At 36.5% G+C, this 144,179-nt stretch overlaps 3 long non-coding RNA genes across 5 annotated transcripts; 1 reads left to right on the top strand and 2 right to left on the bottom strand.

Annotated features, from left to right (window-relative positions):
• Positions 1 to 24,086: 24,086 nt before the first annotated feature.
• LOC118238704 lies at positions 24,087 to 29,938 on the bottom strand. The gene is made up of 2 exons (XR_004769717.1): positions 28,598 to 29,938; positions 24,087 to 24,613 (listed from the first exon to the last, which is right to left on the bottom strand). It is a non-coding gene; the product is annotated as an uncharacterized LOC118238704 (long non-coding RNA).
• Positions 29,939 to 34,399: 4,461 nt separating this feature from the next.
• Positions 34,400 to 96,956, bottom strand: LOC118238703. Of its 3 annotated transcripts, none has more exons than XR_004769713.1 (3): positions 95,800 to 96,955; positions 51,606 to 51,683; positions 34,400 to 35,495 (listed from the first exon to the last, which is right to left on the bottom strand). It is a non-coding gene; the product is annotated as an uncharacterized LOC118238703 (long non-coding RNA). The 3 variants fall into 3 exon arrangements; XR_004769715.1 differs by lacking the exons at positions 34,400 to 35,495; positions 51,606 to 51,683 and adding exons at positions 68,179 to 68,921; positions 70,340 to 70,438 and having other exon boundaries at positions 95,800 to 96,956; XR_004769714.1 differs by lacking the exon at positions 51,606 to 51,683.
• On the top strand, positions 70,231 to 75,124 carry LOC113835183. Its single transcript, XR_004769716.1, has 2 exons — positions 70,231 to 70,397; positions 71,027 to 75,124. It is a non-coding gene; the product is annotated as an uncharacterized LOC113835183 (long non-coding RNA).
• Positions 96,957 to 144,179: the final 47,223 nt, after the last annotated feature.

The raw sequence follows: 144,179 nt of genomic DNA, 5'->3' as shown, positions 1-144,179 counted from the left end.
GTACAAGGGAGTTCTCAAAAAATAGTTATGATTATGTCCCCTTTGGGAACAGGGGAATATGTCTCCCAAGAATGCTGGTGAATGTGGCTTGTAAAGCACTCTTTTCACAGTGAAAGGTGGAGTTGGAATTCTACAGACATTGCTGTTTACTTCCTTTCTGTACTTCAGGGTTCCACACTTGGCTACACAAAATGGTCGAATCATCTGCAACTGCAGAAATGGCTCTGGCTTATAATGAAATGGCCTCAGAAATGACAAAGTCAATTAGGAATGCTAACAGAATAGCTGAGCCGTGGAGAGAAGAGTTCAGGGGCATCAACTGCCATTAGTGGTAGTGACCTTAAGTGAGGTCACGCTTGGATAAATGGAGCCTTGGGGACCTGCTGAGAGTCACCAGGCAGATTTTGTTTATCTAAGCAAAGCTAATACTACTCTACTATGCTGTCACTTTCCCCTTGAAAGAACTAATGATGAAGCCCTGGAGTAAGTTACTGGTGTAGGGAAGCCCTCTCTTGTTCCCTCTCCCTCAAGCAAGTGCACTTGAACTTTGAGAACATGTGAAGTCTTGAGTTTGCGGTTGCATTTGGGGGCTGTCAGGGAGGAAGATTAGAAAAGTAGAAAACTTACTCTCAAGATTTTATGTTTTTACTCCTATTACCCTCCAGGACAGGAAGTGGTTTTTGTTTGTTTGTTTGTTTGCTTTTTGTTGTTGTTCAATAGCTTGAGTACAGTGAGTAATTAATTTATCTATGACCAATATATTCACTAAGGGGTTTTAGGAAAAAGACTTTCTATTTCCTTTTATTTGAGCTTTTTATTAAGATTGAGAGTCTCAGCAAAGAGACTGTAAAGAGAAAAGGTTTGGCTACCTTGTTTGATGTCAGTGGGTTAGGAGTTTATCTCCTTAATTAAGTGTCCCTGAGCCCGTGTTCTAGGGGCAACCACAGGCACTATAGAACTGTGAGTGCAAAGATCCTGTAATGTCGAGAAGAGAGTTTCACTCATGTTCTTCCTGACATCTGGTGCTTAGTCCCCTGGATCCTTTTTGCAGTGTATCTGAGCCTTTGGGAGATGAAGTGGTATAGATGATTTATTTGTGGCAGAGCATCTACTGACCCTTACTATCTGTACTTTGGTCATTTGTGAATTTCACCTTTAACCACTATCTATGGCACAGAAGCTTCTCTGATGTGGTCTGAGAGCTGCACTAGTCTGTTTATATAGAGCTAGGAACTTAGAAAGATGTTTGATACTGTATTCATTTAGCAAAATAATAGTAGTTAGTTCTCTCCTGGGGCTTGCCAGCTTACTTTCCCTGGGTTCTTAGCCAGAATTACAGTAACAACCATGAATTTTCTTCCTTGAATTGGGCCTTAAATCCCAACAGAAATTGTTCTGTTTCCTTAATAATATTCATACAAATCATGCAAACCTTGCCACTCTAGTCATTGCGGTAATTCACAGGTTCACATTGTTGATGACTTCCTGAGTAGAGCACAAAGCACTTTCATGTACTGTGAAGGCTAGCCAGCAGGAAAAAAAATATATTACTGGCCAGTAGCAACTTGATTTTTCCATATTCTGTGATCAAAGTTTGGGCTGCTCTTGGCAATAGGACCTTGACATCAAGCTCAGGTGAACAAACAAGAGCAATGGCCATCATCTTTATTCTTTTAGTAATTTCTGATACACCCTTGAGTAACAACTGAAAAGGAGGTAATACACACTCATTTCTTTAATAACTGTTTGCTAACCTGTAGTAGAAATACCATTGATAAGCTGAGTGATTTTTGTACAGTGTACCCCATCATACAAAGACAAATCTGACCATATTTAATAGCATATACAAACTAGAATTTTAATTCATATTATAAGTCCAGGAAATTATATCACGTACGCAGGCATGCTAGGCAAGTTCTCTGCCACTGAACTGCATACCTTATCAAAGAAGTAAGATAGGAAATCCATTACTTGTTGAGAAATTAGGTAACAAAGAGTTTTTAGGTGGAAGTGTTGTTTTGGTCAAGATTTTCTATTTAATTAACTTTTTTTCATTTACTTTACATACTGATCATAATCATTCTCCACCTCCTGTCTATTCCCCTCTGCATCCACTCTTCCTCGGTCTCCTTGTCTCCATTCAATAAGGGGCAGGCCTCCCATGGGCCTGAACAAAGCTTGACTCATCAAGATAAGGTTTCTATTGCTATCCTAAAATAACATGACCAGAAACATCTTGGGGGAGAAAGGGTTTATTTTATTTCACTGATTGTTAGGGCAAGAGCTCAACACAGGAACTGAAGCAGAGGGTATGGAGGAATTCTGCTTACTGACTTGTTCCCCATGCCTTTCTCATTTGCCATCGAACAATACCCAGAACCACCAGCTCAGTGGCTGTACCATCCACAATGAGCTAGGGCCCTTCCTCAACAATCATAAATCAAGAAAATGCCCAAGAGACCTGCATACCTGCCAGTATGGTGGGGACATTTTCTCAGATCTAGCTCCCTCTCCCCAAATGACTTTAGCTTGTGTCAAGTTGACAAGAAACTAGCCTGCATACGCATCTGTTTTCAAAAGCCATTCATTTTTAATGACATACCTAGGAAACATAAGTTCTGAGAAAGGCTAAATAAACTTCAACTGAACTAATTTGAATATAATCTGGTTATATTAGTATACACATATTTTACAATAAAGGCATTGATATTTCTGTTTTCATTACTTATAGTTGTATATAACTTTATAGTACTCTGTTCTTATGAGATATGAGATATGAGAAGTATTGTAATCAATGAAAATAATTTAGTTATACATTCAAAATATAGAAGAAAAGACAAAAAGATTGAAAATTTCTTAGTTTATAACTTCCAATCACTCAAAGACCATATTTTAGTTTAACTTCATTGAAACTCTTAAAAGTAATTGAACTATTTTCCAATAAACCACATATATAGATCCGTTCTTCCACTATTTATTGAAGTTCATATGCATGGAACCGAACCTTCTAATTTTAGCATTAAAGTTATAACAACGCAATTTGTGGTGATTTGCTTTTAAAAATGTATTTTATCATCACAATATTCATTAAATGATAATTTCCAAGTATGTGAATATAAGTTGTCTCCTTATTATTATATATTGGAAAATTATAAATTATTGTTAGTAAAAGTCATTGTTCTTGCAAGTTATATGAGTTAAGTTACCCAAGAGACAAGTGATTTTTTTACTAAAAAAATAATCACTAGTCCTATGTGACTGTAAGTGTAAGTGACTTCATTTTTACAAGGTTTCAGCTCAGGAAATCAGCTGGCATTTGATTTTGCTCTAGTGAGCTGATTGTCTCCATTTCATGTCCTTCTTGGGATCAATTTTTCTCTGTATTCTGGAGATTTATTCACGAACTCCCATTAGCATTAATAGGGGTTGTATAACTCCATCCCCTATACAGCCAGTGGTAAATGAAATCCCTTTGGTTTAATTTCCTAGCTTTTAAATGCGTCTTGAGCTTTATAAAATACAATTATAGTGCAAAGTTCCTAATGTAAATATCAAGAGGATATGGAAGAGGGAGTTAAAGGTGCCCTTGACAGTGATGCGTGAGGCTGTACCCTCTCTCGGTGAGAGACATGATTCAGAGCAGTTCATAGAAGTTCATGCATTATCTATCCTATCACTGGTTTGGGAAATTGTGTTGTCTCTTGTGGAATTAGAAGATATTAAATACAAAACCTGACCCAATAATCAGATTACATAGCTTTATTTAACATGGAAAATAATGTGGCCAAGGTTTCTCTTATTGCTAGTACATTATTTCTGAAATGTTTGATAGTGTATGCACAGTTCATTTGGTTTGAAGATTATTGAAGTGTATTTGCTCAGTGTTAAATAAGTAGTCTCACTGTTCGAATACTTATTTAACTTCTACTGGGGAGGCTCCAAATAATTACAAAGTGTCTTAGAGTGGGGCCACATGAAATCAATATTATTCTCCTATGAAAAATTTTAGAAGATAACTATTTCTCTCCATTCACTGTGTAGGTTAACTTTAAAAGAATTGCAGTTGGTTCCCCTGAATAGGTAAGCACAATGCATTTCCTGAATACAATCAAGTGTATCAGAAAATTGTGCTTTCCAAATTTGTATCCTATCATTGATGTGATTTCACTATTGATAATTTGTTTGTGTTTTGAATATATTTATAAAATGTCTAATGATTTCCTTTATATAAATGGGCTTAGGATGGCTGCTTCTATGCCAGATGGGAGTAGGATGGTACCCATTATTAGTTTTGTGGAGCTTTGTTTTCAAATCAACATGTCAGCTGAAAGTTACTATCTGATTCCGTGGAGCAAGGGACAGACTAGCATAAAAGAATCACAGCACCATTGGAAAAAGAAAGAATGTGGTGGGAAAGCTGAGTCAGTACTGAGAAACAGTCCTGGCAGTGAGATCACAGTTGGCTCTCTTCTTGGTGGTAGCTGTACACAGTGTGAAGACTGCACCTTATTGACTCGCTTCAGTCATTATGCTCACATGGATCACATAGGCATGGGTCACCAAACCTAATTATTGTTCTTTTTCTCCCATTAATAAAGATGAATTTCTGACCCAATTCTTCCAGGGGAGCTAATCTAGAAGAATTATTAACACTAACTATGATTGGGTCAAGACAGCAGCTGGTTCACAGTCTAGTATGTGGTAAAGCTTCCTGCAACAAGAGCAGACATGATCCATAGTTCAGAGTCACTTTCATGTAGTTACAGACTCCAAAAGAAAGGAAAATTTGTTGTGGACATCCATATATATTGTGAATAACTTTAAATGATTTTTTCTCTCATTACAGCGTTTAATGGAAAATTTTTGTTGCTATACCATCCATTTCACATGTAATTTCCTACTTTAGAATGTTTATCACCAATATTCTTTTTGTGTTATGATTATATTTCATAATAATATGTTAGAACACAAATTGAGTCTACACATCATAAATACACCACATAGGACTAGTACTGTGTAAGAAGTATTCACGAATTACCATAAAAGTGAAATCATAAAATTGCTTGTTGGGTAAGGCAAGCTTTACCCATGCAGAAGACTGGGTTCTCTCATTTTACGGTTTCATATCTTTTTTCTTTAGTGTTATTCTGAAACCATATTTTCAGAAAGATGATCAGTTTACATTTTGAAGAATTAGTGGTACAGTGAGGATAACTATTTCCAAAAACAGTTTTTGAATTTCTGCTTTTTTTCAGAACAAATTCAAGCACACATGATCAAAACAAATGCTGTATAAATTATTGTTAAAGTTCTCTGACTCTAAGAAACATATTGCATGCAGGGCCCAGAAGTATCTCAAGGTTCTATTAGGATGTACATGAGAACATGTTACACTCTACTGAGTTGAATTGTAGGTGCAACAACATCATTTGCTCTAAGATCTATAAAGAACACACACACACACACACACACACACACACACACACACGCACGTTATCAAAGGCATGGGCATGTTGACTAGTCAAGACTTGCCCTTTTGTCCTGGCAATGCTTTGCCATACAGTGTTAAAACGCTGCACCATGGGTAATGGTGTTCAAAGGAAACACTTCTCTTGTGTCATCTGTAAGCAAAAGACAGCTTGCTTTCTAATATTGAAAAAAACAATGTTAGATTTGAAACCTATAACTCAGAGACAGATTGAACAGACTGAAGATGCAAATGTCAAGAGAGAAAGAAGCAGATTTTTCAATGTCAAAGCTTTGAGTAAAGTTCTGTGACTGTAGTATATTCCTCCTCTCATATTAAAGCCTTCATATTCTACTTTTCCACTGTGAAATCCCATGAACTACAGTGAATCTACAATAGAGTATATAATTCCCTTACATATATACTGCAAATTTAAAGAATTCATATTACCCATTATATATGTATATATACATTAAATGCATATTTCATGTATATATACATATATATATGTATATATATATAAAATGCAGATATATATCAATCATAGGGACAGGCAAAATATGTCTTTCTATTTCCAAATACACTTATATACATATTATATACAGCTAATTTCTGTTAAGATACAAAGAGTTAATAAATAAAACATTCTCTCTGACGATTTATAAAGGTTTGTAAATCCTGAATGTATATGAAATATTCTAATAATTTTCATATTGGTGATTGGATGATAGTAAGTGTCAGTATGCTAACATTTTCATAAAGAATTTAACTCTTCATTTATTTTTAATAAAGTCAACTTGTATAATTTCATTTTTGGTGTTATCTCTTATTTCTGCTACCTATTTAATGGCTATACCATACTTAGGTTAATGTCATTATTTTTCATTAGCACTTCATCAAAATGTAACAATTTTGTTTAATTAAACTTTATTATTGGGGTTGGGGGTTCGAGACAAGGTTTCTCTGTGTAGCTTTGGAGCCTATCCTGGCACTCGCTCTGGAGACCAGGCTGGCCTTGAACTCACAGAGATCTTCCTGCCTCTGCCTCCTGAGTGCTGGGATTAAAGGCGTGTGCCACCAATGCCCGGCATAAACTTTATTTTTAATCATTTTATTGTAAAGGCCTTTTAAATAAAAGCATTCCACAGTTAGATTAAGATAGCAACTTAAACAGGTATTTGTGCACACCCAGATCTATGCATCTCAATGAACTTTTAGACACTCAGGATAGCTATTTTGAAGCTAATTGTGTTTCAGTTTTAAGTCTGTCATGGAATATTCCATTTCTTTTATGGTGAATAAGAACATAAAAATGTAATTGAGAGTGGAAGTATGAAATCCAAAACAAAGTTTCACCACTTCCAAATGGCTACTTTGAGATTTCATCTTTACCCAGTCAGATGGCCAAGATTAATAAAAAAAAAGTAAATGACAGCAGATGCAGGCCAGGATACAAGAAAATGGGAACACTTATTCATTGATGTTGGGAGTGCAAATTGCCACAGTCTCTATGGGAATCACTGCTGAGGTTTCTCAAAAAATTGAAACCAGATCTACCAAAATATTGATATATACCACTCTCTGGAATGTACCAAATGATGCTATATATGAACTCAAAATTACTTTCTTACCAATGTCATGTACTGCTTTTAATTATGTCATTGGCTTTTAAATTGTTGGCCAAGAGAGTTTCATACACTCTCCTATACATTAAGATTATAAGCTATTGCTAATACTTTTGGTTATCCTCTAGAACTTGATTTGAAGTCCTATTCCTATTACTTAGGAAGTCACATACTTCAGTCACAGAACATAGAGAAATCTAGCTGGTACTCAGCTTGAATCGTCATACTTACTGGTTAGCTTTTGTAGTACTAAGTTTTAATCATGATTGTCTATGTTCCACAGGGTGAGAACTATACATTGGAGCCTGGTGAGCTCATGAGTGAGTACATTACTGAAGAGAATATACACCCCTTCTCTAGAATTGACAAGTATCCCATAATTTAGCATGGAAAGCAGATTATTCAAGAGTCTTTTCTACCTGTTTGATTGCCACTTACAGACATGATGTTTTGAAAGTTATTTGCAGGGAACTGCTGCTGAAGAGAGATCAGGTTTTCAGTGGTTGTGTAATCACTGAAGATAGCATTTCATAGTCCTTTCCCTTATCTTCTGGATCTTACATTGTTTCCTACTTCCTCCTCTTCAATGCTCCTTGAAAGATAGAAGTTATAGTACACATGGTGTTTGGCTTAGGAATCAGCATATAATCATTACTTAATTCAGTAGCAACAAGTCTCTGCATCCACTACCCTTCATAGCAAAGAGAAACTTCTGTGATTAAGGCTGACAATCATATTTGTCTAAGGGCATAAAAATATGTATAGTTTAATGAAATTCCAATTTAGCTGAACAACTATACTGAGCATATTCCCAGAGCCCGTGCCATCCTCAGTAATGAGGTTTTACCCAGATTATACTACCAAGTTAAAATGAAAAAACACTCATTACATCTGTAACAGTTTGTTTTGCCTCTATTGCATCAGTGAACACATCTTACATAAAACTTGGAAATTGTCATTTGTAGGTATGATGGTTTATTTTTTGTCAACTTGACACAAACCTAGAGATGTCTGGGAAAACAGAATTGTAATTGAGGAAATGCCTCCATAATATTGGTATTCAGCAGTTCGGTGGTATTGTCTTGAATAACTATTGATCTTGAAGGTCCACCTACTATTGGTAGTGCTATCAATATTTAGGTGGTCTTTAAGTATGTAAAAAAGAAGGCTAAGATGGGCCATGGTGGTTCATGCCTTTAATCCCAGCACTCAGGAGGCAGAGGCAGGCAGATCTCTGTGAGTTCAAGACCAGTCTGGTCTACAAGAGCTAGTTATAGGACAGGCTCCAAAGCTATACAGAGAAACCATGTTTCACAAAATAAAAACAAAACAAAACAAAAAAACAAATAACACAACAAATGTTGGAGAGGATGTGAATGAAGGCACACCTTTATTCACTACTGATGGTAGTCAAAATTATTATGGCCATAATAGAAATTGGTTTGGAGATCCTTCAAAAAATTATTGATAGAACTGTCATATGACCCAAGCATTTTGTTCTCAGGCATAGAGAATGCCATACCCACAATAGAGATATTTGTATTCCCACATTTATTGCTGCTTAGTTCACTAGAGTATGGAAATGTAACAATGTAATTGCCTATCAATGTAAATATGGGTAATAAATATCTGGTACACACATAAAGTGGAATATTATGGAACCCTAAAGAGGAATATAATCATAATACTTGCTGGAGAATGGATGGATACAGAAGGTATAATAATTGATATCACCCATTCTCAAAACCAAAAAATGCATACTCTTCCTTATATTCAGATTCTAGCCTATTATGGATGCATGTATATAAACAAGAATTCTTGTGGGTACAATGCAACACTTTGCAAAGGGTTAAATTAAATACATTTACTGGATTCATTCACATAGTATCCTTTGTCCTTTGTGTGGATAAAACATTTTCAATGTACAATAAGTCTAAAATGGACAGGAAATTTTCCCTTACTATAAGCCATGAATTTTAATGTACATTTCTCATGTGATATTCCTGTAGCATATTGTTCCTTCTAAGTACCACTCAATTTTTGTATGCAATTTTTGAGCAGGTACTTTAGCTATTAAAACCACAGAATGTAAAGATATCTGTAAACCACTATAATTTTGAAAAATGAGACTATCATACAATATTGATATATTGTTCCTGAATCTGAGTATGACATGTCAAGGCTATAAAAACTCTTATATTTTTCACTGTATAATTTTTAATTACTTTCATTTTTACATATATTCTACTACTTATCCACGTAAAGCATTGCCTGTATCCTTTTTATGGTTTTTCTTTTTCTTTTTCACACGTATTCCAACGTAACTCAAGAAATAAATATCCAAGTCTTGGAAACACATATATGAGATAATATGAGATTTCCGAGCATAAGGCAACTTGATTTGTTATAAATTTTAACAAATGCATTCAGACATTATCTTTCATTGGTATTGTGAATAGAGTTCATTAAATGTAGATGTGGTTTGATTATCACTTTGATTATATATAAAAGCAACTAATATACAAGCTGCCAAGCACTCCTGTGAGTGATATTCTTGATCAGATTATTAAAGGAGAGATATTGGTGCTACATCTGTGTTATGCCTTCTGGTGGCAGCCTAGATAAAAGAGCATGGAAGAAGGAAATTTTGCTTTTTGATTGATTACATTCACATTCATTGGCAAGTTTATCTATACTGATATTTTGGGATCCTTTCACAGGTATTAGAATCAACTTCTTCCAGGCTCCAATGTAGCTTGAAAAGCAGCAGCTCTCTGGGAATTTTCCCATCCTCTAGTGTCAGATTGGATTTGTTGAGACATCAAAGCTTGTGTCTGAGCAAGCTAGTAAGCAACATTCCTCTATGGCTTCTTCTTGAGGACCTGTCCACTAGTTACTGATTGAGTCCCTGCTCTGTCTTCTCCTAATGAAAGATTATGAAATGGAGTATAAACCAAATCAACCTTTCCTACCTTGATTTGTGTGTGTGTGTGTGTGTGTGTGTGTGTGTGTGTGTGTGTGTCTGTGTGTGTGTCTGTGTGTGTGTTGGTTTATGTTATAGCAACAGAAAGAAAACTAGAAAAGAAGTTAGCACCAAGAATGGGGTATTGTTTTGGTCAACTTGAACCTGATTTTTTTAGGGAGGACTGTGAAAGAATTTTGGAATATTGTTCTTTAAAAGGATATTTAGTTTAGTTTTTTTTTCTTAATGAGATGTTAGAAGTTTCTGAAAGATAGTAATATTGATAGAGGTAGAGATGGCAACTGAATGTCTTATGAAGTTTTAGAGGGAAGGAATGAGACTAATAGGGCTATGTGTATGATATTTTTGGTTAAAACACAATGATGGTATCTCAGAATTGTTTTGAGTTGCATTTCCCTGATGGCTAAGGATGTTGAGTACTTTCTTATGTGTCTTTCGGCCATTTTAGATTCCTCTATTGAGAATTCTATATTTAGTTCTGCACCCCACTTTTTAATTGGATTACTTGGTGTTTTGGTGGCTAGCTTCTTGAGTTCATTGTGTATTTTGGAAATCATCCCTCTGTCAGATATGGGGTTGGTAAATACCTTTTTCCATTTTGTCCCGTTGACTGTGTCCTTTGCCTTACAGAAGCTTCTCAGTTTCCAGAGGCCCCATTTATTAATTGTCAATCGCAATGTCTGTGCTACTGGTGTTTTGTTCAGGAGGGATGACCCCAACTAAGAATCTAGTCATTGGTGGAGAGCTGCCTTTGATGCCCTTCCCCTAAATTGAGATTGATGACTACCTTGGTTTCCATTCCTAGATGAAGATCTAGTAGCTGATTGAAGCAGAAACAGGCACCCACATCTAAACACTGAGCTATACTCCTGGAATCCAGTTGCAGAGAGGGGGTAAGAATTAGTGAAGAAGCCAAGACTGTGCTGTAGAAACCCACAGAAACAACTGACCTGACCTAATGAGAGCACGGTGACCCTGGTTGTAAAGCTTGGAACCAGCATTGGACCTAAACCTAGCCCTCTGAATGTGGGTGCCAGACAGTCTATGGGACCTCTAACAGTGGAACCAGTGTTTATCCCTAGAGTACAAATGGACTTTGGGAGACCATTCCCTATGGAAGGACACTATTGCAGCCCAGATACAAGAAAAAGTGCCTAGGCCTTCCCTGAAATGATGTGCTGGCCTGTGATGGTCTCCCATGTAGGGCCTCACTATCCTTGGGGAGTGAGTGGGAGTTGGGTTGGTGGAGTCAGTGGGGAGCATGGGAGGATGGGAGGGTGAGGGAAGGGGGATTTATTTGTAAATAAGAGTGCTTCTATAAAAAAAAAAACAAAAACGTAAAATATTTGCTTTAGTGAGAGAATACTGATTAATTGAGACAAAGAATAACAAAACACAGCATCATTAAAGTGAAATCTTTCAATAAAAACAAAACAAAACAAAAGGTTTCCTTTTGGTTCAGCACACAGATCTGTGGTCCAGGGGGACCAAGGCTGTGTCTTAGGCTTGAAGTTAAACTTGGTAATGTGCAAAATTATATCCCATAAAATACTGAATTTGGAAGTATGAAAGCTTCATGATTGAATACATCATGGAGCGAACCAAAGGATGACCAAGTGAGAAGTTATGAGAGGCCATTGATAATGTTCAGTTCAGTTTCAGTGCAGACACTAGCATTTTGGAAGGTTTAGAACTGTGGGATGACATTGACAGGTACAGAATGGAGCTACCTGGAGCTGATAAGAACAGCTCTATAAATTAAAGATTGTGTTACCAAAGAGGTAAGAATACTCAAATCCTTTGGGTTCCAGGATCTTGTAAGCACCAGTTATTGCACACTGAGCAACTACAAGATTTTCAGTTTCTCCAGTATAAGACAACAATTGGACTACCAACAGTGTATCTTGAAAATCAAGGCAATTGCTATCTTTTTAAACATGTATATGTAAATTATTAGTTCCATTCCTTTAGAGAACCATGAATAATACAGACTGTTTTATCAAGAATACTCTGTTACGATAAATCTATCTGCCGAAAGCTGCCGGAGCCCCACCACCACGTGGGCGGTCTCTTCCAGCCGCCTGAGTTCTGCCCCACCGCATGGATGGACGAAATAATACAGAGACATATTAGGTACAAAGCTGCTTGGCCAAAGACTAGGATTTCTCATCTGCTAGCTCCATCTTAATTATCATATATCTATATATGTTATAAGACTTATCTCTATAGAGGATGCCTTTGCTGGCACCCTCTCTTGCCTGTGGCTCACATCCTGCTGCTGGGGGAGGAAGGGGAAAAGGGGAACCCTTCCTTTTTCTCCTTGTTTATATGAGTCTCCTTGCTATGTCACTTCCTGCCTGGATCACCACTTCTCTACTACATTTCCCAGAATCCTCTTTGACTCCTAGTCCTGTCTAACTTTCTGTCTCATTGGCCAAACAGTATTTTATTCAATAATCAATAAGATAAACATACAAAGAAGTACATTCCCCATCAATACTCCTATATGGAAAAGCCAAGAAATCACACCATTCACCAATACTATAAGATGCAAAATATTGAAAAAGGAACACTAGAACATTTGAGAAGTTTTGTAATTGCTCTTCTCCTTATGTAATAACTTAAGATAGATCACACTACTCCTGAATTGGAGTAATTAAATATAATGGGTATAATTGTGTGCCAGAGTAACAGAGCCATGTTAAAGCATTAACTTGCCAAAGTTGAATATAATTTTCAATAAACAAATTGTATAATGGCATGACTATAATATAGACCTTAGGTACAATTTAATCAAACATGGTTTTCTGGCAATTAAATAAATAAGCTCACTAATTTTAGTTCAGTTTGTATAAGTGTAAAACTCTAGAATAAAGGAAAGAAAGGCTATATTGGTTAGCAGCAATAGGGAATCCCTGCCTAACAACAAAGTGTCAAAGTTGAACCATTTTTAGACTCAAAGTACTTTAATGAAATAATAGTAGGTTCCTTTGAGGGAGCTTTTGTTTAAGTATTTGAGTTTACTGTTAGTTTTCCTTCCATCCTTCTCTCAAGGGTAATGTTATCTTTTAGAAAGGAAACAATCAGACATTCCAGATTGTATTGAATAATGTTTCTGAATTGACACTGATTCCAAGAGACACAAATATATATTTTGTACCTGCAATTAATGTAGGGGACTATGGACATTGAGTAATAAATGTAATTATTTCTGATGTCCAAGTCACATTGGGTCCAGTAGTCCCACAAACTCAGCCTGTGGTGATTACCCCAGCCCCAGAAAGCATAATTTAGGTAGATTTATTTGGAGGTTGGTAGACTTGCCTTAGTTCCACGACCTTGGAAGTAAGGACCTTTATAATTAGAAAGGCATTAGAGTAGATTTTACAAGACAAAACAGTGAACCAACATCATTATTGTATCACCAGAGACATTATAGAAATTAATACTACTGTCAAGAAATTGAAAGATGCAGAAATCATGAAAAAAATGCACCAAGGAGAATGAAGTTGGCTATCATAAACTCAATCAAGTAGTGATCCCACTTATAGCTTCTTTGCCAAATATTGTGTCCTCGATCAGACAAACATACCTAACGATACCTGATATATATTTATTCATCTAGAAAATGTTTTTCCCTCTATCTTTATACCAGTCAATAAGGACAGACATAAGCAATTTGCTTTCAGTTGGAAAGGTGATCAGTACACCTCTACTATTGTTCCTCAACGGTGTATTAATTGTTCATCCCCATGTCATGACTTAGCATTGGATGGGATCAAATCTTTCATTACTTGGTTTTCAGGCATTTTGATTGTCTGCATCTCTTTTCCACAAAATATTACACTTGTCAACTATATTAATGATATGATGCTAATTGATTCAAGTGAATAGCAATCAGCAAACAATTTGAACTTGTTGTCAAAGCATATGCACATCAGAGGATGAGAAAAGAACCAAACTCAACCTCAAGGTCATTCTACCCTACTGAAATGTATAGAAATTCAGTAGTTTATTCTTTCTAAGTTGGAAGATAAGTTACTGCACTTGGCCAATCCCACCACCAAGAAAGAAGAGCAATACTAAGTAGGCTCATTTGGATTCTAGGAGCAAATTTATCATTCAAGCACACTGTTACTCCAACCTATATTCCAAGCTATTTGTAAATCTGCTAGCTTGAGTAGGTCCTGCAACAGGCTAGGGATCTTAAACAGCTGTAGGTTACTATGCAGCCTGTTCTACCACTTCTAGCATATTATCCAGTAGACCCAATGTTACCTAAGGTTCCAATAGTAGATGAGGATATTGTTTGAGGGATCTGGAAGACTTCAAAAGGAAGGGTGATTTGCCTCCCAAATCTCTGTGATTTCAGAGCAAGATGCTCCAATTATCTGAAGACAACTATTCTCCATTTGAGAGACAGCTTTTGGCCTTAACAGAAACTGAATTTGGGCCAACAAGTTACCATGAAACCTAAGCTTTTCATTATGATCTGGGTCTTTTATGAACCACCAAGTCATAAAGTAGGATATGCACAGTATCATTCCATTATCAAATGAAAGTGCTATATACATGACAGAACCTGATTAGATCCTGGGGATATAAGCAAGTTTCATGAAGTTACCCAAATGCTATGGTTTCCATTCCTGTTACAATGCCTTCTGTGCCCACATTTGTATATATTGCCTTAATAGACATCTCCTATAATAATTTGAGAAAGAGAAGACTAGGTCCTGGGATACTGATGGTTCTGCATTGTATGTAGTCCCTACTGAGAAGCAGAAAATTGTAGCATTACTACCCCTTTCTGGGACAACTCTAAAGGATATTATTTGTATTGGACAGAACCTCAGGTAATGCATGTGGTCATACAATTTTCCCAGGAGAATAAGTGTCCATTAGCTACATCCCATGAATCAGCTAAGGATTGGATGACTTGGAATGAACATGAATGTAAAACTGGTGAGAAAGACATTTGAGGAAGAATGAGCAAATGACATGAACATACTTACATCTCATGCAGAAGATGAGATTTAAAAGGTGACACCAACAGAGAAAGATTTCAGTAATCAGGTAAATGGGTTGACCCATTATGTGAAAGGTCAAGTACTTCTGCAATCTCTGTCATTGTCCAATAATCTCAACAATACAGTGGCCATGATGGAAGAGATGGATTTTATCCATTTGCTTTTGTACATGGAATTTAACTCATCAATATTTTCCTGGCTAAAGCTGCTGTTCAGTGCCTGATCCATCAGCACAGTGTCCCGCGCTATCGCCTCGCCAGCAAGAACCACACAGGACATTCGGATCCTTCTGCAGTAAAGCTTCTTGAGAGGAGAGCATAAGCTTACCAGAGTGGAGACCCTGAGCCAAGAATCCCGTCCCCTAATAAAGGCTGGCAGCTGCCGCCTGGGACGTGTCACCCTATGATTGGCTGCAGCTCATCAGGCCATATGACGCCACGGAATAGGCAGAGATCAAGGAATGGAAAATTACCCAGCGCCTGGGCAATAATCTTGTTTACATTCAGTGCCTGCCAGATGCAGGCGCCATCATTGTAATGGAGAATGCAGGTACGGCTCCCTACATCTCCCCCTTTTTTATTAATTAATGATAAGCCTTTATATTTTTACAAGCAAATAGGTCACCCATATGTTGAGGGATAGAGGCAGAGGTTGTACCTTCCCAATCAAACATTAAGACTGTGTACAAGAGTCGCCATCAGGCTGTTAGCTTGACCCGAAGCGCTCTCGACCTGTCCTCTGCCGTTTTTCTGGGAAAGGGAGACTAGGGCAGGCAACCCTTATGCAGGACAACATGCCTCCCAGAGAAGCCTGCATACTGGGCAACTCTCTGTGCGATGCCTTGCTCAACATCCCTCATGGGCTGCTCAAACCAGACACTCTACCCTGTGCAATGAGCCTAGGCTCCGGGTGTGCAAGAGCTGTCTGGCCGGCGGCCTATTGCTTAAGCATAGTTAGCCAAATATCAGTGGAAGCCCCTTGTTCCAAAGCTACAAGCGCTTGGGCGATAACCACCTTGTCTCTCTTAGTTTGAGCCCTGAGCCTACAGACCAGCCAGAGAAGCAACATCAATCCACAGCAAACGGCTGCACCAAACAATCCCATCCCCACCCATTCCTTAAAATAGGAGACAGCTGAAGCGATCCATGATGACAATCCCTCCGTCAAGGACAGGAGTTAATCTGGATAATAGTGGCTCTAACTCCCGGGGAGAGGGTGGAGTTCCGACTTTTGAAGGTCCGAAGGAGCTCTTCGGGTGAGTCTTTCCGGGATCCACAGGGGATTCTCTTCATCCTGTGGAAAAACACATATAGCTCCCCTGGATCTTATGAGAATAGGATCCGGGCCTCTCCAAAGACCAGTTAAGGTATCTTTCCATTTTACCATTTCCTTTGGCCTTTCAGGTTCTGAGGTGTGGCACTTGGCCACAGTATGGCCCTGAGCGTCAATGTTTAGAAAATTAAGGGTAAAGAGTGCCATGGATATTGCAACTCTTGGCACCGAGGGTAAGGATGCTCCCATTCCCTCCTTTTGTTTGATTAAATAAGACTTAAGTGTGTGATGGGCACGTTCCACAATGCCTTGTCCTTGAGGGTTATAAGGTAGGCCAGTCAGATGGGTAACTTCCATCTGTCTGCAGAAGTGCCGGAACTTTTGAGAGGTATAAGCCGGCCCATTATCTGTTTTTAGGATATGTGGCTTTCCCCAGGCACTCCAGGCCTCCAAGCAGTGTTGAATCACATGCACGGCCTTTTCCCCTGTCAAAGGCGTGGCACAAATTATGCCTGAGCAGGTGTCCACTGAGACATGAACATATTGGAGTTTTCCAAAGGAGGCAACATGTGTAACATCCATTTGCCACATCTGCAGCGGCCTAATGCCGCGCGGATTTATTCCTACATGAGGTGCAGGTAAAAATTCACAGCAGTTTTTACATTGAGTAACAATTTGTCTAGCCTCCTGCTTTGTCAAAGCAAATCGACGGCGCAAGGTTTCAGCCGTCACATGAAAGCGCTGATGAAATTCTTGTGCAGCTTGTATCTGGGTGGACAAGGCGGCAGCCATCAGCTTTGTGGCCCGGTCTGCCAAATCATTCCCAGAGGACATAGGTCCTGGGAGCCCCGAATGTGCTCGAACATGGGTGACAAAAACAGGGAACCTCCTGTTTGATAGGGTAATTTGTATTTTTTGAAAGATACCTGCAACTCTGCTGGAGGGTCGTATTATACCAGCAGTTTCAAGGAGGTTGACTGCATTAACCACATAGGAGGAATCTGACACAATATTAAGTGGCCCCGGAAAGGCCTCAAGGACTTCCAGCACCACTTGGCATTCAACGATCTGGGGTGAGGTTTCATTGAATTGTTTAGAAACTACCTTATTCCCTATAACATAAGCCCCTACACCGGTTTTGGAACCATCAGTATAAACCACCGTCCCATTCGGGATTGGATGCTTTGCTGTCATCTGTGGAAACACTATAGCCTGATTTTGTGTAAATTGTAGGATTGGATGTTTTGGGAAATGATTATCAATTTTCCCTGAAAAGGAGGTAACCAACACCGCCCAGTCATTAGATGTAGCTGTCAGAGTCTGAATTTGTGCAGCAGTGTAAGGTACAACCAAGAGATGAGGGTCCCTGCCAAAATGAGCGACAGCTGCTTTTATTCCCCGAAGTGCGAGCTGCTCGACAGCATCAGGATACCAATCAATGATCTTAGCGGGGGAAGCATTTGGGTGAACCCAAAGCAACGGCCCATGCTGCCATAAGACGGCGGTCGGTAACTTAGCCGTTTTAAAGACACATAGGCTGAATGGCAATGTCTCATCTATGCGATGCAATTGTGCATCCTGCAAGGCCTTTTCCACCTTTTGTAGGGCTTGACAAGCAGCCGGAGTAAAGCTTCTGGGGGAAGAAATATGAGGCTCACCTTCCAGGATGTCGAAAAGGGGTTTTAAATCTGCAGAGGGGATCTTTAAAAAGGGTCTCAGCCAATTTATATCCCCCAAGAGTTTCTGGAAGTCATTTAAGGTTCTCAGATGATCCTTGCGTATTTCTATTTTTTGTGGGATTATTTTTGTTGGGGTAATTACTGAGCCCAGGAAGAGACCGGTATCTGAGACCTGGACCTTCTCTGACGCTATCTCCAGTCCCCATTGTTTTAACTCAGCTACCAGCATGGGGAAGGCTTGTTGCAGGACCTCTATCTTCCTATGGCAGATAAGAATATCATCCATATAGTGAATCATAATCATGGATGTAAACTGCTTCCTAACAGGTTCCAATGCCTTTTGGACATACAATTGGCATATAGTTGGACTATTAGCCATGCCCTGTGGCAACACCTTCCATTGGAATCTCTTGTCTGGCTCCATGTGATTGAGTGAGGGAACAGTAAAGGCAAACCTTTGCCGGTCCCGAGGAAAGAGGGAGATGGAGAAAAAACAGTCCTTAATATCTATAATAATAAGCTTCCAATTTTGGGGTAGCGCAGAAAGCAAAGGGAGGCCTCTCTGGACAGGGCCCAGAGGGCGCATTTGGTTATTAATAGCCCGCAGGTCATGGAGCAACCTCCATTTTCCAGATTTCTTTTTGATAATGAAAATTGGGGTGTTCCAGGGAGAAGTAGAAGTTTCTAAATGCCCCAACTGTTCTTGCTCCTGTATAAGTCTTGTGACTGCTTCCAGCTTTTCAGAGGATAATGGCCATTGAGAGACCCATACTGGGTCCTCTGTATTCCATGGTATGGGTCATGAAGCCTCAACGGCCCCTAAATAAAACCCAGTCCTTTTCTACTTTGATTCCCTTTTTGTTCAATGGGCTCTATTCTACCTTGCTCCCTTCTGCCCAGGCCCCTTCCTGGTACATAGCCCATTTTTGTCATTATAGCTGATGCCTGAGGGGAATACTCATTGGTCAGGGTCATGCCCATGGCTTGTAACACATCTCGCCCCCACAGATTTACTGGGAGGGGCAAAACATAAGGGGTAAAGCGTCCCTGCCTGCCCTCAGTGCTCCGCCAGACCAAGGCCGCAGCACTAACAGCTGGAGAGGATTGATATCCAAGGCCTTGAAGAGAATGAGATGAAACCACAGTAGGCCAGGATTTCGGCCACCAATGCAATGAAATGATGCTTTTGTCCGCCCCTGTATCTGTAATCCCCTCAAATTCTTTTCCATTAACCAATAATTTCATAGTTGGTCTCTCATCTAGGGGTATGGCCAGATATGCTGAATCATTACCGGTAGAGCCCAAGGCTCTTTTTTGGGAGGTGCAATTCTCTCTATCCCCAGGGGAGGGCAATAGCACTAATTGTGCGATCTTATCTCCCTGCTTTATGGAGAACACGCCCCGAGGGCTGGAGCAGAGGACCTGGAATTCTTCCTTATGATATGGATCTACGATTACAGGATACACAATGAGTCCTTGTAAGGTCAAGGAACCTCGGCCCAAAATGAGCCCAATGGTAGCGGGGGGTGGGGTGGGGTGGGGGTGGGGTAAAGGCCCCGGAGACTGGATTGGGACCGGCTGAACATTCATTTGGGGCATTAATAAGAAGGTCCACTCCGGAGTGTCCTCGGGAGTCCCTTCCTTCTCTGAGTTGCTTTTCTGGAACTGGTTCCCATATTTCTGAGGGCCCTGGGACCATGGGCCCCGTGGCCCGTTTTTTGGTTGGGACGCTTTAGGTTCCTCCCTAGGGGGTAAAAGCCTACCTTTTATGTCCCGCACAGATTTGCATTCGCTGGCCCTATGATAACCTTTTCCACAGCGCTTGCACAGCTCCATTTCCCTAGTCTTTTCAGGGGCTCTACAGTCCTTTTTAAGATGCCCTGTTTTTCCACAGTTAAAGCAGGCTTTTCGGTCAGACATATTTCGGCACCTTTGGGTTTGTAAGATGGCTGCGGCCAAGCCTGCATTAGTAAGTGGCCCTCCGAGTTCTCTGCAGATCTTTAACCAGTCCTGTAAACCTTTACTTTTCCGGGGGGCTATGGCTGCTCGGCATTCTTGAGTTGCTTGTTCAAAGACTAATTGTTCAATCAGAGGCATGGCTTGTTCTGCATCACCGAATATCCGGCTAGCGGCCTCTGTCATTCTGGCCACAAAGTCTGAGAATGGCTCCTGGGGCCCCTGGACTATCTTTGTAAGATGTCCACCTGATTCATCCCTTTTTGTCAATGCCTTCCATGCTTTAATGGCGGCAGCTGATATCTGGGTATATACGCCCCAAATGTAATTAGTTTGATTGAGGGCATGTGGCCCCTGTCCTGTCAGCATTTCAAAGGTCCATTGTCTCTGATTTTCATTTTCTGCTGTGACATTGGCCTTTGCCTGTGCCTGGGCTGCATCATACCAAAGAGCCTTCCACTCCATATATTGTCCCATATTGGGGAGCACTGCCTTTACTGTTGTCTCCCAATCAGTGGGTATCATAGCATAGTTTGCTAGCCTTTCTACTTGTATTGTTGTAAAATTGGCATTGACCCCATACTTCCGGACTGATTCAGCCAATTCTTTAATCTGATTATAGTCTACGGGAGTATGTACTCTCACCCCCTCATTTTCAAAGACTGGAAAAGCCATCTGCAATTTCCTTTGCTCCTCTAACGGTAAAAAGGAGTCGGTACCAAATAATGGGGGTGCTGATGGAGGTACACCCGCTGGATTAACAGGCGATGGCCTCATATTTGCTTTCACTTTTCTATCAGGGTGTTATCTGTCTTGCTCTAGCTCTGTTTCCTCGCTAGAGTCTAAAATCTCAGAGTCTGAGCTGCTCAGCTCCAAGGCCTCTAGTTTCATTGTAGGGCAGAGGCTAGGTTTTGAGTCTTTATTTCTCTTAAATTTACCGGGGTGTGACCGGTTATTCCCTATTTTCTCTCCCCCTTTTTTTGTATCCTGGGGAGGGCCTTTTTCCTTAGACATGTCCTTCCTTTTTTGAGCTCCTAATCTCTCATCTTGTTAGGTTTCTGATATATTATCCTGTACCTCTTTAAGTGTTTTTTGACTCTCTGCTACCATGGGACGGCAAGCCTCAATCTCTACACAGTTTTTAATTAGGTCTCTCTGTTTTGAAGAGCCCATTATGCTGGAGGCTACCTGGGGTAAGCTTGGTCTCGAACTGGAACACCAGCCACGGTGGGCATAATATAAGACCAATGTGAACAAAAGAAGAATAAAGACTAGAACTAAGGCTTTTCCATCCCATAGTGGTGACAAATTAAAAACAAAGTCAAAAAAGAAGGTGTCAGAATAAAGCATACCTCCCCGAACTTACCACCCTGCAGTTCTGAATCCGCCCCGTTAGAGGGGTCTCCGCAGTGCCGGCGATGTTAACAAGTTCCCGGGTTTCGGCACCAGATGTCCCGCGCTATCGCCTCGCCAGCAAGAACCACACAGGACATTCGGATCCTTCTGCAGTAAAGCTTCTTGAGAGGAGAGCATAAGCTTACCAGAGCGGAGACCCCGAGCCAAGAATCCCGTCCCCTAATAAAGGCTGGCAGCTGCCGCCTGGGACGTGTCACCCTATGATTGGCTGCAGCTCATCAGGCCATATGACGCCACGGAATAGGCAGAGATCAAGGAATGGAAAATTACCCAGCGCCTGGGCAATAATCTTGTTTACATTCAGTGCCTGCCAGATGCAGGCGCCATCATTGTAATGGAGAATGCAGGGACGGCTCCCTACAGCACAGAAACCAACACTGAGCTCAAAATACAGAACCATTTACAAAGGTACATGTACAGTGCCATGGTGACAGGTTCACTGCTTTAGATCACTTCCATCATGCTAAGGGAAAAACTTCATCCTTACTGAAATAGATTCTTATTCTGATTGTGGACTTTCCTTTCCTGCTTATAATCTTTCTGCAAAATCAACTATCCTTGGGAATACTGTACACCTTACCTACCACCATGGTACTTCATACAGCATTGCTTTACCAGGGGACTCACCACAGCCAAAGAAGTGCAATAGCAGGCCCATGTTCATGTCATTCACCATCTGCATTATGGTTCCCATCATTCTGAAGCAGCTTGCTTGATAGAATGGTGAAGTGGCTATTTTAACATACAGTAATAGCACCAGTCAGGTGGAAATTGCCTGGAGGTCTGGAGTATGGAAATAAGAAAGATGGTGTCTGGAATACAGGAGATACTTTAGGAAGTCTCTTTATGTTGCTGTGCTATGAGGTTAAGGCCAATAGGGAGGAAAACAAAACAAACAAGCAAAAAACAAGGAAGGCACAATAATGAAGAGCCAAGACCTTTCAAGGGTGAAGATGTGGGTCAGCTTTTATAGAAAGAACAAAAACATGTTTAGGTGCTTTTTGAGATTGGGAGAAATAGTAATAAGGAAGGCAATTATAAATATCACTTAACGATGCATGACCAGTAACAGCAAGGAGGAATGCAATTGACATGAGTGTTTCTGTCAATTTATTTTATTAAGAACACAACACACAATACAACACACACACACACACACACACACACACACACACTGAATATACACACATATTAAGGAAACATTTTAGTTTTCTATTTCTTTTTAGTGCTGTATAATATCAATTGAAATAATATTAGTGATTAAGTGTTGTAAATTTTTGCTATCATTTTTAGGATTTGCAATATTAAAAGACTAAATAATCCCCCAGAGACTTTGCCATATATTTAAAAGTAATAATACACTGAAGTTGTATGTGGATAATTATACCATATTTATGGAATTATGACATTGTTACTATTTTATGTTTGGAAATTAAGAGTTACATAAGATATGGTTTTTGTCAAGTGTACAAGGGTTAGACTTGTAAACTAATCTTGGTTTTTAATTCAAGTGTATTTAATACCCACTGCTGGATAATGGAATTTTTTGATGAGATTACTGAGCAGGAAGTCTCACCCTAAATGTGAGCTTCACCCATGGGCTCCTGCCCAGATAAAACTTTGCTTTTTTGCCTGTTTCCCAGCATTCTTGCTGACAAGTTCATCTATCTTGCTGCTGTACACTTCTTCACAACTCAGAGAAAATGAAGAGACCAGAGTCATGCTGTCTGCTCCCCTACTTACAGGCACCATTGATGTGAGAACAGTGTCCTTACAAAGAGCTGATATAGCATAGCAATAATATTCTTACCTTGTGGTATATTAAAATGATGAGGGAATGAATTAATGGATAAATGAATAAATGTGAATGTCAGATGCACATTCATCATTATCATAAAAACTCATAAAAGTTGGGTAAAAGTGAGAAGACAATGACTTGAAGAGTCAGCATGGCACCTAATATTAGGTTTTGAATGTACATTAAAATCACTCACCCATGCTAAACTTCTGTTTGAAACTCACTAATAAGGAACAAAACAATTGTTTCTTTTCTCAAACAAAATGTGATAATAAGAAAAATTACAATAAATATGATGCTATTGCACATTCAAATTTTTGAAATTTAAAGAAACTAATAAGCAACTCACAGTACCAAATGACCCAACAATGTTAGACATGAAAAGAAACAAAGAAAAAACAAAACCCCAAACAAAGGAAAAAACCTACCAACTATTCATAGCATCATTTTAAAGTCATCTTTTAAAACATGTTTGCAGATTATAAATGGTAGAATTGAAAGGTGTTTCTATTCCATTTTGTGCTTCAGACCCTAAAGCTATTGCTACATAGACCATTTTATAGCCCTGAGTAATAAATGATTAAACTTCATTAACAAGGCAACTAATTTAGCAAGCAGTGAGTGAGAGGAAAAAAGTCTTTAAGTATTTCCAGATAGTGAGCTTAAATTAGCCTTAATCTTTGGCAGGCAATGATTTATATGTTTTTGTAAATACAATTGTAGCTTTAGAAAGTTTTATGTTGGTTTGTTATGTTCTGAGAAATAGGCACTTCATCAACTTGTTCTAAGCACCAGAATGCACATAAATTGGAGAAAGTGGAGAGTTGGGATAATGATGAATTACACTTAGGTTCGTACAAAACTATCCTGAGTATTCAAATTTATTACATAGCAGGAGTTACTACATCTTCTTATGGCATTATCTAGGACAGCCAAAGCATCTAATAAATTTGTAAGGTGTTTCATATCCAGAAAACAGACTATACAATATGGAGTTTGATAAGACTCAAGCATACTGAACCTGCAAAGGAAGCATTACTCTTTGAAATATTCATTCTGCATCAGATTTTCAGATAGAAATTGGGTTGGAAATTGTTGCTAGCTTTTAAATGCATATAATAAACTAAAAATAGAAGTTCATCGGTCTTAAAAGATGCCATTCTTATGAGTGACACAAGTCTGAAGTGGCTGTGCAATGAAAATTGCACCTTTGAACCATTAATTCTGAAAATAGAGTATCTAAAACACCTCCCCAGCTGAATTTGTTGATGGAGGCTCATCCATTGTGACACAGGACTTCTTTGACTAATGATGCAGTGGCTTGGAGAAACAAAATGCATCTATGGAAACAGGTGATTTCACTTCCAAGAGGTAATAGAGATTCCAGTAACTAAAATAAAGAATAATCAAATTTTAATGGTATTAATTTCATGTAGAAGAAGATTGCATAGATCTTTAATTTCCTTAAAAGTAGAAGTACTTCAAAAGAAGTTTGGAAGAAATATTTTCATTACAGTATACCTCATGAAATTAAAGACATCATTTGGTATAATAAAAACAAAAACCTAGTCCACAGAGCAAAATGTGAATTTTACATAAAAGATCTTTTTTTGTATTCATGCATTTATTTATGGATGTATTTGTATTTAGGTGCATAACAATAAGAAAACAAGGACCCCTTTCCCTACAGTTGGCTTAGATGGTGTTGTGGTATAAAAGATCTTTTGAATTGCTATTCTGAATATCTCACGCTATGCCTAGCCCAATGTTAAATTTGAAACTGATATTATGGTATTGTTGGGGAAGGAGAATGCAACCTCCATATCACATGCCTTGAAGTCCCAAGACTCTCTCTCTCTCTCTCTCTCTCTCTCTCTCTCTCTCTCTCTCTGTGTGTGTGTGTCTGTCTGTCTGTCTGTCTGTCTCTCTCTCTCTCTCTCTCTCTCTGTGTGTGTGTGTGTGTGTGTGTGTGTGTGTGTGTGTGTGTGTGTGTGTGTGTAGACCAGTGGTAGATTTCAAATATGTGTAATTCTCTCTCTCACAGAGCATTAGAAGGACAGGCCTTGCTGCTCTATCCAGTTTTTTCATAAGCTATAGGAATCAAACTCAGATCTCTTTGGTTGTTCAGTGGTCAACCAATCAACTGAGGCATCTGCCCAGCTCCCACATGTTTATAAGGATTCAAATAGGAAGGACCTTGTCTCTATTTTGCATTAGAAGCAAGGATATTCTCCTACTCATGCTTTTATTCTTTAGTTTACCTACTCCATTTCCAATAGCTTCTTGTTAGGAGACAAAACAATGAATGAAAATTCCCTATGCTTAGCTGCCATTTCATGACTGTATGTATGCACAGGTTAATGTGATGAAAGGAAGAGACATGTTTGTCACAGATGATGCATTGAAATGCAGAAGAAGTCAAAGAGAAAACAGGTTAATGAGAGCTTAAAGGATACCCTACTTAATTAGTGCTTGAAGAGTGAAATTAAAGGTACAAGTGTTGCAAGTAGCCACCCTGAGGTTGACTAGGAAAGCAGCACCAGGTAGGATACCCCAAGAGAGAATGTGAATACATGTTCCTGGAAAGAATTTATGTGTGCAAAGATAGGTTGGATGATTAAAACTTCACTCATGCCGGGCGTTGGTGGAACACGCCTTTAATCCCAGAACTCGGGAGGCAGAGGCAGGCAGATCTCTGTGAGTTCGAGGCCAGCCTAGTCTCCAGAGTCAGTGTCAGGATAGGCTCCAAAGCTACACAGAGTAACCCTGTCTCGAAAAACCAAAAAAGAAAAAACTTCACTTAAGTGGAAAGATGGGGATGTTTCAGGTTCAGAACAAAATTATCTTGGGTAGTCAGTAATGCCCTTTATAGCCAGTTTTGTACTCCTCTATATGTGACAAGTTAATACTTTGTGACAATCAGGTTGTGTTTTTTTTTTGGGGGGGTGATATGAATAGACACCTAATTTCCAAGTATCAAAGAATGAAGAACGCTGTGAAATAGCATTCATGATCCTTGGCAGAAATTCTGTCCTTGTTTCTCCAATCTGCCTATTTAATGCAGACACCAATGTATTTGAAGTATTTGTTATTGTTCTTCAATTTTAGGATCACAACCTCTGCCATAAGTCAGGTTTGGCCACCTGCCCTCAGTAAGCTAATTAAAAGTATAAAAATAATAATGGAAAGCAGAAAAGGTAGATGTATTCAATGCGGCCATATTGGGAAGAGGGAAACAGATCTGATGTATCTTCAGGTTCCTGAAATGAAGATAAGTTGAAATAGACACATCTTAGTGCACATCTAAGCAGTCCTGGTCAAGGTGTGGTCCTGCAAACTTTAGAGTCATCAATGTCTGCTTCTACATTTCAGATCCTGTAAGGTGATCTGAAGAGTTGCTGGAACTGCATGAAATCTCAGAGATAATTGCTACCTCTAGATGGTGACTTTTTTTTCCAATGTAAGATTTCTGGGGGAATTTCCATATTTGGGGGCCCTTTGTTTCAATAGTGAGCAACATGTGTGTTATATATAATAGAGTCACATGTGTCTCTTAAAGAATCCTCATCTTTACCAGGCTGACTACCTTAGTTTGGCCTTCTTTGTTATGTTACCCTACACAGTTCATGAAATGGCTTCCTCATTGAAACATGATGTTTGAGGAAACTTAAAACTGTGTTCCTGGGCCATGCTCATGCATGTGTATTTGCCTCTAGAATGAGTCACCTCTTTATTCCTTTAATGTGAGAGCTGCTTCTTTTGAGATGGTTTGGAGCATCTGTAGTAGGTAGGGGCCCTGTTGTTCAGTGATGACTCATGTGATTCATGAGGTCAGAGTACCCAGGCACAGAACTAGACAGGCTATAGTGTGCAAAGTTTCACTCTCAAAAGGAGTTTTGATGGGCTTCATTTGAAATACGGATGTCTATAACAGTCTTATACTCAAATGAATTATGTGTGTGCTTCAACTTTCTACGTAAACTGAGTGGGCGAACAAAGGTTGCTGAATGTCACTGTTTCGAGGTTGACCTAACAATCACAAGGAACATTTCTAAGTCACACCTGTTTATTGCATTGCTGCTCTTCTGAGAGGCAGAAACCTGCGATTTCCTTCTAGTCAACCTACAACTTTCTATGTCCCTCATTCCCAGGCTGTGGGAAAAGAGAGAAGTAGACATTCTCATTGTTTTATCACGGATGGTTCTGCCTTTTAACAAAGAGCTTAATTGTAGCAGAGAGGTTGTTTTTCCTCCTTTATTCAAGGATGTAAATAATACCATTGGAATATATCACTAAGTTAGAAGGAAGTTCTAAAATATGTGTCAGTGTGTGTCTGTGATTTGAATACTTGGGCTATGATTTGACTTTTAGAGGAAGAAAATGATAAAGGGGAAGGTTTGCATATGTTAAATAGTGACTGGCTGCCGATGCAGATGGAATACTGTAAACAAAGGACACATGTTCCTTGGCAATCTTGGCCTACCAGAGTTTTGCACACAGGTGTTGCAAAGATGTACATTCAAGCATGCATTAACTACAGGAGGAGCCACTGCTGCTGGGGTCCTTTGTGGGACTGTCACAGTGCCTTTCTTTGTTCCTAAGAGAGACAAGGGATTTGGAAAATAGTAGTACTATGTACTTGGGGTGATAAAAAAGCATGTTCTGTCTCTGTGACAAAACAAACAAACAAACAAACAAAAAAACAGGTAGCTGCATCTTGTGTAGATGAGTGATTTACTACAAAGCCACTTTGCAATAAAAGGCATTCTGGGAAATGCACTCTGGTTCTCTTCAGAAGCTTTACAATTGTGCCCATGCAGGCAGTGTCAGGTGTGGGCTCTTTCTCATAGTGTGGGCCTCAAGTTGGCTCAGTCACTGGTTGGCCACTCCCACAGGTTCCACACTACCAGTACCCCTGCACATCTTGCAGACAGTACATATTGTATAGGTCAAAGGTTTTGTGGCTGTTTTGATATCCCAGTCTCACTGCTAGGAGCCTTAACTGGTTACAGAAGATAACTATTTCAGGTTCCATAGCCTCCATTGCTAGAAATCTTTGCTAAGATCACTCTTGTATATTCCATGGAGTTCCCACGGCACTATGTTTCTATATCACCCCCTCAAATAATCCCAGTTTCGGTTATCTTTCCCAGCACTCTCTCCTTTCATCCCTCCCACCCCCTACCTAATCCTTCCTGATCACTTTTCCACCTGTCCCCAGTATATCTGCAAAATCTATTCTACTTGCCTTTCACAGGGTTATCCATGCAACATCTCTTGAGCCCTACTTGTTACTTAGCCTCTCTGGGTCTGTGGATTAGAGCATGATTATCCTTTACTTAGCATTAATATTCCCTTATCAGTGAGTACATACCATGTTTGCCTTTTTAGGTCTGAGTTACCTCACTCGGGATGATCTTTTCTAGTGCCATCCATTTGCCTGCAAATTTTTTGATACCATGTTTTTTAACAGTCGAGTAATCCTCCATTTTGTAAATATACCACATTTTCTTTATCCATTCTTCAGGGGAGTTTATTTTCAGTCTACTTTGTTTTCAGTTTCAGGACAGTCTAGAGACCAAGGATAAAATCAAAAGGGCTGGCAAAAAAGTAAAAAGTTAATTAAATCATTCATATTGAAAATTTTCTATACTCATAGATCAGTGCTTATCCCAAGTGTCATCAGAGAAGTATCATCTACGAACTGATATGAATAGTTGTAGAAACTCACAGATAAACACTAGGCAGATCAAGGGAACCCCCACAGAAGAAGGGATGGAAAGACTGTAGGAGCCAGAACATGGTCCACAGAATCAACTATGCAGGGCTTATAGGAGCTCACAGAGACTGAAGCAAGAAACATGGACCCTGTATAGGTCTGAGCTATGTCCTTTACATATACCACAACCATGTATGTGGTGATATATTGTTTATGATTTATTAAAGCTTCTTTGAGGATTCAGAAAGGAAAGTCAGCCTTAAGATATAGAGATCATGCAGTGTCGGTACATGACTTTAATACCAGGACTTAGGAAACAAACATAGATGGATATCTCCGAGTTCAAGGCCAATACATGAGATTGAATCAATCTAAAAGAATAACAGAGCTCACACCTTTAATCTAGAGAGATATAAAAAATAGGAACAGGGTCTTCAGTGGTGAGTTTCATGAGTCTCTAGCAGTCTGAGTGACTCTGAGGAGCAGTGAAGTTAGGAGCAGTCTGAGATATGAGCTGAGGAAGACATAAGAGCTAGTGGCCAGCTGCTTTGCTTATCAGATCTTCACCTTGAAGCTTGAACTCCAATATCTATTTCTGGGTCTTTTTTCTTCGTGCTATGCTTTTATGGCTTGGTTGTTCTTGTGGGACTCCCAGCAGTGCGAATGTGGGTCAGTTATCTCTGACTCTTTTGTCTGTCCTTGGGACCCTTTATGTCCTACTGTGTTGCCTCATCCAGCCTTGATATGAGGGTTTGTGCCTAGTCTTATTGTAATACCTTAGGCCATGTTCAGGCCATGTTCTCTGGAAGGCCTGCTCTTTCTCTCCCCTCTCTCTCTCTCTCTCTCTCTCTCTCTCTCTCTCTCTCTCTCTCTCTCTTTCCCCCCTCTCTCTGAAGGGAAACAGATAACAGATCTGGGGTAGAGGAGAGGTAGGGTGATGTAGCCAGCCCCTAAGAAGGCGTGGCTACAAATGACGTAGTGGGACTGCATTTTCGGTTTCGGTTTCTCTTTGCTGCTTGCTATACAGACCTCTACCACACCAGCTGGCTAGGTTGCTCTGTAAGTAAGGCTTTTCCCCATTAAATACCCTTATATTTCTACCTGACTCAGTATTGGTAATTTCCCACAATAGGGTGAAGCTGGGTAGAGTGGAGACAGAAGACTGTAATATTTTAGAGAAAAATAAAAGAAAAAATGTGGTTCTTAGGGGAAATCTCAAAAATTTGCCATGAAATGTTTTACATGAAGAAACTAGGTTTGGCTTTAAAGCGATTCCAATACCTAAATGCAACATTGTGTACTAATTGTTAAGATTTAGACAATAATACTGCATGCTAAAATGTCTATGTATTTATTCATGCATTAAGGACAATACGTTGTTTGTATCTCTCTCATAGACCTTTAGAATATAGTCATCTAGAATGACTGAGAGTTTGTCACTTAAAACTAGTTAACAATACATTTCCTTCTAAGTATTCTTGTCACTGAACGCAAACAAAGGAAATGAAGAAATTTTGGGAGATGGTATTTCAACTTCCTGAACTATGTTGATAGTATCATGGATGTTTGCATATACTAAAATCTTCAAATTACACACAATAAACATGTACAGTTGTTGATATATCAAAGTGTATTTCAATAAGGCTTGCTTTTAAACAGCATGTAATGTATTCCTAAAAGGGTTTTGAGATTAGCTTTGCTTTACTGATGATAATTAGGTATCAGAATTTGGAGAAAAGATGTGGGGGCAGATTTCACAATCTGAATATTTAGGTTAGTCCTTTGTTTCTGAAGAGAGTTTTAAATAGCTTAGAGCCTTAGAAAAGGCTAGTTTTGAAGACTGTTTACAACATGGCTCAGCTGATGTATGTAACACTTTCTGATTTATAATCAGTGAGGAGAGTCACTAGAGGGGATCGAAAGCAACAAAGGGAATTTATGATCCAAGCTTTCATCTGTGAAATGCTAAAAGCACAATTTGGCTTCACAACTCTAAAATCTGATTCAGTTCCCATGATTCCACATCAGATCAGCCTGTAGGGGTAATGAGATGTGGATCATTTGGATTTTCAATTCCCACCACCATTCATAAAACATAATTGAATTAGTAGCGAACCTGTTGTTCCATTATCCCCAAAATTAAATAAATAAGTAAATAAATAAACTGAAATAAATTCTATCTTACCTGATCCTCCTGATCTTACCTGTCCTCTCACTTTCTCCAAGAATACAGCACTTAGGCGATCTTTCCAGAACATTTTATCATTCTTCTTAAGTTCACCTAAAGGTTGTGACTGGTTCCCAACTCTGGGAACAGGTCAAAAACCATTTCCTATTCTTTTTTCATATGATAAGAAAACATGAGATAGCTTTAAGAATTTCTTTTTAGAAACTGCTTCATTTTACATAGTATTGGTATCAAATATCAAGAACAACTCAAGGGCTGGTAGGATGACTCAGCTCCTAATCAACAAACTCCCATCTCTAGAACTCCTGTAGTGGAAGAAGATAAACAACTCCTGAAAATTATCCTATGAGTTTCACATGGAGACCTTTGTAAAACATCTTCCTTGCCTCATACACTAAATAAGTAAAATGTAGCAAAGAATTCTTTATCTTATTTTACTGAACAAACTATCACATTCATCCCTTTATTCTCATCATGTTTCCTTATCGAGCTTCTTCTTCATTAATTATTTGGACATATCCTCACAAAAGCATTGTTAGTAAATCAACTTCACAGATAAGGTGATCACATAAGAAGAGTGCTTTTAAGACCGTAACCATGTTTAGTGTTTCTTTAGATAGATCTTCAAGGTCTCTGTCTTCTTATCAGAGTAGTCAGAGCAGGATTCCTATCTTGCTGGTCCCAAACCTCTCTGAGTAATATATTTATATTTTATAATTCATATAATTCATATAATATATTTATATATTTTATAATTCATATAAAATTACAGTTGTGAAGTAGCAATGAAATAGTTTTATGGTTAGGGTCACCACACACAGCATACAAAATTATACTAAAGTGTCAAAGCATTAGGCAGGCTAAGAAACCATTGAGTTAGAGTTACTACTCTAGGGAAGATGCAGTGTGAATTAAAAACATGTTAGTTCAATTATTGTGCAGCTTTGCCTCTCAAAATTGATCTTCATAGCCTCAAGTAGACAAAAACACAAATTAAAAAATGACATTACTTTCTCCTTCTTTTAAATTTATTTTTTTATTAATTCATTAATTCAGTTTTCCAGTCTGATTGCAGTTTCCCCTCCCTTTTCTTCATCTATTCCCTCTCCCCAACCTTACTTCTTCCTCCCCACAATCCTCTCCTTCTTTCACTTCAGAAAAGGGAAGGCCTCCTATGTATATCCCCAATCCAGTAGCAGTAAGACTTGGCACCCCCTCTTCTACTGAGATTGGGTAACAGAGTCAGAGACAGCCTCTGCTGCCACTAATAGGAGTTCAACAGGTAAACCAAGCCACACAACAGTAATGTATGTGCAGAGGGCCTCCAAATGTCCCATGAAGGCTCCTTGATAGTTGATTCAGTCTCTGTGAGTTCCAATGAGCCCAGGTTAGTTGATTTAGTGATGTCTAGTGGTGTCCTTGGCCCCTATGGCTCTCCCAACCCTCTTCTACAATATTCCCCACATCAAAATATGGTTTGGCTGTGGGTCTATGCATCTGTTTCCATCAGTTGCTGGGTGAAACCTCTCTAATGGCAACTGGGTTAGGCACCAATCTACAGGTATAGCAGAATATCATTTCATATTTCATTGAATTTATTTTGCTGGTGTGTTTGGTTCTATCCTAAGTCTCTGGGCTTTCAGTGTCAAGGGTGGGCTCCCATATGGCCTGGATCACAAGCTGGACCAGTCATAATTTCAGTGCCACCTTTACCCCAGTATGTTTTGTAGGCACGACAAAATTATATTTCAAAGGTTATGTGGCTGGTTTGGGGTCCCAATCTCTCCCTCTGGAAGTCTTGCCTGGTTACAGAAGATGGATGGTTCATGGTATATATACTCCATTGTTAGGAGTCTTTGGGTCACCCTCATACATTCCTGGGAATTTCCACTGTACTAGGTTTCTAATTCATTTCAGAGACACCCCTGATTCTAGTTATCTTTCCCTGTAGCCTCTTCTATCATTCTCCCCCAACCTGATCCCTCCTGTTTCCATGCCCAAGGCTCCCATCCATACCCCTCCCCAATCAACATGTGATGTCTATTCTATTTCCTTTTTCACACTGAGATTCATGTGTCTTCCCTTCATCCTCCATGTTACTTAGCTTCTTTGAGTCTGTAGGTTGTAGCATGGGTATTCTTTACTTTACAGCTAATATCCACTTATAAGTGAGTATTTGTCTTTCTGGGCCTGGGTTACCTCACTCAGGAAGGTCATTTCTAGTTTCATTCATTTGTCAGCAAATTTTATGATGCCATTGTTTTAACAGCTGTGTAGCTCTACATTGTGTAAATGTACAACATTTTCTTTATCTATTCTTTTTTCTAATTATTTTTTTATTTAAATTAGAGACAATCTTGTGTCACATGTCAATCCCAGCTCCTCTCTCTCTCCTCCTCTCCCAACCCCCACTAACCCACTTTGTCTTCTATCAGGCTCACTGCATCTAGTTTTAAATCAAGATCTCTTATCCATTTGGACTTGAGTTTCTTTCCAGAGTGATAGATATGAATCTATTTATGTTCTACAAATACAATGGAGTATTACACATCTGTTAAAAATGAGTCTACAGGCATACTACCCTGAACATACCCAATCTCATCTCTTTATCTATTCTGCAGTTGAAGGACATCTAGATTGATTCAGTTTTTTGATATTATGAATAATATTATGATATCAAATTATGATATGAACACATTTGAGCAGGTGTCCTTATGGTATTGTAGAATGTCCTTCGGGTATATGCCCAGGAAAGTTGTTGCTGGGCCTTGAGGTAGGTTGATACCTAATTTTCTGAGAAAACACTATGTTGATTTCCAAAGTGGCTGTACATGTATGTTTGCATTCCCAGCAGCAGTGGAGGAGTGTTCCCCTTGCTGGACATCCTCTCTGTCATGAGCTATCACTTGTGTTTTTATTTTAGCCATTCTGTCAGGCATAAAATGGAATTTCAGTATTATTTTGATTTGCATTTCCCTGGTGACTGAGGATGTTGAATATTTTTTCATGTGACTCTCAGCCATTTGAGATTCCTCTGTCATTAATACTTTGTTTATATCTGTACCCCATGTATAAATTGGGTTATTTGGTTTGTTGATCACCAGATTTTGAGTTCTTTATATATTTTGGAAATTAGTACTGTGTCAGATTTGGGATTGGGGAAGATCTTTTCCCATTCTGTAGGCTGCTTTTTGTCCTATTAACAGTGTCCTTTGTCTTACAGAAGCTTTTCAGTTTCTTGATGTCCCATTTATTAATTGTTGGTTTAAGTGCCTACAAGATGAGAAGATTAGTGTTCTGATTGGGAAGTTGTCTCCTGTGTCAATTCATTCAAGGCTATTCCCCACTTTATCTTTTGTCAGGTTTGGTGTATCTAGTTTTATATTAAGATCTTTAATCCATTTGGACTTCAGTTTTTTTCAAGGGTGATACATATGAATCTATTTGTGTTCTACACACTGACATCCAGTTAGACCACCACCATTTGTTGAAGATGCTTTCTTTTTTCCATTTGTATATTTCTGGCTTCTTTATCCAAAATTGAATGTCCTTAGGTATGTGTATTAATCTGAAACTTCTATCCAGTTTCATTGATCAACTGCTTTTATGCTAATATCATGCTCTTTTAATTGCTATAACTCTGTAGTAGAGCTTGAGATAAGTGATGGTGATACCTCTAGAAAATTTTTTTTTAATTGGACAGGATTGTTTTAGTTGTCCTGGGTTATTGCTTCCCATTATGAAGTTGAAAATTGTTCTTTCAAGTTCCATAAAGAATTGTGTTGGGGTTTTGTTGGGAATTGCATTGAATCTGTACATTGCTTTTGGTAAGATTGCCATTTTACTGTGTTAATCCTATCAACGCATGAGCTATCTTTCCATTTTATGATATCTTCTTCAATTTTATTCTTCAACGACATGATTTCTCACCACACAGGTCTTTCAATTGCTTGGTTAGTTACTCCAAGATGCTTTAAACTATTTTTGGCTATTGTGAAGGGTATTGTTTCCCAAATTCTTTCTTCGACCATTTATCACTTGTATATAGGAGGGCTATTGATTTTTTTTTTTTTTTTTAGTTTATTTTGTATCCAGTCACTTTGCTGAAGGGGTTTATCAACTGTAGAAGTTTTCTGGTAGAATTTTTGGGGTTGTTTATATATACTATCATATCATCTGCAAATATCAATACTTTGACTTATTCCTTTCTAATTTCATCCCCTTGAACTCCTTTAGTTGTCTTGTTGCTCTACCTAAAACTTCAAGTACTATATTAAATAGAAATAATATTAGAGATTAAATTTAAAATGTTGTTTCCATTATTTTGCAGCTTTCACTCTCACAATTGATCTTCATTGCTTTAACCTGACAGAGACACAAATATAAAAACACCGTTACTTGCATTTAATATCTGTGTCAGCAGACCACATGATTTTGTTACAAATCTATATAAGTGTAAAGTTTTATTTATTTTTTCACAATCAATAAAATGTCTTTTTCTGTTCTTCTTATCACACAAGCTAGGTTTCCCATTTGGATTTTGTTTATGGATGGCATAAAATGAGGACATTGCCTTGCTGTGTGTGTGTGTGTGTGTGTGTGTGTGTGTGTGTGTGTGTGTGTGTTTAGGTGGGGAAATGCCCAGTAATTCTATTTGTTGTTTTGCAGAAAACTTACAACATTGAAGAGTCCCCTCCTCAAGGTTTCTGATAGCTTTCTCATCAATAATGGGTGTAGGTTTTTATCAGATATATTCCATTTGTGGTTATCAGTAAGATCCTATGACATCATCCTCAGTAGTTTGATATTTCTTACATCACATTATTATTATTATTATTATTATTATTATTATTATTATTATTATTATTTATACAAGGTTGAGTATTGTAATGAATGGCTACAGGTCAGGCTGTATGATTTTCTTATATATTATTGGATTCAATTTATGGGTATTTTGAAAAATTGTATTTTAGTTACTTTATTTCTTCTTAGTATTAGGAGAATAGCAATCTCATGGAAGAACTAAGATATTCATTCTACTTTCAGTGTCTGAGGACATTCGGGTAGTACATATTATTTACTTGTTTGATATTTCTTAAAAATTCATTGGTGGAGTCATCAAGGTTTCATTCTTCATTTGTAATTAATTTATTCCAAATTTTAATACTTATTAGACATTCATATTACCAGTTTGCTTCATGAACTTTGATAGCTTGTAACCCTCAAGAAATTTGCCCAGTTTCACCAAATTAAGGCATTTGTGAACCTTCAGTTCATCATAGGTTTTTGTTATTCTTTCCACCAATCTAGCTAAAAATGTCCTGTTTTTATTGTTTTATAGGCAATATGAGTTGTTTCACTCTCTTGATTAGTCTAGAGGTTAATAAATTTTTATAACCAGTTCACATAATCAGCTTTTGATTTTTTTGATTTCTCCGCTGTATCAGATTTCAGTTTCAACACATTTTACTGGTTATTATTTATTTTCCCTATTTTTTATGAACATAAATTGATTTTTTCTTAATCACTAAGATAACTGATATATATATATATATATATATATATATATATATAATATATGTATATTTGTTTTGGCATTGAAATCCTTTGCCTATGTTTCTTAAGTCCAATTTTGATTATCTAATTTTGAATGTAACTAGAGGTGAAATTACTTGACTTAATTTAGACAAAGGCAAGGATAAATTAGTTAATTAATGAGAAAATGCTTTCTGAGTTAGTTTTATAAAACAATTTTCCTACAATGCAATCTATAAGTGGATTACATTGATATCATCTTTTTATTCCAAATTATGTTTTACAAATGATGTAACAGTAAATAGTTATAACATGGTTTCAAATTAATAAACAAAACATGAAAATATTCCAAGTCTTGTTTTTTTGATAAGAGTAATATGTTACATGAAACAAGAAAAACGCAAAACAAAATTGAACACTCAGTGGACAAAGGGTGCAAAGGAAGGCATTGGCAATGAGAACAAACAAGAATAAAGTATCATTATGCAAATGTATGAAATGCCACAACCAACCCCTTCTTCTATTTGTAGTAGCTTAAATATTTACAAAAACATATTTATCTAAAGAAAACGTGAGTTTCTGTTTTTCAAATAAAACATTGTCAAGTTTGTTATTTTGCAATGAATTTCATTTTGTGAATGAATAACACAACTTATTTAACCTTGCTAGAGAAAACATAATTGTTTAAGAATAAATCATTGTTAGCACATACGTTGAACATTAATATCTATGCTTCTTAATCTATAAAGTTAAACTGATAATTATGAGGACAAAGATGCATATAATTAGAAATTGTTAAATATTTAGAACAGCTATAGCACTTCTATTTTTGTGCTAATTTATGGCAATAAATTTTTCCATACTTATGTTTTGATAATATTTAAATGCATGACTTGAGGGGTTTTGCTTGATTTTTTGGCCTCAGGGATTGAACTTAGGTTCTCACACTAGACAAATCCTCTTTTTCTTGTTTATATTGTACCTCAGTGTTTGTACTTGCTCTAAGTGGGTTAGAGGGAAAGAAATATATAATTCAAATTCTCATTTAAAGAGATTTATTTTTATTTTCACTTTTTATTTTAATTTAATGTGTGCATGTTTTTCTGTGAGTATATATACATATCACATGTATTCCTGGTGCCTGTGGAGGCCACAAAAGTGTGTTGGATCCCATGAGTCTGGGATTACCAACAGCTGTGTGCCACCATCAGCATATTGAGAACTGAACTAGGTGTTCTGCAAGAGCAGCAAGCACTCTTACCCTATAAGAGTCACTTATCCAGACCCTCTTATCACATGTAAAATAAATGTAAATTCTGGCATCACTAAGTCATGAAACTTAACAATATAATCAACTGTATATGTGACTTCTTTGTTTAGATAAACACTAAGGTAATTTAGTGAATCTGTATTTTCAATATTTCTCTGTCATTTTTCAAGCATAAATAACTTTGATATACTCCTCTCTGACTTAAGATTAATTTTTACTAATTACTTAATTATTCTTGTGTATGAGTGAGACAGCACTCATGGGACATAGATGGAGGTCAGAGGACAACATAGTGTAGCCAATTTTCTTTCATCTGTATATGGCTTTCCTGGCCAGAATTCAGGTTGTTAAGTTGTTGCTCCAGTAATTTCCTTTACCAGTTGTTACGTTTTGCTGGCTCTGATTTAGGATTAATTTCTTTCTAATTATTATAGATTAACATTTGTATTTAAAATATCAAATATTAATGAAAAATCCTTACTTAAATGCAATAAAGTAAATTTTCTGAATGAAGTATTTTAAATCAAAATAAACTAAGAGCAGTGTTATTATTCTTAAACATTTTCCTGAAAATAAACATGGCTGTGTTATTTTAGTTTTTAATATTCTGAATTTTCCTTTGTATTACACTGCCATCATATGCCATTTAATTTAATATATCTGAAATGCCTTTCAATGCCAAGCTCCTTTTAGAAATTAAGAATAGAGCCAGTGTAATCTATCTTTGATGAAAACATAGCATAATATTCTATTGTAAAGAAAGCAAATATAGAGACAAGCACATTTAGTGGAATTGGCAGACAGATTAGAGTCTACTAAATCTTTACAATTAATGATGTTATCATTGACTTTGAATCAATGAATCCACTGTTCTTACATATAGAATGCAAAGTTTTTGATATTCTATGTGTTCATTTAATAGAGTTCTGCACAAGGGAGATTACTTTAGCATATGGTACAAATGGCCTCATTAACTAAAGCACTGGTAACATCCATGGCATTTAGAGACAATGGGCTTTATGGGTGCTTTGGCTATTTTTCACTGAGGGCAAAACATTTGTGATCATATTCAATGGCAAACAAAACAAGACCATGTCTTCAATAAATTGATAAATGCTGCGATTATTCATATGTCTCAAAATGTATTGCTGTAAATTATGGAACTTTGTGTATTATTTATAGCTTACTTGGGCAGGGAAAGTAGAGGTGAGCTGAGATGAGAAATGGGTTTCCATGTTAGAGGACCCACACCCCAGAAAGGACCATTCAGAGTAGTGACGAAGCTTAAGGGAGATTTTGATATCATTCATAGTTTAAGCATTCTTGAAAGGGAATATTAGTTGTGTTTTTTTAAAAATCAGCACTCTTTCTTTTGTCTTTGCAATTTGAGTTTATGATTTAACATGTACTTTAAAAGACTTAGCATAGCTGTTTATGTACAGAGTGATAAACAGAATGCAGCTTCAAGGATAATCTAGTCTAGACCCTGAACATCTAGGGAGAACACATTGTTATTTTGAGAAAGAATGGGGGGAACTGTCCCCCAACTTTATGTGTAATCTCTGGCCAATGAAGTAATTTGAATGTAATTTTGGCTATGTCCTCTACAGCCCTTAGTCAAATACTGCTCTAAGTGTTACTGCCAACTCTTCTAAGTATATATTTATTGTATTGATTTTTGAGATACACTTATTGTTTCTTTTATATATTTCTAGATGTTGCCATTCTATATGTGTGTTCCTATAAGTGATCTGTTCCAAAACCAGAATGAACCATTAAACAAAAGTATTTAACAACTTGCTAGTTTTATTTTACTTCTCTATATAAGGAAACAAATTTCAGCTTTGTACAAATACTAACTAGACATTTTTTTGTAGACTAAATATATCCTATGACATACACTTCAAAGTACTAAATTTACTTGTGGGGGGTTTCAAGGTGAACTTGGTAACAATTTTAACAAGAAAGATGTATCTCTAAAGACCTTTATCTTCAAGTGTTATTTAAAATTTTCATTTATCATAAAAGAAAATATACCACCGAGACATAATTTATGCCTTCTAATATCTCGAGGCAATCTGGTTGACAAGACATTCTCAACAGGAAGAGGTGCATTAGCTCATAGTAGCAAATCCTGGGCTCTAATTGACCAAGTGGCTGCTTTTGTTTATAATTTTTTAATTTCTATATCAGCCATTTGAAGGGTAATACTTGATTCAGTGTATAATCTTATTATTCTTACAAGAATTTACTGTTGTGTATTAAAACCCCAGTAAATCTCGTGGCAACATATCTATCTATCTACCTATCTATCTATATAGATTTAGATATAGATATAATGTTGGTGGCACAGTATATTCAAGTCAAAGTCTATTCAATTTTGTACAGTGTTTTTCAGGTTTATTAGATGCTGTACAGTGAAAGAATAAAGAAAGCTATTGTTAAGCTTTTGTAAGCAAGAATATATATTAGCCATAACCATGGCCTAAAAATCAATTGCTTGCTGCATGCTAACTTTGAATTTATTTATACTTTTTCTTAAAACCTTGGAAACCTCATTTAAAATTGTCAGCCTGTAAATAAGTTGAAAAGCAGTGGCCAAGCAGTACCAGATACATGAGTGTTACAAATATATCACAAGAGTTTGAAAGTTAAGAACAGAAAGGATAATTAAAGAAGCTGTATAAGGCCTGGGCAGATGGCTCAGTGAGTAAAGTCCTTACAGAATGAGCACAAGGCCCTGTGTTGTGAACTGGGCATGATGGTATCACCTATAAACCTAAACTTAGAGTGGAAACAACAGGAGGGTGCTGGGGGCTCCTGGCCAGCCAACTGATTTCTTTTTTTTTTTTTAATCCCCTGGACCTAAAGAATTTAATTCCAATTGTAGAGTCTAGAGTCCATGTGTGTGGGTGTGCATGCATTAAATGAGTTTTTTTCACTTTTGTTCTTTTTTTTATTTTATTTATTTTTTTATTTTATTAGTTCTAGTTAGAGAACAAGCTTATTTCAAGTCCCTTCTCCCTAAAATGAGTTTTTAAAATCATGTACACTAACATTTATTGAAACTGACTTTCTCTGACTTTCCTTAGAAGGAATCCCGTGCCTATGTAGAGAGTGAAGTTATAAAGATGAAAACTTGCAATGTGTTTGCAAGCAAATGCAGATATAATTGATCTTGATCATCTTACTCTGAGCTACATGTTTGAAATACCACACAAATCATTGTATCATTAATAAATGTCATAAATTAAAATGTAGTTTTCACCTAGTAACATGACATACTCTCACTGACCACCTCAAGCTGAGAGGAGAGGTAAAACTTTTTGTAGAAATCATGTATTGAAAAAATTCCCTCATTTTTATCTCCTTCATTTATGCCACAAAATATACATTTTTAAATGGAAGTGGTTAAACTCATCAAAATTATAAAATAGGAGACAGTTGTAAGATTAATCCCAGGATAGCATCATTGAAGGAAAGACAGTACAAACCAGTGAACTGCTTATCATATAGAGTCTCATTTCCGGAACCAAATGAGTCCTTGTGTGCAAAATGATGAATCCTTGTATGCAGAATTGTTGCCCATGTTTCAAGCGGGATTCTGTCCCCCCACGAATGGTCTGTAAATGATTCACTTAGGATGCATCACATCCCATATTGAAATTCCAAGGCTGACAATTTAGTAAACTTAACAGAAATGTAATAAGGGAGAGGCATCATCCTTCCTGATAGTCAGTTGCTATGGAACAGGCTACATACTCTCTCCTTCAAATAGGCAAATATGTTCATATAAACACTTAAGTAAGAAGTTACAGTTGACCTCTTAGTGAAAATTGCAAGGTATTATTTCATCTTTTCCAGAGGGAACTGTCTTTGAAACGATATTAACATATTGAGTGGATCTTTCAGCACCAACACTAATAATTTGTTAATGTTTTGGTGAAGTTTTTCTTCTCCAGAGGCAGGCAATTTAGTTACTCATTAATTTGAAGTCCAGATCTGTGTTGTAGTGGATTGAATATGAAATGTGCCCCACAGTCTGAAGTGTTTGAACATGTGGCCCCCATTTAATGCCATTGTTTGCAAAGGTTATGGAGCATTTGGGATTGTGGCCTCACCTTGTCAGTAAATGAGTAGCTGGGAGCAGGTCTTGAGGTTCTCTTTTGGTATAGCCCAAGTTCTCTGCTTTCAGAGGGATGAAAATATGAATTACCCAGGCCACAGGCTTTCAGTAACATGTACAGAGACACCTCAGCTGTTAAGCTTGGCTAAATCTGTTTATACTATGATCCAAAATAAACTTCCATTTCAGTATATTGTTATTACAAGATATTTTGTTGCAGTGATAAAAATTAACTCATATTCCTAGAAAATATTTAGGTTATGAATAGAGAGAGGGACTACTAGCTTAAACAGAACCCATATAGATCAAGGTTAACATTCTTAGATAGGATTTCTATTGCAGTGAAGAAACACCATGACCATTACAACTCTTATAAAGAAAAAAATTAATGGATGTGCCCTACAGTTTTTGAGGTTTAGTACATTATAATCATGGTACAGTATGGTGGCATGCAGGCAGATATGGTATAGGAGAAGGAGTCCTACATCTTGACCTACAAGCAACAGAGAGTGGTCTGAAAAACTGGGCATGGCTTATGCATATATAAGACCTTACAGCCTACCTCCACAGTGACACACTTCTTCCAACAAGACCATACCTACTCCAGCAAAGCCACCCCTCCTAATAGGGATACTGCCTTTGAACTTTTAGGGGGCCATTTACAATCAAACTACTACAGTAACCAAGTGAATCTCACTTTCCTGGGTTTAGTCAGAATGACTTCGTAGCACTGATTACAAATGTATAAATTACTTAGTTAGACAATAGTCTAACAAGGTAAAATATTTACCATCTTTGTTTATAGTAGTTATGAGAACATCACCAAAACAATCAAATGGGATGTATATAACCTCGGTGCTTTTGAATTTGCAAAACTGTAATTTCACAAATATAATTCATGTAATTTCACAAGTTTAATTGATATAAATATGAAGAAATAACAATTATATTTGAAAGTTGAGTTTAAGCTCATGAACTATGACTGATGCATAATATAGTGGTATGGAAAACAGATATTCATTAAGAGTATAATTGCTCAACTATAATTGTTACTCTGTCACCTGGATGCTGAGTGAAGGAGCTCAATATAAACTCTTAGTTCTCTTCCTTAATTACCTATGATGCCCTGATGCAGCTTGCCATAATCACTCAGTTTATCCTACAAAGGGAATGATGATGTTAGTTAATTATATCTCAGGGAATATTAATTTTTCTATGGCCTATTATTCTTCTAGACCTGAGAACCTATTTTTGTTTTCATTGGGAGAACATTTCCTAATGGATATGGATAACTAAATGGGGAAGTATTGTTGATTTATGCATACTTAAATATTAACAACTCAGTTAGGTGTGCTTTCATTCTGTTCCCTCTCAGGTGTATTTCAGCTAAACTATAAACTGCTTGAAATTTGAGTGTGATGGAGAATAAAGCACAGGAGTGGACCTGCAATTTGTTTTATCAATCAAAATTTTACAAAGCAAAGCATCATCTTAGCTGCTTTGAAAAATCTCCATTCCCCCCAAATAAAACAAATTCTATTGCTGCTTTCCCAGGTGCAATTGGCAGGATAATTGTTCTAATGACAGTTTGGTTATCAAGGATATATCTTAATACTTTCTACTTTGTCTTGAAGTAATTGTTGAGTTTATAGTGGGTAAATGACTAAATAATGACTTTTTGAAAGTTTTTTTCCTGTATTTTTGAGTCTTTGCAGAAAATTAGTTCTGTCCAGAAAGTTAGAAGTTCTTTATCTGGAAACTATGACTTCATGTGTATGGCAAAACATCATGACTTGGAATGTTTTACACTGGTTAGTCTGAAATAAGTATGTTATATGTTCTACTTTTATGACTTGTTCATGATGCTAATGAAAAATAAGTACAGAAATTATCAACTAGGGGATCACTTGTTACTTCTCAGTAGCCTTATTGTCAGGCCTATGTGTGTCTGTACACACACGCACACACACTTTTATACTACACCTAATGAAGAATCATTATTTCATATAAATTAATTTTTAATTTATAATACACTCAGTTTTTATACAATTTTATTAATGTTATTTTTAAATTAGTTAGCAAAACTGGCTGGCTGAAGACAATGAAATTAAATTGCACTTAAATAACAATGCCAACAGTATTTTTTGTCTTCATCTTAAATACATTACAAATAATATTTAAAAGAGAGTTAATAAATGAGGATTATATCTTACACAGTCACATTCTGAAATAGTGGGGATTTAAAGAAATGAACAGCATACAGTTCCTAGAACCAATTGTCTTCCCCTTAGTCATGTCTCCATCCATGTAGTAGCCCTGCTTGTCACATGGATTCCTGCCTCTCCTCAACAGAAAATAACAATCAAAACATCAATAACAATAAGAAAATACTTCATTAACATTCTATATTCTTTCTAATTTAAGTTAATTGTTTTATAGGTTCCAGGAATGAATGAATGGGTTGAATAAGTGTGGCAATTATACATAAAATAATTTTATTCTGCCAAACAAAAAGAAAATTACATTGTTTGCAGAAATGGATGGCAGACTAGACTATGAAATTATGTGAGATGAGCTTGAGCCAAAAAGGCACACACTATATTCATCTCATATGTGGAAACAAAGAGGAAAAGACACGAAAGTAACATGAGGGGGGCTGGAATTAAGAAATGTAATAGTGGGGACATGGACAGACATATTGTATGCCAATGTGAGGATTGTATAATGAATCTCTTCACTTAAAACCATCACAAATTCTATAAAATATTTATCCATTGAAGCATATTTCAGCTTATTTTCTTACACATGAAATGTTAAGTGTCCAGAATATGTTTTTCAGATCTTTCTGATGAGGAAATTAAACCTTCATGGACTCCTGTCTAAGGCTAAACACTGCTGAGCTCTGCTAGAGTCTCTGATTGCTTTGGATGGGGCTACTCTATAGAGATCCTCACACTTCCCTGAATGTTCTCTTTATCTGCTTTGGTCATGTGCCAAAGGCTGACCTTGGCCCTTGATCATGAATGCAGGAGGACACGGGCATTTATCATTCAGTGTCCTTGATACCGAGTCAGAATATGATTCCTGTACTCTCACCTGCATCATTGACAAAACTGGATTCTTTCATTATCCCCAGTAGAGCTGTGCCTTCTCAGTTGAAAATTATAGCTTTGAAATGATCTGAGTTGCCATTAATTCTCTCTCAAAATCTATCCTTTGGTCATCCTTTTATGTCTCTCCCCCTGTTTCTATTCCTGCTCTGATTTTCCAGTCAGATCTCTAAACCTGTCTTGAGTTCTTCTCCTTTTGTTCAGTATAAACACAAACATTTATTTTAGTGGAGACACAATTTTCTTGTGCCTCTTCATATCCATATTACTGTAAAAAGAACTGTTGGTGTTTCTTATGATGAATTGCAAGACTAATGACAGTTGCTTATTGTAAGCATCTCTTTCTCTTGAACTTGGCTGCTGCAGAAGAGGCCTTGTGAACCTGTAGATGCACCTTGCCCACATCTACCTTCATACTTTGGTGAGTTACTATTGTTATTGCCTCATTCTTTTTTTCTTTCTCTTGTTTAACCCTGGCCTTTTTGCTGTTATCTATTTTTCTCCTTGGAAGATCTTAAGCAATATTGTCAGTTCTCTGTCCAGATTCCTTAATATGGTTTCTGTACATAGAGTTGATATAAAAGTAATGCTGAAAATCACCACAGAACCATTACCTGCTCTGCCAGTCAGTTTGTCTGGATTTCTCCCTCTATTTCTTTACATTTATGTGTCCATAAAGAAGGGAAAACTATGCATACTTATTCAGGTTTTAATCATGAAAATGAGTATGAGTAAGAAATCCAGCAATAAATTCCAATACATTTTTAAATGGAATTGAAATTCCATGGCTCTCCATCTTTGTGGACATTTTCTGCATTCCCTATGCATATTTCAGTAAGGAAACTATTTTATAGGTAACAGAAGAGCCAATCAGCCTTTAATGGTTCAAATACCTTCTGTTTTGAGGTGCAAGATTAAAAAGTAAGAATGAAGGTATTAGAGAGATGGCTCAATTAGTAAACTGCGACTCACAAACCATGACTAAGACTTTGAGCTGGATTTCCAGAATTCCTGTAAGTAAATAGTGCCTCATGACATGTGCTTAAAATCACAGTTCTGTGGACAAAGAGGAAGGCATATCCTTGTATCTCACAAGTCAGCCAGCCTAGTCTACTGGGTAAGTCCTGGGCTATAGGAAGAGCCTGTCTCAGAAATCAAGGTGGCCAGTTCCTTAGTGAAAATAAGGAAGATATTCCTCTGGATTTTACAGAGGGGGTGGAAGAAGAAGAGGAAGAAGAAGGAGAAAGAGAAGAAGAAGAAGAAGAAGAAGAAAAAGAAGAAGAAGAAGAAGAAGAAGAAGAAGAAGAAGAAGAAGAAGAAGAAGAAGAAGAAGAAGAAGAAGAAATCCTTGAAGTTATTGAGAAGGTACACATTGTGTTCATTTATTAAAAATATGTCTTCAAATAATATAATTTAAAATTCTGTTCCACTTACATACACTGCATGGGCTAAGCTAGTCCCTTCTTCTCTCCAGATGCCAGTCTTCAGCTAGATTGTAGGAAGTTATAACGTCAAAACATGTGAACAATAATACATTCATCAATAGTGTGTATTATACTGTATTAATGTGAGATTTCTTTACTTTTTGTCCTAAATTGAAGGGATGGTGATGTGCTTATTTGGTCTCACTGTTGTACTGTTTTAAGACTTATGTGCAAATACTTCAATAATGAGTTCATGGAATTTCTGGTATGATTATGTAAAGATTTTGTGGAAGGTGAGGTTATAAAGGGAAAATGTACATTCCTTCTCCTTGGTAATTAAATCTAGTGAAAATCAGAGCTGTTTTAGATTCTGCATCACATTCCCTGTTTTTCAAATGTTTTGCATTTGCAGAGCCTTTAATGAGTTTGGCCTAAAGGAGTTTTTCTCAAATCCATGTGTTTTTGATTCCCTCAAAGTCAGCTCTTACCCAAACTATTTTAATTATTTATTTGTGTTCCAAGGGGCCTGTAGAAGTTTCACTAAAGAGCTCTTTATGTCTAAGTTTTTTTAATATTTGAAAGTCATTTTATTCTAAACACCTTGGGGTTCTACTCCTAATATCATTGAGATAATTTTATGTTAGGTCTTCACTTTTATTTCTAACACCATTGGGGTGAAATATATTTATTTTGGTCAAATAAATCCTCTGCATTTCTAATGTGGCTATTGTAACAGTTCATAATGGATTATTTTTGTTCAGTTGATTCCCTTTTGTCTTAACAACTTTTAATCTTATAAACTACATGCTCCTTCAAATATTCTGTGGAAAGAAAGTTCCCATCTTGCCTTATGATTTGCATTTTGACTTTAATTATATGAGAGACAGAAACAAGAGAAAACATATGAAATTTGGGATAAAATGGGCATAACTATTAACCCTCCAAGCAAGATAAAGTTATATTTTTCCAATAAACAACATCTATTTTTGTGATAATACTTAAATATACAGATGATCTTCTTTGAGTTTACCTACAGTAAAAAAGAAAATGTTTTATTGATCCAAATTAATAATAAACTTCATGATATGAATACATGTTGCTTCCACTGGAAAATTCAGTTACTGTATATTTATTAATGTATTTAATTTGAAACACTCATTATACTCTTGTTATGTGTATATGAAGAAAGTATTTTCATTTCTTCATTGTTCAGTGTATTAAAAAATCTGCTCTATATCCCTAGTGCTTTAGATATATTTAATCAGTACCTAAGATAAAGTCCCTATTAAAAGGGAAAGAGCATATATACTTATATACACTAGTATATAAGTATAATGACAAGTCATTATGAGTTAGTTTAATGATATGCCTATTTAGAAAGATGGCACTAGTAGGTTCTTCCTTAGGGAGGCCTATCTTGCCACAAATCCTTGGCTCTGCTTCTGGTTCCAGTTATGCATTTCAATTTGTGCAGTAAATCTTTAATCCAATCAGAAAGTGGTTGTTGTTTTTCATGGCATTAATTCTACAATAGCACAATTGGGCATACTTTACCACACCAGTTATTATGGTAGCTCCCAAAATAATGGTAAGTAACATAATGACTTATAGTTATATAAGTGCACTTATAAGTGCATCTTTCAATCCTCATTATTTGAACTCCTTGCTGTATATGGTAATGAACACACAGATCTACAATGGCTAAAAGTGGAGAAAGTAAGAGAATGTGGACTGCCTCTAAATGGAATATCAATGCCATATTCCCTTCTCTAAGACACAGGGATAATTGCTGAAGAGCCATCTGAATATTGTTGTGAATGACAAGGAGACATCATTTTCCAGAAAGAGAAGGGTAGTTGCATTATGGATTCACAGTAGTTGAGACAGCATGCACAAAACCTATGCAAGCTCAAGTGAGAAACACTTCAGCATGCATTGGGGAAATACATAATAGTGGGTGGGAAAAGGAGAAAGGTTTTCTTTAAGCATGTGGCCCCTGGTGGGTTGACCACATTCCAGAGGAAGACCATACATCTAAGAATATGTGGACAACACTACTGTTGCTGTTTGTAAAAAGGAGGACACAGAGATGGATGAGTAGTGTTGAAGGTTGATCTGGAAGAAAGTGGAGGGAGGAAATGTGGTCAAATACATAGAATGAATTCTCAAGGAACTTATAAAATGGAAGAAAAAAGAGAGACAGAGAGAGAAAGGAAGCACAGAAACATACATACAGAGAATCCACTTGTTTTTTGGTCAATTTCATGAACCAAGGACATTTTAGAATTTTTTTTCTGTGATTTATTCAAGAAATGAAACATTCATTTCACTTGGATTACATAGTTTGAAAAATAGAGTCTCTCTGCATGAAATGAATTTTTTTTCGAGACAGGGTTTCTCTGTGTACCTTTGGAGCCTATCCTGGCACTCGCTCTGTAGACCAGGCAGGCCTCAAACTCACAGAGATCCACCTGCCTCTGCCTCCCGAGTAATGGGATTAAAGTTATGCACCACCACTGCCTGGCCTATAAAATGATTATTACTGGAACATGTTCTAGTACAATTTTTCTATACTTTTTTATTTAAATCAGAAACAATCTCATTTTATATATTAATCCCAGTTGCCTCTCCCTCCCATCATCCCATGCTCCCCACTGACACCCTCCTCCATCCCATCCCTCTTCTGCACCATAGAAAGGATGAGGCCTTCCATGGGGTTCATCAATATCTATAAGATCATTTGGGGCAGGGCCTAGACCCTCCCCCAATTGTCTAGCCTTAGAGGGTATCCCTCTATGGGTAATGTGCTCCCAATGTCCATTTGTACACTTGGGATAAATACTGTTACACTACCAGAGGCCCCATAGACTGCCCAGGTCTCCTAACTCACACCCAAGTTCAGGAGACCTGGTTCTGTCCTTTGATGGTCGTTTTCAAGCTGTCAGTCTGGGGTGCATGAGCTCCCCCTTATTCATGTCAGCTGTTTCTGTGGTTTACCGAGTCTGGTTCTGACCCCTTTGCTCATCCTTCCTCCCTCTCTGCAACTGGATTCCAGAGTTTATCTCAGTGTTTAGCTGTGTCTAGTACACTTTACATATAAGATAGTCTACTAAATGTTAACATACATTGCTAACACAAAATAAACCAAGTAGCAAGTGGGTACTTGTAGCAGATAAAGAAGGGAAGAAAGGAATTCCTTTTTCAAGTCTTCAAATTTGAAAAATGAGATCTCTAACTAATAAGTTGTCTAGAGTTAATAACTTTGTTATAAATATATAATATATTTAGATTAATGCTAATTATTGTGATGATATGTTATTTATGATTTAATAAAGCTTGCCTGAGGGTTCAGAATGCAAAGCTAGCCACAAACCATAGAGATCAGTCAGTGGTGATACACACCTTTAAACCCAGCAGCCATACTAGCTAGTCATAGAATTATGTGGTGGAGGAACATAACTTTAATCCCAAGACTCATAAGACAGGCAGATTGGTCTCTGCTAGCTCAAGGCCACACTGAGCTACTTGAAATTGATCCAGTCCTAAAGAGAAACAACTCACACAAAGATGATCTCAGCATTTGGGATCACACACCTTTAATCCTATCATTAGAAGTATAAAAGGAAGAAGCAAGGGGTCTCACATGAAGATTTAGTCTCCAGACAGGAAAGGCATAGTATTACAGTCTGAGGTTTGGTGGAAAGCATTGCTCTCTGAAGAGACATGGAGACAGGATCACCCATTTTGGTCTGAGATAGAGGTGAGAGCTAGAGGCCTAGCTGCTTTTCTTTTATGGTCTTGAACACCAATATCCATCTCTAGGTTTTTATTTTTTATGTTATGAATTACTAAATATTATCATGGTAAACCATTAATGAACTGAAATGAAGCAAATCATTATGCCCTATGTGCATGTACAAGTTTTTACTTTAATAATCTGTCTGTTGGAACAGGGAGACATTATTTGTCCCCAGGGCCAAAATTAAAAGTCACACCTTCATTTGATATGGAAAATCTTTCTAGAAGTAAAAATGTTTTAATATGGTAGTTTTTTTCTAGAAACTTAAATTTCCATAGCAAAATCCAATGATGGAGAGAAGACTATGTCTATAACATAATCAAAGTCGAAGGAAATAAACCAAGAAAACATAAAGCTTTGAAAAAGGCGTTGTATCACAGCAAAGATAATCTTTTTCTATTTGCATATCTTGTTCTCATATGGAGCTTACAAAAGGAAAGTCATATGGAAATTTCTATTGTTTGGATTAGTGAAGAGCAGCATCATGGTAACTGTGATGCTATTCTGTCTAATTGTAATGTAAGTTGTAAATCAGTGTAGAATGTTACATGAAGCTTATGGTGAAAGAAAACTCCATTTCATAAAGCCCATTAGTAAGAGGGGTTATCTAAATATGTTTTGACAATTCTGTTAAATGCTGAAGCTGTTGCACATAGGTAATATTTACTAAGCACACAATAAAGGATCATAATCAGTAGCCTTAAATGATTCAAGTTTAGCAAGGAGCCATTATAATAGTTTGCTAAGGCTGATTATAAACAGGGTAAGTGTAGTTTAGAAACAGGGACTGATTCTTGCCTAATAACAAACTTAACCAATTCACTTTGTCTTTCATTTGGATCTTTTAGTTTCAGTTCATGAGGAAAGTGTTGTTTGCATTATCTCAAACTTTGCCAAACCACTAACGGATTTAGTTTTTACTAGAACACCCATTTTTATGAGAAGAAAATCACTTCAAAAGTGAACTCAATTTGCTCAAATTACGACATTTTCTTCAGCACTGGGCTTCCTGAAGATGAACTGATATGTTTTAAGATGAAAAAGTATCATATAATCTTATGCTTAGGTGAAAGAGAGAATGGTTTCCCAAGCTGCTACCCAGGTCAAAAGAGAAAAAGAGAGGAAAAAGCTCATTGCTCCTGAGCAAAGCTATTTCAGGTAGATGCCCTGACAGGGCTGGCATAACAAGTATGATGACCATCCGTTCTTACCTTCAGACAAACCATATTGTCAGACTTTAGCAAAATGATTAGGTTTTCTTCTCAGAAGAATACTTTTTAATGATTGAGCTGAAATGGCAAATGTATTAATAATATTACAATTACTAATTACTATGTTTGCTTTTGATTAAATAGTGTTATACATTGATGTAGCCACATCCATCTAATTATTACTGTGACCCTGTGAGAAAATTTTGCTACATTCTTTATTCAACATGAACTTGGGAAAGCTACAAAGCCAGCCAGACTTAACTGTAATGCTAAATGGAAACCAATACAAATGATACCAAGATCTTATCTTGAAAATGTGAAAGAAAGTCATATTCAGTTTTTAGTGCTTCAGTTAGATCCTGCTGTGTGTCAGGATTTGATAGACAATAGCATGAACTAAAAATTTATTTTGTTTTTCCCTTTGAGGCTATGGTCTTCCTAATTTTTCTAATAAGTATGATAAAATTTCCACAAATAATGGGGCATATATGTTTACATTTTTATTTTAAAAATGTAAAAAAATCATTCAGTATTAAAGGGTTGTACTTCTCTTTCTCTGAAATGTTTTATTTTATGCAACCCTACTAGCATATTCATTCATATGTACACATCTCCTAGCACAATGCTTGGTTCTTAATTGTGATAAAATAAGCCATTCATGCTCCTTTATGAAGTTATATTTAATGAAAAAGCTTCAGTTAAAACTGTGCTGTACAATAAATCCTTTCAGTTTTCATCTTGCTTTGAATATCATTTAATTACTAGAATGAAAACATTAAAGCTTCACCTAACAACAAATACAGTCTTTAATAAATGGCATTTTGTTTCCCCTTAGAAAGAGAATACTCAGACTCACAATGAAATACTTCATACAAAAAATGCAATGATGCAATAAATCTAACTAGAAGCTGGTTATATTAACAACTGGTCCAGGATACCAATTTCTCAACAATGAATGTTAAATCACACCCCCACCAACTATGTGCAGTGCAAGTTAATTTTGTCTGTAGTCAGTTGAATGTCAAATGAAAAAAAAAGGGATTATTCTATTCATTTAAATTAAAATTTTAGCCATGGGCTATTTAGTAAGTGAAGTAAGTGCCTTTTGCATAAGACAAACATTGACTTAGTGAATTATTGGAGGTACCAAGAGACACTACTAATGTGTTTCATGGTTCAGAGGCTACATCTGCCAAAAATTCATGGCAATCAATCAACATTTTTTCTGCTTTATTTTGTATCCTAACCCACTGGGGGTAATTATCGAGAGTGGAATTTCCTTTTTTATATGAAGTTGTTTGGTATATTGATTAACCTATTGTACCTTTGTGACTGCTTTAAATGCAGTTAAAATATTAAGACTGTAATCTGTTTTTGTTGTTTTATAGAAAAGTGTATCTCACTTCAGACAATACACAATTATTCACTTTTGAATAGAATTAACTTTCTCTGTGTGTTGTTATAATCTACAATAAAAGCTAGAAATTGAACAAAGGAATAAAAATGAATAATTTATTATTTTTATTCCTGACAGATTTTTGCCTTGATTTCTAGGTTAGGTTTTGGTATAACCGAGGGTTCCCCAGGCTCAGTATATCTGTGTGCGAGAAGTTTCCCAGTTCACTGAAACACATGTGTGAAGAGTGAGTTTATAAGTGCTTACCTATATGTAGCAGTGATTTAGACTTACATGCAAAAATGATTTATTTAAATGAATGTTCTCAAGGAAAGCATGAGTCAAGTTCACACTAGGTTTTTGTTTCCATTTTGAGAGCTTCTATTCAGTTGGTGTGTCTCCTACCCATCAACGGAACAATGGTACACGAAAGCATTTAAATGAATTTACAGGACTTTGATACCAGAAGGAGAGTCACCATAGTCTAGCTTTCTGAAGAATGGTGGGAGATAATTTCTAATCCAGGCATTATTCCTCATTGTCAAGATTTGATCAATCGATTATGGTTGTGTTTCAGTTGGCCAGCACAATAGGTTTAAATGTGGTAGAAATTTAAAAGATGTAAAAAATTATATAAAATCTAGATTTTCAGTTTTTAATTGACAAAAGTATTAGAACATCTGGTAGTCCTGAGTCCCTGGCAATGCATCTAAAGCTGAGTGAGAGAATCCCTATGTCCAAGGTCCTTCAGATGCCTTCCCAGAAGTGCACTGGCTATTAAGCTCCCACATCCATCATACTTTATTTGTGGATATGAAATTTTCATAACTCTGTCATCTTATGATCAGAAATGCCTACATAGAACCTAAACTCAGACAAACTCTGTTATTTCATTATGTATTCTATCACTGACTAGTCCTTAATGACCTAGAACTTTCTGCTTTTGATACAAAATAAACACATAACCATTCAAAAAATATTGAATTTGCCCATCAACAGTTACAGGATATTTTGGATGTAAAGAGGTTTTTCAAAAGATAATCTGGAACATGCTGGAAATATTCATCAGACTATTTCTGTGAATTTTGCAAGGATTTAAAAAAATGAAGTAAAATGGAAAGCAATTGCAGTACAGTGGCTTTAAAATTCTGCCATTCTTCTGGGAATATATGGAGATGTTACACTTACAGACATATGAACATGAGAGGAGGAAATCTCATGAGGCCTCAACTCTACACAAAGAACTGCAGGCAACTAAAGAATGCTTAGAGCTAGAGTAACAGCCTTCCTTGGGGAAATGCCTTCAAACTGGTTTATCTAATACCAAGTGGTCCACTCTCAAGTAATGTTCAGACAAGCAACATTAAACAGACTGAATAGATTATATTTATATATTTAGTAATACTAGTAATTAACATATATTATTCCTTTAACTATACATATAAATATATATAACTGCATATGTGCATAAGTATACACACAGTTAAAGAAGTAGAGGACTTTGAGAAAGAGCAAGAGATAGTACATGGTAAAGACTGGAAAGAAGAAAGGAAAATGATATGTGTATATGTGTGTGTGTGTGTGTGTGTGTGTGTGTGTGTGTGTGTGTGTGTGTGTGTGTGTGTGCGTGTGTGTGTGTATTCATACCATTTGTTAGCCAGGAGTATATGGTTCAACTGGAAATTAATCTGGAGGGCAATTTACAGAAAGAGCAACCTCCTTGGAAGCAGGGGTGTAAAGCTAGCAGGCAACAATTTGTTCTTACCCAAAGCCATTGACCTAGGATAATAAAAAATAAAGTATGTTATCAAAAATTACATGCAATTAAATAAAGTGCAATTGTTTTGCTTATGTCTATGGTTCTCATTTCTGACATACACAGGGATGTTTTGTTATTATTCATTTTGGCTACTATAAGCAGTATAATAAGTTATGTTTTATTAGTAAAGTTTATCTTGTTTGATGAACACTTTTTAAAAGTCAATTTGCTTCATTTGCAACTTATTTCCTTTACTAGTCACTTATGCCTTTATAAGTTACCAACCTATTTAATATCTCAAGTGTAAATAAATTATGCATTCATATAAAAGAACTAACTTGGATGTATTTTAAAGCTATATATAGTTCTTGATCATATTTTAATGTTTTATTTACTATCATTTCATTTATAGAAATTTGAAACTACTTTCTCTTTCTGTATTTTCTGTCTCCTCTTAATATTCCTTCTTCTACCATATCTGCCTCCTATAAATTCATATCATTAGAGGGACTTTTAACTACATAAATATCTTGTCATTAATTGAATGAGATTACCTTTAATAGTAGAATATTTCATATTATTCCATGAGTAAATTATTTTATCTCCAATTTTGGAAAATTACCTGCATATGTAGCAAATAAAAGCAATGGATCTTTATTATTTTATAGAATAAATGGATCAGAAATTCAGATGGTACCTTCCAAGGTAGGCCAGGCTCAGTGTCCAGTGGGCAGCGAAAAACTCAACTTGGAAGATTCGTTCTCAATGTAGTTCCTTTCAAGACACTCTAACACCCCTACTGAGTAACACGGATTTAGTTTCTCAACATTTAAACTTTCCCACAGGGCTATTTGTGTGTTATCTTAAATTGAAAGTCATTTGTGTTCAATAAGTTATATAAAATAATTAAATATGTGTGTCCGGGTGTCATGGTATAGGCAAGGAAATCACATATGATAATTTCTGCAGTTGTAAGAGGGGAATACAGAAGTGTGTGAGCAAGTACAATAATGGTAGCCCGAGTTGACAAATAACAGTTTCCTTGAAAACATACACCAATTTCTGCATGGTGAGCTAGGCTATTTGCTTTTGTCCATCAAAAGCATTTGAAAATGCCAACAGAAATTTCAGGATGATAAGGTTATTCAGACTGCAGTAGATGACCAGCATTCTCAGATATGAAAGAGGTCTACAAGTTTAAAGAAAACAACTGAGAGTAGTAACTCTGGAGGGAGAAACCCTGATTATAGGTACAACTGACCATGCCTGTGTGGGGGAATGCTGACCATGCCCACTTGGGGCTGGCACAGGTGCCTCTGACCATTCCCTCTTGGAGTGACATAGCAAGGGTTTAAATATCAGAGAGGCATGCACGTGGCCCTCATTTTCCCTCTCCCACCTGGCTGAGTGGACGAGTAGGCATCCTGTCACTGGCTCTGTTATGTGAGTGCTTTCTCAATAAACTATCTTTGATCTATCTAATTCTGACTCCATATTGCATTCGGCTTTATACACCTGCTTGGTCATAGTCCCAGATACATAACGGGTTTAAGAAGCAGCTGTCTCTTGCTTGGCTGACCTGACTGGGAGGCATTTCTGGGTCTGTCCTGCTCAGGTGCAAACCTGGTCACTGGTTACCTTGAGTAAGTATTTTCCATAATAAACTACCTGTTATCAATCTATCTCTAACTCCACTTTGTAATCATCAATAACTCTCCATGATAAAATTCACGATTTTCTGTGACAATTAGTTCACTAAAATACTTCTATGTGCTACTGTGTGCTAACAAGTTTTGTGATTGTGTTACTGGCATTGGAAATTGGTCTCTGGCCTCATATATGCTAAACAGGTTCTCTATCCATTTGTCATGTCACTGTCCCATGGAACTGAAGGTACTGTTGGTAAATATGATTTTTATGTCATAAATCAAATATTTCAAAATTTTAAAGATCTGTATAATTCTGCAAGCTGATATTTCTACAAAATAAAAGGTGGTTATATAAAATCCTCTCTTGTAAGAGCTCCAGTCAAAACACAAGATAAATCAGCAGGTTTTAATGCAACAGAGAATGAAATGCTCTTTGGCCTCATTTCAATTTCTATATTTTGGCAAATTTAAACAAAATAAGAATTGAGCATCCATGGAGTTCTGATGTGTAACAAATCAGAATACACATCATTATCTAGAAATCCCGTTAAAAGACTTCTTCCATTTTAACCACATATGGATAGCTGGGTTTTGTGCATAGCTCCGATTAAATCAATATGTAAACAACATTGTATTCATTATTGTATTTTACAATTGTCCTTTTATCTATGAAGTCACATGTACACAACAATACAGTCCATTCTGATTTATGGGGTGAAACTTAGTTTGTAGCAAAAGTTATTGCATGTTAAAATTCAATGATTTCATATCATAATTTTAAAACAAATCAATAAGTAGGTGATTTCTCCTTTACCTAAGTTGTAACTAGTCAAAGTATAAAATGTAACCTTTATCACCCCCAATTGGGAGGGTCTTTATAGTTGTAAGAATATAACACTAAAAGAATCTGAAAAGTTTGGATCCTGCTGTCTTCAGTCTTTCTCCTCCTGTGTTATTTTATTGTATTTGACTTTTCAAATATGGCCTCTATATGCTTAGGAGATTTATCTATATTCTTATTGAAAATGTCTAATTCTATACACAGTTATAGAGGCAACAATTAATACCTAGACTGAGCACAATTTTACCAAGAGATCAAACAGCATGCTTTAGGGGACAGAGAGAATTATATCACACAGTATGGTTATTTAGTACATATCATGCAAGCATAGATTTTCAAATTAACCAGGAATAGATAGCAGAAACTTCATTGTGAATTGATTCACATTGGTCATTTAGGGATCAGAGACAAAAATTGGAATTGTTTTCTGTATTGCTTCTATTGTTCACATAAAGATACAGTGTGTGCTGTCTCTCACTGCCTTCAAAAAGTTGGTTACGAGACCATAGCTTGCAGTGAGTCAAATGTAAACATATATGTGTGGAACAGTGCATGCATGTTCAGCTCAGAACTCTTTGTATGTATGTCACATGCATGTGTATTGCTGATTACTTGTGTGCATCTTGTTTACTGCATTTTGCAGTATTTTGGTTTTTGTACAGTAGAACAGGGAAAATTCAGTTTCCATATAGAGTAGAGAGTGTCACCTATTCTCACAGATTATTTAAACATTTTAGTGCTGAAAATCCTGGCAGTGAAGTCTCTGATCTTCTACACTGCCTGCAGACTGACTGATAACAAGCTGGCTTGGCCCCTTTGATAACTAGATTTAACTTTAACCCAAGGAAGCCACCTTGAATTTCTGATGTAATTAGATCAGGACAAGGAAGACCTGGTTCTTTTTAAAACACAGTTCAATTGAGGACTGACTGTAAAAAGACTTGTTTGACCATAAAAAATTATAAAGTATTTTTTTCAAGAGAAGATTTTCCAATCAGTTTTCATTTTCATATTCAAAGAAATTGAACTACATTTTTATCAAGCACTGGTTTAAAATGCCTCCTAAAATATTTCAATTTAACTTCTTCCATAGCTCATATTTATTTCTCACAAGAGAGTTCCTCACTAGGCTTCATTATGTTAAGACTTCAATTGCATATTCAAAAACTGTACTTGGGCATTGTCAAATGACAATTAATTTCTGATGGTTTTAAAATCTCTATTCCAGTTTAAATGTTCCAGTGCTTCAATCCATCAAAACAGAATGTACTATGTGTCTATAGTAAATTTCTTTTTTAGGATAAATGATACATTTTAACAGTTTAAAATGTAACAAAAGCAAATATTAATTAAACTAATTTCACTTGAGCTTTTAAAGGCAAGAAAGAACACACATAAGTCAGCTAAGTAAACCAATAATGCTGTGGACAAATTAACTTTTAACATATATGATGTTATTACTGACTCTTAATGGTGTTTATTTAAAATTGTATGGGATTTAAAATAATTGAGAATAAATTATCATGCCTTCACAAAATCCTATTTATTTGATTTACTTCATTCTTGTGAGAAATATTTATTGACTGCATACTGAGTGCCAGATGGTGTGGTATGGACTTGAGTTTTAGTGTTATAAATTAAAAATTGATTGGGAACAGTAACTTTTAGCAAGAAAATCACAAACCATTATTTTACCTTCCTCCAATGAGTAATATAAAAATAAGAGTGATGTGTTTTTTTAAATGATTATACTTATGTTTCAAGATATTAGTAATGACCTTACAAGGGAATTGTGGGTTTTGTTAGTGTGGGAAAGGGGAAAGGAAGACACTAATGTGAACAGTAGCAAGGCCATGTGCTATCAGAAGCAAAGGTCCTGTGTGAGGGCTAGCATGGTATGTTTGCAATAAAGGAAGAATACCAAGGTCAATGGGGTAAGAAGATAGGGGCAAAATGTCCACCAACCCCTTGACATGCAGTCTATGGATTCCAGGTGTTATTGGAAGTTCAAAGAAGCTATTGAAGAATTTTAAGCAAATGAAAGATTGCTGAAATTGTCCCTTAGTAAAACAACAAATCTTGTCCAGCCCCTCTAGGAATCAGTGTAGAGGACCATCACAAAAGTTAGAAATAATTCTAGCATATGTGCAAAGGACTCCTACTCCATAGATACCTGCTCAGCCCTGTTTATTGCTGCTTAAGTCACAATAGCTAGAACATGGAAACGGCCTTAATGATGAGTGGATCAGCGTTTGTCAGCCTTAACTGATGACTGGATAATGATCACCTGGTACATGTACACTATGAACTACTACTCAGGTCTAAAATAAATGAAATCATGAAATTTGTAGATCAATGGAAAATGAATAGCAATAGAAAAGATTATATTGGATAAGGTAACCTAGGCAGTTAAAGAAATATTACATGTTCTCCCACATCTGCAGTTCTTAGCTGCCAAGCTTAAGCTGTGAGTATATAAACTAGAGTAACTGCAAAAAACCAAAAATGGACAGGAAAAGGGGGTGGGGACAATGGAGAGCATGGTTGGTTACAAGTGCTGTAAATGGAAATTTGGAAAAAATATGGAAAAGACTGATGGGGAAAGTACTTCTGTGTATGTTTGTCTTATTGATTGTTGAATAAAATACTGTTTGGCCAATGAGACAGCCAGTTAGACAGGACTAGGAGTCAAAGAGGATTCTGGGAAATGTAGTAGAGAAGTGGTGTTCTAGGCAGGAAGTGACATGGTAAGGAGACTCATAAGCAAGGAGAAAGGAAGTGCCCCTCTTTCCCCTTCACCTCCTCCAGTGGCAGGATGTGAGCCACCAACAAGGGACGCCAATAAGTCTTATAAAATATATAGATTTATGATAATTAAGACTGAGCAAACAGATGAGAATCCTAGTCATTGGCCAAGCAGCATTGTACCTAATAAGTCTCTGTATTATTTTGTCCATCCACACAGCGGGCAGAACTCGGGTGGCTGGCAGAGACTGCCTGTGTGGTGGTAGGGCTCAGGCGACTTTTGGCAGAAAGATTTGTCATAACAAGAGACTTTGATTAGAAAGCAAGGGTGGAAGATGATAGAACTTTAATAAAAATATCTAAAAAATCATAAGGAATATAATTATTGTATATTTTCATAATTTACATGTATCTATGTACATATACACACATACATACAAATATACATATACAAATAGTTTAGATGAAAATTCCCCATCTAAGCTGACAACGCTCACTCCAGTAGTCATAAACTATATAATAAAAATCTATTGCTGGGCATGGACTCAAATACTTGATCTGGTTATGAACTGAAAACTTTCTCCCTGAAGAATAGTTTTCATGGTACTTGTGGACTGCATGGAAAATTCTAAAGGAGGGAAACAACCAATAATCTCCGGAATCCATGATGCCTGTGAATAAAAGCAAATTATCAACAGGGCACAGTAACTATAGCAATACAGATAACTTGGAAATATTAACAGCTCTCTAACTGAACTTAAGGCAGCTCAACAAGAAAAAAGTAACATCTGGTACAAGAAACCTATCCAACTACAAGGGGTTAGTGAAGTCTTGGTTCTTGGAGGATGAACAATTATCAATTACTAAAACAGCATAATTCCTAATCTCATATAAAGAATTATCTTTATACCTAAAGATAAGTATAGATCATACTTCAACCAAAGAAATATCTATTTGTAACAGAGATAATTACAAGAAAAAACAATCAATCAAAATGAGACCTAGTGATTCTGTGGTGCCCAGCACCAACTCATGCATCATCAGTTCAATCTTGCACCGAAGTCTCAGAGATCATAGTAAAAGAGGAGCAAAAAGATCATAAGAACTAAGAGAAAATATGTAGGAAGTCTGTTGTGGGGATTTCTATCCTAGAAATGTTAGCGAAGCTACCCATGAAGTATAACCAGTATCACTGCTTAAGTAAGTACTGAGCAAGGACAATACCAATAGACATACAAACATGGACGTTGGGGGAGGTCAGAGATGGTGGATCTCATGGTGATGTAACAAAAAAACTACAGACAACTAAGGAGTGTTGAGAATAGGAGAAGTATTTTTCCCCAGAGAAGTGTCCCCAGATGGATTATTCAATCCAGTGGTCAGTTCTGAAATCATATACATATAAGTAACATACAGAGAAGGATGTATTTATATATTTAGGAATACACACACACACACACACACACACACACACACACACACATATATATATATGTATATATATATATATATATATAGAGAGAGAGAGAGAGAGAGAGAGAGAGAGAAATATTGGAAGTAAGAAATGGAAGAGGAAAAATAAGGAAATTATATTTTACTTTGAAAATTCTATTACTAAAAACAAAAATTCAATGAAATTCTGGTGGAGACTCTGATAAGGTGTAATGGCAGGGATATTTGGTAAGCAAGAGGACATAGAGAGCTTGCGTGCACTTGGTGGCAGAAGTGATAGGACAGATGACAGCTATGTAGGGAGAATTTTAGTCAGTGGTGTCAAATTGATTCCATGTTGTTCTTTTTTTTTTTTAAAGTATGACACTATTCCCTGACATGGATGAAAACACAAAAGAGACCATTTTTTTAGAGAAAGATTTTGAATTTGAATGTGTGCAGTTACTGCTCACGATGCCAGAAGAAACTCATGCAAGTAATATAACACATTGGTGTTTCAGAGAGAAGATCCAGGATCCCTGACATGTTTTCATATCATATTGGTGAGTTTTCAGAGTTTGAAAACAATGAAGTTCCCTGAGTGAGAGGCTGGCTGGAAAATAGAAAAGTAATTTTACATTTAAGAAGAAAACTGTACAGTACTTCCATACTTCAGTCTTTCTACACTTAATTCACTAATGGGAAGTTTGCCTAAATGACTAGCTTATTTGGAAGAATTGAACACTTTTATAAGAATTACTTTCCAATGAATGTATAATCCTGGCAAAAGAATTAACTCTTTAACCAAATTCTGATTAATCCATAAAGAAAACAACATAGGCTTAAAGATTGTGATCTTCTATTGTTTTTTCCTATTTGTTCATTTTACTTTTGTGGTGTGGGTGTTTGTTGTTGTTTGTCTCTGTTTTTGTTGGTAGTGACATTATTTGGGACAGTCTTGCTCTGTAGCCCAAAAAAACTAGACACCAAAATACCAAATAATCCAATTAAAATATGAGGCACAGATCTAAATAGAGAATTCTCAACAGCAGAAACCCAAATGACTGAAAGACATTTAAGAAATTGTTCAACATCCTTAGTGATCAGGGAAATGCAAAACAAAACAACTCTCAGATAACACCTTATACCTGTCAGAATGGCCAAGATCAAAAACACTGGTGACAGCTTATGTTGGAGAGGATGTGGAGTAAGAGAAACACTCCTCCATTGCTGGTGGGAGTACAAACTTGTACAGCTGTTTTGGAAATCAGTATGGTGGTCTCTCAGAAAATTGGGAATCAAGCTCTCACAAGACCCAGCATATACCACTTTTGGACATATACCTAAAGGATGCGCACTCATACCATAAGGACAATTGCTCAGCTATGTTCATAGCAGCATTATTCATAATAGCCAGAACCTGGAAACAACTTAGATGTCCCTCAACTGAAGAATGGATACAGAAAATGTGGTACATTTACAAAATGATGTAATACTCAGCAGTAAAAAAACAAAGAAATCTTGAAATTTACATTCAAGTGGTCAGAACTAGAAAAACTCATCCTGAGTGAGGTAATCCAGATGCAGAAACACAAATATGGCATGCACTCACTCATAAGTGGATATTAGACATAACACAAAGGATAACCAACCTACAGGCCACAACTCCAGAAAGCAAGGTAACAAAGAGGACCCTAAGAGAGACAGACATGGATTCGCCTAGGAAGGAGAAATAGACAAGATCACCTGAGTAAACTAGGAGCATGGACGGGAGGGTGGAGGGTGGAAGGGGACAGAGGAGGTGCAAAGGTGAGTAGGAGGAGAACATGAGGGAATAGGAAGGTCAAGTTGGGGGAGGGACAGACAGAGAGAGCAAGGAAAGGAATATCTTGATAGAGGGAGTTATTATGGGATTAGGGAAAAAACTGGCACTGGGGAAACTCCTAGGAATACACAAGGATTACCCCCAGATAAAATTGTAAACAATAGTGGAGAGGGTGCCTGGACTGGCATTCCCTGTAAACAGATTGACGACTGCCACAATTGTCACCATAGAACCTTCATCCAGTAACTGATGGAAGCAGATGCAGAGATCCACAACCCACCATTAGGCCAAGCTCAAGGAGTCCAGTCGAAGAAAGGGAAGAATGATAATATGAGCAAAGGGATCAAAGCCATGATGGGGAAATCCACATAAATTGCTGACCCAAACTGGTGGGAGTTCACTGATTCCAAACTGACAGTTGGGGAACCTGTGTATGTCCAAACTAGTTCCCCCTGAATGCAGGTGACAGTGGATGGCTTGAACAGTTTGTGGGACCACTGGCAATGGGACCAGGATCTATTCCTAGTGCATGAACTGGTTTTTTGGAGCCCATTTTCTAGGGAGAGATACCTTGCCTACCTAGACACAGTGGGGACAGCCTCCGTCCTGCTTCAACTTGGTGATGAGACAGACTTCCTTGACTCCCCATGGGAGGCCTCGCCCTCTCTGAGGAGCAGATGGGTTTGGGGTGGAAGGAGGGTGGGGGAGCAGGAGGAGGCGAGGGAGGGGAAACTGGGATTGGTATGTAATAATAAAAAAAATTGCTGATTTATCTTTGAAAAATGTTATTATTTTGATTAATTTAAACTTGCTGATTTATAAAATGCCTTTATTTCTTATTTGATTACTAAATGAAAAAAATAAAAGTAAAGAGGAAATGAAAGGACATGGCTGCTCCTAGGTTTGGTGGTGGAGAAAGCTTATTGTAGATAAAAGGGAGAGTGTAACCAGGGGCAGGGACATCTGGGAGAGTCCAGAGTGGACATGATCAGATTCAGGTGGAAAGTGGTGGGAGAGGAAAGGGGAAAGGAGAGCGGAGAGAGGGGAACCAGGTGAAGCAGGCAAGAGGTCAAAGATACAGAAGGGTGGGGCAATCAAAGTATCTGGATTATATAGAGGAGAGCCTCTGGGAGAAGAGCAGCCTAGCCCTTGGCCTGGGGAGTTCAGAGTAGAGGGCAGAGTATGCCTTCCCTCTATACTTGCAACAGGTAGGGGCTGAAGGATGCTGAGAGAACCTGGAGGCCAGACTTGCTTTGATACGTTGAATAGTCACCTCAGTTGATTGGCATGTGCCTGATGGGTATCACAGATTTCAAGTAGGTATCTGTACCTACAGATGTGTGGTGGTTCTCACGCCCATTTTGGTGGAGTTTGACCACACTAGCCTCCACTGACCTGTGTATCTATTGTTTCCTTAGAGATTGTTTGTATTAGTGCTGAGAATTCACTGTAGGTTTTTCAGGTCTAGAGAAATAAAGTATAAAGAACAAATCTCCCAAACACAACATCATCTCTGTTTTTTAACTTTCTTAAGTTTCAGTACTATTTGTTCATCATTATTCTCACATGGCACTTAAGACTGTCAGAGAGGCAGCAGTGGCCATCAAATCTCCTTCAAATTCACCCCTGCTGTAAGTTTTGGAGCATGCCCTTTGTCATTCTAAAGCAGTCCCTTTTTATTTAAATGGACATTGGGAATGTTTATTCCTGCATCTCCAGAAATATCTGAGTATCAGATATTCAGATCAAAAGGAATCTCTTAGGTTCTCCAAAATAGGGTCTTGTGATGGGAATGCCTCATGCTTTGGCTTATTATTACTATTATTATTATTATTATTATTATTATTATTATATTATTATTATTACTCCATATTCACTAATAAAATTTAGTTTCCCTTCGGACACTTATTTTAATTTTGTTGTTTAATTTTCTCTATGATTCCTATGTGTGTGGACTTGAAATGTTTTTGTTTATTTTCATATTCTTCAGTCTGTGTTCCTGAGTGATAGTCTGAAGCAGCTTCAGAACTGGGTGAGGATGATACGTGTTCCTCTAAACTGTCTCTTTTTCCTTTTTAAACATGACATCATTTATTGATTATTTGAGAATTTCACATCATGAACCCAGACCATACTTGCTTCCCAGTCCTTTCATGTCTATCCACCAACCCTTATAACTCACCCCCCAGAAAATTAAAAATAAAAATAGAAAAAGAATCTCATTAGGCTTTTCTATATACTCAAACTCTCAGTGATCTGCCCCTTCAATAGAACTGAGTCCCTCTCCTTTTGCTTCCCCATCAGAAGTCATCAATTGTGGAAAACTAACTTCAGCATCCTTATCACACTTTCTAAGAGTTCTCTTCACTGGCTTCCTGTTTAGGCTGTTACTTTTGGGGAGGCTGAGGATAGGGTGGCTTTCAATTGTGAGTCTGCAGTCATTGATCTCACTGCCTAAGTAGCCTCCTTACTCTTTACAGTTAGGAGCTCTGATTGTGGTTTCTGGTGACAGCACATACTACAAACATGACTCCTAGCTGCTGAAGGACCATGGACCCAGACAAAGGCCTAAGAATGGACATTAACATGGTCTCAAGTGGCAGTATAAGCCACTCACATCAATAGCTAGGCAGGCAGCAGCAAGGCTCACAGACACCAATATGGTTTCAATCTGCAGCACAGACCACAGACATTTGTAGTCCAGGCTATGCAGATTAGTATGCTGGTGACTGTGGTCGGTGTTGCAGCCTGAATCCACTACTAGCCACCCTACTGAGGTTAGTTAGTGGCCTGCACTGCCAAATATAGCCATAGTGATGTGGCACTTTTTTTCTTGTTTTTGAGACAGGGTTTCTCTATATAGCTTTGTCTGTCCCGGAACTCACTCTGTTGATCATGCTGGCCTTGAACTCAGAAGTAATAACTCCAGTCATGTTTTCAGAACAAGAATAGAGAGCCCATCTGCTCAGCCCATGACAGCACTTCACTTCTGGCTCTACCACACTAGGGGCATGTGCAAGCCTTCTAATTCTAGTCCAGGCATTCCCAACATCTTTCAGATTATGTTACAGTCTTAATGTCCCTTTATCCTTCTAACCACTGACTTCGTCAAATGTACACTCTTGCACAATCAGTGAAAGAGAGAGGGGAAGAGCAAGAGAAACAGAGACGTGCGTGCGCGCGCGCGCGCGTGCGTGCGTGCGTGCGTGTGTGTGTGTGTGTGTGTGTGTGTGTGTGTTAATCACAGTATCAGTTTACAAACAATTTGTTAGTTATTGAATATATACTATGTTTTTCTTCTATTAATTCCTGTTAGACTATAATAAGCCTCCTTGCATGATGGGATAAATTTTATAGTGGTTTACAGGTTCACCTGCTTCTGTTAAGGTCATGGGGCTCTCTTCTATCACTTTTTCTCTTTGCACATTTACTCATTATTGTGACCTGTGTTGCTCTTAGACTAGATAAGGGTAAATTGGAATGGCTTTAAATGTTTTAGTTCTCATCCACATTCTACCCCTTCTAATTCTTATTTGTACATTTCACCCATTTTATCTCCATTTTCGTTTTTAAAATAAATTATAGTAACATATTTTTAAATGGAGGAGTATCTCCCGTGTCTTTCGTAGTCATGATTCAATAGGGTGGCTGAAAGGTTCACACATGTATGTTTTATTAAACTTGCTGGAGTTTGCCTTAGAAATATCCCAAGTTTTCCATCTATGAATACCAAAAGTTAATCAGTGTCCTGCCTCTCTGTAGTAAACAAAGACCATTTACATTTCTTATTGAATTACTGAATGTGGATTTTCATATTATTATTGGCCATGACAGGGATTGAGTTGCAGAATACTATTAGACTTTGGGGATCTTTAGCCTCAGCAAACAGACTGGCATACAACAAATATATATATATATATATATATATATATATATATATATATATATTCAGTTGTAGTGTAAATATACATCAGGATGCAGTATGAAAACAAATGTTTGGATTTATGATATCAACCACTGCATTCTTATTGCTCTGCATTGCCTGATCTCTAGGCTTTCTAATGGGAGCATGTTGCTCTTCCCTCTGCTTTATGAAAGGAAAATTTATAAATAACCCCAGACAGAGCAGCAGAAGGGACAATGGACAACTGCATTTCAATTAATTACTTTCCATTTTCAAATGAAATCAGAGCACTAAGGGAAATCCTGCCTGCAGATATAATGCAGTGACAGTACTGTTTGTCTGAATCCTCTCTGGTCTCCTCCATTTTTCTCTATTTACAGGTCAAACAAGCTTTCTACTTGACTCTCACCATTCATCACAAGCTAGCACTTCTCCTTAACTATCTCCTTACTTTTGCCAACTAAGTTTGAATAACTCAATATTTATTCCAAAATTAAGTGTGAGACACTTTCTAGTTGCAAATACATAAACAAGGTGGTAATGTCTCTTTGAAGACATTCACTTCTGGTCAAAGAGTTTTGCAAGCAAAATAATAATTCTATCAATTGACTTCTTATGACTTGATTTGAATTTGTGAGCATTACATATTGAACAGTATACTCTTCACAGAGGCAATGCTGTGTAGAACCTCTGTAGCACACTTTTGGACTATGCAATAGATGAAGTAAAATTCCTATAAGTACATACACTGAAAACATTCATGCCAGCCAGGCATTGGTGGTGCAAGCCTTTAATCTCAGCACTTGGGAGGCAGAGGCAGGTGGATCTCTGTGAGTTTGAGGCCAGCCTGTTTTACAGAGCAAGTGCCAGGATCTACTCCAAAGCTACACAGAAAAAAGCAAACCTTCATGCCTTATGTGAATAAAGATTCACTTTGTGTACTTACATTTTTAGGTTAATTCTAATACTTACACTGTTCAGATTTAAAATGCATATCACAGAAAACTATACATCCAATTATGAGAAATTGGTAAGTTTTAAAAGAGATGAGATAATGCTATTTATTCTCTTGTTTGTTAAATAAATTTGGTGCTTAACATGTGGAGAAGGGACCAGAGTCACAATCAAATCAAAAACTCAAGAATGGATATAGCAAACTGGATTATGTGAGGCAGGGGACAGCAAGAAAGGTCATGCTCTGAGGCCAGGGGATCCTGTTTCTGGATATACTCACGGCAAATTTCCCAGGAAAGGCACATAGTAGCTCTCACTTTCAGACTGGTCTGTTTGTAGGGTCTATTGGTATTTACATAGTGTCAGTTTAGTAGGTGAGACAGGGTAACTTTGATGCAAATTGAAAGACGAGACAGTAGTCTAGGAAACTAGCAAAACCCAATGACAGTGCTCAGAGCTCCAAGTTGCATGAGTCATTTTTATTTTTACCTCATTGCTTTTATTCTCTGTGTGTGGTGGTGTACATCTTCAGACACAATAAACAAGGGATAAAGGGATAAAGACACTCTATTTCTTAATCTATGTTTTAAATAACTGTTACTGTGTAACATTCAAAATGTAAGAAGCTGTCTTTGGTAAAGATTATTTCATTATTTATCTTTTTGTCTTTTTAGTATTGTTATTATTCTTCTATTTAGTGATGACCTTCACATGCCATTTAATTTCAGGATAGCAGGTTCTGACCCTCTTCTTTTATCTTCTGTCTTATCAGTCACCATCATGTTGTCACCATCAGAGATTTCTGCTCCCCCCTGCACAGTGACAGTGACTCATAATATTTGGTAATGAGAATTCTGACAACCAATACTAGCTTATAATCCCTTCTACTTCACAGCAGATAGATCTCAGAAAGAAAAAAAAAGGCATTTTTTTATCCAGCTCACAATTTTACTGTTAGGAAATTTCAAATGGCATCTTTGCCTTTATTTAAATTTTGATTAATTACAGCTGCTATAACTAATTGACCCAGGCTATTTCCTTAGTCTATAGTGTCAGATATAACTTTCCTGGTCCACTGTTCATATAAGCATCACTCTGATTCTGGCTGTAAAGAACATTTTCAGTAGTATTGATTTGGTTTCTAACATGTCCCATGATCTGATTTCATGAAACTAAAAAAAAAAAAAAAAAAAAAAAAAAAAAAAAAAAAAAAAAAACAGTTCACAGCATACATAGTATTTTGGCTCTTGTGAGCAAATATGGAAAGAATTATCTTACCAATGACCTCTGTGGATTTACAGGCTTATTGGTCTAAGCACTGTACTAACTCATTTCTTTAGCTAAGAGTTTTAGATAATGCTATGAAGGGCAAATGGCTTTTTTGTGCTAGTTAGAAGGAATATGACTTCTACCATGGTGATGTCCCCCTAAGATCCAAAAAAGGAAGGTGTACATATTAGTTCCTTCTAACAATATTAGCCTATAACAATAGTAGTACATGTAATGCTACATATACTTAATTGGTTATAATCAACATACATTATACAATTAATATATTAAATATAATTTATCATAATTATATATGAATATATTATTTGATAATATCCTCAATTAATTATAATATGTGTATTAATTGTAATTAATATGTGATTGAGAATATACCTAAACAAGTACTTAATATTTAATATAATTAATATATGATGTATGTTAAGACAGTTAATGCATAATAATATTCTTAGCATATGTTAATTTGTCACATGAGTAATATTTTCAACCAAGTGTGATCCTAAAGAAAAGGATAATTGTTGTTTCCCAGTTTGGAAATTATTATTGTTAGCTTCTCATTCGTTTTTGATGTCATTGTAAAGATTTTGTACTCAAAGTACACAAGTGAGGGGACTTCAAAAATCATTGCTGAGAAATTGAAGGATTGTCAGAGTCCTGGTTTTCTGTTACAATTACTCTTGCTTGCCTTAAGTACATTACTTCACCTTTTGAAACTAGATAAAAATAACCCATATTTAAAGGATGAGGAAAATAGGCCATGAAGATATAATTATTTACATGGAAGCGTACACGACTTACAAAATGTTTCTAAATATTTCCTCTTTCCCAAAGAATGGCAGAATAAGAATGTGCATATGAACAAGAATGATAGAGCAAGGAGTGGAAGACAGAAGAGTAGTTTCATCTTGTTGTGCCCCTCACAGGGGTTACTTGTGCCTCTCACCTCAAGCCCTGGCAGCAGTTCCTCTTCAAGACTCCACCATCCACTTCACGATTTTGGTGTAAGTGACACACTGGCTCACAATTGTAAATAGTAAATTATCTGGATAAATGTAGGTGGTAATGATTTTAGCTCCTGTGTATTTCTAATTATGGTTAGGACACTAAACTTTTAAAAGATTAATGTAAAAACTATGCATATTTGTGATAAGAAATATCAGAAAAGATCTATATCTGCAGAAATTCAAACACACTGTAATATTGTTCATATGTATCGCCAGTGTCCTGAAGAGTCAAATAAATTAAATTTGAGTGATCGAGTTAAAGAGAATTCAATCCTCCCTGATTCTAAATTCAGCATGAAGATCATAGGGCCATTGTTAGCTTTTTATATATTAAAAAAACAAACAGAGTAATCACATTATTATTTTTTAAAGCTAAAGAAATACCTACCGAGCTCAGTAGAGTGCACAACAATTGTCAACAGACTACACATTGTTTATAAATAACGATATTTTGGTTTTATTGAATAGATGGTTTCACATCTGACCAAACCTACAAATTCTAATGGACAGATTACAAATGGAATATAGCACAGCACATTGTCATGAGCCATGAAGTAAACAACTTAGATGTGCAGTTCAGCACATTGTTTACATGCCTCAGCAAGGTCAAAATTATTTTTCTGCAGGTAAATTGCTGTTTCCCTGAAGAATATGCTGCAGAAGGACAATGAAGAAAGGTCCACTGATACAGCTCGATAGCAATTTTCCTTGCTGGAACCTTTACTTTTTGTGCTAAAAATTCAAGCATTTAACATTTTTGTGGTATATGCGTACCTTTGTGTACATGAAAACACATAATATACCTAAATAGTTTTGATTGGGTGAAATGAAAATTAATAATACAAGCACATTGTTTGAGTGTGCAAATACAATATGCAAAACTTCTAATGTCTACATCAGAAAGTAAAGCATGGGGGCTAGAGAGATGCCTCGGGGGATGAAGGGTTTGCTATGCAAGCATGAAGAGTGCCCCTCATCTGTGATGAGGTGTTGTAGAGCGCAGTACTGGGCAGGTCTTCTGTGAATAGTCACAGCTGCTGTCAGTTCATAGCATGATAGCTATGTCATGTACAAAAGCTTTATTTTTTTTTTGCTGTGTATCTCCTATTTTCTGGATCTTGTATTCTTTCTGCCCTGTCCTTCATGAAGTTTTTTGAGCTTTTAGGGGGTGATGCAGCTGTCATGCTTTGGATCAAGGACTCAATTGTCATTTATTCTCAGCACTTGGGGCTGGTGGTGTGTTTATTAACTCACTGCCTTTTGTAGGAAGAACCTTGCTTGATGAAGGCTGAGCATAGCATCAGTGTATAGGTATGAACTTAAATACCTAGAAAGAATTTTGAAAGCATTACCATTTAGTACAACAATAGTAGTAAGTACTCCCGAGGACCAATGAACTACTCAGCCATGGCCTCTTCACAGAACCAGATAGAATTCTCTCCTAAAATGCTAACCTCAAATCCAAGGAGAACATTGATTGGCTATCCCCATAATTGTCATACTCTATTGCACTTACATGGCACAACCTTTCTGCAGATGATTGTTATGGCTCACAGGATTCACAGTTGGGTACAGTTATCTGCTGAGCATTCTGTGTGTCATCTTTGGCATAAGAAATTAGACAGTAGGACAGAACCCTCTAGCTCATACCCAGCTTGATTCCTTTGGGTCCTGTCACCACAGTATACAGTGTCTTCAATGGGGTCTGAGCACCAAATTCTGGCAGATAACAAGAGGGATGGCAATAGCCTCTAGGAACTCCATGACAACAACTCATAGGGAGGCATTCCACAAATCATTGTGATTTATGTTTAATATGTGTCCTGAGGGAACATTATCCATCAAAGTCTTTTTATACCATTTAAATAAGCTTATTGACCAGCAGATTCCACATGGCATTATGATATGTACTGAGTTTGATTTACCCCTTTTCCTCCCTAGATGTTTATATTCTCACTAGTCCTTCCATCCATTTACATGTGTGAATCATGTGACTGTACAATTCCCTCCCTCTAATTTTCCTTTTCTATCTCCCTGGACTTTACCATTACTCAATCTGATATGTTCTCAAGCTCATATTTACTAAAGAGAATGGCATCTTTTGAGCATATTCCTTAGTATATAGCTCATCTGTGTTGCATATAGTCCTACTTTTAGCTATTTGAGGAAAGTTCCATAGTGGCTGTACCACTTTATATCCCCTTAAAGGAATTAATAAGAATTATCTATTCTCTGCGCCCTGCCAGTATTTATAGTTATTTGTTTTATTATGGTTGAAATTAGATAAAGTCCCAGGGAGTTTTCATTTTCATTTCAATGATGGCCAAGTATATTGAACACATTTTAAATTATTTGTCATCTATTTGCTTTTAATCTTTTGAGAACTCACTGTGCATTTCTTAGTACAATTGTTCATGCCATTGTTATGGTTCCTGTGAAGATGATAAAACATCATCATGAAAAAAATCCTTTGTGAGGAAAGGATTTATGTCACCTTACAATTCTAGATCATACTCAAGTACTGAAGGAAGTCAGGGCGGGAACTCAAGGAAGGAGCCTGGAAAATAACTGAAGTAGAAGTCATGAAGGAGGGCTGCTTACTGGCTTGCTCAACTTACTTTCTTTTATCAAGCAAGATGATTTTCAAGGGAGACACCACTCCCAGTATGCTGGGCTCACCCACATAAACCATTAATCAAAAAAAAAAAAAAATGCACCACAGACTTGCCTACAAGCAAACAAGCGAATGCATTATTTCAACTGAGTTTCCTTTTCCCAGATAATTGTAGTTTTGGTTGTCAGTGGAAGAACCAAGGTCATTCACTTTCTTGATACTTATGGTTTGTTTTGGTTTTGTTCATATTCTTGATGTTTAGTTTTTAAAACTCTTTCTGTATTCTGGATATTAAGCCTCTGACAGATGTCAGGCAAAGATTTTCTCTCATTCTTCATGCTGCCTCGTCACTTAATTAGTCATGGGTGCGGCTCTTGTCTACTTGATCCTCTCATCCTCAGTACCCAAGTAGCTTGGATCTGTGCAGGCCCTGTGTATAGAGCCACAGCTTCTGTGAGTTCATAAGTGCATCATTCCTATTGTATCTCTTTCTTGGTGACACAGTTTCCTTGGTACCACCCATCTTTTCTGCCTCTTACAATATTTCTGTCTCGTCTTCTGAACAGAGCACTAGGGAAAATTTTTGGTGAAGACAAACTATTTAGAATTTGGAGTTTCAAGGTCTCTCACTCTGTGCATTGCCCATCTGTGGGTCTCTGTATTAGTTCTCATATACTTCAGGGGGAAGCTTCTCTGATGATGGCTGAGCAAGACAATGATCATATTTGTGTTTTGGGGTCTGGGATACCTCACTCAGGATAATTTCTTTCAGATCCACTCATTTACTCATGAATTTCCTGATTTTGTATTTTTAACAGCTTAGTAATTATTCATTCTATTGTGTAAATGTACCACACTTTCCATATTCACTCATCAGCTGAGGCACACCTGGGCTGCTTCCAATTTCCGGCTATGACAAATAGAGCAGCAATGAACATGGACGGACAAATCTTTCTGTAGTAAGATGTAAAGTCCTTTGCATATATATGCCTAAGAATGATAGCGAGTTTATCTCTGTCTCACCCAGTGCCACTGGGCTGGTTTCTCTCCTGCCTGTTGGGTCCTCACATCTGTTTATGAAATATCACTCTGAGGCTTAATATCAACTACAATTGCTTGACCATTGACTCAGACATATTACTGACTAGCTCTCTCTTATAAATTAACCCATTTTTATTAATCTATGTATTGCCTCGAGGCTGTGGCTTATCAGTAATGATCAGGCATATTACTCCTTCAGAGACTACATGGCTTCTCCCTAACTCCACCTTCCTTCTCTCTGCATCTTTGTTTGGATTTCTCTCTTAGCTATATTCTGTCCGGCCATTGGCAAAAACAGCTTTATTCATCTACCAATAAAAGCAACAAATATTCACAGCATACAGAAGGGCATCCCACATCAGAGATAGAGGTACATTGAGGTATATTGATTTCTATTGTCTTGAAGAACTATTATACTAATTTCCACAGTGGCAGTACTCAGTGCAATCCCCAGCAATGAATAATCCCGCTTTCCCTGCATCCTTGCCAGAACACACTATCATTTATTTTATTGATCTTGGCCCCTCTGCCTTGTGTAAGAAGAAATCTCTATGTACTTTTGATTTGCAGTTCACTTATGAATAAGGAAGTTGAATATTTTAAAGGGTGTTTCTCAGACATTTGAGAGTTCATTTTTTGAGAACTTTCTTTTTATAACTATATACCACTTTCTAATTGGGCATTTGTTTTCTTTATGTCTAATATTTAGTTAGTGATGTCTAGTCTTTAGTTTTAAAGTTAGTTCTATATTTTAGATCTTAGACCTTTATTGGGTATGTAAAGATCTCTTCTCATTCTGTATCTTGTTGCTTTTTCTGAATAATGATGCCCTTTGCCATATGAAATCATTTCATTTTCATGAGTTTCCATTCATTATTTGTTGTTCTTTGCATCAGTGTTTTCAGTGTTCTGTTCAGAAGTCTTTCCCTTTGTGAATGAGTTCAAGACTAGTCCTCATTTTCTCTTCTGACAGGTTCAATGTATCTGGCCTAATGTTGATAACTTTGACCCATTTGGAGTTGAGTTTCATGTAGGTGAAAAATAAAGATCCATTCTTATATGCATCCAATCATTTAGACAGCACTGTTTATTGAAGATGCTATCTTGTTTTTACAGTGTGTGTTTCTCGTTCCCTTATGAAAATTCGGGTGTCCATAGTTATGCAGATTTATGTCAGGGTCTTCAATTTGGACGTAGTCAATATGCCTGTTTTCCTTCCAATATCATGCTGTTTTTTTCTATATCTCTGTTATACAATTGAAATATTGAATGGTGATATCTCCAGTAGTTGTTTTATTTTTCATGATTATTTTAATTATCCTGTTTTTGCTATTGTTATTGTTTTTTGTCTTTCCATATAAAGCTGAAAATAGAACTAATGTCAATGGAGAATTGTGTTGGAATTTTGAATGGGATTGTATTAAATCTGTAGATTGCTTTTGGTATGTTGGCCACTTTCTCTCATGTTTGTAGAATCCTATTGAATGTTTTGCAGATTCATCATGCATTGGGACACAGAGCAAGTCACAACAAATGTCAGAAAGTTGAAATAGTCTGATCCCAGTAGAGTAAGTCTTATGGATAAACAGCATGAAAAATTACATAAAATAACCAAGCTCAAGGAAATGATGAATGTATCACTGCAGAAAATTTTAAGACTCCTTCAGCTAAGTGTAAATAAAGACACAACATCCCCAAAACATGGGTTAATTGTTGTCTCCAAAGAAACAAATTACCAGAATTGAGTGTCTACATTTAAAAATACCAGAGGTCTGTAATAAAGGGTTTAACCATAGAGAAAACAAAACAAAAGAAACCTATAATTAGTAAGGTGGGAGAAATAGCTAACATCAGAGAAGAAATATATTGTAAAAATGATAAAAACAATACAATCCAACAAAGATTTGAAGCAAGAAAAATATAAATAATATTGAAAAACCCTTAGCCAAATTGCCAGAATAGAGAGAAAACCAAATAACAAAATTAGACATGAAGTGCAAGACTTTACAGCACATAACTTTGAAATCCAGCAAAACCAAAAGGAAATACCTTAAAACACTGTATTCCACAAAATAAAACAATTAAAAAGAAAAGGATGAATTTTTAGAAGAATATTATATATCAAACTTAAGACCAGACAAAATAAATAATTTAAGCAGAGCTATAGTGAGCAATGGGATTGAAGTAATGAAGAAAAAATATATTTTCAATTGAGTTAGGTAGAGTATTCTGCAAATGTCTGTTACATTCATTTGATTTATGAAATCGTTGATTCTAACATTCCTGTGTTTATTTTTATCTAGGTCACCTGTCTAATTATAAGTTTGGAATATTGAAATCATTTACTCTTACTGTGTTGAGATTAATCCTCGACTTTATATGTAGTGGCATTTGTTTCATAAAGGTGAGCAATCCTTTGATGCATAAATTATTTAGAATTTTAATTTCATCCTGCTAAATTGTTTTCCTGATCAGTATGAAGTGATTTTCTTTATCTTCTGATTAAGTTTGCTTTGAAATATAACACAATTAATTCAGTCCAGAAACTCCTTTATAGAATACCTGCAATCTTCCTCCTGGGATGTTCTAGATAACATCAATCAAATAATCAATATTGCCATCCTGGGAACCAAACCCATGTCCTCTACAGGAGCATCGAGTGCTCTTAAATATGGACCCATTTTTTTTACAGCTCCATTATTTTACATGTAGAAGTAATATATTGAAGAAATTGTTGACATTTTCCATACAAACAAGCTTTCTTCTTCTATGACTAGGGCAGAGCAGTCTAATTTTATGTGAATTCCTTCCTCTATTGAACTAATTTATTATCTGTTCTTTCTTCCCCATTGACTATACCCCACCCCACTGAGGCTACTTCCTGATGTTGGAAGTAATTTACTTACTGCAGAGCCCTTTGAATTTCTCTTCAGGCTGTAGTTCACTGTTCATTTATTAAAGTATTTACTTCCTGCCTGAAGTGCCCAGACTTCATCAAATGTATTTCTATTACTGTCACACTCTCTCTCCTCTTAATTAGCTTGGTAAAATCTGTGTAAATACTGAATGTCAGTAAAAGTGGCTTTCCTTTGTACTAAACTCCCTTACACTGCTCTCCAGAAAACATCTGCAGATGCTCACCCACTTTGATGGAGGATATGAAATAGGACTTTTTAACTTTAGTCACAGGATAAAAAGAAGAGATCATTCCAATTACTGAATATATAACCTAATGTCAGCCTGATTCCACATACTGTATTCTAAGATAGCTTCTTTGCTCTTCCAGGCAAACAGCCAATAAAACTGTTATAGAGCAAAAACACACTTAAAAAGGGAAGAAAAGCATAAAATTCAGGATGAAATCTAGATTGTGTGAAACATTATGAACAACTAAAATTCCAACAATTTTGTTTTTCTAAGTTAATGTACTATTTATATAGCTGAGAGAACAATAAACAGTCAGTTCAAGAGGGTTTAGTACCAAAAATGGTGTCCAAAGTATATGAATTGATTCCAAACATATTAAAACTGAAACCAAGAACATTGGATGATATGTGTTGACACTTCAGATCCTGGCATATTGCTTCAAATTCTAATGAAAACAGTGATTACCATGTAGTTACATGGTAATACTCAAAGTCAGGAGTATGTTGAAGTAGCAAAAGTATGGAATTTGAGAACATGTAGTACAGATAATATGTAAACATTTTTAATAAAAATTCCAAGATTATCAAATCAAATGGTGTTTGAGGAGCTGAATATGATAGAACCATTTTTTTAAAAAAAACAATAACATTGACTGACTTATATCAGATAAAGCCTCTCATTGTCATATTGTTAAACTTTTTAGACTGAGTCATTCTATGTATGTCTTTACTACCCGCACACATTGTAACACAGCTTTTAAATATATACACAGTCACAGCCATAATGTCATAATGTCACTGTGGATTCTGTGTCTTAATGTTTGAAGAGCAGACACTTGGATAAACTGTCACAAAGGTGCATCTTGATTCTGCTGTCTTTTAAGAGGATCTAACAAACCAAGCATAAACCTGCTTATGATACACAACACAGAAGTCAAGGATTTTTACAGGTTGAAGTCTTACAAGAAAACTATGAAGAAGATTGTAAACATAATCACTCACAAATTCATTAGTATCTCGTAACTGCCTCTGCTCTTTCATAGGAAGAAGCTCATTAACTTTTGATTTAGAGGCAGTTTCTGGCCTCAATATTTTTGGACTGTTGTCCTAGAGATATTACTGCCTGTATTTGGTTACCAATATGAAACCATCTGTGGAGGCTTCCTTATAATATGGATTGACTGGAAAACCAAGAAGAGCTAGTTTTGAGTTCAAGTTGATCTCAACTCCCCAAAATATGTGCAAAGTATGTTATCACAATACAGGATGCCTACAATGTGGAATTCATGTGATTATTTTTTATAATAATGTGAATTGTTAAGTACAAATAGTGTGGTGGCTATGCATTTAGTGGAATAAATAAAAATGATAGTGGGTTTTGCAATGTTTTCAAATTTCCTACTACGAGCAGAGGCAATGAGTTAGAAGCTAACAAGTGGGAATTTTATTTAAAAGCAAAGGAAATGATAACTAAAATGATAAGGGAGCCTATATATTTAGTGAAAGCACACAACAAACTTCTAATAAGGGAATCATATCCAAAATATGGGGCCTATTCACAGAACCCAAAGTAAATAAAGCAGTGAATAAGCAAAATCCAGTAACCTGTTTTCCTTGAAAAAACATGCATATATAATAGACATACATACGTTTCATATACGTACACATATGTAAGAAAAGGTGTTAAACATCAATAATCATTAACAGAATGCAAATTAGAAAAATCCTGAAATCAAAACCAAATTGAAATATTGTGTCACACCTGTGAGAATGTCTCTTATGAAAATGATAATCTGGACCATGTTTTTGTTTATTTTTTTTTATTTTCCACCTTTTTACAGAGCCTCCATATTGATTTCCTTAGTGGCTGTACAAGTTTGTGCACTCAGAAACAATGAAAAAAGGATCCCCTTTTCTCATAGGCACACTTCAATTTGTTATAATCTGTTCTGTTAGTCTAAGTGATTCTGACTGGAGGAAAATGAATCTCCAACTAATTTTAATTTGAAATTCTATGGTTGCTGAGTATATTGCATACTTTAAATATATGTTTAGCCTGTGTTACAATAAATCTTTCCACCAAAAGCCGCCACCAAAAGCCGCCGAGCCCCACCTCCACGCGTGCACTTTACGCCAGCCGTCCACCCAAGTTAGGGCCCAAATTAATACACAGAGAGACTTATATTAGGCACAATGCTGCTTGGCCAATGACTAGGACTTCTCATCTGTTAGCTCAGTCTTAATTATCATAAACCTATATATTTTATAAGACTTATAGAGGATGCCTTTCGCTGGAGCCCTCTCTTGCTGGAGGATGCGAAGGGAAAAGGGGCTACTTCCTGTTTCTCCTTTCTTAAATATGAGTCTCCTTGCTATGTCACTTCCTGCCTGAACACCACTTCTCTAGTACATTTCCCAGAATTCTCTTTGACTCCTAGTCCTGCCTAACTTGCTGTCTCATTTGCCAAACAAGTACTTTATTCAATAATCAATAAGATGAACATACACAGTACATTCCCCATCAAGCCTGCTATAATTTTTTAATTTAACTTAATTAAAAATTATTTTAAAGTTTTTTATTTTACATACAAACCACAGCTCCCCCCTCCCATTCTTTCTCTTCCCCCTACCCAGCCAACCCCCGCATCCATTCCTCAGTAAGGGTAAGGCCTCCCAAGGGGAGTCAACAGTCTGGCATATCAAATTGAGGCAGGACCAAGCTCCTCCCCCCTGTGTCAAGGCTGGGGAAACTGCATAGGACTGAACCAGGACTTCTGAATGTGGGTGACAGTTCTGTGGCCTGGGCAGTTCATAGGGACAGTTGCAGTGAGGACAGGATCTATTTCTAGTACATGAAATGGCTTTTTGGAGCCCATTCCCTGTGGAGGGATACCTTGCTAATGCCTCATTTTTTAAACATTTCACACAACCCTTTAACGTGTATCCCATTGTCATCAGTGCCATGAACCATCAATTGGTTCCTAAGCCTCCTGATCCCCCCTATGCCTCTTCTCCATTCTCATCCCATACTCACTGACATCAACACAGTGCTGATCTCACCCTCTCTGAAGATAGACATGTCTGACATTTTCCCCCATTCTGCTACAGAAAGCCTGGATCATTCTAGTTTGGTTTGAACTGGAATTTGATCTCCAAATCTTTACACAGATCTGTTGCATTTCTTTCTTTACTTATAAATCTTAAATTTCAAATATACTGTTTCCCAATCAAAGTATTTATCTTTCTAATTTTGGAGCACAATGAAACCCCTTTGACTACACTATTTGACTCCACTAAACTCTTAATTTTCTTATTTGGCCCTCTCCATTTTTATTTTATTTATTTTTTTAATTTACAAATCTTTTTTGCAACTATAACATTTTATTTATTTTTCCTTTTTCATTTTAAACTAGAAACAAGCTTCTTTTACATGTCAATCTCACTTCCCTCTCCCTCCCCGCTTCCCCTGCTGTCCAGGGACTCCCTATCGAAAGGCCTTTCTGCTCCCCAGGGAAAGTGAGGCCTTTTATGGGGGACCTTCAAAGTCTGTCATATCATTTGGAGCAGATCCTAGGCCCTCCACAGAGTATCTAGGCTGAGAGAGTATCCCTCTATGTGGAGAGGGCTCCCAAAGTCCATTTGTGTACCAGGGGTAAATACTAATCCACTATCAGTGGCCCCACAGACTATCCAGACCTCCAAACTGACATCTTCATTCAGGGGAGTCTGGAACAGTCCTATGCTGGTTTCCCAGCTATCAGTCTGGGGTCCATGAGCAACCCCTTGTTCAGGTCAGCTATTTCTGTGGGTTTCACCAGCCTGGTCTGGACCTCTTTGCTCATCACTCCTCCCTTTCTGCAACTGGATTCCAGGAGTTAAGCTCAGTGTTTAGCTGTGGGTGTCTGCTTCTGCTTCCATCAGCTACTGGATAAAGGTTCAAAGATGGCATATAAGGTAGTCATCAATATTATTATCAGAGAAGGGCATTTAAGGTAGCCTCTTAACTATTGCTTAGATTGTTAGTTGGACTCAACCTTGTAGATCTCTCCCTAGTGCCAGAATTCTCTTTAAACCTATAATGGCTCCCTCTATTATGGTATCTGTTTTCTTGTTTTCTTCTATTCTTCCCCTGACTAGATCTTCCTGCTCCCTCATGTCTTCCTCTCCCCTCCTCTTCTCCCCCTTTCTTTCTTCTAACTCCCTCTCCACCCCCCATGCTCCCAATTAGCTTAGGAGATCTTGTGCCTTTCCCCTTCTCTGGAGGACCATATATATCTCTCTTAGGGTCCTCCTTGTTTCCTAGCTTCTCTTAGCCTGCTGTAATTTTTATTTGGAGAATTCTCTATCAGATCTAAATCATATTTCAAAACTGCATTTTTCTTTATGACCTTTTCTTTGAGTCTTTGTGTACTCTAAATGTTAATACTCCTTTGATTGCATAGCTGGATAAGATTTTAATGACATAATGTCCTGTTATTCAATTGTTGACATTAATTTCTAATTGAAGTGAGTCTTCTTTTGAATTCCCTTGCTGGTGTCTATATGTTGTATAGACATTTTCTGAAAGTTCACTTCAAGTATTACATTGTGGTCTTGCATCCGTTTAAGGTTGTTTTTTGAGCAGGGTGACAGGTAACAATCTAATTTAACCTTCTCCATGTGAACACTCACTTAAAACATTGTCTTTTCTCAAGAATATATTTTGTGATATTTGCTAAAAGTAGGATGGCTATTATTGTGTAAGTTTTAGTATCCTGTTCTAGTCCACTGATGTACATATATGGTTTTGTTTCAGTACCGCTATTTTTATTTAAAGATTCACTTACTAGGGGTCTATACTATAACTAAAGGTTATTATTCTCATTATTTTTTGTCAGAATTTTCTTGTCTTGGAATTTTTGTTATTTCATATGAATTTAAATATTTTCTGCTTCTTTTTGAAAGCAGATTGGGAAATTTTACTAGGATTAATTACATCAAATATTAAAATGCCTTTTGGTATGATCATTTTCACAATATTAAGTTTGCCATGAACATTGGGAAACTTTCTGTACTCCAGTATTTTTTAAATTTCATTCTTATAACAGTTAATATTTTCATTGTAGAGGTTATTTCCTAAGTTTTTTTTTTTGTTTTCTTGTGAATGGAATTATTTTCTTTTTTAAATTTTTAAAAAAAATTAGAAAAAGATTGTTTTACATGTCAGTCCCCATTCCTCCCCTCTTCCCTTGCTACCCATGTTGTTTTCTGAATTTCTTTCTCAACATACTATTTTGGAGTATAAAGATTTCTGAATTTTGTTTGCTATTTTATAGTGTGCTACTTTGCTGAGAGTGTTTGTTAGTTACAATAGTTTAATGGTTAAATCTTTTGGATTTCTTATGTATAGTAACACGGCATTGTCAAAAAGGGATAATTTGAATCGCTTTAATTTGTTTCTCTTTCCACTTAATCTAGTTATATTACTCCTGGATATATCTCCAAATGATTCTATACTTTACTGCAGAGATACTTGCTTCATTACTTCTGTAGTCATGCTATCTAGCAAAGGAAAGAAATATAGATGATCAAAGGATTGATTGATGGATAATGAAAACATGTCACACAAAAGTAATGGAATATTATTCTGCTATCAAGAAAATTGAAATCATGAAAATTGCAGGTATATAGATTAGCACTGGAAAAAATATACGTGAGCTAACACAGGCCACTGAAGACCATCTTCATGTTTCCATTCTGATACAGCACCAAATTTAGGATCTATTCCCATTCGTTATTAGGGAGAGAGAGAGTGGGGAAAAGAGAGAGAGACTGAGAGAGAGAGGTTGTGAAGTTGGAAGAAGAAAACTGGAGTGGATATGCTCAAAACTCTACCACCCCCTTCCCTTATGTTCTCACCCACCATCCCCGCCTCTAATATCTGGACCTACAATTGTGGATCCTCCCTGGGACCGTACTAAGCCCTCTGTATGTAGGAGAAGTTGTCAAGATTGTGCTATATGAGGGACCCCTGGCAGTAGGGCTATGATCTATCCCTGGTGTATAAGCTAGCTTATTGGAGCCCATTCCATATGAACAGATGCCATGCTCAGCCTTAATGCAGGGGGGGGTTCCTCCTGCCCCAACTAGGTGCACCAGAGTTTGTTGACTTCCATGGGAGCCCTTACCTGTTGGGATGAGTGAATAGGGAGTGGGAATGGGGGTCGTAGAGGTGGGACGGGAGGTGGGGTAGGAGGGAGAACTTTGGTTGGAATGTAAAATTAAATTAAAAATAAATATAAAAATTCAAAACAGTACCAACAATGAATGGATAAAAGCAATGTAGGACACACCACATATTTGCACAGTGGAATGTTATTCTGTCCTAAAAAGTGTGGACACTTCCATATGTTATATGAATTAATTTAGAGAAAATCTCCAGGACATAAAGGCAATTACTAAATGTTTTAATAATGGAATCCATATGACAAGTTAGTAAACTGTTAGGTAGATCAGAAATTCATCAGGTCTAGCCTTGGGAAGCTTTGATATCCCTCTGCCAGCCACAAGTGGTGGCAGCAGCAGATGGGAACAGCAGCTGGTGACGGACTAGAGTGACAGACCTCATATGTTTGTCAGTCACTTAGCTCTATGAGGGTTATAGCTCTTGTGTTGGACTAGAACTTCAGGACTCTTGATTTTTGAAAAATACTTTATTCCTGATAAAATTTCAATCAAATATGATCATATCCATACCCTATTTTCTTTCTCAACTTCCTCCACATCCTCCTGCATTAGGTAGGCAGTCTTTCTGTTGCTGGGATAAAACACTGAGCAAAACCAAGATGTCTGTGAAAGGCCTTATTTCAGCTTATGGGTTATATTCTATTAAGGAGGGAATGTTGCTTACTTACTTCATCTGGCTTGCTTCTCCTGGCTTGCTATGTATGCCACCACCCACAGTGTCCTGGACCCTCTTACAGCCATCAGAAAATGACTCACAGACATGCTCACAGGATAATCTGATGGAGACAATTTCTTTATTGAGATTCTCTCTTCCCAGGTGACTCTGTGTTGTGTCTACTTGAGAGGTAGAGCTAGTTATGATACCTTCCAATGTGACCTTCTCTCAACTTGATGTCTTTTAAAAAAATAACCAATTCAAGTTAATGGTGTCTGTATATGAGTGGGTATTTGTTGGTCCGTTGTTGGAGGATAAGAAATCTACCAGGAGTCATAAAAAATGTCAGAATTCTTTAGCCCACTAAAATTCTGGGATTGAAGCTTCTAAGCAAGTGAGATATCAAGATTCCTCAGTAGCTAATATAATAGCTCAAGGGCCTGGCCTATCTGAGTAATTTGGAGCTAAAGGCTTGGCAGTTCTCTACAGTTTTTTCCATCTTATTTATCTAACTGTCCACACACTTCTGTTTTTTCTTGGCCCCCAATCTCTGTTCTCTCTACTTCCACTCCTCCCCTCACTATTTTCCTGGTTGCTCACAATGTTCAGCTGTCAAGCAGCTGGCTGCCTTACCATTTCTGACACTCAGTCATCACTGCTGCTGCCTTTACCATCACTGCCTCTCTGCTGTCTTTGCTGTTTATTGCTTTTTGCTATGGGCTCTGGCTGCGCTACTAAAAGCAGCCAAGAAAGGAGCACTTTGATAGGAATTAATGATGCAATCCAGGGTAAGTAGAACAGAAGAGCACCTCCCAGCTGATTCCTTGAGTGAACAGCCTCGTGATATAACCAGAAGAGAGGTAACTTGACCAATCACAGAATCTTCACCTGTACATAAATGTTTGCATTTGCAACTACCAAGCTTGCCACACCAGTTACATTAGCCCTCTGCTAGGCAGTCAGGAGAAGTGCTTCCCTTTTGTTGCAGATGGAAATGATTACAGGGATCATCTAGAGTTCACCCAGGCATTTAATAGCAAACATTCTGATACTAACTGCTTAAAACAACCCTGGCTAAAGATGTGCCTTCAGGAACCAAAGCAGTCAGCTGTGAACATTGGATGGTATTCTGTGGAGAGTTCAACCTCGCTGGTGCTGCTGACTCTTACTAACAGTCCTTTTCTCAAGGCAGCAGCTGCGGCAAAGCAGAATGCAACAGATGCTAATCAGAGAGTCAAATTGTTCTGTCTGCCAATTCTATTGCTTACTTGCAAGACAATGATTATCAGAAGGAGTAGTTATAATGAGAGTTTAAGGAACTCCTACTAGCAATAAGTGATTCCCACACATTTTAACTATATTTTGACAATGCTTAACACCTGCACAGTGCCCCAGGAATGGCTGGATCTTCCACCTCTTTCTCACACGAATATAAAATTGAGGTTATATAGGAAGAATAAATCTAGAGATATGACAAAAGAATAATAGTTAGTAGGGGTTGTATAACAAACTTTACTAAGGGAGCTGATTCAAATAACTTTACTACATGCAAAAAGGAGCTTTTATGGAAGATAATGGGTATTTGATTTACTTGTCAAAACCATTTAATCATGTTTCTCAAAATCATATACTATATTCTTTAAATTTATAGGATGGGAAAGCAAGCATAAGAGTGTTACAATGATAACTCCCAGGTTTACCTTCTAAATATGCCTAGATTCTGTATGCATCCATCTCGTGTTAAGGCCAGATTTTAGGCCTCATTTATACTTACCTACTTAGTAGTATGGTAAGCAATGTTTGTTTTCATTTATTCCTTTTAGTTACAAATATATTGAAAAATTTATGGTATATTTAAAAGTTTCAGTGTCTTGAGCCTTATGTGCTTCTGTGAAAATCCCTACCCCTGGGCTTCTCTGTAAAGTAGAAATGTATACAGATTTCTACACACCCAAAGTCCAGTTCCTGTTTTACCTTCCTCTCTAATAAGTGTTGACTTTCCTTTGTTTCTCTAAAAATCCTTCCTGACACAATTACTTCCATGTAGGAAAATGCACCTCTCAATAGGGAATCCCCTTTATTTAGACAGTTTGCAACATTTGATAGGAGTGATTATTATTTAGCTTTTGCAATATTTTCAAAGTCTGGATACCAGGACAATATAATTACATTTTGTGATTTCCTGTGGAAAATCTTAGATGTTTTCTTGAATCCTTTTCATAATACTTACCTCTACACTTATGTGGATTTCAGGTGTTGGGACCTGTCATTTCTTAGATTCAATGTGATGTTATGACTCTTGTTTATGTTTCAATGAGCCAAAACACTTGTCTCCAGCTCTGATTATTTTATTAAATATTAGAATATATGTTCATACAAAGGCTTTCCTGGGACCTAGAAAGATTGCTTCATTGACAAAGTTCTTGCTATACAAGTATGATTACCTGAATCTATACAAAACCACTTGTGGTAACATGCATTTATAAATCCAGGGCTCAGACAGTGGACAGGGGAATGAATCATTGCTCTAGGTAAGCTATCCTGGGTTAAAAAAAAAAACAAATAATAAAGACATCTTCCTCAAACAAGGTGGAAGGTGAGAACCAACATACATACCATCTAACCACCATATATGTGCCATGGCAAGTATTCACCTACACACAAATACATGATGGGGGGATAAAGTCTATCAGGTATATGAAATCTGATATTTACTCTAAGAAACTTCTCAATATTTCCAGTAAACTAATTCATCTCATAGTCTCCCACATCTTAGATATCAAGACAGTAATTAGAGAATAATTTATAACTGATACCTTTATCTCACAAGCCATATCCAACCTTTCAATGAATCCACTCAGATGCCTCCATAATTTGGCCATGAATGTAAAGCCTTCATGATTGGTGCTAAATTACTCCATAACACATTACTCCATAACATTACTTCATTAGCATCTGTGGCACACTGTGTTTGATAAGGTTTGATAAGTAAGATATAAGAATTATGAAAAATTTATTGTATGATATTATAGAAATGCAAACCTACTTACTCATTATGGAAATAAAAGAAGTATGATCATTCATGAATTGATTTGAATGTTCAAAACCACATTAATTATGAAATTGAAGCCCTATCTTGAATCTATATTGTTAGTTTATTATTTTGTATCATTACTAATTTGGAAATTTATTTAGACAATATTATTTATTTGAAAAATGGGGGCATGTATACAGTTCTGTGTGGGCTGTAATTCACAACAGGGAAACCGCCACAAACTAATGAAGGTCTGATTTAAATTCCCACTTTTATATAAGTGCTCTTCCTGCCATCCATAGCTCCTAGTGCTACCTCCATCTGTATAGTCCTTTTAGTTTTTATCAGTTTAGTTGTCTTCCTTGACATTCAAGGCCAGTATGTCCAGTTGTGCTTTAAAGATCTTTAGAATCACCCTTCTCCAGGCAGCCTGAAGGGGTGTCTGTTTCCAGTTCTTGGTTTTAAAGATCTCATTTCATAGCTCTATTTCCACACAGGTTCAGAAAAAGAACAGTTTCCTGGCCATATCTGACTTAGAATTTTGGGTGTGTCTCTATCCTGGAACAATGATTGACCTAACAGCAACAATGTTTTTGTAGCCCGTGGGTGATGGTTTAGAGCTAAGCAAGTAACAAAGCAAATGTCCTGGATGCTGGAGTCTGGTTTCAAGGAATAAAATATACAAATTCAGTATGTCCACATTTTTTGTATCCAGGTACTTCCAATTCCTGCTGAGATTGAATTCCTTATATTTTTTGAACAAGACTACTTGCATTTAATATAGACTATTCCCTAGATGGCACCCACTCAATTTATAGTTGTTCAAGATTCTCAGGTTGCAATAACCATTAAGAAAGCATTAAAACAGAAGGTTTTAGAGGCTATTAAGAATAAATATTGGCTTGTTGACTTATTTTCCAAATTTCCTCCAATGCAGCTTAATTGAATTTATAAATTTTAATTATATTACCTCAAAAATGTCATTTCAAATAGAATACTCATATAATTTTTCTTATTATTACCAGATATTAATAGTACAAAATGAAAATCACTATCACATTCCCATACATGCATAAACTATACTTTGATCATATTCCTAGTCTCTGATACTTTTCTAACACATTTCTTACATATTTCCAAAGTCTTTTCACCTCTGAATTTCATGAGAGAAAACCTGAAACATGGCCTTATGAGTATGGCATATTCACATAAAAACATCTCCAGTTATGTTTTTCTTCATATAACATATTGTTTTCTTTTTATGGCTAAATAATTGCAAAGATAAATCTTTTGAAATGTGTTTTCAGAAAACATGCATGTTTATTGATTGCATTATTTGCTATTTTGTTTAGTTTTTCTTTATAAATTCTGAATATTAATTCTTCATTGAATCAATAACTGAAGAATTTCCACCAGTTCTGTCAATTGTCAGTTTACCATATTAATAATTCCTTTTATTACTAAAAATGTTCTTAATTTGACAATACCTACTTGTAAATTCTCACCATCATTTTTTGTGCTATTGAAGTAATATTTTAAATGTGATCTGACTATATATTGAAGTATTTCTCTACTTTTTTTACCTAATGATTTCAAAGTTCATCTCTTATATTAATAATAAGCATTTTTAATAATCTCCACTTAGTTTACATACTGGATGACAGGCTGGGATGCAATATTGATCATACAGATGCTCATATCCAAGTTTCACAACACCACTTCTTAAAAAGGCTTTCTTTTCTCCTCTCTCTCTCTCTCTCTCTCTCTCTCTCTCTCTCTCTCTCTCTCTCTCTCTCTCGCACACACACACACACACACACACACACAAACACACACCAGGTGAATCTCTTTGAGTGCAAGGCCAGCCTGGTCTACAAAGTGAGCTCCAGGACGGCCAGGGTTGTTACATAGAAAAAAACATGTCTCAAACAAACAAACAAACAAACAAAGGATTAAATAGATATGGTCAAAAGTGTATCCTCAGGATTGCCATTCCATCTCATCAGGTTTTTGCTTGTTTTATTATTGATAATTTGATTATGTACAATAGTTTGAAGATGGCTATGTGATACCCCAGGCATTGCTCTTTTTCTCAAGAATTCTTTTATTGAATATTTTGATGTGAATCTTGTGATACTTAAATTTTTCCTAGAAGAATGTCATAGCAATTTTGTTGAATATTATAATGCATCAAGAGATCACATTGTAGGAATGTCACCATTTAGACAATTTTAATTATACAATTCCACATGCGTAGCAGTCCTATCCAAAGTCATTACTGTGTGTTTTTCTTTTAAGTAATATACTTTATTGTGACTGGGTGGTGTTCATGATCTGTGTTGAAGTGTGCCACTGTGAGAATGCAGATCAGATGACAACTTTGGGGTGTCAGCTCACTCCTTGCTTTCTATGGGTTACTCTGAAGATGTATGATAAGAGCTTTTACTCACTAAGCCATCTCACTTTCCCGTTGTTTGATACATTCACTTAAGTTTGTAATTAGTTATTTTCTTCTTTTTTGGAGCTATCATGACTTGTCTTCCTATGTTCTCTTCCAGCAAGTTTGCTATTAGTTTGTGGGAAAGCTATGGAGTTTTGTTTGTTGGTTTTGCATCCTGATAATTTACTGAAAATGATAGTTGATGAAAAAGTTTTGGCTAAAGTTGTGAAGGTCTGCTAAGTACAGGATCATATTATGTGCATCTTATTCCTTTTCTATTGGTATCCATTTTAATTTTATGTTGTGTTATTATTCAGCTGAGATTTTGAGAACTAGACTCCATAAGAGAATCAGGGTAGATTCTTTTCTAGTTTCTGATTTTAGAGAAAGTATTTGAGGTATTCTTAGTCAATATTCTCTTATGTTAATTTTCCATGTGTAACATTTATCATGTATGGAGATGACTATGTGATTTCTATTTCTGATTCTATTTATATAATACATGTTTTATTTAGACTGTATTGACTCTATGTTTTTAAGGCATATTGATCCATCTTTTAATTCCTAGTATGAAACATACTTGATCATGGTGTGTAGATTAGTAATATATTTTTTAAACCTGTTTACAAGTACTTTATTAAGGATTCTGGTGTCTATGTTCATCAACAAAATGGTCTATATATTTACTGTTTTGTGTCCTTATCTGTTTTTTTTTAACAGGGTAGTTCTGGCTTGATAAAATGAGTTTGTGACCATTCATTTTCTTCTACTTTATGAATTTTTCTGCAGCAGCATCTGTATTACTGCCTATACAGATATAGTAGAAATCACTAAGAAATCTGTTGAGTCTTAGAGTTTTTATTATGAGAAGCATGCTTGCTTCAATGTCATTAATAATAATAGATCTCTTTAGGTTGTTTTGTAGTTTATTGATTCAGATTTCATAAATAACACATGCTTTGAAACTTATCTATTTGTTCTAAGATATTCAGTTATCTTGGGCATGATTACAATGTAGGAAATCATGATGACAAAAACACAGAGGACAAGGTAATGACAAGCAGAAATGAAATACAAGACATTAACCTTTTAAAGGAGATAGAGGATGGTTCTGCTCTGCTCTATCTTTAGGCCTGGCATTTTATGGTTTACTTGCTGTGGAGGGCATGGATATTTTGTTGGTGTTGCAATGTCCAAGCTGGTTAAAAAATAAAGGGCTGTTGGCAGGCTTACCCTTGCCCCAACTTTTGCCTTGAGGAAAACACTATTACAAGCACTCTTGTACTGTATTGTTGTTAGTATTTTTCCATGTTTAGGCCCAGGAAAGCAGTGAGCAGGGGAGCTACTCTCATGATGCTCTTGCCAGCTAAAGCTGATGTCCATTTAGTTGGATATACCATCACAGCAGAAGCATTTTGGAGCATGGAAAGTAACTGGGGAGCCCTATTCTTTTTGAATTTATAAGATTATCGCTGGGCGTTGGTGGTGCATGCCTTTAGTCTCAGCACTCGGGAGGCAGAGGCAGGCAGATCTCTGTGAGTTCAAGGCCATCCTGGTCTCCAGATCGAGTGCCAGGATAGGTTCCAAAGCTACACAGAGAAACCTTGTCTCACAAAACCAAAAAAAAGAGAGATTCTAAATTAATTACATCTCCCCCATTCCTTCCCATATAACCCTTTCTTCTCTTTTTTTTCAAATTCATGTCTTTTCACTAATTGTTATTGCATGCATGCTCATATTTGTATATACATATGTATTCCTAAATATAACCTGTTAAGTCCAGATAATGCTACCTGTATGTATTTTTTCAAGGCAGCTCAATGATGACCCTAAGGATGCAGTAGTGGCACAACTTGTTAGTAATCAACTGCTTCCTATTTGGACTTAAGACCTGCTAAACAAAAATGGAGACCATGGCCTGAAATTAGAAAACTGGCAAACTGCTCAGTGCTAGTCAAGTCATGGTTATTGAAGGAGAATCTGTAACCACTGATACTAAGCCAGCGAAATCCCTAATATCAGTCTATAAACAGAGAAGACTACAGAAAACCTTATCCAATCAAGATGCAGAGTCATAGAGTCAAGTCCTAGTAAACACATCTACAAAAGATTCTTGCACCTGAGGTTCATGGTGCATTGCAGAAAAATAGACAGAAATGTTAAAATAACCAGAAGATTTGGGAGTTTACTGTGATACTGCCTCCTAATAATATCAGAAGTGACACCTAGCAACATGATTCCCCAAAAGTCAGATGAACAAGAATGACACTGAGGAACATGCCAAGCTGGATGGAGAAAAGTACATGAAGCTCAAACCTAAGCCATAGGCAACTGAAGAAAACTAGAAATGGGAGAGGTGGCCTTCCCCAGAAAAGAGCACATCAACTGGTTAAAAAAATATCTTTGGGGCTCTCAATGTTAAAAACAGTCAAATGAAAGTAATTTGTGCTGTGGAATGAGCCCAAATTTCTTGAGGAAGCCACTACCTATCTTAGCAGTTCCATTCATATTCATATGTGACTTATCTGTTTCTTTTTAGAGTTCAAACTGCATGCCAAATATTAAGTGCTTTATTTATTTACAAACCTAAAGATTAGTAGTTTGGGATTTCATGGGCTCTGTGTCTACTGATGGTTGCTTCAACCCTGTTTATATCATACTACAAACCTCTCTTCTCTCTTCTCAGACATGACCTCATGGCTTCTTGAAACTTGGTGCAGGGTTGGGCAAAAGGAGCAAAGGAAAGTGTCTACTATCTCATGCTTGCCAAATTCCTCCATATGTATATTTTGTACATTTCAATGTATATTTTCTAGAATGTCTTACTATATTCTCACTAATTATGGTAAAATGGACTTTTTCTTTTTCAAACAATATAATTTAGTAATGATTATATGAAAACAATAATTTGTTCAATGTGCAGCTCAAAAAATATTTTCTTTTACATTTAATAGCTTATTGTATACATTATTCATGCTTAAACCCTTGTTCAAGACTATTAACATCAGGGCATTGATCAATACTACCACAAAGAAAAAAATTAAAAAGAAGCAAGTAAGCAAGCAAACAAAAAATTTAAATTATAACTGGACAATAATGCATTGCTGGACCATAACAGATTGAAATAGAGTGCTTCATTAACAATCCTTAATCAGTTTAGCATAAACAAAATAGGTAATCAAAGCATAAATTATGATTCTTCACAAGGAGTTAAAAAGGAAAGTAATTTTATAATATATATCTTAAATTTTAAATACATATTAAATGCCACTGGAAATGAAAAGTTTTAACTATTAATTAAACATACTTTAGCTTTTTATTGTGATGTTTTGTGCAACTATGACTTGTGAATCAATTAAATCTGAAACAACTTAAAGTATAAATTCTAATGTTCCTACTACATGATAATGACCATGCATTTGATGATGAATTTTAGAGATAATCTTTTATGTTGCCTTTCATGACTTTCTTCTCCTTATGAAGGATACTATTCTAAAACTGGTTTTAATTTAAAAAATGAGTTGTGTGTGTGTGTGTGTGTGTGTGTGTGTGTGTGTGTGTGTGTGTGTGTTGGGGGTGGGTGGATCCCATGCTCTCTCTCTTGGACGTGGAAGGCTTCCTAATGCACCATTCAATGACCTGGTCTGGAGATTTCTCCATCCTTCCCTGGTGGACCAAAAGGCAATGGTATATATCATTTCCCACTGTATGAGTGTGTTTCATATTTCATCTCTTAATAAATAAGTCTTCTTCCCAAGCATCTGTGAATTTCTGGCATTAAGAGCCTACTGTCTTGACCTACGCTTGACAATACATTTCTTCAAGGAAAATACTGGAAGTCTTTAGAAGTAATTCTCAACTTAGTGTGAAAAACATATATCAAATGGTATTCTAAAATTAATACATAGAACGTTGAAATGCATTTATAACTTTTCAAAACACATTTTTATTTACTAATGATTGCATTAGTGACATCATATTAAAAATTAAATACTGTCTAAGTTTAACTTTAGTTTTCATTTTCAATTCCAATGTGTAATTAATGAATCCATGTAGGGGATAAACCTTAGAATTATTTCCTTGAACACAGTGATGCAGACAGAGTTGTCAAAACAATGTGGCTATTCACTTTCCTTAGAAAGTTAAATAGTGTTTTTTAAACACCCCATCCCAGAATTGTAAGGGAATTTAAATAACTGTATAAGCAGTAGCTTTTGAAGAACAAAGGTAGCATTCTAAAATTTTGGTGACAAAATTTTGTCCTTGATAAGCTAAAACAGCAAAAATGTGAAAAATGCAGGGCTCTACATTTAAGATGAATGTATCATCTTGGCACAAATCTCTAGATGCTGAAGAAAGGTTCTGAAGGAAGTGTAGCCCTCTGGATACCTACAGATGCTAATCACTGCTTCTCTTGGGGTAACATCTATTCCTTTTGTATGTTATTTTCCTTTTTCTTTAATACTTCAGTGAATGAAAGAAAAGTGAGAAAGGAACCCTAACTTGAAGGAGAGCTTTCATCACACAACACAGCTGCACATAGCAGGAGCGGTGAGACAGACAGGACATATCAGAGGTTCACCTTCACTTTGATTTGAGTTCAGCAGCCAGAGAACACTTAACAAATCAAATCACATGAAATATTAAAAGGATTGTGATACTAACAAGAGTTGCAAACCTCCTGAGGTCAGCCTAAGTGCTGTGACAGATAATACAGTGCTGTGAATGAATGATGATCTAACATGGGTGGATGGATGGGGGAGTTGGGAAACCTAACACTTGGGTTACCCAGTTCAGTCCCAGGTAAGCTGTGATCATTTGCAAGAGAATTTGAGCAGACTCACTCAAAGCTGAAGTCTCCATGTGGTCAAAGCCAATTCTGAGCTATTTCATTTTGAACAGATCTGTAATCTTTCCTGTGCTGTTACCTATGCCCACTGTTTTTTTCCACACCATTTCTCAAGAGGCTTTAAACATACTGCATCTGTTCTAGCCTTGGGGACTTGGATCCATCTGTTTCTTTTACCTGAAAGTGTCTTTTGTTTCTATCTAGAGCTTAATTACTTATTATATTCAACAATGTCAGGAACCCAGACACCATTTTTGATAGTTCAAACAAAGAGAGACACAGTACAAGCTGATGATTACAGAAATATAGTACTTATAAAAGCAAATAGAAAGTATGGTGACACATAAATATGAAAGTATATTGTATCTCTAATAGGAAAATAATATCCCTATATTCCCAGAATTCCCAGGACCCTATTTCTAGAAACTGTTACATTGTGAAAGTATTGCTAAAGAGAGAGCATAGGAGAGTACAGCCCAGCAATGTCTCTTTTTGTTGCTTTCTGTACCTTTCATTGAATCTGTTATTCTGTTATATTGTATTTCCTTCTTCTAATTTTCAAAATAGTATATTTTTAGGTAGTTGTTACCAGGAAAAAAAAAACACAATACTGTTTGTGTATTAATTGCTATTCAGGAATGGCATTAACAAACCAGAGCATCAACAACAAAATGACCTTAGTTTATTCTTCATCTATTAACTTTAAATTGATCTTTCAAAATATACCCATCAATTGTCAACAATGATCATTTTAATGTACTATCTTATCTCAGTGTCATACAAAATAAGCAGGACCCCCAAAGAGAAGAAGTCACTATAGCAGCTAGACTAACTGACATTTCTGAAGGACAAATTTTCTTAAAATGGTGAATAACATAATTTCATGGATCTACATATTATAATAGAAGCTATATGAGTGTAACAACTTATTTCTTACCAAATGGCAACTAGGAATACACATGTCACTATCAATGAAAATATAGCAACTTTATAGTTTTACATATCAGGGAATCAAATTTCATGCAGTTACTCTAGAAATGATTCTAAATATAGGACAGATTGCTCAGTGGTTAAGAGTCTTTGTTATACAAACTTTGGACAAGAATTCAGATCACCCTACCCATGTAAAAATGGCTCCTTATATACTCAGAAGCCCCAAACAGGAGGTAAGAGAACGACAGACAGAAGAAATGCTGAGGCTTTCTGGCTGTTAACCTAAGTGAAAAAAAAGCTGCTCTAGTTTCAGTAAGATATGCTGCCTCAAAGGAATAAGGACACCCAAGGCCTCTCCATGCCCTCTGTGTACAGGCAGGCACACCTACATACACATGCACACATACAAGACTGGGTACTTCTACAGTAATCATATATCCAGAGAGCATTCCAGAGACATACCCATTGGTCTTCTGATGGAGGCAGTTCTTCAATTGATGGTGTCTCTTCTCCAGTGTCCTTAGTTTGTGTCCAGATCACAAAAAATTGCCTCCCACAGCTGAGCTGTGCCCAAATATCATGTGGATTCTTAGAGATGGGAACTCAGGTCTTCAGGATGAAAACACAAGTACTTTAGCAATTAAGCCATTTTCTCAGGCCGCCCCTACTCTATAGCTATTTTACAACTGTTACTCTGTGGAATTTTGTTACTTTTAAAGTTTTGGGGGCTGTTTTCCTTTATCTCTATTTTCACTTAAGTCTCCTGCTTCTTACTGTATAGTATGATGCTCTCAGGGAAGGCATTTGCTGTGCTATTGCAGTGGTGATAGGACTGGAAAGCAGCACAGCAAGTCAAGGAGTAAGCAATTTCAGGGTCATGGAACCCCCTAAATGATTTTGACCTTTAGAGAAGATAAAATAGGGAGGTTGTAAAGCATATGGCAGGAACAATCACACCATCATGTAGGCATCTGGTCTGTGGACCTGAAATGGTGGGCATTCCCATTTGGGTGTGGCTTCAGGTAGAAGGAAGTATAAACAAAGGAGCTTGAGGTATGGCTTTCCTTTGCAGGCTCTTTCTGTTGTGTCAGCTGATCCAGTAGGAAGAACAGGGAAAAGCTCCTGAAGTTCTTTCATTTTTTTTCTGTGTAATTGTCCCCAGTAAAAATCCATTTATCTTTTATCTTTGGTCTAGTGATAAAATTAACTCCTCATCTTCACCATCTCTTATTCAACATTTAGGAATAACCTGCCTGATATACAGTAAACCAACAGCTAACATATAACTAAATGAAGAGAAACTCAATTCAATTCCTTAAAATCAGGAACAAGACAAGGCTGTCCACTCTCTCCAGATGTCTTCAATATTGTCCTTGAAGTTCTAGCTAGAGCAATATGACAATAAAAGAAGACCTAGGGGATACAAATTGGAAAGGGAGAAGTCAAACTTTCACTGCTTGCAGATGATATGATAGTTTACATATGTGACCCCCGAAAATCTACAGAGGAACTTCTACAGCTGATAAACACCTTCAGCAAAGTGGCAGGATACAAGATTAACTAAAAAAATTCAGTAGCCCTACTATATACAGACAATAAATGGGCTGAGAAAGAAATCAGAATATCACCATTCAAAATTGCCACAAACAACATAAAATATCTTGGGGTAACACTAACCAAACAAGCGAAAGACCTATATAGAAAAAACTTTGAGTCTTTAAAGAAAGAAATTAAAGAAGCTACCAGAAAATGGAAAGATCTTCCATACACTTGGATAGGTAGGATCAACATAGCAAAAATAGAAATCTGCAATCTACAGATTCAATGAAATCCCTGTTACAATAAATCTTTTTGCCAAAAGCTGCCTGAGCCCCACCGCCACGTGTGTGCTTTACGCCAGCCACCTGCCTGAGTTAGGCCCAAATGAATACACAGAGAGAGACTTGTATTAGTTACAATGCTGCTTGGCCAATGACCAGGATTCTCATCTGTTAGCTCAGTCTCAATTATCATATGTCTATATATTTTTTAAGACTTATCTTATTGGACGCCTTATTGGCGTCCCTCCTTGCTGGTGAATCACATTGTGCCGCTGGAGCAGGAGCCGAGGGGAAAAAGAGAGCGACACTTCCTTTTTCCTCTTCTTAAATATGAGTCTCCTTGCTATGTCACTTCCTGTCTGGAACACCACTTCTCTACTACATTTCCCAGAATCCTCTTTGACTCCTAGTCCAGCCTAACCTGCTGTCTCATTGGCCAAGCAAGTACTTTATTTATAAACAGACACAGAAGTATTTCCCCCATCAAATCCCAATCAAAATCCCAAAACAATTTTTCACAGACTTTAAAGAACAATTCTCAACGTGACACGGAAAAACAAAAGACCCAGTATAGGCAGAACAAGTCTATAAAATAAATGAACTTCTGGAGGCCTCACCATCTTGGACCTGAAGCTCTATTATAGAGCTATAGTCGTGAAAACAGCCTGGTATTGGCAAAAAATAGAAAGGTTGACCAATTGAATCAAATTGAAAACCCTGATATTGACCAACACACCTACAGACACCAGATTTTTGACAAAGAAGCTAAAATTATACAATGGAAAAAAGAAAGCATCTTCAACACATGGTGCTGGCATAACTGGATCCATGTCTATCATCCATGCACAAAACTTAAGTCCAAATGCATCAAAGACCTCAACATAAATCCAGCCATACTGAACCTCTTAGAAGAAAAAGTGGGAATTACCCTTGAACGAATTAGTATGGGAGAATGCTTCCTGAACATAACACCAGTAGCACAGACACTGAGATTGACAATTAATAAATGGTAACTCCTGAAACAGAGAAGCTTCTGTAAGGCAAAGGACACAGTCACAAGACAAAATGTCAGCCCACAGAATGGGAAAACAGATTCACAACCCACACATCTGACAGAGGCCTGATCTCCAAAATTTATGAAGAAATAAAGAAGCTAGACTCCACAACACCAAATAATCCAATTAAAAAGTTGAGTACAGAACTAAATTGAGAATTCTCAATATAGGAGTCCCAAATAGCTGATAGACACATAAGAAAGTGCTCAACATCTAAGCCATCAGGGAAATGCAAATCAAAACAACTCTTAAGATACTATCTTACTCCTGTCAGAATGGCTGAAATCAAAAACAACAGTGACAGTTTATGCTGGAGAGGATGTGGAGAAAGGGGAACACTCTTCCACTGCAGGTGGGAGTGCCAATTTGTACAGCCACTTTAGATATCAGTATGGCAACTCCTCAGGAAAATGGCAATCAGTCTACCACAAGATCCAGCAATTCCACTCTTAGACATATACCCAAAGCACATTCATGCAACAATGACATCTGTTCAACAATGTTCATAGCAGTACTATTTATAATTACCAGAACCTGGAAGCAACCTAGATGCCCCTCAACCGAAGAATGGATAGAGAAAATGTGGTACATTTATAATGGAATACTATGCAGCAGAAAAAAATAGAATCTTGAAATTTTCAGAAAAATGGATGGAACTAGAAGAAACCATTCTAAGTGAGGTAACACATTCACAAAAAACAAACATGGTATGTACTCACTCATATATGGATTTTAGACATAGAACAAATTATTAACAGCCTACAATGTACACTTCCAGAGAAGCTAGGAAATAAGGAGGACCCTAAAACAGACATACATGGTCCCCAGGGACCCTAAAACAGACATACATGGTCCCCAGGGAAGGGGGAAAGGGACAAGATCTCCTGAGCAAATTGGGAACATGGGAGAGGGCAGAGGGAGCTAGGACAAAGAGAAGAGGAGAAGACAGGAGAGAGGAGGACATGGAGGAGCAGGAAGGTTAAGTCCTGGTGAAGAACAGAGGAGAGAGAGATAAGAGATACCATAATAGAGGGAGCCATTATAGGTTTAGAGATAAATCTGGCACTAGGGAAATGTCCAGAGACCTACAAGAATGACATTTATTAACAATCTAAGCAATAGTGGAGAGGTTACCTTAAATGCCTTCCCCTGATAATGAGATTGAGTACTACCTTATATGCCATCCTAGAGCCTTTATTGATCAGCTGATGGAAGTAGACGCAGACACCCATAGCTAAACACTGAACTGAACTCCTGGAATCCAGTTGCAGAGAGGGAGGAGTGATGAGCAAAGGGGTCAAGACCAGGCTGTTGAAACCCACAGAAACAGCTGACCTGAGCAAGGGGGAACTCATGGACTAGTAGCTGGGAAACCAGCATATGACTGGTCTAGACCCCCTGAACGTGGGTGTCAGTGAGGAGGCCTTGACAATTTATGGGGCCTCTGGTAGTAGATCAGTATTTTTCCCTAGCATGCAAATTGACTTTGTAAGCTCATTTCTCCTAGAGGGACACTCTCTTAGCTTAGACACACGGGGGAGGGCGTAGGCTCTGCTCCAAAGGATATAACAGACTCTGAGGATCACCCAAGGAAGGCCTCACCCTCCTTGGGGAGCAGAACGCGGTGGGATAGGGAGTTAGTGAGTGGCAGGGGAGGAGGGGAGGGAGAGGGAACTGGAATTGACTTGTGAAACAATCTTATTTCTAATTTAAATAAATAAAAGAAGAAATCTATTTGGTAAATATGTGTGTGGGACATGTTATTCATGTGCATATAACCAGCTATTTCTGAGATTTATAAAAGCAACACCTTTCTCAGAAAAAACAAGGAATCACCTGCCTGGCACACAGAGATCTGCACAGACGTTTTGCAAGGACAGCAATCAAGGTTGTTTGCTCTGAAATGCATCTCAACCACAGATGTTGCCAATGAAACAAGACAAAATCACTAGAGTCTGGATTTTTTCTATAAAAACAAGGGAAGCAGAGATTTCTTAGTAACTAGTTTGGTGTGTGTGTGTGTGTGTGTGTGTGTGTGTGTGTGTGTGTGTGTGTGTGTGTGTGTGTGTGTGTGTGTGTGTGTGTGTGTATGTTTGTGTGAGAGACAAATGTTCAGGTTTGAAGCAAGATAAAAGGGAAAGTTTCATTAAATGAGAAGCCAGTGAGGGTTGGCAGGTTCAGATTTGTAACTGTAAATTGTAGGAGTGTCTTGTTTCACTTGTTGGTCCCAGAACTTTGTATTTGGTGACATTAAAACATTTGTAAAAAAAAATAAGCATTTTGACTTAGATTAACATAATTGTTGATGAGGAATCTCCTATTTAAATATAGAAGAGACACATATTAATAACTCATAAGCAGAGAGTATCTGCAGTTACTGTTATGAACTGAAGGTACATCATATATTTAACTCATAAGCAGAGAGTATCTGCAGTTACTGTTATGAACTGAAGGTACATCAAATATTAATAACTCATAAGTAGAGAGTATCCCCAGTACGTGTTGTAAACCAAAAGTACATCACACCTAAAAGTTAAAAGGGCATGGTTCTCATCTTTGAATATGGCTTTCAATATGTAAAGTTTGGCAGGTGTAAGTTATCAATGCATCAATTCAGATGGAAATGGAAATGAAGATGCTGGTTTTAAATGTGGGTTTAGAGCAAACCATCCATGTCAGAACATTTCATTTAGCCCATCTGTGATTCAATATCAACTCAACAAAAGAAATCATATAAAGTTAACTTTTTAATTTTCCATGTAATTACAAAAATGTGGTATGAAATGATTATAGTTTACCATAACCTCCCATGCTTATTTAGATATATAACATTATAGAAAAAGAAATATTGAAATATAAACCAATGTTATTTATTTTGTTGTTTTTTCTTTTTAACTATAAATCTGGAAAAAATGTTCCTACCATTTTTGCTTACTGAGACATAGTATTTCCAATCCTTAGTGAAGATAAATGCTTTTAGTACTATTGTAAAATTAGACAAGAGAATAGTCATGTGCTTAACCATAAGGATTATGCTTTTAATTTTTCTCTTAGGTAATTAGATTAAAATAATCACAAAACAAATGAAACATAGCAGGGTATAGTAATTTAAAAATTAAATCTACACATTTCGCATTTAGGGGACTTGAAATAAGCTTGTTCCCTAACTAGAACTAATAAAATAAAAAAAAAATTATGAGGATAATGACTAAGTTTTAAAACACAGAAGTCTGAAGATATAGAATCCTATGCTTTCTGAAATATACACTGGGCTTTCATTTATGGTCTTTCAAAATGTTTTGTTTAGGGCATGTTGTAGGATATGGGACATAAAATCCTGTACACTGAAAATTTATTCATATATCAATATTTTTTTAAAAAAACTTTTAGCATTCTTAGAGAAAGAATTATTTTCTTTTGTTAATCATAAGAACAACTGGAAAAAAGAATGAATTTTATTTTGATATTTGTTAAAGTTTGTAGTTCATCATACCTGAGGCATAGTTGTAAACATCACTTTTTCATTTTTTAGCTCATGTCTCATGAGCTCTTTGCTCACTGTTTTATACCGTTAGAGATACTTCACAGGCATTTCTCTTTTCATATTTTTGATTGTTGTTTTCCTTTAGTCTTAATTCCTTTATTTACATTTTAAAAGAGAGTAATTAAAATTGTTCTTTTGTATTAATGATGAAGAACTTATCAATTAAATATGCTAATTACTAAAATGAGAGCTTTCTGAGTACATTCTAAAGTGTGAATGCTGGCACATTATTCTAGATAGGTTAGAAAATAGGTCAACTGCTAAAAATGTGATATTCATTGTATGTTTGCTAATTAAAAATCCTTAAAAAGAGATGCACTCGAGTTTAAACAATGGATTCCTCTGATACCTGTAGGATTTTAATCTTCGAGTGTGATTGCCAAAGTGAGCTACATTTTAACAATCCTAAATAAACTATTATAGAGAGTGGAGGGCAGATTCTTTTTAACTCACCCTTTAAATTCAATTCACTTGATCAGGAGTGCAGTTGGCTTTGATTTGGGATGTTGTACTCTGACAGGTACCACTGATGGACATGGTTTCCATTGATTAAGCGAAGGGGCATGAGTAATTTTAAAAACCTGTTTTATTTGGCAGCCAATAGGGACTGAATTCTCAAGGATCAACTTCACTAGCTAACATAATTCTGTATAGGATAAATATACATATGTTGAAGTTTCATAGTTGCACATATTTTTTCACATAACAACTTCTACATTAAATTCTATATGGAAACCCACAGCAATAGGCTTAACTGTGGATTTTCATACACACACGTTAATCCACTTTTAGAATACTGACTTCTTTTGTACTACTGCCTTCTGATATCTCGTCTGCCTTCTTTTGTCTTCCCCAAATAGGACTTCTACTTTCTGTTACATGTATTTTAGCAATCCTCATTGGCAATGAATAATAAGTTAGCTCAAAATATATTCATTATTTTAGAGAAAAAAAGGAAAAGGCAAGAGAAGAGAGGAAGCAGAGCAGTACATTGATTCATAGAACTGACAATCCAAAACTAGAGTAATAATCCTTAAAAGTATTATTATCCATAGAACCTAATGGTGTCATAATGAGTCTGTTAATACCCTCTCCTTGGCTTCTTCAATTTTCACTGGAAACTGGCTTCCCTCATGCCACCATGAATGGAAGAGCACCAAATGTCACAGGACTATACTGGCTTAACTTGCATGAGAAAACATGAATTACCATTGATTAAGTCATAGCAGGCTAATAGTCTTGCTTTTCCTTTGACATAATCCTATCCATAAAAAAAAAACCAACCAAGCAAACAAACAACCAAACTAAATCCAAATATTGCTCCAAAGGATTGAGGTAAATTGATTGCATTAAATCTTCAAATGTATGTCCTTAGAATTGGAATCCAGCTTAATCTAAACACATGATTAATAACAATAGTATGTATGTTAGGGGGGTGGTCCATGGAAATTTGTGTGACAGTTGCTAGAAATGATATGGATGTTGAAGTAACCCCTAGACCATCTCTTCAAGATATGCATACTGAAAAAGATCTTAACATGTTCAGGATGTCTACATCAAGCTAAATGCTCCGTCTTTCAGCTATACCCAGTTGGTATACAACAGCCATTTTGAGGGTTATTTCTATAATAGATGTTTTAATATTGCCTAAAATGCACAACAATGCTTGAAAACAAAATGGTTTTTTTTATTATTTATTAAGTTATTTAAAAGTCTTGTCCAATACAGTAAATTTACTCTGTTTTATTTAAAACTCACCTATATATGCATGATACAGAAAGATACAAATTAAAGCTATGTTTGCTTACTCAAACTTTGCCAGGAAGAGCACATTGTAATATCTCCTTGGTGGCTTTCAGAGCAAAAAGTTAATTATTTGCTTTCTTATACTTTAAAGATATTTAAATTTTGTCTATGAGTGATCTGCAGATGGCCCTACCCTCTCAATTGTTCTGTTGTACAAAAGCACAAATACAGCATGCATTAAATTGATACTTGACTATGAAGCTTGAGGTTTGCCCATGTTCTGGGCTGTTGATATGCAGTGTAGTACTGTTCTTTGATGTTGGAAGATGCAATGAGTCACCTCTCCCATTCATATAGCATTCATAAGAGCAGACAGTTGGTCCTCAACTAGGCACTGTATTGTTATGCCATGAATTTTGGCAGGATAAAGGCATCAATACATTTCTGACTTATATTGACTTGAACTTCTTATTTACTTATAAGGATGCAAAGCCTTCAGAAGTATGGGCTTATCAGTATGCTGGACTACTCTTCTGAGACCAACTGGGAGACTAGTGATGTTATTCATGGAGGTCAGGTAATGAGATGTTATTCCAAAGATAAACCTACTTTTCTTTTTTGGTTTTGAAATGCTGCTGTTCTAGGAGAATCTATCCTATTAACATGAATATTTTATGTTACTCATTGAAATCTACACATAGTTCCATTTTGACTGATGAATTAAGTACATACCATTTACAAAGTCAACCCAGGAAAATATATATTGTTCCATATATTATGGAATATGAAAATAATATAACACCCACAAGATATACTAAGCAAACAATTATTTAAAAGAATGGAATCTAAGAACTTTCAGAGTAAATTAAATAGGCTCCTAAAATCTTGAAGTGGTAATGAATATTTAAGCATTTAGTATATATATATATACATGCCTATGTTCATGAAAATGCTTAGTAATATATTTGGCAGTGTGGGAGCTGCAGGGCTGGCCAGGGAATGGTGGAATTATTCAGCAAAGCAATTACAGAACTCCTGTTATGGTCACTCCTGTTTCTTACTGCTTTTCATTGCAAATTTAATGACTCACATAAAGCTAAATGCTTTGAAATAATCTTCTCAGAAGCTATCAGATAGTTTTATTAAATAATCAATTGCAACCTAGCAATTTAATGGAATGTTGAAAACGCTCTCACATGGAAATCAATCTAAGCAATTTTTTAAAAAAAGACAAAAACTGTGTTTCAGGCTACCACTGTGACGATAAAAGCAATAAAACCAAGTTTTTCTTGTTATGGTGTCTTAAAACACACCTTGCCTATGTGAATACAGATGTGTAAACATGTAGTTAGTTATGAAGTAGTGCTGTAGTGCCCAATAATGAGCTCATAAAAGACATTCACTCATTCTCTAGAAAGTGACACAATATTTGAAAAACCACTAGACAATTGATCTTCATCAGATGATATTCTTTAGTCAAAGAAGTATTGTTCATTGATTTATCTTTCATATTTTGTATCTTGTATTATATATTTCTTCAACATTTATAGGATATTGGAAATACAATATATTTTATGTAAGGTGTCTTTAATAATTTGAAGTACATGGTTTAAGCCACCGATTTCCAATATTTAATAATATATGGAAACACTCTTCTTTCCAATGATTGGAGAAATACACAAATCCCCAGACTATACATGTAAAGCTTATGTTCTTTCTTATGGCACATGATACTGTGTAATATTAAACATAATTTTTATATTGTTAGTGTCTGTGAGCATGTATGTGTCAACTGTGTTTGTGCGTGATGTAGTGGGTATGCATGCTACAGAGAACATTTGAAGGTCAGAAAAAACTTTGTGGAATTAGTTCTCCCCAATTATCTTTTCGTGGGTTCTGGACATCAAACTGAAATCAGCATCCATGCAAGCAAGCACATTTACCTAATGAGTCATCTTGACAGCCTGAGAACTATGTTCTTAATGCTGATTTTAAGTAAGACAATGTTTTGACAATCTTATCTGATATAAATATTTTAATAGATTTCATATAAAATGCATTACAGGTCCCTAAGTGTTCAATGTATGTGTCTGTTTTCTTAGCTGTGATGGTGCTGGGGGTCTCTTCCTTCTACTGTAATGAATGTAAGTCAGCACTGAGGAGTACAAAGGGAGCCTAGAAAGTAGCCATTATGTTAATATGGCTATTTTCAAATAGTGCTTTGAACATTTTAAAGAATAAAATAAGTTTATACAAGCTACCCTGCAATGATTTGTATTCCTTGAACATTATATACAACTAACACATCCAAAAACATGCTTGACATTTTCATTAGATGCAGATGGCCACTGATTTATAATAGTTTTTCTTATGATTTTTCAATTTACAGTGATGCAATTTTAACTTCAAAATTTTGCTTTTTTGTAGGCTAGTAGTATGAAGTATAATAATACCCTCGTGATACAGGGCAGTGTCAGAGAGACACACTGGTAGGTAGTCAGACATACAATCTCAAGAGTGAATGATTGACTTACAGGACACCATGCTTCCAACAGTTTTTTTTTTTTTGTTGTTGTTGTATGTATGTGTATACGATTTCAGCTGTACAAATGTGAGATGTGAACATAAAAGTGAGAAAGGTTGGTTTTGGGTGCCTTCCCACCTTACTTTTTGAGATAGTCTTTCACTGAACCTGGAGACTGATTATTAGCTATTCTGTCTGGCCAGTTGATGTTTTGGATCTTGGCCTCATCAGCATTAGGATTATAGGCATACTACAGAATCCAGCTTTTAAGGTAATTTTTGTTTATCTAAACTCAAGGACACATATTTGAAAAGCAAACATTTTTCTGATGGAGTCATCTGCTCAGACCACATTCCATAAATGTTTAGATATAAGTATTTAAGACTTTTCCTGCCACAGTCAACACTTTATTGCAATATATATGTCTTGTTCAACTTTAGCTTAATGCAAATGCCATGAGCATATTTCAGGTAGGTAGGAAAGGCCAACTTGTGATGCTTAGTAGAGTAGACATAATGAATGAATTTTCACATTATCATTTCTTCAAAATATGATGAAGTTACTGGGATGTAAGCAAACCATAAATCAGAGAGTGATGGAACTCTCTGCCAGCTGGCTTCCATTTTAGCACTATCGATACCTAAATCAAAAAAGATCACTTAGACATTTTGAATGTCATCATTCTAATTCAATTGAATGTTTTCTTGAAACCTTTGTTTAAATAACATTTCACTGCTATAAATGAAAATACTCTTCTGGCTGAATATTATATAATTTAATTAAATATTATTCAGTGGTTCAGCTGTCAATTTTGACTCAGATGTGTAATTAATGGCATGATATTGGTAAGACTGAGTTTGCATTTCTTAACTGCAATCTCAGGTTTAACTCATTGTGATGGATGGAAAATGGAGGAATTTATTTTTTGTTTAAAGAAACTCAATAAAAAAAGTTAAAAGTCGTGGGAAGAAATCCCGATTAGAGGTACCGCTGACCATGCCTGCTTGGTGAGTATCCCTGCCTGTCACACGGGAGACAGGGGTTCGATTCCCTGACGGGAGCCAGTGACCAGGTTTGCACCTGAGCATGACGGACCCTGTAATGCTTCCTAGTCAGCTCAGCCAGGTGAAAGAGAGCTGCGTGCATGCCTCCTTCCTTCTTAAACCCTTGTTATGTAACTCTGACCAGGCCCAAATGGGCCTGGTCAGTGGTATCTCTAATCAGGATTTCTCCCTACAAAAAGTAGACAAATGTTAATTTTGTTATGACTATATCTGAAGTCAGAAATAAAATCAAAAATAGAATTTGAGTAAAATTATGAATTGTAGATTATAATAAATAACTATACAGTTGGCACATATATGCATATAGATGTAGTTTTCATTCTCTTTCTAAGCAAATATTGCTGCTTTTTTATATACCAACCATAGTTTCCCAAATTATACTCCATGAATGGCCAACAACTTTTACAAATATGCGTAAGAGCCAACATGAAGCACAGATCCACTTTAACAAGCTTCTAAGGTCTCAGAGTGACAGAAGGTAGTGATGTTCACATCTGTGGAGCATAGAACAGACTCTTGATTTCAACTCCTCCTCTCACAAACACACTTGTCAGTTTCCTCCTGGTCCCTATCACCCTGCCTCAGAGTTGCATTCGGTGCAATGTTATTCTTTCTCTGTTTTTTTGCAGCGACCACAAAGAAGGGAAGATAGTGAACTTCATGGCTTGTTTTAATCACTGTGGTCAGGAAGTAGCAGATAATACTTTCCCTCATATCCTCTTGGCAGAATTTAGTTACTCAGCCACATCCAGATGCCATAGAGGCTGGAACACACGAAGTGCTCTGTCCCTTGCCAACTTTCTAATTAAGATGGGACATGAATTTTATTGGTTAATTTGATGTCTCTGCAACATTTGCATCCTAGGCTGGAATGAATTTTATATTGCAACATCAAGATGTTCACTCATATGCTGCCTTTCAAATGAGGATGCAGAGTCTAACCATAAAACACTCAAGCCCTTCCTGTAATTCTGGGTTGTTTCAGCTGTCTGAGAAAAGAAAATATACACAAAAATTCTCACACATCATTCAGCACTGCTCCCTCCATAACTAGAAAACCTAGAAGTCACACAGTCACACATCAAAATGTCTAACAGCAGAGCAGATGTGTGCTATTAAGAAAGAAAACCAGCCCATAGTGATCTGAATATATCTGGAATACTTCTGTTGGATATTGGGAAAAGGAAAGGAAAAGATAACCATCTGAATTTTTCCTCTGTAAGTCAAAGTTACAGAAAGGAAGCAGAGCCTAAAGTACCAGGTGATCTGATGGGGAATTTTGGCCCAGGGTGTGGAAGAAGTTGCACATAGTCTTAGCATTTTACCATCAGTTTTAACTCATCAGGATATATACATCTATATACATATATATTCATTTTCTATATTTTTGATAGTATTAAGAATTTGTCAATTGTTTCCATAATTATCTAGTTCAAGTAAGCAAAATCATTTACAATTATGACATTAATTTTGAAGATGAATAGAGGAAATAGATATTTAGGGTCTCAAAGAGAATGACAAATTTGGAAAATCATAATTGATTAAAGTTTGAGTTTAAGTTGTGCTTTATGGGAAAGTCTGACCAACTTTGAGCTATAGAAAACATTGTCTTTTCAAGAATTTTTGGATTCGTGGCCATTCACTTCTGTTTATGACTAAGAATAATTTTATAAAAGAATTATCAGGTTTATTTACTGCTTAATAGTGACAATACTAAAATCTAACATAACATCCTGAATGTTCATTGATGTGTATCTCTTGGGGAAGACTTCCAATCAAGTGATAACAGATAACCTTGTGATGCCTCATTCTGTCTAATGAAAACCTAGAATGGTTGCTGCAAGCTCTTTGGATCAAATACAAGACTGTTCTTCAGCTAGAGACCCTGGGAAACAAAAATCCATGTCAGTCATTTTGGTAGAGTGAATTTAATGAAAATAGTGGGTGAAAAATACAGTAAAATGTTACAAGGGGGAACCAAATTTGTTAAAAATATAGATTTTTCTGATCAAAGCAATGGCAGCACTGGAGGCATGGGTAACCATAGGAAACATTATGTTACCAGGTCCAGTGTTTAGGAGGGTCCAGAGATGTGACTGCAAGACATGGAGTCAGATTCAGAGGCAGGAATAACCTAGAAATGGTAGCCAGTTGTTTTTACACATATATTCCTTGGTGCTGGACATATGTCTGCTGAAATTATTATTCAACAGGAAACAATAACCTCTCTGATGCTTCATATTGTCAGAAACAAGAGTGTACAGGATATCAACCCAAGACATTTTATTTTTGTCTTATGGCCAGTCTATACATAAATACTCACCTGGGTATCATAGGTGAGAATATATAAAGTGTGAAAGCAAATGTGTATGAATTTTCCCATATCATAAATACCAGTTGTTTAAAATATAGTGAAAATGTATCACAGATCCAGTGAAATTCATTCTTGAACCCAATGTGCTACAAAAGCTTTATCCAAATATTACTTTATCCTCTACCCAGATACAGTTCATATTACATATTTAGCAGTTTCTTAAAATATGTCAATTGTTAGTCTTCCAAATGCATAGATGTTCCATTTAGCCGAGCATTGATGGCTCACACCTTTAATCACAGCACTCGGGAGGCAGAGGCAGGCAGATCTCTGTGAGTTCCAGACCAGCCTGGTCTACAGAGCGAGACAACCTCGAAAGCAATACAGAGAAACCCTGTCTCAAAACACAAAACAATAAATAAATAAATAATTTTGACTTTTGCCATAAAAAAAATACCTGTCACACTTTCCAAGATCCTTGGTATATTCTCACAGCCATCCTTTCTTGATTCTAAGTCATTGTTTATCTTACTTTAATTCCAAGGATGTGGTTTTTGTTCGTGAATTTAATGAGGATGGTTTTACCCTGTCCTATAGATATATTTTATCTAACTAAATCCACCAAGGTCAGTGTAATTCAAGACCTGAAAGACCACAACTATGAAGCTAGATTATTATGCACATAAACTGATTAAAAATTGCCAGGGGTTGGTGGCACATGCCTTTAATCCCAGCACTTGGGAGGCAGAGACAGGAGGATCTCTGTGAGTTCAAGGCCAGCCTGGTCTCCAGAGGGAGTGCCAGTATAGGCTCCAAAGCTACACAGAGAAATCCTGTCTCAGAAAAAAAAATTGAAGGAAAAATAAATTTTTTTATGATAAAAACTAACTAAAGGAATCATGACTAGTAGGCTAGCTCTACTAAAAATACTAGAAGAAATATGTCAATTGGAAGTGAAGGATAAAATCTGTAAAAAGGTTACAGGTACCAAAGAGAAAATTATAAAAAAGGTAAAACAGTCTAAGAAAATGACAGAACTAACAAAGTGACAGGAAATAATGTACAACTTTCAAAATGACTAAGCATTCATGATCTCAACTCCAGATAAGAATACATGGATTAACAGATTGGATTAGAAAACTGAATCCCTCTTTTTGTTGCCTCCAAGAAACACCTTCCTATCAATGACAGACAGTACCTTAGGGTAAAAGAATTACAAACATTATTCTAAGCAAATTGAGGGTATAAGTAAGCAAACAAAGCTATGCTCATATATGAAAAATAGAAGAGATAGGCAGGAACAATTCAGTTCATTAAAGGAAAAAACCAGCAAGAAAATATACTAATTCTATACACTTAAACCCACCCAAATCAGGGTACTTAATTTCATAAAAGAAATACTCCAATGAACTTAGTCACAAAAATTGGAAAAAACCTTATGTTCCATATTGAAACACACACATACACACACACAACAAACAAAAACAAACAAACAAAAAACAGGATTGCAAAAATAATCCTGAAAAGTAGAACAAGCTGCTACAGATATTTGATCCTGTAATTTTAAGTTATACTAAACAGCAATAGTGATAAAATAGTATGATCCTGGTATTAAATAAACAGACACATTGATCAACACAATAGATATGAACCCACAGTTCAGAACAAACTCTCTCAATCTTATGTTGTTCTACAAGACAAAAACTATAGCACTGGAGATGAATGATAGAACACTGACTAAATGATGCTGGTCAAACTGCAATTCTATGTGTAAAAGAATGCAATGGAATTCTTATCTAGAACTCTATACGAAATTCCACTCCAAATGGATCAAGGGAATCAACATTAGACTGGATAACCTGAATATAATAAAAGAGAAAGTAGGGATACAGTTTAATTTACTGGAAAAAGAAAAAACTTTCTGTAAATAACACTGGTACTGCAGGCATTAAGACCAAAGAGTGACAAATAGGACCATGTGAAATTGCAAGCTCTGTACACCGACAGAAACTGTTGTTTAAAGGAAGAAATAACCTACAGAATGGGAAAAAAATATTTAGAGCTATTTATTTTATAGTGGCCTAGTATATAGAATATGTAAAGAGCAACAAAAACTGAGCAGCAAGAAAAAAGAAAACACCAAAATAATCTAGTTAAAAAATGGTCTGTATACCATCAAAGAATCTTCCTCCTGCTGCAGATGGGAATAGACACAGAGACCAGACATCATCCAGAGATTGAGAGACCTTGGAACACTCTGCCCTAAATAGGATGTCTCTATTACATCCTCCTCTAAGAGCTCAGGGAATCCAGTAGAATAGGTGGTAAAAAGACTGTAAGGACCAGAGAGGATGGAGAATACCAAGAAAAGAAGGTCCTTTAAATAAACATGAGAAAGCTATACATGAACTCACAGAGACTGAAGCAGCAAGCCTAGAACCTTCACAGGTCTGTACCAGGTCCTCTGCATATGCATTATAGCTTTCGGCTTAGATTTTTTTTTTAATGGGATTCTTGAAGGTTAAACCAAATGGGTAACTGATCCCTGTGCCTTCTCTTGGGCTCTTTCCTTCCATTGGTTTGCTTTGTCCAACTTTGATGTGATGATTTTTGTTTGAACTTATGTTCTTGTCTTGCTTTAATGTTACATCTTAGAAGCCTGTTCCTTTCTAATAAGAGACTGAGAGGGAGTGGATCCAGATGCGACAAGAGGTGGGAGGCAATGGGAGTAAAAGAGGGAGGAGAAACCATAGTCAAGATATACTAGGTGAGAAAAGAATCTGCTTTCAATAAAAAAGGAAAAATAGATTATAGATCTAGACAGAAAACTCTCAGAACTGTGTGTACATTGTCTCTGCATGTGTATGTATCTGTATGTCTCTGCATCTTGTAACACCCCCAGTTTCTTTACTTTCTTCTATTCTGTTTTTTTCTGTTTTATCTATTTTTGAAACTGACTATTTGTTTTCCTTTTTAAAAAATCTTTTTTATTAATTCAATTTAGGAACAAGCATGCTTCACATGTCAATCCCTTCTCCCTCTCCCTCCCCTCCACCAACCTTTCCCTCCCTACCCCCTCCAACTCCCAACCCATCCACCCTCCACTCCCCAGGAAGGGTAGGGCCCTCAAAGGGGGCTCCCCAAAGTCCACCACATCATCCTGGACCGAGCCTAGGCCCTCCCCGCTGTGTCCAGGCTAAGAGTGCATCCCTTCACGTGGGATGGGCTCTCCAAATCCCTTCTTACACCAGTGAAAAATAATAATCCACTACCAGGGGCCCCCCTAAAGTGCGGAGACATCCTGATTGACATCCGTGTTCAGGGATCTGGATCAGTCCTGTACTGGCCTCCCAGACAGCAGTCTGGGGTCCATATGCTCCCCCTTTTACAGGCCAGCTGTTTCTGTGGGTTTCACCAGCCTGGTACTGACCCCTTTGATCTTCATTCCTCCCTCTCTGCAACTAAGTTCCAGAGTTCAGTTCAGTGTATATCTGTGGGTGTCTGCCTCTGCTTCCATCAGCCCCTGGATGAGGGATCTAGGATGGCATAAAAAGTAGTCATCAGTCTCATTATAGGGGAAGGGCATTTAGGTTATCCTCTCCACCATTGCCTGGATTGTCAGTTCATGTCATCCTTATAGGTCTGTGGAAATCTCCCTAGCGCCAGATCTCTCCTCAGACATATAATGGCTCCCTCTGATATGGTTTCCCTCATCCTGCTCTCCTCTATTCTTCCCCTAACTCAACATTTCTGCTTCTCCATTTCCTACTCTCCTCCTCTCATTCTGGCAGATCCCTCTCCCCTACCCACATGCTCCCAATTAGCTCAGGAGTTCCTGTCTCTTCCCATTCCTGGGGTCCATGCATTTTTCCCTTAGAGTAATTCATGTTTCCTAGTTGCTTTGGTGAAGAGGATTACAGGCTGGTAATCCTTTGCTCTATGTCTAAATTCATATATGAGTTAGTACATACCATGTTTGTCTTTTTGTGACCAGGTTACCTCACTCAGGATGGTTTCTTCTAGTTCCATCCATTTGCCTGTCAATTTCAAAATTCCATTGCTTTTTTCTGCTGAGTAGTACTCCATTGTGTAAATGTACCACATTTTCTCTATCCATTCTTCGGTTGAAGGACATCTAGGTTACTTCCAGATTCTGGCTATTACAAACAATGCTGCTATGAACTTGGTTGAACATATGTCCCTGTTGTATGGACATGCATTATTTGGATTTATGCACAAGAGAGGAATTGCTGGATCTTGAGTTAGAGTGATTCTCATTTTTCTGAGCAGCTGCCATACTGATTTCCAAAGTGGTCTTACAAGTTTGTACTCCTATCAGCATATATTGTCATTGGTGTTTTTGATTTTAGCCATTCTGGCTGCTGTAAGATGGTATCTCAGAGTTGTTTTGAGTTGCATTTCTCTGATAGCCAAGGATTTTGAGCACTTTCTTAAGTGTCTTTCAGCCATTTCAGATTTCTCTGTTGAGAATTCTCTATTTAGTTCTGCACCCACACTTTTTAATTTCATTGTTTGGTGTTTTAGTGGCTAGCTTCTTGAGTTCGTTGTATATTTTGGAAATCAGCCCTCTGTCAGATGTGGGGTTGGTGAAGATATTTTCCCATTCTGTGGGCTGTCGTTTTGTCTTACTGACTGTGTCCTTTGCCTTTCAGAAGCTTCTCAGTCTCAGGAGGTCCGATGGCTCAGAGGTTAAGAGCACTGGCCTGTTTGTTTTCTAAAAAGAGAGAAAGTAGGCCTGAAGTTGGGTGGGTGAGAAGCTGGTGACATCTGGGAGGAGATGCAGGATGGGAAACTATGATCAGAATATAATATATGAAAAATCTATTTTCATTATAAAAGGAAGCCAGAAAACAAACTAAATAAATAAATAAATGATGAAATACAAATCATAAAGAAACATTTTTAAAATATTTTAAAATTTTAACCCTCAAGGAAATGCAAATAAAAGTACTTAGTGATTTCATCTTACCTCAGTCAAGATGGCTAAGTTTTTTTTTTTTTTAAAAAAAAATGATGGCATACATGTGGGTAAAGAGAATTATCTATTTATCACTGGTGTGGATGCAAACTGGCACAACCACTGGGGAAATCTGTGTGATGCTCTTTCTAAAAGTTAGAAATATATTTACTACATTTCCAGTTATACCACTCTTGGGCATATACACAGTGAACTCTATATGTTACTACAGAGATATGGGAACCATAATGATCCAGTCATTGGCACCTTCTTCATTTTCTCAGGAAAGTCTTTTGCATTTGAATTTGATCTCAGGGATTCAGAAACCATGTGTTTGGTGAGCATGAATACAATTTTTTATTTGTTTTCTTTCATTTATTTATTTACTTAGTATATTGAGAATTTTTTGATATTTATTGCTCAATGTAGAGAGACTGCCATCTGGACTACTTTTATTTTTCCTTTGTGGGCTAATAAATCAAACAGCATAATTCATTTGAATGCAGTTTGAGTCAATCATTTTTTTATTTTATGATGCCATAACAACTATCAGAAATGATCCCATGAGATAAGTAAAGTCAGAGACTGATTTCATATTATGATCTAAATGTGCACAAAAACAATTTTGAAAAACTCTATTATTTACTCAATAGTCCATTCTTAGACAGTTCAATTATTTTGATAGGTATGTAGGACCATCAAGCATAGAAACATTTTGATAGAACCAACTGCTCATAAACTTGATATATTAGGTTGAATAGTTGTGTTTCTAATATGCTATGTCTAAAATATTAATAAAGATGAAGAAATGAGGTGGTATAAAGCATTAAAGATGGTCTGTATTCAGTCCTGTGTAGTTATGCCTGCTTATTTCTGACAATATGATATAGCTTAATCAACTTTATGACTCAGAGAAAGTATTAGAAAAGATGAATGTGCTAAAATACTAGGATGTGAGACATGCACATCTCCAAATTAAAATAAAATAACTAAGAACAATGTATTGTTTTATTCTACCAGGCTTTGTGCTGCACTGGAAGAATGTCAATGGTAGTTGAACTGCTGTCTTGTTGATGCAGTTACATTTAGATATGGCTGATGGTTTCTAGGAAATTGGCCTAAAGGAAAAAGAGTATAATCAAGTAGTAACCACTCTTCAGAGGGAAAATATTTCTAGAACACAATTAATTTTATACTTTATAAATTTATACACCTTATAAAATGACTTTATAAAATGGTACTCAAACTTACAGTATATTGTAAGTTTTTAATTTTTCTGATTCCATTGTACAGTATTAAATATGTAAAACTAGTGATGCGAAGTTTGATATGATGATGAATAAATAATCTTTCTTGCTATGGAAGAAAGTCTCAGATGCCTTATTTAAAGCAGCTTCTAACCTCCAGTTATATAAAGTATAACAGCTCTTAAGGTAGCTATGGTGCAAATATTAAACTCACAAAGTCTTGAATATTTGAGAGGAACTTTTATAATATGCAGCTGACTGTTAATATATTTAGAAATCACACTCTACTGACATGTGTATTGTGGATTAGACAACCTCTGCCAAATTGAAACTGACAAACAGAGGTGAGACAAAACACAGAGAACACAGATTGCTCAAAAGGCGGCAGTGTGTGCCTAGCTGTGTTCTGTGTGTGTGCCCATTGCCACTGAGCTAACATATTGTCCTCACTGTCACTAAACTAGCATACGTTTTCATTGCCACTGACCTAACATATATTATGACTACTACCAAGCTATCATACATCCTCACTGCCACTGAGTGAGCTAACATCCGGAAAGCGTTCTTTAATGTTTTTATAATTTTCCTAACTCACGGCCCTTCTGCATCTCCACATTGGACACAGTACATGAAGGGAGAGTGACTCACAAGTTGAATAATGTCTCCCTCCAATTGCTGTGCATCAGTATCCCCATTCCTAGGACTTACATTTTTGTAAAGAAAAGATGTTTGTAGCTCCAATTAACATACGGATTGTAAACTTAAATTATCGTAGATTATCTTAGTGACCCTAGCTCTAAAAATAGGCATCTTTAAAACAGAAAGAGAAGACAAAAAGAAGACAGTGTAAGGAAAATGTACAGTGGGAAGTGAGGCTACAAGCTGGGGAAGGAAAAAAAAACTGCAGAATATAGAGTTAGCTAAAGAAGAGAGCAGGGTCTTCCCTCTATCTCAGAAGTGAACTCTTTCCTGCTAACACCTAGCTACTGGGTAGTGGGAATTTTATGCTCCAGAACTGGATAATAAATACTTTATTTTACACCATGAAGTATTGTTAATGTGTTATAGTAAGAAAGGAACACTGTCCTGGTAAGAAGAAGGAGACAGAAAACTATAGAGAAGACACCTGGCTCAAAGGGAGAACTCTGTGAAAGGAGGATCCTCCCAGACTTGTTAATGATAGGAATGCTGTTATTTATTCCCATTCAGCAATCATTAAATCTAATTATACAGTAATTCGGTTACCACCAGGATATAAGTGTCACTATTAGACCTTTAGGAGTATCTTGTGCTGGTCACTATATGTCACTGTTGTGATCAGTAGGCTTTTTTTGCTGGGTAGAACTATCAACTACTTTTTCACTAGGTAGCTTGGATAGCACTTTCTGGTACTATGAGAGCTAGTCCTCAGGGAAGAGGACTCAAGATCAGTTCCAACTCAGTTCCTCTGAGTCCTGTGTTCAAAGTTTGTGGTATCTTCAGCAATAGGCTCTGATCTTCATGATCCAGGGGAAAACCAAGGATAACAGCAATAACCCATATTGTTTGGGGAATCTCTTGGAATCTTGAAGCCAGGTTTTCTATATCTGATGCCAGATCTATGGTTCTTGGAGAAGAGAAAAACTGTAACCCCAAGTAGCATAACTTCATTTCGACTATCTTATATATGTACACATATGTTCACATCATTTGTACTTTTAAGTAAACATCACATGGTATGATTTCTTATGACTTGTTCAAAAAGTTTTAATGTTATTTATCACTTATCTTCCCTCATTTTCACATTAACCTCCCTTCCTGGTAAAGTCTCCCACTCCTCTTTTTCTTATTACCCTTTTCAGGGCACCTGTCTCCCACTACCCTCTGCCTCAGAGATCCTCCCCACTGTATAATCTGTTTTTTTTTTTTTCTTTCTTTCTGAGTTTCAATTGTTAGTTCAGGTACTACAATCATATCTGATGATTTTCAAGTAAGTTTCACCAATAAGAAAGAATAACAGGGTATATGTTTTTCTAGCACCAGGTTACCACACTTGGTAAATTGTATAGATCCATCCATTGACCTGAAAATTCCATCTTTCTTTACTGCTGAATAATATATCATTGTGCACATGTACCACATTTTTATGATCCATTTATCAGCTATAGGACATTTAAGTTATTTCCATTTCTCAGCTGTAGTGAACAGAGCAGCAATGACCATAACTGAGCAGGTATTTATGAAGTAGGATGTCAAGTCTTTTTGGCATATGCCAAGGAGTAGCATAGCTGGGTTATATCACAGATATCCTTTTATCTGTTTGAGGAATATGCACAATGATTTCACAAGTGGCTGGATCAGCTGGTAATTCCACCAATAACAAATGGAAGTTGCACTATCTTGTCTTCCTTGCCAGCTTTGTTTGTTTGTTTGTTTGTTTGTTTGTTTGTTTTGATCATGGCTTTTCTGACTGTGATAAGAAGAAACATCAAAGTAGTTTTAATATCAATTTGCCTAATGACTAAGTATGGTTAACATTTTTAAAGACTTTTATTAGCCAAAGTTTTTAGTTTGTCTTTTCAGAACTCTTTATTTAGACCCATACTCCAGTTTTAATTAATATTTTCCTATGACTCTTCTTTTTAGGTCTCTGCATATTCTATGTATTGATCTATGTCAAATACATAACTAGCATAGATGATGGGGAATGTCCTTCTGTGTATTTGTTTATCTTATTGGTTGTTGAATAAAGTACTGTTGGCCAATGAAGAAGCAAGTTAGGCAGGACTAAGAGTCAAGGAGGATTCTGGGAAATGTAGTAAAAAGGAAGTTTTGTGATACAGGCAGGAAGTGACATAGCAGGTATACTCATATATAAGCAAGGACAAACAGTAATTCACTTTCTTTCTCTTGCTCTTGATTTTCCTCTTCCTCCTGCTCTCTGCTCTGTATCTGCCATGTGTTCCCAGGAAGAGGACACCTGCAGAAGGTGTCCTCGATAAGATAAGTCTTATAAAATATATAGATTTATGATAATTAACACTGAGCTATCATATAAGAAATCCTAGTCCATTGGCCAGCAGCATCGTAAACTAATATAAGACTCTGTGTGCTATTCTGGGTGCTCAAATGGTGGCGGGGCTCAGGTGGATGGAGTAAAGACTTATCTTTACACACAGGTTCTTTCCAACTCTGCAGAAAGCTTCTCCAGAGGTTCACTGCTTTCTTTGTTTTACCGGAACATTTTAATTATAATTATATGAGATCCCATTTGTCAATTGTTTGTTGCAATTCCTGGGCATAATTTCTTAGTTCTAATTTGACTCTTCCATGTGTATCTATTCATTTTTAACAGGCCTGTTTGTCGAAGATGCTGTCTTTTCCCCAGAAATATAAATGGCTGAGAATCAATTTAAAAATATGCAGCATATTTAGTCATCAGTTTAACTTAGAAAGTTATGACTACTATGAGATTTCATTTCATCCCAGTCAGAGAGATTAAGATATAATATCAAATGATAACAAATACTAGCATTGATGTGGAGAATAGGGAGCAATTATTCATTGCTGGTAGGAGCACACACTGGTGTAGTTGCTATGCTAATCAGTGTGTCAGTTCCTCAAAAAATATTTAAACAAATGATCTACTCGTTGTTCAGGTGTATAATTCTTGGGAATATACCAAAACTGCTTGTAGCCTACTTTCCCTACTGACCCACTCATGCTCATCCATGTTCATTGCTGCTTATTTATAGTAATTAAGAAATGAAATAGTTAATATGTTCATCCACTAATGAACAGATAAGGAAAACTTTGTACATTAACAAGGTAAGATATTATTTGGCAGCTATATTCTTCTTTTAAAATGAAAACATTTCCTATATACACATGAGTAGCTAGTGAATAGTTTATATATTTGGCAGTAAAACAAAATGTAAGATAATATGTAGTTACCTATTTACAGGCCAAAAGGTGCTTTTTTTTTAGAAAATTCTGTCATAATTCTGTATTTCTCTTGAAGCATTCAAATAATTTAACCCAATCTTTCAATTTATATGCAAGTTAAATAATCATAATTACATATATGCAATTGCAATGTGGAGTGCTCATTATGCAAATAAGTATAACCTGCAAATTGATACGTATTTCAGTAATTTTAAAATGAGGAGAGTATGTATTTAGAAGACATTTTCCTTTGGAATATTGTGTTGAGTCATTAGAATTTTAAAATTATATATTCACACATATGCAGACATATTTACTTACATATATTTTAGAAGGAATGGGGATTTTGCTCTAAATGAAGTCCTTCAGAAACATCACAGTAATTATCATTGTAATCCCTTGGTGAATGACTAAGATTTAGTTATTCAATCAAAATATCTTTATTAAAGGACAAACAATTCTTGTTCAACATAGCTGCTGGCATTTTGACAACACTGGCTTTCTCGAATGATTTGTATTTTTTTATTATGTATAGACCATCCCACCAATGTTACTGTCACTTTCCAATTTCTTTACTAAGCATACTGTCTGTACTGAATCCCTCCCTAAATTTACTGCTCTCTGTATTGGTCCACCATTTTATACACACATGCCTGCATGGATGGTAGTTTTCTTTTTCTCTGTTCAGATACTCTTTATGGTCGTTCCAAATTATCTTCCAAATGTCACCATGTTTCTCCTCAGTGCTCTTCTCAGGATTCTCTCTGTTGTTCCCAAAATAATTACAACAGTATGTGAGAAACAAATTTCTTATCTGTGTCCTTCAACATTTAAATAGCATCAAATGATTATATTTCAGTCCTATTTTTATAAGAGATACACACCAGCAGATATTAGACACATATTGTGAGGCTCACATATTTTGGTGTGAGTATGTCGAGTGGACACATAGCTCTAGACTATAAAAGTTATAATTAGGAATATTTTTCCATTGATTTTCCAACTTAGTTTTAGAATCAGAGATTCTAAATGTAATCAGTGGAATATTGTTCAGACATACATAAATTAAAGGCTGCTATTTGCAAGACAGAGGATGGAAATGGAGGAAGGTCCATATGTTAAATGTAATAAGCTGGGGACAGTAAAGACAATTGAAACAACGGCAATTTATGTCTTAAATCCAAAGAAAATGTCTTTGCAGAAGTAGACAGTAGAATATTCGTTACCATTGGCTGGGGAATTGGTGTGTTTGTGGGAGAGGAGTGAACAATGAACACCAAGTTACAGGTATATAAAATCAAGAAGCTCAGAGTATTATTGTCCAGAATGCTAAGTGGGATTAATGTGATGTCCTCTATAATTCAGGAAGTTAGGAGAAAAATTTCTGAATGGTTTCATCAAAAAGAATATGTAAGAAATAAACATATTTAACATGATTTAAACATTATGCAATTATCCTCTCTACATGGCATTACATGAACTAAAAGACATTTTCCATTAAGAATGTTATCACTTGGGAAATCACTAAATAGTTTTTCGCTCACACAATAACATAAGACCTGTGCCTTTTAATTCATGTGGGACTGTAATAATTCTTATTCTCTTTCTAATATTTTACTTTCAAAGTCTGACCATGAAATTATGGTTATGATTCAGATAAAGCTCACATATATGAGACAAGCTTAAGAAAGTTCCTCCATACTAACTTTAATAATGTTATTTTAAAATTTTTACAATTTAAAAATGTATACAGAATCAAATAGTTCCAATTGAAGTCAAATGTTTGATATAATCTCAGACTGACACATATGTGTAACAAAAATACTGTGGAAAACTGAAAGAATAATATGATAGATTCTTTGACACAAATGCTAATTAGTTTTCCTCATTAATGGGAGCCAAATTATAGCTTCAATAAGAAATTGAAGCAGCAATTGCACTAGCATATATGATTATTTATCTTGAAAATAAATGAATTTGAAAGAGATGGATCATATTTTCCTGCTGCTGGGTAGATGGCTTAAATGGTGTAAACCTATTAAAAGTTAACAAAGCCTGTGCAATAATTAGATTGTTTTGTGAAAAAGAAAAAGCTAAAATAATCTCAACAGTGTTGACTTCCTTGTTTGACATGGTAAAGTGATAGTCAACTTGACAGAACACTCTGGGTCAAAACTGACAGAAATTTCATTGTATGCCAAGAGTGCCCACTATTATCCTAATATGTCTATATATTTAAAAGTAGCTATTTAAGACCACAAGAAAGTGTCCACACATATGTACATAACCTCACCACAATCACACAACCTCAACAACAGCAAACATCCTTACCATAATCAAGCATATGTGCATTAGTAATATCAAACAGTTGTGTGGATCTCAGCAAATTTAACTCTATAATAAAATGTCTGTGCTCAAAAAAGAGACCATGGCACATATGCATGTAACTAACCTCTTAGGGATGTATGTAGCTTACTTTTATTTTGGCTGCTGGCCAAATTATGCACTGAGAAGCTGCTTGTGGGAAATATATAATTAAATGGGTAGAGTTTATTTTAATGCATATATGTCTGTGTACCATGTACATGCTGGATTAGCACGGGTTCTTCAGGACAGACTAATAAAATCAATACATATTAATATAAACTATGGGATTTATTAGGCAATATAATATATACTAACATATATATGGAATTTATAGAATCACTTACAGGTTGGTGTCCAACTAATTCAACAATGGCTATCTCCCAAAAGAAAGTTAAAGAATTCAGTAGTTGTTCAGTCCATGAGGTTGATGCTTCATCTGGTCTTTAGAATATATTTGAATCCTTAATGGGTACAAGTGAAATAATGCCTCAGCAGCAAGATATATTAACATGTCAGGAAGAGTGTGAGCATACAAGCAAAAAAGAAAAGCTGATTTCTCCCTTGTTCTTTACATAGGCTGCCACAAGAACGTGTGGCTCAGAGTTAGGTGGGACTTCCAACCTCACATGATCCAGTGAACTAAACAGCCCTCAAAGTTATATACAGATGATGGGTTCTTTAGTTCATTCTAGATGGAGTCAAGTTGACAACCAAGAATAGGCATCCAACACACAAATCTAGTGTTTGTGGGGGCAAAAAGTGGGCATAGGATCCCCTAGAACTGGAGTCATGGACAGTTTTAAGCTGCCTTGTGGGTGCTGGGAACAGAACCTGAGTCCTTTGGAAGAGTAGCCAAGGCTTTAAAGAGTAAACCATCTCTCTAGCACCAAGGACAAGGATCTTAGGGTTCTTTGCTATGTTTACAGGTATGTAATCTTTTTTATTTAAAATAGTTTTCATATTATATACAAGCCCTCATTTCCCTTCTCCTGCACCCCACCTTTCCCATTCCCACCCCCATTCACTCCACAGAGGTGTAAGGCCTTCCTTGGGTAGTCAACAAAGTCTGGCATACCAAGTTGAGTTAGGACCAAGCCGCTCTCCCTTGTAGCAAGGCTAAGCAAGGTATCCCAGTACAGGGAATGGGCTCCAAAATGCCAGTTCATGCACCTTAGGTAGGTCCTGAGCCTACTGCCAGGGCCATCCTCCAAACAGATCAAAGCCACATAACTTACCCACATTCACAGGGCCAAATTTGGTCCTATGCATGGTCCCCAGCTGTCAGTCCACAATCTGTGAGCTCCCACTAGCTCAGGTCATCTGTCTCTGTGGTTTTTCCCATCATTCTCTTGACCCCCCCCTTGTTCATATGATCCACCCTCCCTCTCTTCAACTGAACTCCAGGAGCTCAGCCCAGTGCTTGGCTGTGGATCACTGCATCTCCTTCCATCAGTTATTGGATGCAGATTCTACAATGGAGTATTAGTGATAAAAATTGACATCTTGAAATTTGCAGGAAAATTTGCATTTTCTAAAGTATTTGCTGAGTGGTATACTTGAACAGCTGTGATTTGTATATGAACTGTCCCCTGAAAATTCAGGTGTGTTGAAGGCTTAATTTCAACATAAAAATTTTCTAGGGCTCTGTTCACTGATGAATTCATAATTTGAGGCTGTTATTTGCAAGTGGAAGAAATGTATTGCATGGGGTCTTCATTGGAAGAAGAAGTTTCTGAGAATGTATCTTTGAAGGGTATGTCTTGTACCTCTCTCTTTAAGTGCTTTGGGATTCTCTCTCTTTCCCTCTCTTGCTATGTCTTTTTTTCCTTCTTCCTTCGATAAGCTGAAATGAGCCAAAGCAAATATTTCCTCCCTGACATCTATTTCTTTGGGTAATTTTATGGTATGTATGATTTAAAGAAGAAAGTTTGCATATTTCAATCGAAACAGACTGATATAAGCATTAATTCTATAAATAGTCAATGAGTTCTGTATAGAAATATTAGGAATTTATAACTTGTTATCAGCTTCTGAAGAAGTTAGAAATTAGAAACTGGGGCATACCCACAATGTAGTTTTTAATATGTAATACCTATGTATATTAAATGTGTAATCTAGCATTTACTACAAAAGGGATTATGGGCTTGGTTACAGAGCACTGCTAAAAATATCTCAATAAGAAGAGCCAAATGAGTTTTAGTATATTAACACACATAAAGTCCTTTTCCACTACATGGCAGTCTATTAAGTGTGCAACTATAAAAAGAAAAATGTATATGCCTGAATTTTAAAATATTTATTAGTTTAATAAACTAAAAATAATCCAGATTGTTAAAAATAGTACCAATTTACTTGTTTACTCCATATTTACCACAATTTAACTTGTAAAAACCAGCCAACCAACCAACCAATAAATAAACAAATTACAAAATTTATCTGAGGAAAGGCTCAATAAAGCAAGGGACTGTGTGTTAAAGAGTTCCAGAATTTCAAAGCAGTACACCATGCTGAAAGCATATATTACACCTAATGGAGTACAGATGTCCCTAGTTTAACTTCTGGATTCAATAAAGTTGATAGTTATAAGCGATGATAATATTTCTTCTGTTTTTATTTCCACACATTCCTGTCTGAACTTCTGTTTACCACTTCAGGCTAGGACACTTGTGCTCATGCAAGACTGCACATATTGTTGTCCAGTGCAGTGCACCTGCTTCATGCTTGACTGAACAATGGGGTGAGACCAAAGGCCTGCCCTCATGTCCATGGATGTCCTGGTATACAGTTCAGCAGAAAGAAAAACACGTGAAGGCTGTACTCATTATAAATTGGGATATTGTTTGAAAATATCAATATAATATTGGTTGTTAGATAATGTTAAGTCTTCTGAGTGGATCAGTCTGGAAATTCAAATTCTCTATTATTCTATGCTGATCAATAATTTTTAAAAGACACAATAAGTTTAGAGGTTGAATTTTTAAAGTTACAATTTTATCAGTTAAATTAGTTACCACAGTCACTGTCAATCAGACTACAAAAGAAATTACAAAAAATAAATAGAATATTGACACTTATAAGAATCCATAAATATCCAATTATACTTTTGATGTGTTCATCAAAATATTATTTTGACTCTACAATGATAATTTTTACAGAAATTCCTGGAAAACATTTATCAAATATATAACTTTAAATAATCTGAAAATTAATATGAATCAATTTAGCTATGGAAAGATCATCTAATGAGTGAGTAGAACTGAGGAATAGAACAGACTTCCAAGAGAGGTATTGGAAATGCAGAGGTGATGAGCATAAATATGTGTACAATACACACACATGCATGTTCAGTAGCCATGTTCAAATGTATTGTAGTTTATACAGGAAAGTAATACTTTGCTTTATTTGCAAATTGAGTAGCATAAAAACTCTGAAGGGTCAAGGTAATGCATGGCATTGGCATTGGCGTTGGCAACTTTGCATTGGCAAAGTTCTTGGGCATAGGACAAAGTCATACAGAAATTCATTAGAAAATGCATACCAAGAAGGTGAAGCCAAACAAGTTGCATTTCAGTAGCTAAATAAATCCATTTGTCTTTTTTACTTCCTCACTTATGTTTGGAAACATGAGGATTGGATGGATTTGTAATGTATCTGAGATAAACTGTGTTAAATGAAATTTTGTGTGAAGCAATGGCTGAACAGTACACACCACTGTACTTTTGAGACAAATTTAGGATCCCAACAAACAACACTACAAATAAGATTTTATAACATAACCTATCTATAAACAAGGATTTGTTCACCTAGCTGAAATCAGCTTTTATTTCTTGAGAGTAGTAGATGATTCCTTTAAACATTATGCTTGAATCTATGTTCTGTAGTGTTCTGAAATAATATTTTGCCAGAGTAATTTCTTTTGCGTGTATTGCTACTGTGCCAAAATAAATGGCATCTGCATGAACCTGTATTTAAATTTTCAAAAGGAAAATCATGGGTGAGCTTGGTAGCCTATGACTCAGTCACATGGTAAAATATATATGTTGACTATAATCTACTGTAAGAAGATGTTTAAAAAGGAAACATACCTTTCATGGTCTCTTCAGAGTTTATCTTATGCGCTTGGAATAGAAGGCATATGCTTAAAATTTTCTTTCTGTGCTATTTGCAAGCTTTTGGAAAAATGATTGTTGAAATTCCATCTTTGGTTTTGAGAAATAATAGCATCTTAAGTTTAGGAACTACCAAAGCCTCTCTCGTGCCATGGAAATGTTTAATAAATCTCAATTCATGCATGATTGATCTGAAAGGATTAGAAAACATATCCAGTGTGAGCAATTGGATGTCTTTATTGTTAATCTCTGGTTCACTGAGCATGAAAATCTAAGGCGTCGGCTGTGATTACTGCACTCCAGAGGTTTTTTTCTTTCATGGACAATTTTAATATTTTCAAAATGAAGCTCTAGGTTCACATTCAAACTTCCCTTTGTCCAGTGGTGCTTGAAATGTGTTTCATGTCTGAGCCTCTCAAGTGTTGGTGGAAGCTATGTCTAGGAAATATTAGCAATGTTTCCAATGTTACCAAAGTATACTGGTCCAATGTAATGCCCGTGAAAAAAAGACAGATGAATAAATTGATGCACAATTGGGCAAATTTTAGATCACTCACTTTAGCTAACATTCAGAACAAGAATTTGTTTTCCTCCCCACAGAGGTTTTATACAGCTATGTGATTATTTCTGTCCAGTGATGTATGAGCACAAGAAATGTATTCTTCTTAAATGTCAGATCATTTATTTTTGATGGTCAATTTCTGCTTCTGGCCATGGTGCAGTATTTATGAAGCGTTTGTCAGAATGAAGCCGCCAGTCAACCTGGTTTATAAGTTACAACAATGAGCAGAGGCCTCTGTCAGCCCACATGAGACATGTACAATAAATAACAAAAACCATTTCTTTTGACAATACTGAGTCTACAGTTCCTAACAGTGAAATACAGATGGACATTCCTGAGACAAAGGAGGAGATAGGGGCCAGTAACATCATGTGTAGGAGATTCTTTAAGGAATAGAATGTATTTCCTTTTAATAAGATCTCTCTTTACTGATCAAAATGTGTTACATCTGTATTTTACATTGTGTAATAATTACATGTTTTATTCAAGTTAACATTTAGTATTGTAGATATTTGAATATTTGTGTAGCTCGCTATCTGACTAAAGTTAGATATTGGGACTAAACCTAGAAAGGAATTTAATACAAGCTTCTCTTTTCAGATATGATTAAAATTAGGATATCAAACTCCCTATCCCCTCCCGCCATGCTCCCAATTAGCTCAGGAGATCTTTTTTTCTTTTTTTAATTTTTATTTGTTCAAATTAGGAACAAGCTTGTTTCACATGTCAATCCCTTTTCCCTCTCCCTCCACTCACCCTCACTCCTCCTCCCCCACCCCGACCTACCCCCACCCCATCCACCCTCCACTCTCCTGGCAGGGTAGGGCCCTCAATGGGGCCTTGGCATATTCCACCACATCATCCTGGGCTGGGCCTGGGCCCTTCCCCATGTATCCAGGCTAAGAGTGCATCGCTTCACGCGGGATGGGCTCTCAAAGTCTCTTCTTACACCAGGGAAAAATACTAATCCACTACCAAGGGACCCCTAGAGTGCAAAGTCCTCCTCATTGACATCCATTTTCAGGGGTCTGGATCAGTCCTGTACTGGCCTACCAGACAGCATCTGGGGTCGATGTGTCCCCCCTTGTTCAGGCCAGCTGTTTCTTTTTTGTTTCTCCAACCTGGTATCGACCCCTTCGATCTTCATTCCTCTCTCTCTGCAACTAAGTTCCAGAGTTCAGTTCAGTGTGTATCTGTGGGTGTCTGCCTCTGCTTCCATCAGCCCCTGGATGAGGGCTCTAGGATGGCATAAAAAGTAGTCATCAGTCTCAGTTTAGGGGAAGGGCATTTAGGTTATCCTCTCCACCATTGCCTGGATTGTCAGTTCGTGTCATCCTTGTATATCTCTGGAAGTCTCCCTAGTGCCAGATCTCTCCTTGGACCTATAATGGCTCCCTCTAATATGGTATCTCTCATTCTGCTCTCCTCTATTCTTCCCTCAACTCAATATTTCTGCTCCTCCATTTCCTCCTCTCCTCTCCTCTTCTCTTGCTCTCCTTCTGGCAGTTCCCTCTGCCCTACCCTCATGCTCCCAATTAGCTCAGGAGATCCTTCCCTTCCCATTCCTGGGGTCCATGCATTTATCCCCTAGAGTACTTCATGCTTCCTAATTTCTTTGGTGAAGGGGATTATAGGCTGGTAATCCTTTGATCTATGTCTAAAATTTATATATGAGTGCGTACATACCATGTTTGTCTTTCTGTGACTGGGTTACCTCAGGATGGTTTCTTCTAGTTCCATTCATTTGCCTAGGCCCTTCTCCAAATGATTTGACAGACTTTCAAGGTCCCCCATGGAAGGCATCACTGGGAAGCAGAAAGGGACTGGAATAGGAGCTTAGTGGGGGGCAGGAGAGGAGAGGGAACTGGGATTGACATGTAAAGCAATGTTGTTTCTAATTTAAATTTAAAAATTTTAGGATATCATACTCTGTAGGGAGACACCATAACCTTGCCTCCTAAGAAGTGGCTACAGGTGTGCCGAACCACGCCCTGATGGGCGTGGTCAAGGTGATGTCAGGGTGACGCGGGAGAGGTTTTAAAGGGACAGTCAAAGCACATGCCTCACTCTCTTGCCTCTCTGGCCTTGCTGCTTTTGGCATTCTCTGTCTTACTGTTGGCTGGTGTTATGTTATGTTTAACAAAAGAACAGATTTAGAACATATTTGGAGAGGGGGCATGGGTACAAAAATGATAGATAGAACAGTGAAAACAAAGTCAAAGCCCAATTTTGTATGAAAATCACAATCCTAGACCCGAAGTGCCTTGGTTTGCAGTTGAGTCCTCAGAACTACATAGGAGAAATAACTGTTCAATAATCATTCCTTTATTACAATTAAAGCAATATTAACCTTCTAGAATACTGCTGGGAATTTCAGCATCTGGTTTACTTTTTATTTTATAAATTACAGATATTTTTGCTTGTTTTATTTTTCATTCAATCTGTTTATTTTTATATTCTTATGTATATAAAATAGAAGCAAATATTCTCCCAAAACTTGCTTAAATAATAACCTGGAGCTCAATTAATTTTTTAGAAGACATTAAAAGCTTCTCATAGAACAACACATGGACACACAAGCATACCTATTTATTAGAGTTTCTTATGACTGTTTATCTATCATTAGAGTCACTGCACTTATGTTTTAATAGACTCCTCCACCCATGGAAGTTTCTAAATTCTGTGCTTCAAGACAGTAAAATCAAAATAAGGCAATTAAAGAGAACAGTACAATAAAAATTGTAGTCTGATGGTTCGGTATGATTGAAATTATATTCCTAAATAATAATAAGATTGCTGCCATTATTTCATTAAAAGTATTATTTGCAGTTTGTAATGCAACTGTGAGTAGTCTCCCCCCCTCTCTCTCTCTGTATGTGTGTGTGTCTGTCTGTCTCTCCCCTCTCCTCTCTGTTATCTCCCTTCTCTCTTCTTTCTCATCTCTCTCCCACAGAGGAATTTAAAGCTACTATTTTCTCAAACTCACCTCTATCTTCCTTGAGTTGAAATTATGGTACCTGAAAGTCACTTTAGCTGATTATTTTCTAATAACTACAAATCTGACGATACAGTTGCAACTGAAATTTCATTTTATTTAATATGTTTGTTTTCTTCCAATTTGTAATTATGTATTTACTTCTCTTATATAATAAATCCATGAGGTATAACTGAAACTAAAATCATAAATTACTAAATAGCAGAGCCAGCATTCACCCTCATTAGCTTCACTCTGGCCATATTTGTAATATCACCACTATCTTACATGTAACATCCCCAATATCTTTCCTTCCATAAAACTTATATTTTCCTCCAAAGCTACACAGAGAAACCCTGTCTCAAACAAACAAACAAACAAACAAACAAAAAAACAATTTATATTTCCAGAGATTTTAGTTTATTAGGATAGAAATCTAAATAAGCTAGACTCTGTCCTACTCCAAATTTCAGGCTCTTAATTGCCATATTTTCTTGAAGTTCAGTTCCAATTATTTCATACTAAAGAAGAAATGTTGGGTGAGTAATCCTTTCTGGGATGGGCAGATACTATAGGGATTCCCCACCTGGTAATACCTTCTCCTGTTCCTCAGCTTGACAGCCTTATCTAATCTCAGTCAACACAGTTTCTAGATGTTATCTTACAGGCCAGTTTTCTGAATGCAGTGTTGAACAGAAATTATATTTAAACATAAGACTGACTCTGAATCCATGGGTCTCTTTATTGAGTATGATCTCATCTATATTTTATTTGCCTATATTTATTTGCATATATATACATATACATTCAGATAATTATTTATCATAATTATCTAAAAAGGCTATAAGAGAGTTGATTATGTTTCCTATAAAATTATAAACCTCTGCTAAGCTTAAATAAAAATAAACTCCACTATTCATTCTTGATTGAATTTATTCTGGGATGTCTTATATATCAGTTATAAATTATGAATGTCTACTCACTGTTAAATATCCAACAGTATTCCTAGTCTTTATCAGAAGCCATTTCGTTTATTATGCCTGGACACTTTGCTGACAAATCTAATATCTCTTTTGTAAATTGATCCCTGTAGCAGTGGTATTTCCCTTTTCTTGGCAATTTGCTGTGATAGCTTGAAGATTGTCGCTTTTCTTTATGACAACTGTTTTAACCATAGAGACTACTTTGGTGACTGATTTTTGGACTCTGCTTTCCATATTGCAGCACTTTCAAGCCTTGTTCCTGGCTTGATAGATGAGCTTTCTCCTGCTGTGTTACTAGCGTCCTTGTTACTTCAGTTTAAGTTTGGTGGCAATAGTTTTCAGAATTTCATCAATCGCAACATATACTTCAAACATCAATAGCTTCACTGGCTGTCTTAAAATACAATGCCAAAGGCAAATAAAATACATGAAGCCATGTAATAATCACACATTCCCTCTATGAAGCTCATATTAGGCATCAATTAAAATAGATAAAAGTGGCATTATGCTTTATAGCATATTATAATATTTATGACTTAAAATGAATTTTCACTGAAAATTTATACAAGAGTTGCTGGAAAGACAAAAGTTTCCCTTGTTTATTCAATTATTGAGCACCCTGATTGATCTCTTTGGTCTTATGCATTTCAAATATTAACAAAATTATATTAAATATATTTGGTCATATATATTTATACTATATTCAGTCATATGACAGCTTTATCTGCTATATATTTTCCCTTTGGACTATATGGAGCTGAGTAAGGATGATTCTAAGAATCTATATCCAGCATTATAGTGAAGTGAATAATCAATGTGTATTTTAAAACACTACTTGTCAACTAGACTACCAATGACACTGATGCTATCGAACAATATTTCCTTAGGGTTTATGGATTCTGGGCCATTATTTATGCCTCATCTGACTTCCATAGGAGTTGGCTTTGCATCCACAAATAATTTATATTTTATCAAATTTCAGTTCAAACTCCTGTGGTTGAAAGTAAAGTGTATAGTTTTACCCTTAACCATAAGTGGGAATGCATTTTGTGAGATTTGTCAAATAACAGAATCCTGAACTAGTAGTGAATGCCTATGATCCCAGGACTTAGAAGAAAGAAAAAGGATTATTGGGAGTCCACAATGAGTTTTTGCTACATATTGACTTCAAGACTAGCCTGAACTAGTAAGACCCTGTCTCAAAATAATGAATACTAGAAAAACAAATACATACATGCAGAAAAGAAATACATACAACTCTCTAAATCTAACTCATATTAGAATATGACTGACATAAACATTTTATGTCTCAAAAGTAATACAAAAGGAAATATCTTCTACAAAGTCATACTTCTCAGTTATTTATATACTGTACTATTTTTCTTTTAATGTTGTGGTACCAGTTACTTTTCTTTTATTAAATGAAATTTTAATTTCCCTAAAGATTTTATATTTTCTGCAATTAAAGTCTTCTAATGAGAAGGATTTGTATGTCCTTTGACAGGGCTTCTCCAACGATCAGCTAACTGTTTTCAGTATGATGTATGAATCCTTAAACCTCTGCTCTGATCTTTGTTTCTCTGGCCTGGGAGCATTATCTAGTGTTTCTAGTGGAACACCCATGCCAAGGCTTAATGGTGCTTTGCCAGGGGTCACCCAGCAGGTGAATTAAAACCTCCTTTAGAATTGTGAATTACAGTGTTTCCATGTCCCTGAGATGTCCTGCCTTGGGAAGCATTATAGGATTTCTCTGGGAATTTTGTGAGAACTTATAAGCATTCCTGATGAGGTTTGCATCTATTTCTTCCAAGGCTCACCCTTATAGTAACATTTTCATTCTATAAATGTACATAATCAAGTTCAGTTATGCAGTTTCATTAACATAAAATTTTCCACAAGGGTACTTGGTAGTCATCTAAATCTGACTGGATTCAGTTAAAGAAAAAAAAAAAAGAAAGAAAAGAAACTTGAATTAGTTTGCCTTTGGCTTTTTAATAAATCATTAATCATGCATAGATACTGGTGTACACATTAATAATAGGAAAAGACATGTTCTTATCCAACGAGAACTTCATTTTTTTAAGATTAAGAAACAGATATATGGGTATCTGCATGGGGGTGTATGAACAAGTTTGTGGATGCTTACAGGAATCACAAGAGGGTGTTGAATTGCTGGAGATGGAGTTAGATGCAACTGAAAGCCACCTGATATGGATGTTGGGAACTGAACTCTAGATTTTTGGAAGAGCTGAAGGTGAACTTAACTACTGAGCCACTGCTCCAGCCCTTCCAATAATAACCTTCAATGGTGGCTAAGCATACTTACAGTAGTATATATTATGTTAAACAGGATTTGAGAATAATACACTCTTAATTTGGAAGTGATTTCTATCCATATAAAAACCAATGCATTAGTAACCAAGTTAAAACATATGACCTCTAGTTTAAAATTAATCATATACTGAGAAGTATGTTTAAAAGCTACTTGGAAGTGATTTCTGTCTGAATAATTATGTAACTTAATGAACAACTTAACATGCAATTGAAATTATAAAAATTTCTAAAGAATAGTCATTGGCTTGCAGTCTATTAACTTCTAAGTAAATTCTCACAGTAGAGATCAAATACATATCCAGTCTTTCAGTCAGGAGACTTTTTTGTGTCTGAGACAGCATGAATGCTCCATGCAGAGGTCTCTGCATTTTGCTGGTTTCATAGTCTTACTTAGTGATTACACTGCTCACATTTAAAAGAATATAAAATTGATACTCAAACCTGAAAGAATATTTAAGATCATTTGCTTTTTTCTTCTACTTTCATTGATAAAAAAGAAAATCCCAAAGAGATAGAGTGGATTTCCAACAGTTACATAGTTAGTTTGCTGCATTGATTTTCTGTAATTTGGGTCTGTGTCTGGGTGATTATAGAAGTATCAGTCTGAGAATTTATTTCCCAAAACCTTGTCCTTGTCCCTTTCATGGAAACTATTTTCTTAAAGTCTGTATAGATTTCAAGTGCTGTTTAAGCATTGGATGTTAAATAAAATTTCTAATCATCAAAGAGAAGAAAATAATTACAATTTCATACAGTTCCAAAGATATTACTTGAGCTAAACTACCTTGCCAGCTGTTACCGTATCTCATTTCCAGAATATGAATTAGCTCCCTGGAAGTACTCGTGTGGGCTTTTTCCAGACAGAGAACAGGATGTAGTCATTTCTTTCCTCTTCATAGTTCCCTGTAGACACTGCTGATCGGCCTTATATATTTCTGTTTTCTCATCTTTTTTTCTTAATATAGCACTAATTGGGGCAGTAAACATCTGGAAAGCACATAGAGTCCCACTTAACACTGTTCCCTCTAACTCTACATAGGAAGATAGAAGGATCTCAGAAAATGACTCTTGGATGTCAGAAGGTTTATGGCCCTCTGTGAAAATGGCACCGACTTTCACCTCAACACAGGAAAGGGAGATGCATTAAAGAGTTATCTTAGGGTAAGACATCTGGCCTTTCATTCAAAGCACTCCTGGGTTTAGATTGCAGGTCATGTTATGATGACTAATGTAACTATAGTGGGTGTGTTATACAACTTTTGATAACAATTTTACAGCACAATTGATTTAGGATTGATCCCCAAACTGACTGATGATATACAATTTAGTGTTATGAAACTATCACTTGAAAGTAATGATTACCTCTTGAAGGCCTTAAACATTCCCCATGTTAGATGGTATTCTTTACCTCACACTTCTATCAATCACCTCTTTATATTAATTTGTATACCTTATTATTTTCATATAAATCTCATGATCCCGTTGCTTTAACTTTTTCCTCTTTCAGTAAGCTTTATTTGTTAGCATTTAACTATTGTTGTTATTAATATCAATAGTTCATGTCTTAATAATGCTGGGAGATACTCTATAGAATGAGTACACCACAATTATGCTATCCAGTAGATGACCTTTTGTTTGTTCTTGAGACAAAGTCACGCTCTGCAGTTTAGCTCATAAACTCATAAACCACCTGCCTCAGATTCTGAAATTCTAGAGTCCCACCACCATGCCAAGCTTTTAAAACCTATATAGTAACACTCATGCAATTTGAAAAATTGATGCAATTGTGAGAGAACCAATAAAATCAAGATAATAAATATAGCCACTTACCACAAAATATCCATATCCCAATGATACTTAGTTTTACATGTACTGAAAAATCTTGGATCTTATAACAACCCCCAAATTAGGTCCTCTAATTACCAATTTGTTTGCTTTATTTAAAATTGCATTAAACATTGACAGAATTTACTTTTTCTGATATTTCACTTAGCAAGTTACTTTCAGATCAATCAACTTGTTGCCCCATTGACCATGTTCTGAGTCCACGTTCCCAGCTTCTTTTCAGTTTCTGTGTATATCACTGAGTCAAGTGACTTGGCTGCCACATTCATTGATTTTTGCTTGTTTTTTTTGGCCTGCATAAATCTACAGTTTTAAATTGTTTCCAAACTTGAACCAATTTGAGGAATTTTTCCTTTAACACTGTCCTTCTTTTTCTTTATTACTTTGAGGGTTTCAATTTGTTCTTTATTTGGTAGCTTTGATGTTTTGCCCCACTCCAACACTGGTGTGTTGAGAAATAGTCCTTTTTACTTCGTGAAGATATGTCACTGTGATTGGTTAAATAAAAAGTTAAACTTTCCTTGGTGCTCTAGTGGTTAGGGTTTGGCGCTCTCACCACTGCGGCCCGTGTTCTATTCCCGGTTAGGGAAGCATGCCAATCTTTTGGCTGGACGTTGGTGGTGAACGCCTTTAATCCCAGCACTCAGGAGGCAGAGGCAGGCAGATCTCTGTGAGTTCGAGGCCAGACTGATCTCCAGAGCGAGTGCCAGGATAGGTTCCAAAGCTACCCAGAGAAACCCTGTCTCGAAAAACCAAAAAAAAAAAAAAAAAAAAAAAAAAAAAGGAAAAAACTTAAATGGCCAATAGCTTGGCAAGATTTGGGGGAGAAACAACACTGGGAAGAAGGCAGAGGCACCATGAGATACAGAGGAAGCAGGGCACACAGGGCGCGCATGGGGGGGGGGAGGTAACAAGTTATGAGCAGGACGTAAGTCAATAGAAATGGGTTAATTTAGGTCATAAGAGCTAGTTAGAAACAAGCTCAAATTATATTCTAAGCTCTCACAATTAATATTAAGTCTTCATGTCATTATTGGGGAGCCATTGGTCCTGAAAAATGGTCCAACTACATTAATGCTTCAGTACTTGTGAATTTGTGAAGAACTTTGGATTGCTTCAATCTGAGTTTCACTAATAGTTCTAAAATTTTCAATTAGGTGTTAAGTTCTTCACCTCCTACATATGAAGCAACTGTACAGCAATGTCTATCTACAAAGGATGTGTGTTACTATTTCCTATGAGCCTATGTTTTAAAACCATAATGAGAAATCAGAAGGTTAGTATTTCTACCATCCAACAAATGTAACTGAAGCTATATTTAAAACATCGCTCAAAGCTATAACTAGAGTAAGTTAATATTATCCTGTAAGTGTCTAACTTCTTCAGGAAAGAATGTTAGGAATATCATGTTAATTGCTAAGGCCAATTTCTGGATAATCAGATAATGTAGGAAAGCTCAGGAGAGATAATCTTGTCTTCCAGTATTTCAACACATATGTAACTTATTTCATTACTGATTTTTATTTTGAAAAATTTACTAGGAATCACTCTTAAAATATGATCATCAAATAGTGACATAATATACTATGGCAAAAATAAAATAGTCACCCTGGTTTTCAAGTTTACTAAGCTATAGAATAACAAAGTATTAAAGGTTTGTTGAGTTTGCCTTTGTATGGCTGGAATGATGGATCAGCCACTAAAGACTAGGCTCAACCCCAGTGTGCTGCTGTAGTAGTTAAAATTCAGTGTAGTTGTGTATTATTTTAGATAATTAAGTTAAACTGACTTTCAAGTACATCAAAGGTTTATACTGGTTCCACGAATTACTTAAATAGATATTTTCCTCCTATGATTCTAAAGATAGGGTTCTTCAATGTGCAAAATTTTAGGTGAGGATACATTGATTAGTTCCTCACTGAGGTAGCAGGAAAGAGGAATGAGTATGGGGTTAACACTTTGCAGGCCATTTTATAAAAAAAAAAAACAAAAACATACAGGTAAAGGATGTCAGTGGCAAAAACAAAAGCCAGGCCACACACACTTCAAACAAGGAAGAATTTTCAGTTTTTATTTCAGTGGGAGCTAAAGCTCAGATATTGTAACAAAGAAAGGAGATCAAATGTTGGGATAGGCAACATGTGACCTCTGTGAACAGATGATTAAAGAGAAACACACAGGATCAATATAACTCTATCATTTATTTACAATATTTTCCCTCAGTAGATATTCTTCCAAAAATTATGTGAAGGAAATATTGCTACAGCTATATTAGATCCACTATGATAGTTGGTATGAGTGCAGTCATCCCAGTTTGGAATATGTATTTCAACAAAGTTCTACAAACTCCTAAAATGTTTAAGGGCTATGCCTAAATAACTCAACACTTAAGCATATGGATAATGTCCAGCTTGGTTTAGGAGCTTTTGCCTAGCACGATGAGACTGTTCAGTTCAATAAGTGGACAGATGATTAGATAGACAGAGTGATAAAGAGAAGGACAGATAGAGAGATAGATAGGCAGAGAGAGAGAGAGAGAGAGAGAGAGAGAGAGAGAGAGAGAGAGGTACAGAGATGTAGATAAATCATAGATAGATAGGTAGATAAATGAGTTGCCAATACACTTTTATGCAACCCCATATATACATGCAGTGCTTCATACGTATACACTAGAACACTGTGTTTTTAAAGTCAGTCTTTCCTCTTAAAACCACTGGATGATAAAAATGTCAAGGAGACTTTCCCTGAGAAGATGTAGAACAGAAAAGAATCATGTAACACAAACTATCATACATATTTACAGAGACTGGGATAAATCCTTCATAAATTTATCAAAATGTCACTTTGCTAACCCTATGTGAAATAAATTATACTCATCTTACAATGACGTTGAGAGAGTTTAATATTCTCATGAAATAACATGGGAATGTTCTTCCTGTGGGATATGGCTTCCCTATGAATTGAAAGGACATTTAGTGCCTCCGGTTTCTAAACTGACTTTAACTTTCTAATACTGAGACACATTATTAAAATAATTTCAGGACTTGACATTCGTGGATAAACATGTACTCATTTTTTTCAAGTAATCTAAATAATAAAAGTGAATTAATTCATTCTTCAGTTGCTCTAGGACATACAAATTACCAAGGTAAGCCATTCCAATGAAATCTTAAAAATGAATGTATTGAATATAATGGGATTTTTAACTTTCAAAAATGTTATGCTTTTATTGAGTTGGAAAATAGGGTGGGGGAAATTCATATACTGAATCTTTCTTGAAGCTAGGCTGCTTTATAAAGGAATAAGAAGCATGCATATAAAAATTGGGAGTAAAGAGCTAATGTGGCAAAAAACATACAATTTAGTTTGATTACAGTATAGGTCATCTTGGCAGATAAGCTTCTTGCTGCAGATGAGGAAGATTGTGTGAGCTAATTCCAAGGCATGCTGACACATAACTTGCAGTCCCTCTAATGCTCTGCACCAGGAAGCATATAATTACTGTGCTATTATGGAGCTAGTGAATGGTCTCCCAGAAATATGCTGAACATCCCGTCTCTTGAGGAATTTCAGAGCTTTACCTCTTCATCTGCTGCATTTGGTGAAGTTTTGATTCATATATGAAGGAGCAATTAAAATCGCAAAGTATTAAAAATTTTACTTATGTTCTAAAAACTTTATGCCATACCCCCATCATACACACACACACACACACACACACACACACACACACACCTGGGTTTGTAGTAGAGAGATGGAGTAATTTAATATTTGTATAGCATATAGGAACTTCTATGTTAGATCCCCAGCAACATATAATTGATACATTATATGTAAAATTATATATATATATATATATATATATATATATATATATATACTTTAAGCTAGCACTGGTTTTGAGATTAATTCCTATTGAATTACTGAATGATGCATGAATTCTAACCTGTTCTATAGTCTTACTTTCTCAAAAGTTATACATATGCATGTATATAAGCATATATATTAAAAAGCCACAAATATTGAAAATAAAATACTATAAAAGAGCACAACAAGGATATAGTGGAGAAAATACATGAGTGTGTATTAAATGTGACTTCTGTTATCTTGTCAATTTCATGGTCAAGAAGAAAGTAAGAAGTATTTAAGAAAATCTTATTCTGTTTCTCAGAAAAAGAAAACCACTCCCTTTATTAAATGTTGAGCAGGGTTTATAATGAGATGTTTCCATCAAAATACCTAATTGAATGTTAAAATTCATAGTCATTTAATAAAAAATCAAAAGCCTATAATCCATGTGATAAACACATGAGAAAATATCAAGAGTTATTTTGATAAACGTTCACCTTTCAATAAATTATGGGTTTCATGGGAATCTGCTTTTCTATTTTAGGGATAATTTCTAACTTTATCCAAAAAGTGAGAAAGTGTTTTCTTATAATCTCATGCTTACAACTCTCCATCTTCTGAGCTGTGTTGTACCATTGGTTTTGTGCACAACCTTTCAGGCCTCAAATGGTGGTCAGTTGTTTCACAACATTGGGTGACATACTCTTCAAGATAATCAGGACTTATATCTGCAGTTGCTTCATGGTTACATGTTGATGCTTTATGTATTGCTCTAGGTACAGTATTCAAGAATTTTCTGTGTAAAAATCTATGCAAAAAGGGTTTAATGTAGGTGTAAATTTCATGACTTATATTGTTCCCTAAAGAAACCTTTTGAAAAATGCTTTGCCAATGTGGTGTATTCTCCTAGGGATTTCCTGCTGAGAAATATGAATGTGTTCTTCAGGGCTGAGGGCAGTCAGGAATGTTCTTTCCTGAAATTATTATAGTACATGTTTCTCATTTCCCAGTTGTAAATATTTCTACTAGGTAGCATTGAGAGTACTGTGCCTTGTTTCAGGTGCTTACATGTTTCAAACACATATTCCCTATGAAAACAGGGGGAGGTTTTCATAAATAAGGTCTTATTCAATAGCAACATAGCCAAGGCAGTTAATTGTTTTACCTAAGTAATTTAGGATTAACATTCCCTCATTCTATGGATGCAACAGAGAAAACTTTCTTTATTTTTTCTCCATTTTTTATTTAAATTAGAAACAAGAATGTTTTACATTTCAATCCCAGTTCCCTCTCCCTCCCTTACTGCCCTGACTAACACCCTACCTATCCCATACCCTTTCTGATCCCGAGGGAGGATGAGGTCTTACATAGGGGGTCTTCAGAGTCTGTCATATACTTTGGGATGGGGTCTAGACTCTCCCTTGTGTGTCTAGGCTCAGAGAGTATCCCTCTATGTGGAATGGGCTCCCAAAGTCCATTCCTATGCTAGGGATAAGTACTGATCTACTATAAGAGGCCCCACAGATTTCCAAGGTCTCCTCACTGATACCTATATTCAGGGAGTCTGGATCAGTCCCATGCTGGCTTCCCAGCTATCAGTCTGGGGACCAAGAGCTCCCCCTTGTTCAGGTCAACTGTTTCTGTGGGTTTTACCAGCCTGGTCTTGATCCCTGTGCTCATCACTCCTCCTTCTCTGCAGCTGGATTCCAGTTCCATTCAGTGTTTAGCTTTGGGTGTCTGCTACTACTTCAGCTGCTGGATGAAGGCTCTAGGATGGCATACAAGTTAGTCATCAATCTCATTATCAGGAGAGGGCATTTAATGTATCCTCTCTTCTGTTGCTTAGATTATTAGTTGCTTTAATCCTCATAGATCTCCAGACATTTTCCTAGTGCCTGATTTCTCTTTAAACCTATAATGGTATCTCTTATCTTGCTCTTCTCTATTCTTCCCCCAACTCAAACTTCCTACTCCCTCATGTGCTGCCCACCCCTCCTCTTCTCCCCTTCTCATTCTCCTAGCTCCCTTTCCCCTCTCCCATGCTCCCAATTTGCTCAGGAGATCTTGTCCCTTTCCAAAACACCAAATAATCCAATTAAAAACTGGAGTACAGAACTAAATAAAGAATTCTCAATACAGGAATCTAAAATGACTGAAAGACACATAAGAAAGTGCTCAACACCCTTAGCCATCAGGGAAACGCAAATCAAAACAACACTGAGATACCATCTTACTCCTGTCAGAATGGCTACAATCAAAAACACCAATGACAGTTTGTGCTGGAGAGGATGTGGAGAAAGGGAAACACTCCTCTAATGCTGGTGGGAGTGCCAACTCACACAACCACTTTGGAGATCAATATGGCAATTCCTCAGGAAAAATGGGAATCAGTCTACCACAAGATCCAGCAATTCCACTCTTTGGCATATACCCAAAAGAAGCACATTTATACAACAAGGACATCTGTTCAACTATGTTCATAGCAGCATTATTTGTAATAGCCAGAACATGGAAGCAACATAGATGCCCCACAAATGAAGAATGGATAGAGAAAATGTGGTACATTTACACAATGGAGTACTACTCAGCAGAAAACAACAACAACAACAATGGAATCTTGAAATTCATAGGCAAATGGATGGAAATAGAGGAAGCCATTACCTCTGAGCGAGGTAACAAAGTCACAAAAAGACAAACATGGTAAGTAGTCAATCATATATGGATTTTAGAGATAGAGCAAAGGATCACCAGCCTACAATCCACACCACCAGAGAAGCTAGGAAGCAAGGAGGACTCTAAGAAAGCTTTCTTATAGGTGGTAATACCCTGAAGAAGAAGTCCAGGGGTATAGAACATGCAGTATATGAGGCTATTTAAATTCTTTATACTAGTGATATTCTAATTTTATTCTAAATTTAGCCCTAATTTAATGGTAGTATCCACACATATTGTTTGCTTGCTTGCTTTTTTGGGCCAAACTCTTGTTGGCCCTCATGTAGCCCAGGATGACCTTAAACTTTCTTCAATACTCCACCATTATATGTATGTGTCACCATCCCCAGTTCAGATTTTCTTGAACAGTATTAATCTTTATCCTAAACAATGTGTTAAATTATAGAAGATTAACAAATTCACTCTTGCTCTAAACTATCTCATCACATTTTCACTCAGTATTCCCTTAAACAAGAGTGACTGAAAAAAATATGTCTTTTATTTTTACAGATTGTCAAAATGTGTGATTTTTCACCAGCTCTGATCCTCTATCTCCCTTGATGCATTCTTCATATTAGTCCAAGAAAGAACAGGAATGATAGAAAGAAGCATGGGCTACTGATTCAACATTCATTTCACCCATGTTCAACTGGAGTCAATGAAATATTTTTTATGAACTTCAATGAAGACCAGCTGAAACAGTGACCTCTGATAGATTTATGCTGTAAATTTGTAGAAATGGCTCTCTGGAAACACCCTTTCACTACACCATAAAGAATGAAATTTTAAGATAGCCTCTCCACTAGTGCTTAGATTCTTAGTTGGGATCATCCTTGTGAATCTCTGGACATTTCCCTACTCATAAAAGTGATGAACAAAGGGGTCAAGACCATGCTGGGAAAACTCACAGAAACAGCTGACCTGAGCAAGTGGGAGCTCGTGACCACAGTTTGACATCTGGGGAACCAGCATAGGACCAAACCAGCCCCCCTTAACTTAGGTGTCAGTTTGGAGGCCTGGACAATCTATTGGGCCTCTGGCAGTGGAACCAGTATTTGTCCCTAGTACACGAATGGACTTTGGGAGCCCATTCTCCACAGAGGGATACTCTCTCAGCCTAGATACATAGGGTATCTAGATACATAGGGTATGTGATCCCCCATAGAAGACCTCATCCTTCCTGGGAGTAGGGGGGGTGGGTCACTGGGAGGCATGGGAGGATGGGAGGGAGAGACAATTGGGATCGATATGTAAAATAAGATTATTTGTAATTTAAATAAAAATTATATAAAAAGTAAAAAAATATTAACAGAAGGATCTGTCCACTAATGGTCTGTAGGATTCAGTATTTCTATGCTATTGTAACACATTGATAATCTTGCTGTCTAGTCATGATGAGACAATTCTGTCAATGTCAAGTGTCTACTACACAAACATATAGAATTAAACAGCACAGAACAGTTCATGCAATCTCTGCTCCTGTGTTATCATGGAAAAAAGCTCTGACTTACACTCCTTTCTGCCACCATATTGCATATTTACAGGGCAGAAATAGATATTCCAGGTACAAAGACATATAACCAGTTTTCAACAACAGGTCATCATAAAACCAATTAAAACCAATTCAAGAGGCTGGAGAGGTGACTTCCATGGTACAGTTATTAACAAACAATAAGCAGACCTCAGTTTGGATCTCTAGCACACATGGAAAGTCAATTGGGATAACTCCCAACTATCACCCTAGCACTAAATGTGGAGGCAAGCAGAGTGGAGAATTCTGAGACCTCATTGGCTAGCAGGTCTAGTCAATCCATAAGCTCCAATCTCAGTGAGAAATTCTGTTTCAAAAGAAAAGTTAGAGACACATGAAAATAGAAGCCCCAATGTTAACCCTTAGGTACACACACATAAGCATGCACACATGTATACACACATGCACATGGGAACAAGCAAACACACACAGAGACATACATAGCCACACATATATATATATATTTAAAAACAACATAGGAAAAGGATCATTTCCAAGCTTCTTCTATAAAGCCAGTAATATTCTAATAAAAAATCCAGGTATATATACATACACACACACACACACACACACACACGCACGCACGCACGCACGCACGCACGCACGCACGCACGCACGCACGCACGCACGCACGCACGCACGCACACACACACACACACACACACACACACACACACACACACAGTTACAGGCCTTTATCTCTGATAAACATAGACATAGGCATGCAGGAACACACAGGAATTCAGGGGTACACAAAGAAGATAGATATAACTAGGCAATGCTGCACAGGGAAGATGTCTAGCTGTGCCAGAGAGCCTGTAGCTAGTCTCTCTCCTCTAAATTTTCCATGCATTCTATTTATTTATCCTTCTGTAATTCCTTGTGGCTACTGATGTTTGTGTACTTCTACAGTTTTGTAATTTGAACAACACCATTTTATAGTCATGGGCTCCTTTAAAACTGGCTTCATTTATTTAGCAATATCTTTACATTTCTTAAGTTACATTTATGTGTTTTCTTTTGTTATTGAATATTACTTTTGATGATATACCACAATTTGTCAAAGACTTAATTAGTAAAACTTAGAAGCAACATGTGGGGTGCTTCTAAATTTTGACAAGTGTGATTTAAAGTGCTATATAAACTTTTGTCCCTCCAGTTTGTCATTTTGTTGATGTAATTTATTAGCCCATTTGTGTAAACACTACAGAGATTTGTTGTGCTATTAAGATATATGAACATACTTGGTTTTTTAGGCAAATGACTCTGTCATAAGCAGTCAAACCATGTTCCTCATCACTACCAGCAAAGAACAAGAGGCTGATGACCCGGACACTCTTCAACATTCTGTGGCAGTGTT

The sequence above is a fragment of the Cricetulus griseus genome, chromosome 4, assembly GCF_003668045.3.
Source record: "Cricetulus griseus strain 17A/GY chromosome 4, alternate assembly CriGri-PICRH-1.0, whole genome shotgun sequence".
Taxonomy (NCBI): domain Eukaryota; kingdom Metazoa; phylum Chordata; class Mammalia; order Rodentia; family Cricetidae; genus Cricetulus; species Cricetulus griseus.
Note: the sequence above shows the minus strand (reverse complement) of the source record. Positions and strands in the feature narration are given on the sequence as shown.